Below are 108,179 nucleotides of genomic sequence, written 5' to 3'. Positions count from 1 at the left end.
GCTATATCCTTTATTTATAACATTTATCAGGACACACACGCAAGTAGATATGTATTTCGTTTGTATATGTGTATGTGTATTAGGAAGCTGCCAACGCGGCAAAATCCTGCGCATGTGTCACATTTTATCGCAAATTTCCACTGCGTGATGAATATTAAAAAAGAAGTTTCCATACCGAACCCAAAAGTGAAAAGCTTTCAAACGACAAGGAAAATATTCTGTATATGTATGGCACTGAACGCGACGGGGATTAAGGCAGGATGAAGTTTTTGTGCGCTAACACAAAGGATAATGAATGCCAGAAGAGGGGGCATCACGATAGAAAAGGGAAAAATGTAACTCTTTAACTTTAAGGGAAACTTGTTCTTTTGGTTTTTTGCTTGGTATTTTGCTATTTTATTTGCATCAGAACTGTCCCAACTCGTACGAAAAGACTCGACGAATGGCCTTATTCAGCAATTTGTATGGCTAATTGGAACAATCCTTGAACCATACATTACCACAGTTCGTTCAGCTCCATAAATTTCCCATATTTCCTACATTTATCCAGGGACCAAACAACCCGAACTCTTTTCGTGTAGCGTACAAGGTGGGGGGCGGGGGGACTGGTAAAATTCTAATAATTTTTGCGCACTCCAGGCACAAACCGAATCCATCATAAATCTCGGCCCGGCTCGATGACAATGCATCATCCGTGTGCAAACAGAAGGCTAAATCTCTTATAATATCCTTTATGTCCAGGATGCGCCATATGCGTGGATAGGCCAAGGCATACACACACACCCGTACATGAATTGTATGTGGAGGAGTGTGGGTTGGAACTTCCTGCTGTGTGTGGGTGTGTGTGTGCCCAGGACAGAGCCAACAAAGGTCCCCTTAAATTTTGAAATTAAATTCTGGCAAAAATCTGAAATGAAAAGTGCTTAAAGCGGAACAGAAATAGAAAATAAAAATGGCAAGCGGCTCGGTTCTTTTCTGTTTTGTTGGTCTGTTTTTAGCTCCATGTGTATCTACAAGATACAATAACTTGGGCCACTAGTGCCTCCTTGAAAAGTAGCCGAAAAGTACCGACAAAGTATCAGCAAACAAGAGGCCAAAGAGGAGAGCAGAGCGCATAAAACAAATGAAACTCTTGTAACAGAGGCAGCAGCAGCCGAGAAAAGCACAAGAAAATTTCAAGAAAAATATTAAGACAACAACACGAACAACAGCAACAACAGAGTGTGGCATGGGTGGGCACGAGGACTCGAGTGTCTGCTTAGAGATGGAAGCAAGAGATGGTGGGGCAGCAGATGGGGCAGGAGATGGAGCTGCCAGCCATTTGTAATAGTTGCCAGGCTGCTTCCTGTTTGGCAGCCCGGCATCCTGCCATCCTCTCATCTTCCTCCTACTGCTACTGTTCCAGCTCTGCCTCCGTGAGCACAGCAGACGGCAATAAAATGATATAAAAGTAAAAATCAAAAGTAAAACAAAGTGCAAAGGGGCGGAGAAAGAGACAGCTACAGCGAGCGAGTCAGAGTCAGAGAAAGAGAAAGAGACGGAGTTTTAGAGCTACAAAAAGGGAGCCAGTTCTTGATCTGGTTGCTGCTTCAACCGCTGCGGGCGATTCCACGTAGTCGAATCAATTCAAAACAACTGCGAATGCAATTTAATAAAATCCGTGCACGGGCGAATTTCTTTCCAAGGCAAAAGGCGGCCATGGGATGGGGTGGCGGTGTGCCCGTTGGGTGGTGGGTTGTACGCTTGGGTTGGCCTCAGCTCTGGTCTCGGGCTCTGGCTCTTACTCTGGTTCTCTGGTTCCGGCAAGGAGTAAGGCCAACCCAGCGCAAAACAATAAAGCGCGCTTGTGTACACAAGGGATATGCTCTCCTGTCTTTCAGAGAGCACACACACACACAACACACACGGACACACGTACACATGCTCAGAGGAAAGGAGAGTCCTGTGTTACAGTCGCCATATTGGCAGTCGCCGGTTGCTTTTTCTCTTGTTTGCCGAGCGTTGTTAATTTGGCAATACCCGCTTTCAATTATCTTATAAATATGAAAATGCAGCAGCAAACGCTCCAGGCCATTCGCAGCAAGAAAGAATCAAGAATCGTAATGAAAAACGTTTCATTTTTCATTAAGAATATACAAAAGGCAACTGTGCTGTGTGCCTTACAGATCAATCAAAAAATCATGACGTGACCCGGCATCAGCATCAGCATCAGCATCAGCTTCAGCTCCACCTTCGCATTCATCTCCATTTGGCAGTTTGCAGGACTCAATTGTAAGACGCATGAAAGTGGCAAAAGTCAAGGCATGGACAACAGAGACTCGCGTACGTGCCACTAGTCATTTCCACTGCATATATTTACATATGTACATACATATGTATGCAGTACGCCTCTGTGATGCAATTGTGGGCATTACCAGAGTACGATTCCCATTGGGAAATAACCGCACACGCACCTTCTTTCTAGCCCCGGACTAGGCGAGGTCGCCACTCCGTTGCGCATCTCTGGCAATGCGCAAATATTGTGTGTGCACATTCAACAGCTACGATCACCGATCCCCGTTCCCCGATCATCGATCTCCCCCGACTCTGAACACTAGTTCAATTAGCAACTGCATTGCACGCGCTAAAATATGCAAAGTGCCATTCACGTTCACGTCATGCCAGTACGAGTATGATCGATCCCCCGAAGCACACCTCTACGAGTGATCACAGCAACCAACAACCAACAAGCAGCAAGCAGCAACCAGCACCACTTGACCCCGCAGCCAGATGCGACTCCACTCGGCTTGAGGGCTGCCTCTGATGTTAATGGTGATGTAGTTGCTGGCTGGCACACTTTGCACCGCAGATTGCTTATTGGGCGTGTACCTCGACCGGGCTGTGTGTGGGCAAATATTTAACGCGAAATACCACAGCAAATGGCCAGAGTATAAGCATTGGCCAGTTGCTCCAGGCCAGTTCAGTTCCTCCAGTGGTAGAGTGCTAGCCAGTCTGAGGCCACGGCGCTCCTGCTAAAATTCTTTACCGTCTTTGGCGCAAGCGCAACTGGGATTGGGAATGTTTGCCTGTGGAATTAAGGGATCCAGCATTATGTCCATTGAGATATCAATATTGTTTATCCTAGTTTGAGAGATGAAAGCCCAATACCACCTTAAATATAACTACATTAAAAGTCAATTAAGAGCCATTCAATTGGTTTTAAAGCGTATTTATCTTTGCCAAAAAAATATAGCCATTTGCTTAACGAACAGCAACAACAAAAATATTCAAACAACAACCTGTCCTGTCGCAGAAATAATGAAAATACTCTATCCACCATTTAAAGTCAACCGAGCGCGGCTTTTTTTGAGGTACTCCTCTCAAACACTCATTATGGATCGAATATGTTGTTGCTGCTTGTTTGCGATGATAATGACGCTGGAGACCGAAGCCAGAGCTACAGCGACATAGCCATATCCATAGCCAGAGTCAATTCAACGTTAATCACGACTTTTACTTGTCTTTAATTTTTTTGGCAAATAGCAGAGCCCCGAAGAGAGAAGAAGAAACGAAATGAAACGAAACGAAACTCTGAAGCGTCTGAGAAATGGGCGCGGACGGATCCAGCACGGCGTCAGTGCAGGTTGAATCGAGTTAACATACACCAAAGATACAGATACAGACATAAAGGTAGATACTCGTCTGTACGTACTCGTATACCCGCACTCGGATGAGGCTAAGTATGGTCAAGTGGTATGTGTAAATTTTCACTGTCGCTTGGTTATTTTTTTGGTGTTGCTTCTTTTTTTGTTGTTGTGTTCGAATTCAATTTAAAATGCACGTAGTTATGTCTGTTGACTTAAGTTTTTGACGGATATTTTAACGATGTGAGCTCAACACAAATTCACTTTAAATGTTTTCGTGTGACGCGGGAGTAGCAGGCACATGAAGGTGCCTCAAATGGGTTGGTATGGGATGGGATGGGATGGGATGGTAGGGTAGAGTATGGTGTGGCATGGCATGGAATGGGGTAAGGCAACGTAACACACACCGACAAGCATTCGCGATGACGAACGACAACGACAAACATGTCGAGATATTCACGTCCGAGTGATAATGAGATGCGCGCCTTTTTCCCCCAGTTGCTTTCTCTCCATCTCTGTCTGTCTGTGTCTCTCCTCTCGTTCTGTTCATCATCTTCCTTTCCTTCTTACTCTCTCTCCCCCCTCCCTGTATTTTCGCTGATAAACAAGATGGAGTTACATTTTAAGGTTAATTATGTGCTAAAGTGTGGGACGGCATACGAGTAGGTAAAGCTGGGAGCAGTGGCTTGGGTGCGACTCCGCGTGTGAGGGCTCCTTGTGAAGAGAAAACGACAGAGATTTCGTTATATAAAGTCTTGATGTATGATATCATACACTTGATTTATACCAGCTATTGGATTGATGCATCAATGACTGGCTCTGGCTCGGACTCTGGCTGGGACTCTGACTTTTGTTTATTTGCATAGGTCGCAATGCGAAGTCCGTCCACTCAGCAACATCCAAAACGCTCGGTCACACACGTTTCTACTATTTCGACTATATCCTGTTTATTTATAAATGTGTGTACATATGTGCATGGATGGCCAAAATATGGAGGACCTGTGGTTGTTTTTGCCAGGTGTATCTGCTTTCAGATGACTCTGAATGTTGGCTCTGAACGGCAGATGGGAACTGTACATAAACCTTGAGGGAAAATCCTTCAAAGAGTGATTTCCCAAATGTTAAAGGAATAAACTCCTTCTTCACTGAAATATTCTGATTTTATCTTTAGTTTTAATTAGCTTTAAAACTCGCCTCCTTATTATAGGGTATCAAAACTTGCAATCCTTTTCAAAAGTGTAACTTTTAGGCCCTAAATTGGCTGCTCGAAAATTTGTGCTAATTTATCAAAAATGACCAAAAACCCAGACATCGTTCAGCAGGGCACAAGACGTTTGCTGATGCGGCAGGTTGTCCTGATAATGGCCCTCCCAGGAGCTGAACCAGTGCGAAAACCTGGACCATTACCGAACCAAGACCCAGTCCCAGGCAGAGCCTGCTAACAGCCTGCTGCTGATTCATTAAATCTGAGCTGGGAAAGTGCTTGTTGTTGCCTAGTTTATGGACATGGACGAGTCTTCAAAGCGTAGGCAAACCCACAGCAGTAGGAGCAGCAACAAAAGCAGCAGTAGGCAGCGTTGCACTAGCCGAAGGCTGTGCAAATATTTTATGCAAATGTCCGGGCCCCGTCATTGCATGGACCCGGCTATACGGCTATGCTTTGGCTCTGGTCAGAGCCTGCTACGGTTGGGGCCACTGAAACGAAATTAATTTGTGTTTATACATAATATGCCTGGGTCCGGGTGTGCTCTGTTTTCCGCTCTCTGCACACACTCGCACACATGGAGGCTGGTGGTGTAGTGTGGGTGTGGGTGTGGGTGTGTGGGGTTGCCGCAACGAAATTTCATTATGAATATGCCGGCCAGCATCATTATCCTGAGCGGCAAAACAACGCAGTGCAACGCACACAGCACGGGATATGCACAAACATACACACACACTCGGGACACACTCATGGCAGGATATGGGAACGGTTTTATATGAGCTGCAATAGCTCCTCCCTTGCTGCTGCTGCTGCTGCTGCTGCGGTGGCTTTGCCTCTGACTGTTTGTTGTTGGCTCTGTTGTTGCGGTTGGATAGAGAGCGTCCGCCAGATAGGCAACAATAATGCACATGTGTCTAAAATTGAGTTTAAATATACATACAAGCGAGGGTAATATCTGGAGTTCCTACACTACAGCTTAATGGGAATTTATAACTGGGTTTAGGTGTTTAAAAAGAAACATATTGTGGCATCCTAAAACTCTTTAGCCTGCCCTCGCCAGAGCTGTCTGTACGTACGAGTATATGCCGCCTGATGACCAAAATCTGAAGTTAAATATTTCGTGTTGCAGCGAGCTAAACTTTGTTGAAGTTGTGCGGGCTGACGGTGGCGCCACCACCACGCACAATGGACGTACTCCTGCAGCCAGCACACACACTATAATTTGTTGATTCTGCCACTTAAAGTCAGGAGCAAGGCAAGATTTCAGTTCCATTTAGAGAGCTCCCACTGCAAAAGACTCCCTGCAAGAGACCCATTTCGGCCTGCATGGCTGGAGTGTGTAAATTTTTTGGAAATTATGCCGGCGCAGCAGAAAATCGTTGATTCATACGGTTGACTCCGCTATGCAAACTTAACTGGCAGTAAATCGGGTAAACTGTTGATGCATGTGGCAGTCGCCGTTCTGCCACTCCGCCACAGGAACTGGCCAAGTCATCAGCCCTGGGCCGTATGCATATGCAGGCAACTGCGATATTGCTGCAGCAGTTCCAATTCGACTTCTGGCTACTGGCAAACGGACTGCGGCTGCAGTCAGCCCATGCCACTGGTGGTGCTGCTACTGCTACTGCGACTGCTACTGCTGCTGCTGCTGTTGCTTTTGAGCAATCAATCAGCGAGCAAAAGTCAAACATTGACTTACAATCCAATCCACGGATTTAAATTGACGTATTTACCTGCGCAACGACGGGGTCGGCCTGCCCGGAACGTAGACAATGGCGGCAGGTCCCCGTCCAACTGCAGTTCTCAGTCCGACTCCAGCTTCTGGCATACGACTTGGCCACCACTCACCATTCCCTCCCCAGGCACAGGCCCCTGTTCTGGCATTAAATTGGGCGATTCGCCAAATTATAGAGTTGTCGCCGGCAGAGTTGTCGAAACACTGGCCTGCAGCAGGAGCAGGCAGTGGGAGCAGCATCAGTCCGCCGTAGGAGGAGGAGCAGGTCCAGAACCGGGAGTATTCCTGGAAGGACTCCTCCATTAGGGGGTCATCGTGTGGCGGCACAAGTTTGAGGCTCGTGTGCGAGCACGCTGTTTGGCCATTAAAGCTTCATGTTTGTCTTTTGAATAATTCAAATTACTAATATTGATTCGGGCCACGAAAAAAAATGCAAACGCATTGTTGTTGTTGTTGTTGTTGTTGTTGCTGTTTCTGGTGCCGTTTCTGCCGCGATGTGAGCGACATTTCAGCATTTTTGGTATGCAACATGCCACAGCAACAAACAGCTAGAGGAGCAGCAGTAGGAACAGCTACAGCAACAATAAAACAGTCAACATGACAAACGTCGCGTCGCTGACGTTGACATTTGGTTGATTGGCGCCCCAGTCGTATACGTAATCAACGGAATGTTGACCACGTCCCGTCCCCAACATTCATACGCACACGCCCACACATACATACCAGTGCACAGCCCCATCTACATATAGCCCTAGCAATAGCTACAAACGATATACATATGCTTGATTGGATACGCGTGTATACGGAAAAACGACAGGCGGCAACAGCGGCGGCGGCGGAGTCGTCGGCCAACGGTCATTCAAATCGAAATGGAAATGGGAATGAGAATGGAAATGGAAATGGCTGCTTGTCATGCGAGTGTCAGCTCCACTGGGGACCGATTCGAGTTCAAGCCGGGGCCCAGGCACAGGCCCGGATACGGATTCGGTATGGATCCAACTGCTTATTTCCGTTTTATTGACAACAGCGGTGTGGCGGGGGTTGAGGGCTGGTGGAGTCGTAGCTTTTAACTAGTGTAAATAACGTCCTCATCAAATTGTCATAAGGACCCACCCATACATAGACACCACTCGCACATATAGACACGCACACACACACACACACACACACATGTGGAGACGGACACTACGGGCATAATATGCACATGCCCCCAGCAATGGCAGTCAGACACGCTAAGCAGGATCTGCTCAATAATGGAATACCCTTACGAATGGGTAGCAATAGCTATTGGATTTGATACAACAAAAGGGTACAAATATTGAATAGTTCCAATCTCTACCCATTGCATTGATTCTGTTTTAGATGCAGTACAAAACAATTTATCTAATTTGTAGGCATAGATAACAATTCATTAACAGTTCCATATTATGTTTAGAAATTCTCACAAATTTTTCAGATATTACTTAGGTAAAAGAGCATTAATTCCACGACCATATAAGAAGTACTAGCGTGTGCTTCCCATTAGGTAATCATTCCAGTTTTGGGCTGTCATTTTGGTTGCACACACCGTTGGTCGTTGTCCTGCGGGAAAGTGCCCGCCCGATTGATAGGGCGCGATAAGCAAGGCCAACTATTTTCATTGTCTGCCATGTTTGCCAACTTGTTCTTAATTAAGCCAGGTTGAAGGGGCCTCCGACTCCCCATTCCCCTCCACCAGCGCCCCCGACTTCGCTGGGTCAACAAGCTGTTCAAATTTCTACAGCCACCAGAAGCAGCAGCAGAAACCATTTTGTATTTCTTACCTTAATCAGCAGCTATACTTATAGTATGAGTATGGTGTATGGTATACGGTATACGAATGTATTTGCCATGCCGCACGGCCGATAAGCAAGAGCGTTGGAGCAGATTGACTCTGCCCTAGACGGAGAAGACGAAGAGCGCGACCGAGCGACCAAGCCTGAGCCAGAGCTCTATATATAGACGCAAACACACGCTCGACCTTTTTGCCAGCGTTATCTTCCGCCCAGCCAGAAGAAAGAATTTGCTCTGTTCTTGTGATTGTTTGCTCTGTGTGTCGTTGCTGTCGTCGTCGTTGTCTTCGTCGTCTCCGGATGCATTCTCCTTCGGGCTTATCGCTAGCCTCGACAACTGTCTTATTATACGGCCCAATGCCAGTACCAGTACCAGGCCCATGCCCATGCCCAGTCCTATAAGCAGAACCCGGGGATCGCCGCAGCGATCTCTCGTTATTTGCATTTATGCAGCGTCAGATTAGATAAGTCCAACGTCTCTTATATGCCAGATACCAGAGCGCTTTGTGCGTCTTCCTGTTCTCGGGTCTCAGGTCGTACCTGAGCAGAGTCAGATAATGAGGTGGATTCCTAACGGACCGCGTCTTTATCGTATTCCAGAGATAAACGACAGGGTCTTAGCGTTGATTCTCTGCGCTGTTTACAGAGTGCAATTTATAACTTTTCCGAGAACGTGTACAACAAAATGTGCCGCCACATACATATGTGAGTACGCGGTTTAATAATCGCCGTAAAACCCAACTCTCACACACCCTTCATCACTCGTTTCCAGGGATCGGAGAGAGGTATAGGGAGGGAGTCGAACTCCAAACAGCAAAGTGATTCTCATGGAGTTCTCGATCCAGTCAGTGGTTTGGGGCGTACCCCTTACACACACTCCTTACACCCTAATGCTTTTGCAAATAGTCAACAAATATCCGGTGTACGATTTTAGACACACTGAAAATCCCAGATATTAGCATCGAGCAAATAATAAGCTGAATTTTTAGTAAACCTGCTCTCCGTCTCGACTCAACGCACGTTTTTAGCGCAAAATTAAGATCACATTGATGTCCCAATGGGAACGGGCCTTACCTTCGACAACCACTCAAGTGGACAAACAAACCAGAGCCACGAAAAAAAGGCTTGACCAGAGGGGAACTCAGACACGAGAGTACTGTGAAAAGCAAAAGCTTAGCAGTTCCAAGAAATTCCTGAACATGGGATGGCCATTAAATGGGGAGTCTAGTGGGCAATGGACACTTAACCGGTAGGCTCTTGACCGGCATTCCCGAATAAGATGGAAGAAGCTGGTAATTCTAATGGATTTCGAATCTTATCTGCGACTGCTTATGATTTGCTGTATCCTATTTATCTTATCTTATCGGTTAGTTTCTACTTTTAAATGAAAAGTCTTCTGAAAATATTCACAGGACACATCGCAGGATATTCAAGTTATACCAATGAATATTCGAACGAAGAGTAATGGTATTATACAACTTGTTCCTGTCTTATTAGTGATCACCATAAATTCTTCTGTAGCAGGTGACTTCATCCCATTTTGTGCTTCCTTCTATTGCTATCTTATCTGTGAATGCTTGTGAATTTATACATATGCGGCTTATGCATCTCATAGTCTTGTACAGGTCCAACCAGGCAAATCATATTATATTCTATGAGCGAGATAATTGGCTCTATCAATTAAAGTAAACTTAATTCTGCACCATGTATGAATGCAGGTAAATATAAATATATCTTCTCTGTCACATACAAATCTAACTCACCGAATATTCTCATCTTTTATTGAATACAAATATTAATCTCTGCTCTCATCATCAAAGTCCAAAGAGCCATTTTCCGCCCAAGGAAAGTCTCCTCCCAATTCCCTAGTACCGCATATATCCCCAGCTAATTATAGTCCCCATATTTACATGCATTCACCTACACTCGAACAGGTCCCCACTCCACTCCACCTTTTCGCCCCACTCCAGAGACCCTTCGATTGGTAGTCGTAGGCGTCATGTTTCGATTGTTTATTATCATCACCTACAGGTGTCGCTCCATAAACATTTTCCGAACATGACGACAACCAATGCTCTCCAGATCCAAGCCGGGGAGCCTCGACCAAAGTCGGATACAGAGACGGAACCAGAGACGGTAGACGGACGGGTGCCACAGCTAGAGAGAGAGAGAGAGAAGTAGACGGAGCCCAGAGCGCCTCTGTATGAATTGAACAATTGCTGCGTTCGTTTGCACAAAGCAAATATTTTACAAATCAAGCGCTTTTCTGATTTTGTAAATGTGGGCTACCAATTTCCCTCAGCACACACGTAGTAGTAGTACGTACTCCCGCAGTGCTGCTCCCCCGTGTGTACACATAAATGAAAGCGCAAGTCATTGGCAATGTGGCATGGCCTCCTTCAGAGATCTACATACACACACACCCATCGATACACAAAATCATAAAAAAGGAGGCTCGTGCCACACAGTGTACACTGGTTCTGCAAGTCCGCAAGAGGCATTCTACTAACAATATTTAACTGAAAAATATTTATTATTTACCAATTTGTTTGCTCGACTAATAACAATAATCGTAGCAGCCAGAACCAGCGGACAGCCAGAGAAGTAGGAAAAGAAAAAGTCATTCATAGAGACAGAGGGAGAGAGGGGGCAGGGCATGTCCCCTCCTATGCACATAGCAGTGCCCCAGACCCAGACCCAGACCCGTTTCAAGCTCCATCTCTATCTGGCAGCCAAGGACACTGCATTGGTATGAAAATCGAATACGAAACAATCACAAATATTGGCAAGCAGCCACTGCAAGAGTGGAGCAGCCGTGGAGGAGCAGGTCGCCCCATTTCGCACTTGGCAGACATGCGCTAGACGGCGGCTTGTGTACACTCTGCCCGCCATTTGCCTGCGACTCGAACTGGGATTCCAATTGCTGCGGCCTGCCTTCTTGGTCCCGGCATTCACATCGACCTCCTTACGACCGTGGCAGCAGCAGCGGCAGCACCAGCAGGAGCATTGTTTTTGTTTGCCTTTTTGTACTTCTATTTACTCGCAAGTTTAGTTTGAGTTTAAATTTATTCCCACCTCCGCTTCCCTAAGCCACCATTCTACTACTGCACTGCAAAAAAAAACTGGATATTGATTTGATTTGTAACAAGGTTCAATTCGTAGCTCATGTTTTTACTGCTGATATTTTTTGGAAGGTCTGAAGTTGTTCAAATTAACCATCTATCAAACATTTGGGAGAGATTAAAGAGTATTCAGAGTATATCCAATAGAAATAGCTACTATTTTCTTTAAGTGTGGCATCCTGGCATGCGTGGGTGCTTTGGTGGTTCTGGCAACGTTTCGATTTCTTGTTGATTCCGCTTTCCAATTCGATTGGATGGCACCACGGCCTTGGCCCCCTGCACGCTGCTGTTGCCGCTGCCGCTGCCGCTGCTGCTGCCGTGCATTAGAGCCGAAGTTGTTAAGCAGCGCTAGATAAGTGCTCGAATAAACATAAATAATAAATGACATTTACTAAATAAAAATATTTGCGTTCGCATAATATTTGAGAAGTAAACTCAAACTCGACAGCTCCAGCCGGCTCTGGGCTCTTCTGGGTCTCCTGGCATGGCCCGGAATGGCCTGGCTCTTTGGTTTCTCTGTTAGTTGTGTGTTTGTCTCTCTCTGTGTGTGTGGGGATAGCCAACATGGCCGACACACACACATACATACCAAGTACCACTACTATAACAACTCACTGTCGTTTGGCTTTTGGTTGATTTCGGAAGCAATTTTGGCACCAAAGCGAACGTCGCGCTTTTCTCTTCATTTTGCTCTCTCTTCCACTCTCTCTCTGCTCGTTTTTCCACTCTCTGTCTTTCCCTCTTCATCCGTCTGGCCTGTCTATATGTATTATAAAAAGAATCCTAAAAAAAGCCATTGCAAAATTTGTGCTTTCACTTTCATTTGTTTGCTGTAATAACAAGCGCAAGGTAGCGAGCGCATTTGAAGAATGTATTGTAGTTGGGTACACAGAAGCGCGAAGAAAGAAAGAGAGAGAGGAAGAGGGTGGCGGAAGGTTCTGGTTGTGGCCAAGTTGGATGGGTGGCTCGCTTTTGTTTATTTTTGGATTTGACTGTGCATTTGCTAATGCAAATATACACAAAATTATTGCCGACAACATATCTGACTGAAGGCAGAGAGAGAATCCAAGAAGGAAGTGATTGACATTTACACTTTGATTGAGTAAAAATTTGTAAAGAGGCTTTCGAAAGTTTCTCGCTTAAGTTTCCGTTTGATTCAGCTTCGGTGTGCCTTTTAAGATTTATCCTTTTTGGTTCATGCACTGTAAGCTCTCTTTACTCGACCTCATTTTAATCACCTCAATATTGGCCTAAACAAACTCCGTTTAAGATTTCGATTTCAATTGAGCCTCAAGGACAATTACCTACGTTAATTATGCAAACTCAATTAAGAAATTTCTCAATTCGTTTCTCGCCTCACGGCCAACTCGAATCGGCAAGAGAAAAAATCTTTTGCTTGAAAATTCATGCGGTATTTGAGCGCTCAATTATAATTATTTCCAGCGATTTCCGTTTTCTTTACTCTTAGCCTGGCCAAGTCGGACCCATCCGGGCAATTAAGCGGAAGAGGAAGCGAACTGCCAGACAACTGCAATTTCCAGAGCCAATCAAGTGGAATTGGTAGGAGCCGCAGAGTGCGCTAATAGCCAAAGTTTTTATGCAAAAATGTCTACAATTAGCCTGAAGTGTTTGTAAGCCCTGTGAATGTGAATGTGAAGAGCAGAAATCCAAATTGGCTAATCCGCTGGCACACAAAACAAATGTCGTAATTCGAATGCGAAATAAAGAAGCAATCAACAACTGCAACAATTTCTGGCTAAGCCGCAACAACAAAACATTCACACAAACAGCACAAAAAAAAGGCTAAACGCAGTTTAATATTAGCCTGATGGCCTGCTCTCCGCTCCTTTTCTCTCCGACCGCCAACTATCAATTGTATTAACGCCGCAGTAATCAAATCAAGATCATCGGGCGGGTGTTTGACACCCCCCTGCTGGCTTTCCTTTCATTTCCAGCCACGGAAATCAAAGTTCAGCCGCCGTGGCAAACTATTAACTGCTAAAACGGCAATGTGCATGAGAGAGCCCTGAATACCGAACACAGTTGGATTAACATCGGATCGGGCCAGGGCACCACCCCTGCAATCAGTGCTCCGGCATCGCCACATCTACATCTACCCCGGCCCTGGAGCGACTCTGCCTTCGCCTCCGCCTCCGCATCCACCTCTCCACCTCCTCCAGCTGGGACGACCTGCTCACAAATTGTTCGCCCCTTGCAGTCACACAAATGAATAATGAAACGCTTATTGTCGCAATTATTTTATTGCCCTGATATCTGTAGCCTCAAAACATACACCAAAACCGACGAGACGATGCAGGACTGGGTAAGGGGACAGGCCATGACGATGATGACGAGAGCCCAAGCATCGACAGCTAAAACGTCCCGTACTGAGGGGTAGAGCAACGATGTTTGAAGGCATCTGTATACCCTTCAATTATGTTTGATGGAAGCATACTAGGAAAATCGAAAGCAAACTACGTTAAATTCTGTGAAAACATTCGCTAGAATATGTACATATGCACTAGTTTTAGGTCTTGGACGTAAACAATACTAAATAGGATTATTTCCATATAAAGATAAGATTGTTAAGTACTTTTGCTGGCTTTAGTGACCCATATTGGCTGAGTATACTAGATACACACACGATTGAACGTTCTAAGAGTCCAGAATTTATATTTATATTCCATATTTCCGTTCAAAAATCAACTTAGAAAGAGCATTCCCCCGTTCGACTTTCGTTTTTACCACTCTCATTGCTCTTGTTGTTCAATTCCACTAGGACAATGCCCTCTCTGTCTCCCTTCGTCGAGACGCAGACCTAGAGCCGAACCGAACCGAGAACAAACCCCAGGCCTGAGTCCTGCTGATGTATGGCATAATCCTTGCTATTATTCGGGGTTGATTGTTCGTGAATCGGGAGTGAGCGCTTTGTTGCTCTATAGTTTTAGGGGTTGTCCTGTCGTGGCAGTGCTGTTCTGTTCGATGATGTTCTATCCTGCCCAAAAACAACAACAGTGCATTAGCACTTTAATGCGGCTAGTGAGCATAAAATGTAGAAACAAATGCTCTCGCGCCCATTTCAATTAAATGCTACACGGAACAAGGGGGGAGCAGGACTTTCTACACCGAGAAGGAGACTGAGGACCGAGGATGAAGGACAGCATCAGAATCACCCACCCACTGCCACTTTCATGTCAAGGCAATTTATTTCGAGGGTGTTGATGGGCGGTTTGTTTTCATTGGATTTCTGTTGCTGTTTTTCTAATGCCCGACAGGAAGTGAGAGCAGGACTCTGAGCAGGAACTACCACGGGGCCAAAGTATTCCAATCAAAAGGCGAGAGTCACCACCATGCTGTGGCTGAAGCTGAGGCTGTAACTCTGACCTGACTGAGAAGCAAAGCCCGAACCTGCGTGTTAAATGCCAGCATATGTGAAAATAAGCTGTGACAAATGGCTTAATTTAGTCGTCAGTTCTGGGGGCCCGAGGGGCCGCGATTGCGGCGACATCGACAATTGTTTAACATGCTTTAAGCATGTAAAAATATTGGCACATTAGGCAAAAATAACAACAACAACCTGGCCTGTCGTGGCTTGGCGTGGGTGTCCCTCTAAAGGTTGAGATCTTGCTATTTGACCTGCTGTTAACATTTGGCACGGCTCCTGCCACGCACTCGCACTTGACTGGCGGGGCGGTTAGATCTGAGCATAAAGGTTGAGATCCTGGGGCCATGCACCTGCCTGCGTGAGGCCGGCCTGTCATTTGATTTGCATGTCAGTCAGGTTTAAAAGTCGAGCAAAAGGAAAAACTTTCGGGCCATAGAACATCTGCCAGCATTCGGCGGCGCTGGGGTTGCCTCTGAGGGCTGGCGTCGCTCTGTCGACGGGTTAGACATGATTGACAGTCGCCTTATGAATGGGCGCCCATTGTAAGGGCAGGTACTTAAGCGGAGCTAAACTGGCGACACTGCAGCATTGAGCAGTGCTGAGGGTACGGCTGCGGCGGGTATGGGATTTTTTATTAGGATTGCACCCGCGGCGACAGTCGGTAAGCTTCGCTCCATGCGGCGATCAATTACAGAGGATTTGCACCGACTTGACGTTTACATGTGTTGCGGTAAGCTTTGCAGCGGGGGTGCCACCATCACCATCACCATCAACCTCGTCTGTAGTACTTAGTTCTGTATATGGCATCGCTCTGTGCATTGTTGTATTACTCCTATCGCTGCTCAATTGGCCAGAAAAACTGTTTGAGCACACACTCGAGCAGATGACTAGAAAAGTGCATTTCCATTTGCCATTTGTGGAATATCGAACACCGAATGCTGAATGCCAAATGCCGATTGCTGCTCATTTGATGTGTTGTGGGGAATTCCGCCTGCTTAAATCTTCTTGACTTGCAATTCGGAAATGATGGCTTATCCTGTTTTCTTTATTGGTTAAAGATTCTACCTCCCTCTCTTCTTCTGTTTCTCTGCGGACGAATGGTTTTTGTTTTGATGGCTTAGCTGGCTAAACAATCGAAAGGATCCTCTGAATATTCTCATGCCAGTTAGGGTCTGTTGTCCTGTCTGTCTCTATTCATGAATGGATCAGTGGCATGGCTGAGCCTGGCGGGCAAAGGGATGCGATGCCAAATGCATTCACCTTTGAGCTGTCAATTTATAATTTCGAATCCAAATCTGAATCTCAGGGCAAACATTTGCAACAATCAAAATAAATTGAATAATTTTAAATCAGTGTAACACTAAACGAAGGTATTTGGAGTTCCCTTAAGTTAAGTTTACCAAATCGGATGCTTTTGAGAGTCAGAAATAAGGAAAAACCATGAAATTAGGGCAGTTGGTTTGTGTGTCAGCTCTGGCTTTGGTTGCGGACCCTGGGGCTGTTCCTCTACAGCACTTGAGCCACTTGAAGGACACACATGGACCCTACAATTCGAATGGGTCAGGACGGCAAAGATGCCTGCCACTGCCCCGTGCCACTGCCACTTTCAGTGCCTCTGCTACCCCTGCTGAGCTATGCAAATCTGAAAGCCCAACATATAGAGAGGAGGAGGGTGGGGTGTGGCGCCCACTTGACAAATACCATTTTCGAAATTGAAAGACAAACTTTTGAACAGTCGACGTCGTCTGCTGCTGCTGCTGCCGCTTCTGAAAATGGAAATGAGACACAATATGCACCAGCAGGAGCAGCAGCAGCAGCTGAAGCAGCGAAGGCATCATCCGCATCCTGCTGACGAATTTGCTGAGTGTGTTGATTTGTTGATTCGTTTCGCCTAATCGCACCATCACCACCACCATCCGAGCGAGAGTCAGTGCCTGGGCCTGGGCAGAACCGGAGAGCCATGCATGCCATGGCCAGAACCGGAGACGGAGCCGGAGACGAAGCATCCGGGCAGCAGACAAACTTGTCCAGTTTCGAGCATTGTCCCAACTTTCAAATGGTCCAGCGGACTGCTGCTGCTGCTCCTCATTCGTACGCAAATGTGTTTGTCCTCCACCAGGACATGTGAATGTGAGTGAGTGGGCATGAAAAGTTTGACTCTCCTCTGTGTGTGTGTGTGGAAATGTGTTGAAAATTTATTGACATTATTCAATTAATTATTGTGCAAATATTTTCGCACACAATCACAGATACACAGGCACACACACGCACGCAGACACACACACACAGTGATGCCGCAGAGTCTCGTAAGTGGCAGGGAATTTGTCATTAATTGTGAATTAGATTGCATGAAAATTGTTGCCTGTGCTCCAAATTTGTTTATCCTTGTTGTTCTCGGTGCTCGCATCCAATCACTCAATCACTCACTCGCCCATTCACTCATTCAGTCGTTGATGCAGTCAGCCGTTTTCCGCAAACAACGAACAGCAGGAAGGAGAATGGGAATGGGGATGCGCCATGACCATGTCCGCTTCCGCTATCCGCACCGGAAGCGCTTGCCAGCCATCACTGCTCCCGATATGGATCCTGCTCCTATGACTCGCCTATGCTGATGATTTCACATTAATTTCGCCTGCGTATGCAAATAGATTTCCAAATAAATGAAATTAATTTAATCCGATATTCTGATTTGATTTTTGCCAAATACCAAATAAATGTATGTACATACAAATGTATGTTAGATTTATCCTCGTATATTTTACTCCTCGTGCCAGTGTGCAACCCAACCGTAAATGCAACTGTTTGTGGAGGCTTGCATTAACTTAATTGCATTTAAATTGAAAATATTCTAGAGTGCATTTTGTGCGAGTTTTAATTAAAATAAAAATAAATAGTCAACAGAAAGATGGTTTGCATTTTACAGAGGGAACTCTTCAATCAATTGGCATTGATAAGAGCTCGCATGTGATATATTCTCCTGTTTTCTGTGATGCTTCTAGATATTCATAAAATATCTTTTATAGTCACTCTCTTGAGCATGTCTTTCTTCTTCCGTTGATGGTTCTTTAGCTGGCCAAGCACTCTCCCATTCATTCATCATTTTCTGGTCCTAATGAGTCACTCATGCCACTCTAAGGCCTCGTCTTTGTTGGCCTGTCAAAACACAATTTGATTATTAGGAGCGTTGGTGTTGTTGGGTTCGTCTGAAATTTCATCCAATCGAATGGGCTGCTGTTCCCCGATAAAGGTGTGTCGGGGCTGCCAATCGATAAGCCGCCGCCCCCTGCTCCGCCTGCACATCAGTCACTGTCACCCCACAACCAACCACAAATGGCTGCCCACCCACTATCCACTATCCACCATCCACCATCAACGCTCCCATTCCCACTCCATGCCCCCATCTACTGCCACATGCCGAAACGTGATTAATGCGTTGGCGTTGCAGCTAAGCTCGCTGTTGCCGGCCATCAACATCAAATACAGATACGAGCAAGAGTACTCGTACAGTCCAAGATATCGGCCAAAAACGTATGGCAGGATGTTCTCAGATAATGCCCTGCAAAATTTCGCACCCAACCCGAAGAGATTTGTAATGTTTTGATTGCCGGGAGAAAGCTGTGAGGGAGATGGGCGGCGCGTGCCGTGGTCCAGGTCTGACCAAGCAATCTTTACGGCGGGCACGTGCCCGCATTTTCGAGCGTAAGGTTTCGCGGATTAATTTCAATTTGCAGCAAGAAGAGCACAACGATGAGGAGGGTGGAGCTTTGCTGCTAATTATGTGTGGAATGTTTTAGATAAACACGAAGCACAATGCAGCAACAGTCAGCGGCACGTCGACGGCTGCATGGACAACCGGCAAAAAGGACAACCGGGCGAAAGGCGGCCACTTGTCAGCTCAACCCGCTGCTCTCCCAGATGCGACTCGGGCTATGTTCTCTTGCTCTTGCTGCTGCTCTTGCTGTTCCTGCTGCTGCCGGCCTAATCCGTAAGTGTCGTTCTCAAGCACGCAGCACCGGCAGGCGCTGATAGAGCACACACACACAGAAACCGGAGTGAATGCGAGAACACTGTGGAAAACAGGAAACCTAGTAGCAAGTTTCCAAAACTAGTTTCAAGAATTTTCCATGACTTAACATGACTTAACATAACAGTTTTATTAGCAAGGAAAAACAAAAAAAAACTCACAAATATTCAAAATAATATGAATAGTAGGAAAATTAGTTTTTCTTCTTTTTTTTTTTTCTTATTCCGAAAGTTAATTAATCTCCGATCCATATTTTATTTTCAGTGTAAGCGAACGACACCAAACGTAGGACAATGAGCGGTAAACGTGGACCCACTGCCGGCTGCCCTGCCCTCTCCACCGTACATAATGATGTGGCGCTGTCGACATCGACGTGTCATCGACAACCAGCAACGGTTTTGGGTGGGGTCGTATCTGGCTTTGGCTTTCGTTCGGGCCCGGCCCAGCCCTGTCCCCGTCTCCATGGCAGTTGCTGGCTCTACGACAGGCAGCCAGCCTGTTGGTCAGAGATAACAGCAATTTATTTTCAAGTCATCATTTTAATTATCCCGTTCGCAATGTTGGGAACAACCTTGCGACTGGGCGCGGTTCGCATTAAACGTGACAACAGCAACAGCAGCGAACAGAGGAGGAAGAACAACTGCGATGGCGCGTTGGTAGCCATTTTGCTCATTAAAATATAATATGTATTTTTTAATTTCAGAGAAATGTTTGCACAAAAATTTCCTCGAAACAAAGTTGAGCGCCATGCCGCTGTCGCTCCTCCCCCACTTTCCCACTTTCCCAGTTTCCCTTTGCTTTTCTCACTGTCTCTCTGTTCTGTGTCTCGTCTACCCCTGTCACTGGTACTCCTTTTTGGAGCACTCGCCTTTTACTCGTACATTTCCATCTCTTATTCTATGTCTGTCTCTGGCTGCAGCTCAACCGGAGACCGAAAATCCTTTTCTGTAGCTTTTTTTTCCCATTTTCCCAGCCGAGCCCCAGAACCCCTCCCAATCGGCAACCAGCAAACCACCTATCCTACCCCAAACACCGAACAACCCCTAGCGAACCCCCTTCATGCGTTTTTATAACCGGAAGCGTTCATGAGAAAGTTTCCGCTTTCATAACCGAATTTTAATTAACTTTCGAAAACCTAATTACAAAGTATTATTATAATGAAAAAGCAGTGCACAAAGCGAGTGGAGCTCCGAGAGAGGCGGGTCCATGGGGGTCGTCCAACCAGTCAGCCAACCGAGCGGATGCTGCCCCTGCAGCAACAGCCACGTTGCCACGTTGCCACGTTGCCACACTGCCTTCCTGCCTGCGCCATTGCTACGTGCTGCTGTCTTTGACTGCCTCCACGAGGAGAGAGGACAGAGGAGATGAGAGACAGAGGAAAATGCCAGATGGGGCTGGCAATGGAGGCTACCAAAGGCACTACTACTTCCTGTGTATCCATCCGGCATAAGCCGCTGCTGCTCCATGCTGTTCCTGCAGCAAAGGAAAAAAGGGTTGCCCAACAATTTTTCTACTTGGCAGCATCTCCCCTCCTGTCAGGCCCCATACCCCAAGCCCATACCCGGCTGTGTCTCGTTTTAAAATTAAATATTCCATTAGAAAATTACTACAAGATTGTGGTTCTTTATTAGCAGCAGAACAGCAGCCGTAAAACCCGAAGCCCCCGCCCGCCCGGGACTGGATTTACTCGCAACTTTCCTGCCACAATACGTACTGAACGGAAACCGAACTCAAATTCGGATGCATGAAATTTGCAACTAAAAATTCAATTTAAAACTTTTGTTTTTGACTAATTTCTATGTTGTGTAAATAATAAAGGACACATACATACATACATATATGCATATAACACACATAGGAAATAGGAAATGAAAAGGGAGAGTGCGCTGAGGTCATAGACATGCGATGATTATTCGCTTTTCAATGGAACTTTGGCCATCATCAATGTTTAATGACCAACAAAATGCCATGACAATTTTTACTCTCTGCCAATTTCCTAATGGTTTTGTTCTGGGAAGTTGTGAAAAGTTGAACCCGAACTTGTTGTTTGTGGAAAATGGAATTTTAAATCTGTCTTCGACGGAATAATTACATATTGATGGGGTCCCGTGCCTCACAAGCGACGGCTGCCGTGTGGGTGGCATTTATGAATAGATATGGGAGGACATGGCTGGTTCTGACTTGTCTGGAGAGCTCAACAAACTCGGAACACCACCATACAGCCCCTCCACCATGGAGCGTCTTCAGCGCGCATGTCTGGCATCAAGGCATCGATATATAAATTGTCGGCAAGTGGTAATGGGTGGTGGTTGGGTGGCGCGGTTGAGTGGGTGGCTTGGGTGGGTTGTCGGTTTAGCCGAACCAACCCCAAGACACAGATCTCGTAAGCCCCGCACACAGATGGGGTTGTTTGCGGGAGTAAAATGAAGAAACTCTAACAAAATGCTGACAGTCACAATGTCAAGGAAAAATCGAAATTGAAGCGACAACAAACCAAGCGCCATTTTGTTGTCGCTCCCAAAGCGAGACCCAGACCCAGACCGAGTCCCAAGTCCCAGTCCCAGGGACAGACAAACCTACTCTCCGACCACGTCCCCAGGTCCCCCTGACGAACAACAAAGCGCGCTCTTTATGGAACAGCGCTGTTCTACCCATGGTAGAGGCTATAAAAAATGTATTAAAGCAAGTTGCCCACAACTGTCCCTACTGGATAGAAATGGTGACCTTCCTGCTTAATTAAAAAAGACAACAGCTTGTTAAACATTCGCGGGGTCTGCAGCGACCAGATAAATGAACTGTTGGTGAAATTGTAATGCCTCTGGCACCCAGGCTGTCCGAGAATTCTGGAACCATAGATTCTTTTCAGTGAATCACACCGATGATAATCAACTGTGGATAGGTTGTAACTGTCGCCCCAACAGGGGGGAAATGCGACTGATCAGGCTGTGGTTGTCGGAAATTATAGAGATAAGGTCCACGATAGGGTATCGAATCCTCCTCTCTGTATATTACTAGAAAGCAAACAGAACAGAACCAAACAGAACTAAAGAACAGGGATAGGTGGTGACTGGAAATGGGACTGGAACCGGGGGTTGGGTTGGGTTGAGATGGGTTAGTCAGGTCCGGGATGTGACGGGACGGAGAGGTGCAGGGAGTTGGCTGTTTACCTTCTTGTTCCGTTGCAATTTATGAGTGCAGGGCGATAAGAGCGGGGTTTATCAACGGAAAACAGAAACAAACTGGGGAAAAACTGCACTCTGCATCTGAGAAGCGATAAGATAGGGATGGCACCTCTCGGAACCACTATCGGTCGTTCAATTTGCTGCATCGATACCCCACAGATAGGACCGGGAGACGGAGACCAGACCAGCCCAATCAATATAGAAATGATTGTTGGAGGTCAGTTGTTTAAGTCAACAAAGGTTGGAATTGCTTTGATTGCCTGGGAAATGAAAACTAATTTATAATTTTGTTTTTTTTTTTTTTTTCATGTATTTCAAACATTAAAATAGTCGGTTTTGTGGCTGTTGGTTTTTTTTTGTTTTGCATGATTTATAATAGTATTAATTTTAACTAGCTTTAGAGTTTGGATTTTAATTCTTGCATTGACATTTATTGAATTTCATATTGTGTTTATTTTACAATAAATTTCATTTGTTTCAGTGTTTGTTTTTTTCATATTTAAACTATTTGTTTTATCAAGTTTAATTAATTAGCTTAGCTCAATGTAAAAATGTGTTTTTTTTCATACTTTACGCACAATATAACTAATATTAAAAATTATTGAATAATAATTGCATTCTCATATTCTTTTTTCTTTTTTTATGCTTTTACCATTTTTTGTTTTCTGTGTGCTGCCTTCATTATTTATGCTAATTAAATGTTAAATGCTATACAATATTTATATATGTTTAATTTTATTTCATGTGTGTGTGTGTGAGGAGTGTGTGTGGCATAGTTTCATACAATTTGATTAATTCTCAAGTTAGTTTAAAATTGTTTTTGGGCTGACAGTTGGGTTCTTAGTGTGGTGGCGGGGAGGGGCGGGGTCTCTCTTAGGAATACGTACTATTTATAGATTATTTACAAAATGCCTAAGCCTAACGAATTCGTACAACAACAGAAGACACACAATGTAAATGAAGACTGATATATGTACATATCTGCACATGTCCGTGGATATATGTAGAATGTATGCATAAAAATGACAATTTTGTTGTATAAATTATATATGTAGTATAAGACGTGACGTTTCCTATGCATGGCCAGATTTCTTGTTGTATTTTGAAGATTCTTTAGGTGTTTTGCTGGACTGCTGAATATATGATGATAGGGCTTAGTTTTTTTGGTTTTTTGATCATTTGCGATTCGAATTCGATTGCCTTTGGATAAAGGTTTCTTTTAGTATTTGTATTTGTGCTGCTTTTTGGGACATTTTAGTTTCTGAAAGAACATTACACACGATCCCGCTAAGCTCTCTCTCACTCTCTCTCTACTATCCCTACCATCTCTCTCTCTCTCTCTCTTTCTGTGTTACATTTAAAATGTTTAAATTTGTAGTTTTAACCGCTTTGATTGTTATTGCTTGTTTCGACAACGAAAACAAATGGCACGGAATTATATTTTTGTCTTTAGCAAAAGAACATAAAATGTTAACAAAAGTTCTTAGAGCTCGGGGGGGCAGCCACATTGGATTGGTGCCCCCGATAGCTGCACTTACAACTACATCACTTTTTTCTTGTTTCTTGGATTCCCCAACAGAACGATACACCGGGTATTGGTAAGGAAAGGAAAAGAAAACATAAAGGCAAAGACTAAGACAGTGCTAGCAGTAGGGTTCGATGGGTCTATGTACAAGTGTGTGGTCCCGAACCTGATCTCGAGCCTAACCCTGGCTACTCACGTGCTCAAAGGATGCGCCCAGGTGCTAAAAGCCAGTGGAACTGCACTCGCTAATTGACAGGCCCATGCCCTTGGGTGCCACAAAGCCGCCGCTTGTCCGCGGCCAGGGCTACAGGAGGTTCTGCAGAGCGGCGGCTCCATTGAACGTTAGGCTGTGATTCCAGTTCCGGTAGCTGGCGGCCGCCGCGTACTGCTGATAGTTGTTGTACTGCTGCTGCGCCGCCTGGTGCTGCAGTTGCTCCTCGCTGAGGTCGCTGGTGATGTTCGAGGAGTCCTCCTGCAGCTCCGCCGAGAGCTGACTGTGCAACAGCTGTTGCTGCTGCTGTTGGTGCTGCTGCTGCTGTTGTTGGTGCTGCTGCTGTTGCTGCTGCAGCTTCTGGGAGTAATTGACCACCGATGCTGAGGCGGTGGCCAATGCCGATGCGGAGACTGATCCCGAGCCTGAGCCCGATCCGGAGCCTGAACCCGAACCCGACCCTGACTTGCTGCTGGCCTTGGGTGCTGTTGTTGGTGTGGTATTTGAAGCGGATGTCAGTTGCTGCGCCGCCTGCTGCTGCTGGTGGTGCTGCTGCAAGTGCTGCTGCTGCTGCGAGCGCAGCATCTGCTCCGCGCGCCCTTAAGCTAAGGGGTACTGGTGGTGTCACAAGCTCGTAGTGCCGGCGGGCGCATGGTAGCCGAGGCTCTGATAGTACGAGTCCTGGCCTAAGGCAGCGTGTGAGTTGGTCAGCGGGCTGAGGGCGTTGTAACCGGCGTACTGGCTCATGTCGTACATCTTGATGTCCGCCTTCGACTCTGTGGGCAGCAGGCGGTTGATGGAGAACGGGTGGCTGGAGGGAGTGTAGCCTGAGGGCTCCTGTTTCAGTGGATGCATCGAGGAGTGGTAGTCGCTGATCAGCGACGGGTGGCACCGATTGGCCATCATGGCCGACAGCTCCTCCTGCTGCAGCTGGTGGTGCTGGTGATGATGGTGCGTCGGCACGTGCTGTGGCTGCTGTCCCAGGCAGAGCTCCGCGTTGGCATGGAGCATGGCCAGGGCCTCCGCATCCTTGCTATGCGCCGCACTCAATACATTCACTCCGGCCAGGGAGCCTCCGCCCGCTTCCTTGTGGTGCTGGTGGTGCTCCAGTCGGCTGTGGTGATGGTGGTGCATGTGGTGCGAGTCCTCGTGGTCCTTCTTGCCCGGACTGGTCGCCTCCAGGCTGCTGTGCGACGGACTCTTGTGCAGCTGCCGAATGGCCTCCTTCTTCTCGTCCTTGAAACGCTTCTGCCGCCGCAAGTAGCATCCGTTCTCGAACATGTTCCCTGAGTCGGGATGCAGCGTCCAGAAGGATCCCTTGCCCGGCTTATCAGGCGTCCGCGGAATCTTCACGAAGCAATCGTTGAAGCTTAATGAGTGTCGGATGGAGTTCTGCCAGCGCTGCTGGTTCTGCCTGTAGAAGGGGAACAGGTCCATGATGAACTGGTAAATCTCCGACAGAGTGAGCATCCGCGTCGGATTATTCTGTATGGCCATGGTAATAAGGGAGATGTAGCTGTACGGCGGCTTGGCGTGCGTGTAGCTGCGTCTGTACGTCGTCGGCTTGTCCACGCGCGATCTGCCCAGGGAGTTGGGAGAGCCCGTCTCCATTTCGCGCGATCCCGGCGGCATGGGACCGTAGTTGCCGCTCAGACCCGCCGCCGACATGCTAGCTGCCGACATGGCCATGCAGCCGCCCATGTTGCCGAGTGGGGAGCCCATGCTCGCGTAGCTCATGGAGCTGGGGGTCATGCAGTTGCCGCCCATCGAGTTCATGGCCGCGGCTCCCATGCTGCCGGTCATGCTGGCCACCGCCGCCGAGTCCAAGACGCTGGAGCCGAAGGTGGCCGCCGCCTGGGGAGACACCGAGGACATGCCACCCACCGGGATGCCCATGCTGTTCATTGTGTAGGCGGATCTGGCCAGCGGGCTCATGCTGCCGCCGTTCGATGTGGGGTTCGGGTTGTTGTTGATGCTGGAGGGCGGAGGGCCACTCGGCGGCGGGCCGCCCCCAGAGGACATGCTCACCGGAGCGCCGCTGCTGGGCGGCGGCTCCGCGTAGAGCTTCTGCATGATGTCAATGGTGGTCTGGTGGGGGCTACCCTTCAGAAAGCTGTTCAATAGTTGCGCCGTTATGTTGCCGGCTTTCGGACGCACTGTCCCCAGGAGAAGCGAGGGAAAGTTCAACGCGTGCAAGGGACGCGCACAAAAAACGGAAAAATCAAAATAGTTCTATGGCTGTCGTTCCGAATGTTCCGGATAATCGATCTGCGATCAGGCTTTGTTGAATATTATTTTAGATGTATTATCTTTTGTTCAATGCACTATCACTGCATTAATTGATGTGATTATTATTTGTGGCATGTTTGATGGTGCACTGCACTTGACACTTGCGTCAAAGTTCTACTCTCTGTTGTCGGTTGACGGTTGTTTGTTGTTGGTTTTGGGTTTTAGCTTTTCTTTCTTTGTTTGTGCACTAAACACTTTGATTAATTTATTTGTGTGGCTCGCCTGATGCCTTAAGCAAATTTGGCAATAAAATAACGTGGCAAATATGGCTCTACTTTTTGTTATAATTCTCTTTTTGTCCGCTGCTCTGAGCCCTGCGCCGCGCCGCAACAAAAAACCGACGCACGAACGTGAATTGTTAGCTGGCTTTTGGCCACTGAAGCTGTGGATGAGGCTGAGAACTGCTGGTGGCTGGTGGCTGTAGCTGTATCTAGAGATGGAGCTGTAGCTGTAGCTGTAGCTCTAGCTGATGCTGAGGTTGAGTCTGCTGCTGCCGCTGCTGCTGGTCCGCTCGAGTGTCTCTTTGGCTTGAGCTCTTGAATGTGACTGTTTGCAGAGGGGAACGCTTGTCTACTATTTGGCTTGCGCTTGCTGCCAACAAATATTGTTCGAGCCGCGCTCAAGTGCCGATGCCGATGCCAGCGTCGACGTCGACAGCAGTGGCTGTGGCAGCAACAACTCTGACTCGTTCTCACACATGGCCCAGAGGCCAGCACACACACACAGAGACACCCCGATACAACTACAACTACAACCACCGTCGACTGCTGAGGTGAGGCCTTGCCAATGACAGGCTCTCGCTCTCTTACGCACACGCTGGGAGCGGCGCAAGCGCATTGGCCGGAACGCGACTCTTGGATCAACAGAGCAGCAGCGGACCGGACGCGGTTGCCACGACAACTGATACTAGTCGGACGGGGGCGTGGCCAAAGTAAGCAGCGAAAGAGCGAGCAACGCCCTCTCATGCGATATAGAGCAGCTGCATCGCACTCACACTCGCACTCACACACACACATATACATACACACACAGATAGCGCCTAATGCCAGGGCCTGAGCGACGCCATGTTACAGTTAACGATTTTCCCTAATGCGATCAATAATCGCTCGCTCCCGCTTCCACTCGCACGCTCGTCCGCAAAAACCAAGAAGAACTGAAAAAGTCTGCAACTACGGCTGGAACTCCGACTCCGACGGAGACGGGGGTCTGCTGCTCCGAGCGCAATTCCGTCTGGGGTTTGGTTGAGAGACTCGACTCTCCTACTACATCGACTGGGGACTGTGCCGCCTCTGAGAACTGCGAGACGGGGCATATGACGCTCTATGTTTTGCCAGAGAACAAAAAACAGAACGCCTTTTGCCTCCCAAAGAAGACATTAATAATATATATCTATATGTGTATGCGTGGTGTGTGTATGGTGTGGTGTGCCTAGTGTTGTTTTTTTGCTCATTCGTTCGTTTTTTAGACCCTCTGCACATTTGAGGTTAAGGTATGCCAATGTCACTCTCATTCATTCTCATTCACATTCGTGGCATGGCATTCGAGGCATCGCGAGCGGCACCAACAGCAGCAGAAGCATCAGCAGCAGAGCGCATCTTTCCTTTTTGGCAAGTCATTGCGAAAGTGACCCAGTTCTGGCCTCATTCCCAGACCCATCCTCCAGCGGATGTCTACTACCTGAAGATGGAAACTGGACTCTGGACCATTCATTGATGCAAATAAAGAGCGCGTGGATGTGAATGTGGATGTGGATGTGGAATACTTCCTGGTAGACAGGCTAGAGAGCTCTTCTGTTTTATGGCCGCGGATAAAACGCATTTTAATTTCGGTTATAAAGAAGATTCGGAACGGGTTCCGCACTACACCGTACACCGCTTGACGCCTTCCAATGTGCATTCCGCTCTTAACCCTTTCACTTAGCCAAAGGTGCCAGTGTCTGAACTTGTGTGTGTGTATCTGTGTGATGTGTGGGTGTGCGCGAGTGTTCATGTGTGTGTGCGAGGCTCATTATTGCAGCCATAAACGAATTGTTTGTTTCATTTCTCAATGAAACGCTGCACTCAATTGAGATCTACCTGAAGATACTGAAATTTGCGGAAATTCCTCATTTCGCTTTTTGTCACGAAGAATTTTCCATTCACTGTAGTTTTTCTAATAGCCTGAATTTAGGCGCTGTATTTGGATACCATTCCCCCTTTACGATACTCAATGAGGGACCCTTATGTTGGTGGTTCTCAAACCATGACATAGATAATGTGGAATTATTTGATATTTCTGCTCTTCGTTCTATTAATATTTTAATCAAATATTGACCAAGCAATCATATTTCCGGAAGTTCCAAAAACACCCTATTTTTGTGCCATTCCTTTGAGTCATAATCATTTTCAAAGAAATGTATTTTGTTTTTCCGTATTTCCGATCTTTGGAAAGGATCTCCATATACTCGTATGGATACATTGACATTAACAGGATGGTTAGTAATCATTAAAATATGGATACATATCTACAAATGTACATCTTTATCTATGTACATAAACATATGTACATATATGTAGATTAATGATGATCTCGTTAATATCAATATACAGCTGTGTAAATATGTATTTATAACTCGCCCTTAACCATATATAGCCTACTTTTTTCACTCACCGAAACATTCCTTAATGATTTCCATGAAAATATTGGCTTAAGATATATATACATATTTATGTATGTACATATGGAAGGTCATACATCTACATAATCGGTTCCAAATCTGTTTATATGCACAGGCAGCAGAGCAGTTCAACATCTATATCTCATCTTGACATTATCATTAAACATCAAACATCTTGGCATGGACTTTACTTACATACACATATGAATATCTTTATGTGCACTTCTAATCACCGTAATGCTTAAATGTTATATATTTTTATTGTATTTCACAGGCCATTCAAGTGGCTCTGGCTCATTAATGATTGCTTGTGTGCTTGTGTGTTATGTGTGCTATAGAGTGGCAGAAGCGCATCACGCTCTTATAATAATATATATCCGTAGAGTACACTTTTTTGGCGTAGACTCTTGGCAAATACTCGTAGTAATGGCAGCAGTCCAAAAATGTACATAAATGTGTACGTACGCGTATTTATTTACCTTTTAGTCATTTATCTATTTATTTATTTACTTTAAAAGCGCGCCACTGTTGGTTGTATGGGGGTTCCATTCAGTTTGGCTTCACTAGGGTTGGATTGGGTTTTGCAACGACACGATTTTATACAGTGGGGGTTCGGCTGCACTCGGATGGCAAATCGGGTCTAAGCCCTGCTCAAACTTTTTAATTAGTTTCAATTGTTGGGGCGCACACGTCCCCCAGCATCCCTTCAGTGCATACTTGTGGAAAATATTGACTTTACTACTTTTTTCCCAGCTATGTTTTGATTTTGTTGTTGATATTACTTTAAAATGCTGCGCTTTTTGTTTGTTTTAAGCATTTCTGTGACGCATGCGCCATGTGGCAATGACTCCACAGAGACCCATACATAAATATATTTATATCTACAAAAAGCATTTGACCAACATTTCTCAGATAGATGACGTCTGCTGTCTGACTGTCGCTTGGCATGTATCCGTATCTGTTTCGGTTTCTGTATCTGTATTTTTATTGTTATTATTTGTGATTGTTGATTTATTTGTTTGTTCAATATTTTCACACAAATTAAAATACTTTGCCCACTCGTTGCCCTGTCCGCATGTATGTTCGTACAAATCGGAATCAGCGGACAGTCGACAGCCGACAGCGGGCATCAATTTCGGTTAAACTGTTTTTCTTTCTGCTCATTTTTTTGGCTTAGCGCAATTATCGATGCTCATTAGTGATTATTTAATCATTTGCATCAACAACAGAAGATCGCAACATTCTAATATATCGTTTAAACAAATCACCACAGATCATGAACATTTCTCTGAAGTTTGCTTTCGGTGCTTTGCAAGTAAATCGAAGGCACGTGCTTTCATTTGGAGTCTGGTTCTCGTGTCTCTGGTGGGTCCTGTGAGCAACATATTCATACAATCCCAAAAAGTGAACTAGAAGAGAAATATTTGTATATAATTTCCCAAGTTCCAGTTGAGCAACACTCGCTCAGGTTTTTGGCTAAATTTTAAATCTTGTTTCGGCTCTTTTTAACAAATTAGTGATTAATTAATTGCAGAATTCTCTTGAAATCTTAATGGATCATTGCGGGAGAGATTCGTACGAGTATTCTCTTAAGTGAAGTTATCCAACCTATGGTAAAGATATTGTATATTTTAGCAGTTGTCTGAATGGTTGTGTATCTTCAGTGGGTAGCTGTTTTATGCGTCTCTGTGTTGCATGTGCCGTAATGAGCGTAACCATAAAAGCGTCTTTTGTTTTACGACCGCATTGCGCGCGTGTTTACCGTAGACAACAATACAGAACAACAATGCCAATTTTATGGCTGCCCCTGCCACGCAGACAATGCCCCGGCGAACCGCAGCCCAGCATCCGCAGATACGATGCTCGCCGCACAGATACAGATACGCACACACCCGGCCAAAAGGTGACACCGAAACTAGAGCAGTTTCCAAAGGGTAAAGGAGAGCGTACGGGATGCCGCGGTCTTGCATTAATTAGAGCGTGTTGGACAGAGGGCAGCGGCATGGACGGGTGGCGGCGGTGGCGGACAGGGATCCGATTACTTTCTTCGGAGCCATAAAACGGTGCTCTGGAATTCTGCCATGGGATGCTGGACTGGCGGCTCTTATCTAAATTAGGATGTAGCTTGTTTGCGCCTGTGTCTACTCATCGCCTGCATTATTTGCGTAGGTGTTTCATTTCCGTTTCACAATCTCTCCGCCGAATGCTTTGCCGGCGTACTCATCGTACCTTTGCCCCTGAACTCATCTCGACACCGAGAATTTCCTTTTTCTTACTTTCACATGTGATTTTCTTTGTTTTCTTATCAGTTTTGGCGCGTCAGCCGTCGCCGTCGCCGTCGCCATGATTCACATTTTCCCTTGCCGCCTCGTCTGTTTGCTTAAAAAACTGCACTTTTACAAGGGCCATGCCAAACCAAGCCAAGCCAAGCCAAGACTTTCGGTGCTGCAGCAGTGACGCCCTTGGGTCGCCTTCGATGCGGTTCCCTCCGGCGAAATTTGGCGCATTTCGGGGTGCGTGCCTTATCGGGGTCGGTTCCACGACATTAGATACCGCATAAATCACAGCCTAGTCGCGGTTTTTGCTTGATTATTGCCACTTTTTATCTATTTCGCTGCGGTTGGCTATAAAGTCTCTGCCTTTTATCTATGTGCAAACACGCGAAAGCAATGATATTAAGACACTGGCGACCTTATTTCCCCTGGCTCTGGCCCACAGGAAAACAACTAGTTTTATTAGTTTTAATTAAAAGCACTGTGAAGAAGCCATTTTGGTGAAACGTAACAATAGGGAAATCAAATATAATAGAATTGAATGAAATATAAATATTTACTAGAAAAATTCTTTCACATGAAAGTAACAGAAAAATGCAAAATTAGTTTGAAAAAAATGTGAATAAATAAATAAACAATAAATGGAAGTTTCATGCAATATGCGAAACAATTCTCTTCAGCATTTGGTTCTTAGTTTGTTTTCTCTTTAATTCATTATTCACATTTAGCAGATTGGGATGGTATTTTCCAGGCAATACATTTCGCTTAAATCAATTGAAATGGTTTACTTGATTAGGAGCCCAAAAGCCGGTTTTCTCCCACCAAACCAGTCCATGGAATGGATCTACTCGTACTACTGAGAGCCCCCTCCGCACAGAGGTTTGCCCAAATTGATCATGCGAAAGAATGTTTTCGAGCTGTGTTTCTGTGCTCTCCTCACAAAATGCTCGGACTCTTGGAAGTTAGCACATGGCTGCTAATTAAGTATTCGTTGCCTGAAAAATTAACTTTCCAGCTACGAGTATGTGAGCCTGTTGGCACTTTTGTTGTGGCAGCAGTATCTGGCGACAACGAGACTGCGGCAAGTTTTATACAAAAATACCCACCTCTTTTTTTATCTTTGTATCTATCTAACAATATGCCAGGGCTCAGGCCCCTGCTCGGGACCAGAAGCCAATGACGAGCCGTAGCGGCAGCCGAAAAGCTGTCAAATTGTCGAAAAAAAATTATTGTTATCGTGCTTCATGCTCATGTTATTGAGTGGCCAGCCATGTTCACACGGAGCGAAGTTCCACTTCCACATCCAGGTACCGATACACATACAGATACAGCCGCGGAGATACATTTGTATCTACACATGTTGAAACAAACAATTCAATTAATTGTTGTAGAGCGGAATATGTCACATTCGAGGATATGGATGGTTAAGTGCGGTGTTCGATGTAAGCTCAACTTTTCGGTAGTTTATTGATTTACAAGCTTTGCTGTGCTATCTCAGAAACATAGATGTATATTTACGAGTACTAGTATAAGGGGGGAGACCACTCGGTAGGTTTCGTATCAGATTGGGACTGGAACTGGTACGGGGAATGGAACTTATCGCAATGCGTTGTGATTTTTGGAGTGTCGAAACGCCAAAGCAAATATGATTGAAGTTTTATTTGCTCAGTCCGCCCGATTGGGTCTTAATTACTTCCGAAAACAATGACAACGATGATGACCGGTGGCGATACGAGCGGTGGAGCTAACTCCGAAGGCATTAATCAATTTACAACGAGATTTAGGCAATGGAATCGGTAAAATATAAAATAAATACAAATACAATTTGAATACCGGTTTCTTTTCTATCTGGTTTGCTGGCGTTTTCTGGCTATCATTCATAAACTTTTGCCGGGGCTGACATGAAAATTAGCTCTTCAGCCAAGGCAGACAGCGCCGAGATCGCTGCGAGACTGGAGCTGAGTATAAAGCGGAGAGGCTGATGCTGAAGAGCTGCAGACTTTGGAGACCTGAAGAGCACCAGCAACAGCACCAGCAACAGCAACAGTACCACCAGTCTCATAGCTGTTGATCATGGTGATGACTATGTAAAAAGCAAACTGGCACACAGCTTTAGATGCTTGAGATGTGTTGGCCGTTTGTGTTAATCCCATCAAGACCCAGCACATTATGAAGTAGCAACAACATGGCAGCATAGCAGAAACTGGAGCTGGAACATGTAGTTGGGAGTTGGAGTTGGAGTCAGAGTTTGGAGCTGCATGTGGTGAGTGCTCGAATGTGCTCCAATGGAGGCTCCATCTCTACATCAACGGCACAAGTGACATAAGTGGCGCTTACACGATGATGCGTGCGCATCCAACAAGCAGCCAGTCAACCAGTCAGGCCAGCCCCACACAAACGGCTCCAGCTCAGGCCTTAAAGATTGTCTTCATCATTTTGTAAGAGTCATCACCATCGTCTTTGTGAGGAGGATCATCTGTGGGTCAGAGCTCGGCTCAATTCGGGAGAGTCTGTCCCTCAGCTGATAAGAATGTGTGATGTGCCATGGAGTTGTTAAAAGCAGCACCGCATACAGCTGCTACGTGTGTGGTCCATCATCGATTTCGATTGATAACAGAATTTTGGATATCTCTGCTCTATGGGTCACACATCTGGTTGCGGTTCTGTGTCTCTGTGTCTGTGTCTGTCCCTGTCCTGTGTCTGTCTCTGGGTGAGTCTCCTCCTGGTTGGCCATACGCATGACGTGACGTGCCGCTGACGTGCCAAGTGCCATTGAAAATGGCAAGTCATTGGCATTTCAACTGGACATGCGGCACCCTTGTTAGCCCGAGTCTCTCCCTGACTCTCACTCTGACGCTGTCGCTGACTCTGACTCTGTGGCAGTGACTGTAACCATCGTAACATCCTTCGACGCATAACGGGCAGGACAGCAACACGAGTACAAGCTCCATCTCCAACTACAATTCCAATTCCGATTCCCTTCCTGGCCCTCAACGATGACGCAGCAAACAGGCAAAGCGTTAATTTAATAATGGCCAAAATATATGGAAGGCAGTCAGTTAACAATAATTTGGTGCAATATAAAATATGTGTTGTGCCTTTTTGACATGGCTCTAGAGGTGTGTTTGTTTACGTGGCTGCTGCCGATAATCGTTACACTTGGCTGCACCAAAGTCAGAGCTAGAAAGTCAATGACATCTAGAGCAAACAACCGAAAGTTGGATTCAATCAATAAAAAAGAGAGTGAAACCCAGAAGAGAGACGTTAGCAAAGGAGGCAGCTACGATATGTAAATGTTCAACTGATTGACTCGTCAGATTTATTCTGCATGTATCTACGCTAAAAAGTGGCATACAAATCAGTTATTTTACTGCACGTCACAATAATTTGCTAGACAAACAAAGATTCCCAGACTGTGTGGACCGCAACACTTCATAAATAGTTTGCATTTGCCAGCAGCTATTGCAGCATACCATACCACACCATACCACATACTCAATCCTCCGCCTCCTAATCGAACGACGGTGTGAAGTTCTTGTGATTCACTCGCCTTTGGTCGGTGCAAAATCAAAGAGAACTCCAGCCAAGCGTCGGGCAAAAGCATCATAAAAAGGTTGTATCTTGTAGATATGGCAGCCAGAAGAGTTCATTGATTTTCTGTGGGGCAACTCAATCAAAAAATAAAAAAATCAGAAAGACATAAAACAAAAACAAAACTAAAAACAGTGGAACTTGGGAAAACGCGCACGGCGGTGGCACTCTATTAGCACCTTTAAAGCACAATTTACAACAAACATTTACAACTGTCAATTGGCAACAAAGCAAGGGCCAATGGCCAGAAAAGAGCGGCTAAGACCTGGCCAAGAATTAAGGATACAGGTCACACAGCAGAGCTCACAAAGGCACCGCCAGTGCCCCGGGGGATGGATGGTGATGATTTTTAAGGAACTGGGACTGAAACTTCTCCCTGATGAGTGCTGACGAATCGCCGGCAATTTGTTTGCATTAACACACAAAAACCCTCATTGATGAGAACGTGTATCAAGAACATTTAATATATATGGATAATATGTGTCACATGCTTGTGTGTGTGTGTCTCCGTGATGCAGTTTAAAAACGAAATTAATAAAAATTTCACTTGAATTGACAAAGTGGCCGAACGCCGTGACGTTCAACTGACGACAAGTGCCACTTGACAAGCTGCCGAACTTGAAATATTTTTTCCACAATAAAGACTGGCATAATAATTCATTGTTATATAGAAGTCTGACTCTGAGTCTGTCTCGAACTCGGACTCGGACTCCTTCTCTGCTCTGGAGCTGGGGTATGGCTGGTAGGTAGCTGAGTTTACCTGTCCGCTAACCTCGTCGCACGGCCACAGCTGGCGATTAATCTTGACATTGGGACGATATACCGACAGCATGTACTATACGGACAATATATATATGCCATATTCTGGCATATATAAATGTTCCATTGTTGACAATAAATAATTTAGCCATACACACAATCGACGATGTCGTCGATGACGATGAAGAGTGTTTAGCCTATGAAAAGACGTTCTCACAGTTCGTTTGATGGCACTTGCATGTGAGATCATTATCAATGGCCAGGCTCACGTGCAGAGCACGCGGCCAGGACTGGCAAAGGGATGTACAAATAGATTCCCAGGCCAGTGCTTCGGTGCTTCACGACAAGTGCAGGTCAGCATAATCACCATCATCATCATCATCACTGACATCGCCATAATGAACCGCAACTACTTTAATTACACACTTAGCCTCGAGCGAAAGTACACTGGCCGTCACAGTATTTATCAAGTTATGGAATTATGGACTCAGAGCAAAGCGTTAAATATTAAAAGAGGATTTTAAACATTTTATTCCTTTATGAATTCAGCAATACACTTTTGCCACAAATCTTTTCACACATATAATTATTTTAGTATGGTAGTGGAATAGTTATGAAAAGAATAATTTCTTCTAAATATATTCCTAAAATTCAATCAAAACTACAATTTATTTCAGCACCATCTTCACATCCATTGAAGGAGTCTGTTCCCTTTCAACCCTCTAAATTTCTGTTATGCACTTGTCAAGCAATAATGAAAAACAAAAACCCTTCGGAGCAGTGTAAGTAGAGGTTAATAACTGTAGTTGGCCGTGGGCGTATGTCGTGGGGGTGTGGTGCCCGCTCGGCAATTGTAATGCAAAGCGCGCGCGCGTGTGTGTGTGTGTGTTCCTGTGTGTGGGTGCTTCCAGCCAGGATCCCCTCGGGCGTATTGCAAAATTCAGTTTCATTCGATGCCAAAGCTGAGCCGCATCTCGACGCTCAAGTGGCGGCCCGCCGGGCTATTGACAGAAATCAAAACCGGACCGGGTAAGGGTGGATGGAATGGAGCACAGCTCAGTGGGATCAGCCGGCAGTCGCCCAAATGGCAAACGCTTTTCGTACTTTGTTTTTTCTTCCGTTTGGGATGATGTTCATACATACATCGTCGACAGGCGGTTGCCGGTTGCCGACTTATCACGGCATCAAAACAAATTCGTTTGAAATTAATGCGGAGATTTGCTTTCATTAGTTGGCTGTAACTGTAACTGTGAGCAAACACAATGGGTGGAAAGGCAGGTCTAGGCTTTGGCATTGGAATAGGCGTATGAACAAACCACCAGCCAACATTCGCATCCACGACACGCTCTGAGCTGCGGCTAATCCCTAAGCAAAACTTTTGCTTGCTGGAAGTTCCCTGCCTCTTGCTGTGGGCCCAACTTTCAGTCCGGCCCGACACGTGGCCCTCAATTGTTACTCAGTCCTCCCCTGCCCAGCCCGATTGTATTTGGAATCGCTTTTTGGGCTGCGTCATCACTTTGCATTAAGGTGAGAATCCATGCCATGGGATGCGTGCCCGTTCCTGCCGCTCCTCCCGCGCCCTCCCGTTCCTAATGTGACAGTTTAATTGCAGGTGAGACACACTGGTCGCGTGGCCAGGGAAGCGTCGCTGATGCAATTAGACTGCCAACGACTTTCCCATTGTCCTGCGCTGACTTCTCAGCTGGTTGTGCGGGTGAGCACAAGTTTCTGTGCATCGTTGTCCTTGCCGGTTGCCCCCTGTTGTGCGGGTGCAGTGCGGCATGCCAGGCCTAAGCTCTTTTCAGCATACAATTGAAAAGTGATGACTTTGTAACAGCTTTTGTGTGTTGCCATGGAATTTTAAAGAGGAGATAGAGTTTTCTAATGATCTAAGTTTGGGAGAATGTTTAAGGTTTTTTGGAGGATTTCTCAGCGAAAAGCTATTCGGAAAAAGACAAAATTTTGATGCATTATTCGTAGAAGGTTAAGGCATGAGTCTTGATAGTTTTACTCCTAGATGTTGTCTGTAGAATATATTCTCTTTAACACTTTCTGATTTTATTTCAGTTCAGGGAACATTTAAATATCAGAAACCGCCTGGAAAATATCACTTTTTCAAGCTTTGATCCATAGATTTTCATGGACTCTCTCCGAAAAACTCGCTAGCTGCAAACTAGATCAAAGGCGTACCCGTTTCCCAGCCCCAGCTTACTATCCGCATCCGTAACCCCTCTCCACTCCACAGACCCTCCTCGACCACACACACTCCCACACCCACAGTCGAAAAAGTTTCTCACATTACATCACGGACCAGCGAGGACGACGACGACTAAAAACAACAGCAAGAACAAGGACGACGCTTGCGAGGAACTGGAGCAGAGCTCTAAATGGACAGCCAGCAACATCGTTTAATATTGATGGGCATTGTTTGAGCTCTTTATGATGGGAAAGTGAGGCCTCTGCCAGCGCTATTTTCCTCTCTTTTTTGCTTTTGCTTTTGCTGTTGCTGTAGTTGTTGTACTTCAAGTGAATATTTAATTAAATTGTTTTCTAATAACCACGCGCAACTTTGTTGTAGGGCTGTGCACGCGCCCGCAAGCGGCGAGCGGCGGCAGGACACGCGGCGGCAGTGGCTACCAGGTCGGGCAGCAGCACCAGTACCGGGACACACCTTGTTGTGCCAACAACATTAGCAAAGGCCGAAAAAAAGAAAAGAGAAAACAAAAAATGGGAGGGAAAACGGAGCAGAGCAGAGCAGAGCGGAGCCACCCCTTTGGCTGCGTATCCTGGCTGGCCTATCTGTCCTTTCCGGACGCTTCTAATTTTCCAAATTACGCACCATCAATCATCGCAAGTTGCGGCAGCAGCACCAGCCCTGACGAGCGCCTGTCGATGGTGCTGTCGATGAGGATGATGTTGATGATGACGTTAGAAACTATGCCACATCGGGCATGGGCACGGGCACTCCACTGCCACCCATCAGCCAATGGTGGCAATCCCATGGCGCAATCACTTGAAGCAAACGACGTTACGGCAGCCGCAAGAAAGAATTAAATTAAACTTCAAGTGTCCGCAATGTGGTGGTGAGAGCAGGTCCTTTTTCAAGCGGATGCAGCCTGGCGAGCCTGGGAATCTTCTGTTGCTGTTGTTCAGGCTGTTTTCCGTTGTAATTAACGCTAATTGCGTTTGGCCATAAGCCGGACTTTTTGACTTTTCCACGTGTTTTTCGGATTGTCCCAAGGATTTTCCCACCTAATCCCAAAGACCCGGCCCAAAGACTATTTTTGTTATGGCTTGACTTTGCGCAACCAAAATATTTGCATTGCATAAATAAGCAAGAGATAATGCTGATCGGAAGTGCCATAAGTCGCCAAAGAGTGTTCCCAGAAATGCTGCCAGTTTGCAGCCTGTCTCTGTGGGACTTTAAACTCTTGGTGGTTAGCCAACCAATGGAGGGTCCATGTGGTAATTGAGAATACACTCCATCTAATGAAAATGGTCATCACGATGGGAAGTGGCCAAAGGGATGGGATGGGATGGAGGGCTAGATGAATGGCTCAAGGATTAATATCGCAGTGCAATTAAGGGCTCAATCACAGTGACTTGACTCGGCCCTTGTTTGCCTCTCTCTGATTACATTTATGGAATTATTATTGATGTTTGGCAGTGACCACCACAGAGAGCAGAGTCCAAAACAATTCTACATCCCACACTCCACGGGCCAGGGATTCACTTGCTTAGCCCCCATCATCATCATCATCATCGGCCAGCCCACGCCCAAAGGCATTTCTAATTTCGTTGAGTAGCCCTGACTTCCTCTTCGCTTGGACATTGGACATGGGGCCCTGGCCATTTTGATTGAAATGCAGACACAAAATGCTGGCAGGCAGCCATTATATTTAAGCTGGCCCTGATCTATGCCATCGGTATGTGGAAACAGTGATTGGTCGATAGAGTGAACAATTAGTGCAGTTTAACATGGGAGAGAATACGAACAAATTGGAAGAATAATGGATAGTTATAGTTGCAGCAATTAGACTACAGCCCATCTAAATTTCAATCAAATTTGGTTATTTGATTTTTTTAATAATTGCCATGAATCAAGATATTCAAATAAATCTCTACAAATTGCAGTTTAACATTTCTACAGAATTTCAGAAGTATTTCCTTTTTCACTATTTATTTTGTAAGTCTCTCCAGCTTTCATATTACTGCACCGGAGAACTTTCGTTTTCCTTTGAGTATAGTCCAACGAATCATCACTGTATGTGATGTGCATCCCATATCCTCTCTCATACTAATCTGTATTATGTACACAGTTGATTTGCCCTCCCAATCACTCAAACCCCCACAGCATAACCCACACACACACTCGCGCATGTTTATGTATAAGTAACGGCACATACAATATGATTTCATTCATATGCAGGGGAACTATACTATGCTCCACTCCGCTCCTGCTCTGTTTTCTCTCTCACTCTTATCATTGATTTGCAATGCCTGAAAATGTTTCTGCCTGATGATGATGGGGTTCGGTTCTTTGGTTCTGTCCCCGTCTGCTGCTTTCCCTCGCTGATGTTGTGCTCTTCTGCTCTGCCTAACTGCCAAACATTTCCCAAATGTTCCCAAATTTGTGTCTGTGTGTGCTGGGTATCTGGGCTGGAGTGCGTGCGCTGGATATATGTATGCGTGAGTGTTTGCCATCGTTTTTGGAAATATTATATGCTCATACCTCCGTTTTCGAGTAAATTGTGTAAATATTTGCGTTCGTAAGTGGATTGGAGATGGATGAGTCTATCAACAGAGTCAGCCAGCGTCGGTGTCGGCTGCGCCGCTAGCATCGCCATCGCCATCATCATGTGCGTACCGTCATACCCTTAACACAGCTGCCTGATTACAACAGCCATCCTTCTTCTCCTCCAAATTCTTCTATAGATGAAGTCCAGGTCCCTTTGGTCCACCTTCAATCTATGGCCAATTGGCCAAGAGCCAACTTGGAGCTTGTTGCATTCGCCTGAGGCCACAAAAAGAACCAAGCTTGGCCCAAGACACATTGCCTGCACATTTTGGGCCAGGTGAAGCCTGTTGCCATGTCTGGGAGTACAGTCGGCATTGGGTTGATTTGACAACTGAATTTATTTCACAATTGCATTACAGGCCCAACAATTACACAGCCAACAAACTGATTCACAGACCATATGAAAGGGGTACAAGTGCAGATCAAAATATTTGTCTGTTTTACAGGTCTTATTTTGTGGTTTTCTTTTCGGCAGCATCTTTCTCCGCCTCGCTGGCGCTTGACTCCTCTTCATCTTCATCATCATCCTCATCATCGTCGTCATCATCGTAATCGTCATCAGATTCATCATCATCGTCGTCGCCGTAACCGCCACTGGCTCCGCCACCATAGTAACCAGCGCTGCCACTAGCGCCGCCATAGTAGCCGCCATAGCCCTCTTCATCATCATCACTACCTCCTTGTTGTTGGCGGCCAAACTTGTGCGATCGCGTCGACATGCTCAGATCCTTGGTGACGGACGTATCGTAATTGCACTTGGGACAGGGAATAGCCTTGTTCTTGTCGTACTTGAAGCCCTTGCGGCGCACATGATCCTCGCAGTAGCACGTCTTGCAGCGCAGGCACGAGTACTGACCCAAGCGATTACACGATTGGCACTTGTAGTTCTCCGACTCCAGCACCTGGCAGGGGAAAAAAGTTAGTAGGGAAATGGACTTATGGACTTGGACTAATGGACTAACCTGACAACTAGCTTGATGCTCGAACTGATCGTCCTCGCATAGGAAACCATCGCAGAAGGAACACTTGAAGATGCGCCCACCGTGCTCCCAAACGCCACGTTCACACTCTAGGCAGACGGCGTTCTGCAGTGGGCACGTGCAGGCATGGCTGGTCAGGCACTTGCGGCCGTGGCAGACCCAGGCCTCGCAAAAGTCGCAAATGGCACCCACCATGCCCATGCCGGTGGTGTACACGCCGGGATGCTTCACCACGCAGTCGCCCGTCTTCAGCATGCACTTGATCTTTCCACATTGGGCACAGATCGGCAGTCGCTGAATACTCTGGCAAAAGTAGCAGAACGCCCGAGACTTCTGCTTCTTCTCGCACTTGTCGCAGTCCATCGGCGCATTGCAGGGCACATCGGCCAGCGGAGTTTCGCGGGTGCGAATCTCTTTAAGGCGCAGCTTTTGCTTTTCAGCCTTTTTACGCTGCCCTGTCTTTTTTTTCGGCATTTTCAACAAATTAATTTAAATTAAGTTAACAAAAATGCCTAAAAACAAGTGTGACCCGCGGAATTAATTATCGATAAAAACACCGCCAGACCCTCGGAGATATACCGAAATATACCATTTCGTTTGCAAAATATACCGTAAACAAAGAGTCTCGATACCCTACAATTCTTGAATATACCTCAAAAATGGAATCTATTTGGCGGATGCAATTCATTAAACCTACTATTATATACCGATAAGCCGTTTATATACGTTGAACTACTATTCGTTGTTTACATAACCCGAAAGTTATATACCCTAAATGGTCACCCTGCTAAAGAACTCTAAGCTATTTCTACTGATCTGGCAGCACCAATTTTGACAAATAGCTGGCTGCTATGTCACTACTTAAGCGGATTGTTGTGAAATGTGAAACTAGATATTATCAAATTAGGACTAGCTACGGAATTTGCTTTTTGTCTCATTATCTGCTGTTCGCTTTCAACACAAGTGAGTATTTATAATACGCCAAATTGGTTCTTCAATCGGATTAAATTACTTTTTCAATGTTAAAAGTTTTTTCAAGATACTAATAACAAACAACATCAAAATCACAAAAAATGATTTGCATCGGTAAATTTTTCGGTATATTATGAGAATGAGTCGGTATATTTTGGTATATTTTTGAGGGTTTTGGGGTATATTTTATGGATAATTCCGCGAACGCACAGTTGGCCACACTTTTCCAATTTTTTCAACGACGCGAAGGCTGTGCCTGTGAATTTTTGTTCAAATAAATATAAAATTAAAGCATATTGAGCATTGAAAATAGTGAAATGGGCGGCCATAACGATAATCAGAACGGAAACTCCAACGGCCACGATGATGTAAGTAGATCTTTGTTGGAATTATGAATTTTCCAATGCGTGTCTCAGCGGACGCCATTTTGAAAATTACGCATGTGCCTCCAAGCGGAAGAGAGGTTATGTGTTGCTGTGGAAAAATCAATAATTTGCTTTTTTTCTTAGGATATCACCGAGCCGGAGCATATGCGTAAACTGTTCATTGGTGGTCTGGACTACCGCACCACCGATGATAACTTGAAGGCGCATTTTGAGAAATGGGGCCAAATTGTCGATGTGGTGGTCATGAAGGATCCACGTACCAAGCGCTCGCGTGGATTTGGCTTCATCACCTATTCTCACTCTTCCATGATTGACGAGGCCCAGAAGGCTCGTCCCCACAAGATTGATGGACGCGTTGTTGAGCCTAAGCGCGCCGTGCCACGCCAAGATATTGACTCGCCAAATGCTGGGGCCACTGTGAAAAAGCTGTTTGTCGGCGCCCTCAAGGACGACCATGATGAGCAGAGTCTGCGCGACTACTTCCAGCACTTTGGCAGCATTGTGGACATCAATATTGTCATGGACAAGGAGACTGGCAAGAAGCGTGGCTTTGCCTTCGTTGAATTCGATGACTACGATCCAGTGGACAAAGTTGTGTGTAAGTTAAAGACATCTTCATAGTGTGTACTCATGGGTCCGCAAGCCCGAACCATTTATAATGTACGGCTGTGTGATAACACAAAGCAACGTTTTATTAGCTTTCCACCCTGTATTGAGCTACGAGCTCAAGTTGGAACAATCCACCCTCTTCACTTTCAATGTAACACGTAGCCTCGTTACAACATCATTTTGTTTCATTTTCTTCACAGTCCCAGCTCCGCATAGCAATGTTCGATGTGTCTGTGCGGCGTTTCATGACTGTAAAATGAAATTCCAGCCCGTATTATATCATTGTTGCCGGTGCTTGCGTGCATCAGCGATGAAAGAGTATTTGGCACAGTCCCTACCTTATTATATCCATTTTTACTAGACTTAGAAATCGAGTACCATCCCGTTTTGGCTTACACAGTACTGACAAACCGTCTGGCTTGAAACCCTTTGCCTGAACCGTTTCATTTTAAACGCTGTGAGATGAATTATAGCGTCGGCTAAGCTATGTTATGCGAATGTAAATCAAATCTCTATTCAGTGTAACACGCAGCCTCGTTACACTCATAAATCCATCTCCATGTACTTGAAATCAACTTAATACACAGTCCCAGCTCCGCATAGCAATGTTTGATGTGTCTGTGCGGCGTTTCATGACTGTAAAATGAAATCCCAGCCAGTATTATATCATTGTTACTGGTGCTTGTGTGTATCAGCGATGAAAGAGTATTTGGCACACTCCCTTACGAATAAAATGTATGAATTACACCCTTTGAATCATCAGAACCCTTCAGGTACACAGTACTGACAAACTGTCTGGTTGGATCCCCTCGCCCGAGCAGTTTCTTTTTAAACGCTGTGAGACGAACGATAGCGTCGGCTAAGCTATGTTATGCGAATGTAAATCAAATCACTATTCAGTGTAACACGCAGCCTCGTTACACTCATATCAATCCATTTCCATGTACCTGAACTAAAATATTTACACAGTCCCAGCTCCGCATAGCAATGTTTGATGTGTCTGTGCGGCGTTTCATGACTCCGAAATCCCAGCCAATTATTTTGTTGCCGGTGCTGTCAGCGGCGTTTTGGCACAGTCCCTACCTTATTAATCCATTTTTAAACTTAGAAATCGAGCCATCCCGTTTTATATGACAAACCGTCTGGCTTGAAACCCTTTGCCTGAACCGTTTCATTTTAAACGCTGTGAGACGAATGATAGCGTCGGCTAAGCTATGTTATGCGAATGTAAATGAAATCACTATTCTGTGTAACACGCAGCCTCGTTACACTCATAAATCCATTCCCATGTACTTGAAATCAACTTAATACACAGTCCCAGCTCCGCATAGCAATGTTTGATGTGTCTGTGCGGCGTTTCATGACTGTAAAATGAAATCCCAGCCAGTATTATATCATTGTTACTGGTGCTTGTGTGTATCAGCGATGAAAGAGTATTTGGCACACTCCCTTACGAATAAAATGTATGAATTACACCCTTTGAATCATCAGAACCCTTCAGGTACACAGTACTGACAAACTGTCTGGTTTGATCCCCTCGCCCGAGCAGTTTCTTTTTAAACGCTGTGAGACGAACGATAGCGTCGGCTAAGCTATGTTATGCGAATGTAAATCAAATCACTATTCAGTGTAACACGCAGCCTCGTTACACTCATATCAATCCATTTCCATGTACCTGAACTAAAATATTTACACAGTCCCAGCTCCGCATAGCAATGTTTGATGTGTCTGTGCGGCGTTTCATGACTGTAAAATGAAATCCCAGCCAGTATTATATCATTGTTGCCGGTGCTTGCGTGCATCAGCGATGAAAGAGTATTTGGCACAGTCCCTTTAAATCCATTTTACTAGACTTAGAAATCGAGTACCATCCCGTTTTGGCTTACACAGTACTGACAAACCGTCTGGCTTGAAACCCTTTGCCTGAACCGTTTCATTTTAAACGCTGTGAGACGAATGATAGCGTCGGCTAAGCTATGTTATGCGAATGTAAATGAAATCACTATTCTGTGTAACACGCAGCCTCGTTACACTCATAAATCCATTCCCATGTACTTGAAATCAACTTAATACACAGTCCCAGCTCCGCATAGCAATGTTCGATGTGTCTGTGCGGCGTTTCATGACTGTAAAATGAAATCCCAGCCAGTATTATATCATGGTTGCCGGTGCTTGCGTGCATCAGCGATGAAAGAGTATTTGACACAGTCCCTACCTTATTATATCCATTTTTACTAGACTTAGAAATCGAGAACCATCCCGTTTTGGCTTACACAGTACTGACAAACCGTCTGGCTTGAAACCCTTTGCCTGAACCGTTTCTTTTTAAACGCTGTGAGATGAATTATAGCGTCGGCTAAGCTATGTTATGCGAATGTAAATCAAATCACTATTCAGTGTAACACGCAGCCTCGTTACACTCATAAATCCATCTCCATGTACTTGAAATCAACTTAATACACAGTCCCAGCTCCGCATAGCAATGTTTGATGTGTCTGTGCGGCGTTTCATGACTGTAAAATGAAATCCCAGCCAGTATTATATTATTGTTACTGTTGCTTTTGTGCATCAGCGATGAAAGAGTATTTGGCACACTCATTACCAGTTCTCGAGAGGGGAATCGATTGCCGAATCAATAGCTTATCAAATGTTAATTGGGGTTCACTTTTACTCGACTCTTTTCAGTGCAAAAGCAACATCAGCTGAATGGCAAAATGGTGGACGTGAAGAAGGCCTTGCCCAAGCAGAACGAAATGGGTGGAGGCGGCGGCGGTGGTGGTGGTCGCGGCCAGGGTGGTCGTGGCGGTGGAAACCGTGGATCCAACATGGGCGGCGGTGGCGGCAGCTATGGCAATCAGAATGGCGGCGGTAATTGGGTAAGTGTCTGGATGAAATCCACTTTCTAATTGAATTATAAATTGACTGACGTATGAATATTTTTGCAGAATGGCGGCGGTAATTGGGGAAATAACCGTGGAGGCAATGATAACTGGGGCGGAAACAACAACTTCGGTGGCGGCTACGGCGGTGGTGGCGGCAACAATGGCTGGGGCAACAACATGGGTCCCTGGGATAATGGCAATGGCGGCAGCAACTTTGGTGGAGGTTCCAATTGGGGCAACGGTGGGGGCAATGATTTCGGCGGGTACCAACAGAGCTACAGCGGCGGTCCCCAGCGCGGCGGCAACTTCAACAACAACCGCATGCAGCCCTACCAAGGAGGCAACTTTGGCAACAAAGCAGGTGAGAAAAATCGTACCGAATGCATCATCTTACAATGAATAGACGCACTTGAGAGATTAGCACACAGTACCCTGACACCTTACTGTTAGAACATCGATAGAGTTTGGCAGTTAGCTTTAAGAATAACAAAATGCTGTGAGATAAACGGACGATGGCTTTCGCTATGTTCGCTACAGATTTAGTTGTATTTTTGCAGTCCGCCTGGCGGACTTATTGAGAGATTATCAGTAAAGTAATTAGTGAAGAATGCTTACGTGATCTTATGTGATCTGGGTTTTCTTTTAGGCGGTGGCAACCAAGGCAACTATGGCGGCAACAATCAGGGCTTCAATAGCGGTGGCGGCAACAGCCGCAGATATTGAGGGAGAATACCAGACGAGGTGAGACACCATTATCTGTTTAATTAGTTATGGTTTACGAAAGTAAAGTAAAGTGAAGTCGGTCCATTAACAACAACAACTAATCCTATCCATGGCCAATCAAACCATTAACCTTTCGTTTGGTTCTACAAGCGTATATCTGTTCTTTTGTTTTTATCTTTATCAACATAGCGAGTAGGCCTTAAATTATCGCCATTTCTTTGGTAGTGTTTGTAAAAGCATTTAGGACTGAAAACGTAAACTTGAAAACATTTTGTGTTAAAACCAAGCAAGAAAACCAACCAACCAATTTACATATGCAATGAACATTAATTAAGACTACATACAAATATGCTATTTATTTTATTTTTGTAAACGTATTTAGAAAACAACCAAAACCAATACCAATACCAAATCAGCAATTAAGAATTCTCTTCGTATGCAACCTGTTTTAAATAACGTTTCTCATTTATCGACATTTTATAGGTGATAAATTAGAAGTCGCTCAGTATAAACCCAAAAGTCACAGTCAAGTAAACGATACGCAATTCAATGAGTATGAAGAAGTATGAAGAAGTTTTCCGAGCACCACAAACCATACCAAAACATGACAGAGAAGAGAAGAGAGTAATCAGGATCAGTGCAGAGCAGAGAAGTGCAGAGGAAAGGAAAGGAGTGGAAAGGAGAGCAGAAGAAGAGAAGTGCAGACAGACAGAGAAAAGAATAAGATGAGAATGAGAGATCAGTGCAGCAGTGCAGCAGTACAAGTACAGAGCAGAGCAGCCGTGTGTGTGCATCGATCAGAGGGCACAGATTGAATATCAGACAAAGCTTTATTCATAGAGAGTCGAGTCGAGTCGCACACACACAGCATGCACACACACAACAAGCAGAAGTACACGTACACAGCAGCTGGCCAGGATTCGATTCAATTCGATTCACTAATGCTTATTGCACTTGATGATTGATTACCCCTTCTGTGAGACGCATCAAAAACAATCCAATACCCATAGAAATATATACTTAAAATTCAAACTATTTGTAGAAACAACAACAAAAACAACAACCAGTATAAGTAACATTGTAAATTAGAGCAAACGCGCGCCTTACGAGCGAACATTTGTATATCCAATCCACACAATTTTTACCATCTTTTTACCACCATCTTTTACCTTGTTACCGACCCTATAAATGCAATCAGCCATGTAAAACTTCAAGGCGGCAGCCGAGAGGCCACACTTTATTTGTACATTTTAGAGTATGTAGCAAGCGCGGCCCCCATGCAGCAATTGGGCTGTGGGCGTGGGCGTGGGCTGCCGCCAACAATTTCTGATAATCAGTGCGCAGAAACACACAAACTTATGAAAATATGTATTACATTTTACGACTTTCACTAGGCTTAAGTTGTCATAATCTTAAAAGAGTAGAGTGTGCGGTGCGGCGGTAATGGCAATGGCAATCCATCCTTCAGCTGCCTGCCTGCCAGCCGCATGCTGCCTTAGCGTTAATTTACGTGTACGATTACGAGTACCAAACATTCAAGTTCTATGCGAACTGCTGCTGAGCTCTGAACCGAACCGAACCCAACCCTAATCGTGTGGAGGAATCTTAGCTTTCTTGTACGTACAATTATAAGTGACGACATGGAACTAACTTATCTCCAATGTTTAGTTTTAATCAAGCAACAATTAAATGTAATCTACCTTTTAGCAATCAGTCTGTATGCAGTTGTCGTCTGAGGTCAGCGCAATTATTATTAACGAAATTTTACACATTAATGTAGCGAAATACAAGATTCGAAAATACATAAGATATATACAGCAAATGAATGATGTAAATTCGACAAAAACAAATTCCAAAAAAAAGAAAAACTTTAAACAAAATAAGAAATCTGTTTAGCTAAAGATTTTGTAGTTTTTGTGTATATTTGAAATATTGTAGCAGAGCAGCAGCGCATCAGCAGAGCGAAGAGAGATCTATCTGAGCAGAAGTGTAAGTTGGAGAGTTGGAATGAAGGAGAGATTCGAGTCGAGGAAGGAGGAAGACAGAAGGCAAGCAGCCAGCAAATTGTTATTGTAGCGTTTGTTGTCGGGCGGGCCATTTAACCACCTCATTTAAGCGACTCTTCTTGTTGTTCATCACTCTATCTGGTTTCAATCTTTCGTTCGTTTATCACAATTTCACTCTCTCTCTCTTCCCCTGTAACATCCATGACATTTACAACTATGTATTATTGTAATTTTTGTTGCAAGTTGGCTGAAAAGTAATGCGAAGCGCTGAAAATGAAAAGACGGCCGTCGCGCTACTAAGCAGCCACGGACCCGGACCATCCACATTTTGCTTGCAATTCGATGGGGGATCCGGCCCATGGGGTAAGGGTAAGTCTCCTCCTGCCAAAACAGCACAAAAAGTTGTAATTTTCAGATGGGCTTCTGGGAATGTTCACCGCGCCACCCCAAGCAGCGGATGACGCTGTGCGAGTTCCCCTCGGGAGAGGCTGAAGAAAATACTCATTTTGTACGTATTTCAATATTATTTTAAGCTATATTATTTGACCTTCTTCAATAAAGAAATATTATCAAAACCAACTTGTGTTAAATAATATATTTGAGTTTAGTTTTATAATGTTAATAGTGTGTACACACTTAATGATTTGTTGCGTGTTTACAGTGTTCGTACTGACAGTTCTCTATGTTGCGTTTAACAGCACGTCGTCTGAGCAAATCAACAGCTGTTAGCTGCAGTATATTTTCATATTATAGTATCTGTAAACAAAAATGTTGTATATTGTAATGTTTGCTGTTTTCCAACATGGTCACAGAAAAGGGCAAAATGTACTACCCTTGGGAAGAAGGATATCCTCGAGTTGAGGAAATGTTGGAAATCTCAGGCTCCAATCAATGCAAAAAAAAATCAGTGTTGGTTAAATATCTCATACATGAACATGAAGATATTATTAATATTTAAGAACAAAATAGGGTATAAAACCTTCTTATAACATAACACCTTACTACCGGCTGACAAGCAACATGTTGTCATCCCCACTCTAGTTACGTTTTTGCTATTTTTTTTGGTTGACCTTTTTAGTTTTAAACTTAATTTGTAAACAATCCAACAAAAAGAAGTCATGAAAACAAGCCAATCTTTTGGAAAATTGATTGATAAATCGGATAAAAATATAGTTTTATCGCTGAGAATACTAAATAGCAGGTTATATTAAATAGAACATCAAAATCGATGAAAGCGATTTAAGATATTGAAAAGGTAAGTAATATTCCGGTGTAGTTTTCATGGTCGTGCGGTATATTTTAACGATAAATCCGCGGTCACACTGTTTTTTGTCTAAACTTAATTGTATCAACAAGCCAATAAAAATGTTAATAATAGTCTTTAAAATATGATGGTTTCGTAAAGAATTGATTTATCTATCCGATATAGTTATATGTGCAGTGGTAATACTCTTTGCCAGTAACATTAAACCTATCAAAGTCGAGGAATATAATTCCGATGAAGAAAAAATAACAAAAGAATCTCACCAAGAAAACCGGCATAAACCGCGAGACCATAACAAAGTCAGGGTACAAATTTGGATTTTACCACAAGCAGGAATCCAACAATCTCACAGGGCTACGGCATGTTCTAGTCCATCAAATGGTTCGTGAACACTCCCTACGATCCGAGTGAGGTCTTCCTCGATACGCCCTCCATTACCGGAAAACGCCAACGAGATTGAACGCCTTCATCATCATAGCTGCAACTCAAAAGCATTCCGACATGGACTCTACTGCCACACGTACTGTTACCTTTGTGTACAACTACAAGGACCATGAAAACAAAGACTGCGTAGCCCAGCTGGACATCAAACTCCCATTCGACCAGGAGAACCTGGAGGAGTGTCTTACGCAGCTCCTCAACCAAATGGATCCCATGATGCGATATCTCGACGAGAACATCAGTAGGTATTCCACGAAAAGCAGGCACAATTCGGTATACCTGAGGTTTGATTTATGTTGCAGATTTGGAGAGCAAGCTGCAGGACTTTGTGGACACTGAGCACCAAAAGTTCCTGGACGACTACGCCGAGAAGTTGATCACCCAAGCGGCCAACGAAGAAATCGACGTGGAGGCCATTGTGCGGAATACAGAGCGGCTGTATAAGGACGAGCTGCTGCAGTTTGCAGATCGTGTGGGCCCCAGGGACGAGGATATATTTGCGCAGAGTTTCCATCGCCTCGTGCACTCCTCGTCGCTCGAAGAGATTCTTAAACGAGAACGAGCCTATGCCAAGGTAATAGCCGGCATGACGGAGCACATGGACAGTGAGGTGGAGACTCTCAATACGAGCCAGCAGCAGGAGATGGACAGCCAAATCAATCAGCTGGATATAACCACCACCTCCGAGGACATAAACAATCTGCTGGCCCAGCAGTACACCACCCAGAACTTTGTCCGCAAGCGCTACGAGTCAGAGCTGGAGGCCAAGATGGGTCACCAGAAGAACGAGTACCGCGACTGGATCACGAGTCAAGTGAGCCAAATGTTTCAGGTCTCGCCGGTGGCCACGCCGCTGGGCAATCGCTCCTCCATGTTCGTTTCGCAACAGCCATCGATGGAGGAGAGCTTCACCATACATCTGGGCTCCCAGCTGAAGCATATGCACAACATTCGCATTCTCAGTGCCAACGTGACGGAGCTCTGCAGTCCCCTGCATGCCGAGGAGAGCTTAAATGGCCTGAACATGGCCCTGGGCCTCTACTCCAGCTCACTGTGTGGTGTCGTGGTGTTGACGCCGTCCATTCAGGCGGAGGCCAACAAGAATATCATCAAAAATGCCAACAGATCGACAGAGTTCCACTTTGATCAGATCGATGTTCAGCTGGAGAAGATCGAGAAGCAGATCCGCAGCCTCAGCACCACCGATTCGACCAGCACTCCGAGCACTGCCAGCAGCAACAGCAGTGCCGAGGGCAGCGTCACGCCCTCGCCCACCAAGAAGCATGTGCCCCGACTGAAAACAGGAGATTTCTTCATTACCAAACACTCCAATTTGTCTCAATCTCATGTCATATTCCATCTGATCTCGGACGAACCGATTAACAGTCCAAGTGAGATCAACTCACGTCACCCGGTGATTTTGGGCCTGAGGAACATCCTGAAGACAGCCAGCAGACACGACATCACCACGCTGACGATTCCGGCTCTGTTGCGCCACGAGATGAGTGAAGACATGACCGTACAGTGGTGCATCAGGCGTGCGGAGCTGGTCTTCAAGTGCGCCAAAGGATTCATGATTGAGTCAGCCTCCTGGGGCGGGGCAGAGTTAAGGTTTGTGCTTTGTGTTTATGGATTGGCAGAGATAGACACTCATTAATTGGTTATATTTTTCGCAGCACTTTGCAATTGTTACTGCCGGATGATATATCGGAGAGCCTGTTCACCACGCTGGCGGGCATGGTGCCCAGCGTTTTTCACGTGGCCAATCCGAAGATACTGGTGGACACCAGCAAGTAGTAGACATTCCTCAAATAACACTTGAACTTACATATATAAAAGACTACTCTAATGTATTTGTATGAATATACAGTTTATTCAGATTCAGAGTTATATATATAGATATATATATGTATGTATGTATACGTATATATGCTTCGGTATTCGTCGCCATGCTCAAAAAGTTGTTTACTCGTAAATTTAACACACACTCAGAATTTTTGTGTAAATGTTCCTGTATCAATTTTTGTCAATAATTTATCGCAACCTTTTGTTTACCAACTACAACACTACTACTCGTACAATGTATGTATGCATATACTATTTATGTAGTTATATGTTAGGTATGTGTATGTAGGTATCATGTGTATATTACTTCCAAATGTAAATGGGTTATCTTTGGTTTTTTAGACCCCTCCTCTCTCTCTCTCTGTCTTGCATTTGCTGCCAAGGTGTGTTGTATGTGGTTGTGTTCTGTTCGGTTATCTTTAGTGAATATTATAATATATGGGGGGTGTTTGCATTGAATAACTCTGTTCTTTAACTTGTAAATATGCATTTTGAAATATATATATAGTATGTATTTAAATCTAAACAACTTTGTTCTGCGGTATATTTTATAGTTTATTTTAAGTTTCTTCGTTAACAATTAATTAGGTTTCCATCCATCATGTTCTCTGTGTGTTTCGCTGTTTAACTTTTGCTTATTATGTTTATTTGGTGTTTAGCCAATTACGTTGTCTGCTGTGTGTGTGTGTCGTATCGCTGCTTTGCAGTAATGGGAGTAGAGGCTCAGAAAATAGTATTCAATCAGTGTATATTTCGATAAAGTGTATTTCGTTTGTTCAACCGGCTTAATGGGGTAGGGGAGGTTGGTTTACATAAAATTAGTGACGAGTGTTTTAGGTACAGGAACGGACCGCATTGAGTGTTTTTCTTTTTGCGAGCGAATATAATGCACATCGTTTTACATCTTATTTGTTCGCTTAGGGCGTGGGCTTTAAGGAATTGACATAACCAGCATAAATCATCAGTGTTAAAATGGTACGTATAAATAAATTACATTGCTATAGCCGTTTGCCTTTTTGCCAATAAGTGCGCATTGGAGTAGTATGGCTCACAGAGCCCCACCATCTTGGCCAGCTCTGATCGATCCAGCGTAAATTATATTAAAGTTGAATTATAACTTATTGCTTCTGTTTGTTAATGTTAAAAATACATCCTGGGAACAGTGCTGTGTGTGCCCCAGTATACACATTCGCGTCGTGTTGTGTCTGTCGTCTCTATTTAAATTTCGTTAGATTTCTTGCCTACATTGAAGAACAAAGTCTACTACAAGTTGCATGCCAAAATGGGGGTTATGATGAAATATCGTATCTCTATATATGGATCTTTAGCTTAATACTCGGCTCATGCCTTAGACTACGTTGGTGTGGATAGTAAATGTAAATGCCTACATATATTTTAGTTAAATCAAAAGAATACATATTAAAAGTGTACTAATATTGAAACTATCACAAAAAAACCAAATACTTTATCAAAAGTACGATAAAAATGAAATAAATTATTATGCTTTGAAGATTGAGTATGCACGTGTGGTAAGGGAATTCCTTATCCCTTTACATTTGACTCTCTTTGCGCCACTGGAAGGTGCCCGATTTGACGCCAATGCTGGAGGAGCCTTGATTGCTGCTGGAGGACAGTATGTTGTTCGTGCGTCGAATTAGCTGGGAAGCGGCATCGAAGCGGCTGCGTATAAGCCGCATTGCCGGATTACTGGATACACCACTGCGCTTGCTCTTGCTGTTTTCGGATAGAAGAAAAGATGTTAGTTTGTGTGGCAGTAGATTCCCTTTTTAATCCCTTGACTCACCCAGAGGAACTGGGCTGATTTTCCTTGAGATTTCCCAGTATGATGCGCATGTGCGTGTCTCGCGCAAAATGATTATCCGGCAGGGAGGCCTTGGCACCGCCACTGCTCGTGCCGGCTCTGTCATCATCCACAAATGCATTCAGTCCTGGCAGCTGGCCCGGTGAGCTCAGTTCGCTGCTGGGCGAATGCGGTGGCGTGGCATACAACGGCGACATGCACTCCATATCATACATGTCCGCCTCATTGGTCATGTTGGAAGCTGTTCGTGTTCGTTTAAAGAATGTAATTAGTTTGGCTCTGGCTTGAGGATTGATTTGCTTACCAAGCTGATGCTCGCTGAGATCGGGCAGCATCTGCGAATGCCGCTGGCCACCACCGCCTCCGCCTCCACTGGACTTGTGTCCCGAGCCAGAGGCATGCTTTGAATTGACCATCAGATTGTTTCGCGAGCTGAGTTTGCTTTGTCGCTGCAGTTGCTGTGTGAAGGTAAGCGGCGCTTGCTGCAACGTAAAAAGAAACTCATGAGATTCGAACCCCAATTGGATTTCCATCAAGTGGTTTATACTCACATCATTGCTGCTGCCCGTGGATTGACTAGAGATGACGCTCTTGCGCTTGTGCAAACTGCTCGTATCCGATTGCATGGTGTTCTGGTAGAAGTTGTTCGAGCTGTGCGTGGAACTGGAGGCATTGAGGACGTGCAGCTGACTGCCATTGTGCACCGTGGCCGTGGTGGCGGCCGAACAGACCGAGGAGGCGGAGGCATGGGCCGGATAGGGGGCCAGGTTCTGGTGCAGGGGCAGTGCCGGCGGCTGGTCCGGGGAGCGCAGCATACTGGCGTGAGCATGGAACTTGGGTTCGTTGGGATTATTAGCATCATCTAGGGAGCAGGGTGGGGAGAGTACGGCAAAGGGGAAAGCATTAGTAACAGAGCACAAGGATGCTCCTGCGTTTGGTCTTACTTTTGGTGTAGCTCTCGAAGATCTTCAGGATGCTGGTGCGACTCGATTTGGCAGCCAGCTTGATTGGTGTGCGTCCGCAGTGGTCCGACTTGTATGGATTGGCGCCGAACTGCAGCAGAGCGATCACGCACTTCTCGTGTCCCTCCTGGGCAGAGATCCCCAGTGCTGTGGCGCCCTGCTTGCAGGCGTGGTCCGCCTGTGCGCCGTAGTAGAGGAGAATGCTCATCACATCGTGGTTGCCCTGCCAGGCACACGAGTGCAGCGGAGAGCGCGCCTCCAGATCCATCGAGTTGACATCAGCACCGGCCTCGATCAGGGACTTGACCATGTCCGCGTGTCCCTGCCAGGAGGCCACATGGAGTGCCGTGCGCCCCTCGCTGTCCGGAATGTTCACATCCACATTGGTCATGTCCAGCAGGTACTTGACAATCTCCAGCTTATTCTCCAGGGCCAGAATGTACAGCGTGGTGCGCGAGTCCGCATCCTTCGAGTTGACGTCGCAGCAGAACTTGAGCAGAAACTCCACCGTCTCCATGTGTCCCTCGAGGCAGGCCAGCCTGAAGGCGGTCTTCCCATCGTGCGCCTTCTGGTCCACAAAGCTGGAGTGAATGTCCAGCAGGGCCTGCACACAATTCAAGCGTCCCTCCTGGGCAGCCAGATGCAGGGCCGTCTTGCCCTCATTGTCGCACTCATCGATCTTTGCGCCCGACTCGAGCAGCTGCATGCACACCTCATGGAAGCCCTCGAAGGCGGCATAGTGGAGGGGCGTCCAGCCCGCATTGTCGCGATGTGTCTCGTCGAGGCCGCGATCGAGCAACTGCCGCACTGTCTCCACATTGCCTTGGGCGGCGCCAATGCTCAGCACTGTGCGGCCCTCAGAGTCCATGCAGTCGATGCCGCATCCCCAGAACAGCAGCAGCTTCACCACCGTGGCATGCCCCGCCGTGCAGGCGGCCCACAGTGGCGTGCGTCCCATGAAGTCCGCCAGATCCGGATCAGCGGCATTCTCCAGCAGCAGTTCGCACACCTCAGCGTTGCCCTCGAAGGAGCTGACCAGCAGCGGGGACATGCCATCGTTGTCCAGCTGATCTGTGTTCGCGCCATGATCCAGCAGCGTGGAAATCACTTTGCTGTAGCCAGAGGAGCCGCACAAGGCAGCCACGCACAGGGCACTACGTCCATCCAGATCCAAGTGGTTGACATTCGCTCCGTTCTCGAGGAGGATCTCCACGATGTCATAGTGGCCCATGTAGGAGGCGGCAATCAGCGAAGTGCGACCCTGTCGATCCACTGAGTTGACATCCGCACCCGACTCGATCAGCAGCTTGAGGATGTCCTCGTGTCCGCTCCAGGCAGCGGCCCGCAGAGCAGTGCGTCCCTCCTTGTCCGCGAGATCTATTTTGCAGGCTGGCTGGGATATTAGAAGACGCACCACATCGCTGTGTCCGCCCCAGGAGGCGGATCTCAAGGGGGTCCAACCATCCCTGTCCGCATGATTAACGTCCACGCGCTTCATCCTGCCAGTGCCATCGTTGCAGGGCTGGGAGAAGCTGAGAAGGAGCTTCACCACCTCCAGGTGTCCATTCCTGGCCGCAATATTGAGTGCCGTCTGGCCATTGTAGTCCTCAATCTCCAGATCTATCGGACTCTTGCACGCATTGAGGGCTCGCTCCAGCAGCTGATGGTTGCCATCGTTGGCCAAGATATGGATCAGGGCCTTGCCCTTGTGCAGCTCGATGTGATGCGAATCGGACAGCTGGTGCAACGTGCTGGAAGCGTTATCGTCCTGGCTCTCGTGCGGCGGCTCGCTGTGCTCCGAGGGGCTGCCCGCTCGCTGTGTCTCCAGCAGGCAGCTCTTCTCGCTGGAGAGCAGCAGGTCGGCCAGCTCAAAGTCAATGTTCTGCGATTTCTCCGATAGCTCGGGCGACATCAGCGAGGACTCGCAGGAGTTCTGCGATTCGGCATTATTGATGCCCGTCTCGATGAGCAGCTTCAGCATCTTGGCATCCGTGGGAAGACTGGGCTTGAAGAAATCGCACAGGAACTGGGCAAAGGGCTCGCTCAGGTCGTTCGCGAGGAATCGCTCCAGCATGGAGCGGGTCTTGGGCAGAAAGTTGCCGTCGTACTTGAAGTCATGCTCGCACTGGGCGCAGCAGTTCATCTGATTCGTGTAGAAGCAGTCGCTCAGGTTGAGGCGCGACTCCAGCAGCATCAGGATGAGATCCATGTCCACGTGGCGGCTGGTCAGGTACTCGCCCGACTTGATCAGATGGTAGGCGAAACGGCGGACCGTATTGGCGCACAGGGTGTCCGCCACCAGCAGATAGTACATGGAAATCATCACATGGCCCTCGTTGACATCGCAGATGAACTTCTTGGTGGCAAACTTCACGTCCACGAGCCAATCGGCGAATGAGTTGTGGAAGATCTTGAGGCGCTGCGCATTCGCATCGTAGGCGAGGATGTTGCGCATCAGCTGGAGGCGCTTCTCGAACTCCTGGCAGTCGATGGTGTAGTTGTGGGTGCGCAGGCAGTTGAACAGAAACAACTTGTCCACGTAGCCCGAGGAGGCCAGCAGAACGTTGAGCAGCGGCCGAATCTTCATGTACTGCTTCTTGTTGAAGGACTTCTGGCAGATGTACAAGTACAGGCCGTTGAGGGTGCATGGAATCAGCTTGATCTCCCGGAAGCTAAAGAAGTTATCCTTGATGCCATGGAGCACCTTCTCCAGGTAGAGGATGCAGCCGTTCGACTTGATGTAGAGCTGATGCAGCGACTCAATGATCTCCTTAGTCAGCATGATGCTGTCCTTGAAGTCCGAGTTCAATCGATTGATGATGTACTCCTGCACATCCTTGACCACATGCGACTTGCGCAGATCGTCCAGCGTGATCTTCTTGAAGCCCGTGAACATCCTGGTGATCTGCTTCGTTTGCTTCTTGGTGGTGCACACGAGGAACAGCCACTTGGGGAACAAATGGATGTGGTTCGACAGCAGCTCCGCCACATTGCGGCTCTTGTGGATGGCCGCATTGCAGCGTCCACCCTTCAGCGTGGATATGAGATTGCCCTCGTTGATGTAGTTCTCATCGATTGAGTCGATCAACAGCAGAAGCGCCGTCTTTGGTGGCGTCAACTCGAGCAGCGGAAAGAGCAGAGCCTTCTTGAAGCACTCATCGGGATTCGTCTCGATGTTGTCCACACTGAGGCACTCGAGTATCTCCGGATTGGAGAGCAACAGCTCGTAGTAGCCATCCGCAATGATGGTGCGACAGCTCTTGGTCTTTGGCAGCGGCGGTGGCAGTGTGTTTGTGTGCTTCCTGGGCTTCTCGGCGAGCGCTGGCGGTGCCTGACGCTCCTCCTGTTCCCGTTCCCGGTACTCCTGCTTGCCATTCACTTTGCCATTCTCTGTGAAATCTATGAGAGGTTCTGCGGCATCAGCCTCTGCTTGGGGCTCCGTTTCCAGCTCATTGCTGGGTGTCAAATCCTTGTCTGCCTCGGGCTTGTCCTCCTCTTCGTTGTTCTCCTTCTCTAACGTCTTGTCATCCTCCTTGATGGCCGCCTCGATTTCGCTCTTTTCTTGTTCTGTGCCCAGATCGGCTATGTCCTCGCCGCCACCCTGCTGGATCGCTTGGCCGCCACTGGCACTGCCGCTGCCATTGCTGATGGTCGCCAGTTTCGAGGGGGAAAGCACACCGCTGCCCGATCTGCCACGTTTGATGGGGATCTTGGACTTGGTTTTGCTGGGACTGGGACTGGATTTGGCAGGCAACTCCTTCAGCTCCTTTTCGCTGCCCAAGTCCTTGTCCTGCTCTCCTCGCTCCTTGCCGCGCTTGGGTGGATGCGTGCCATAGCTGTTTGCGCCCAGCTTCTCGTCCTGCTGATCCTCCGGCTGATCTGGCAGTGGAGCCGGCTCCGATTGCTGGCGCGTCAAACAGGTCTTGGCCGCCTTGTTGATGGTGGAAGTGCGCTGCGATTGGAAGCCAGCGTCCAGTGCCTGCGAGTCGCATTCGCTTGCCCCACGCTTCAGCTCCTCGATGAGCAGCTCCTCGGCATTCTCGCTGAGGCTGATGTTGTTCATGGCCTCGTCCAGCTTGAACTCCTGCTGCTGGGCCTCCTCGCGCAGAAAGGAGAAGCCCTCGTCGATGATCCGCTGGCTGTCGTCGCGGCTGATCAGCGAGGCATGGCTGAGCAGCTGCAGGACGATCTTGCGCATGAACAGCGAGAGGCTGTGGCACTCCGGGTTCTGGGACTCGATCAGGTAGCAGGCCAGCAGCTTCCTGTTGAGGATGCCCTTGGTGCCGGAGTTGCCCTTCATGATGGCCTGGCAGATGGATGTCTTGCCGGAGCCATTCGAACCGAGCACCAGGCAGCCATTGTAGCTGGAACTGGAGATGGCCGCCGCCTTGGCCCGTGCCGAAACATAGCTGGAGGAGGCCGCTGCCCCGCCCAATGCTCCTCCCACTGGCACGGGCTTCTTGCCCGCCGTTCGCTGCTCCAGGCACAGGGCAATCTTCTTCAGCACCCATTCCCGATGGATGTAGACGGTGCTCACGATGCGATTGTTCGACTCCAGGCCGCCGCTGTGCACCAATCCATTGACCTCCTTGTCCGGCGATATTTTGCGCTGCATCAACGCTTCCAGATTGCCATCGGTGTCCTCTTTGGCGCCGCCTGCCGCCTCCTGGCCATCCTCCTCTGGCGCCGATCCGCCGCCGTTTGTGTCGCCATTCGAGTGCTGGGCCATCTCCTGGGGGAAGTTCTGCTGCACCAAATTGGCAAAGTGTTCCTCTCGTGCGAGGTTCGAGAAGCTGGCATTGGGACAGTCGCGTCCGCTTATCTCCAGCTTCTTCTGCAGCTGCGTGGTGTCCTTCAGGAAGTTGAGTATTCGTCGATCCTCCAGCTGCTGGTTGGCTGTGCCTGTGCCGCTGCCCAACGGCTGATTGCTGTACTTGGAGCCACCCACCAGGGCACTGGTCGAGGCACAGATATCCACGCCATCGACCTCGGCATCATCCTCGTCGGCATCTAGATCTGTCACCTGTAGAGGATTCCCATTGCGGGCACTGGCCAAACGATTCGAGTCGCGATAGTTGGAGAGTTTCGCCTCTGAGTTCCCTGCAGCAGCAGCAGCGGCAGCACCCGTGTGGCGACTTCGTTCGCCGCTCTTGTAGCGATCCGACTTTCGTAGTGGTGTGGCATACAGCATCTCCTTGCCACCACCGGAGGAGGCTTTGTTCGCCGGCGCGGAATTGCAGTTGCCTATGGAGTTGGCATTGGGATTGACGATGTTGGAGGACTGCGTGGATTTTTGCTGCTGCTGCTGCTGATGGATTTTCCGCACAGACTCGTTGTACATCGCCTGACAGGGCAGATTTTCATAGATGTCATTGCGCAGATTATCGTTATCCGTGTGCTTAGACATTGCTGCTGTTGGTGCTGTTGCTGGAGCGCTGATTGGAGCTGGAGCTGTATCTGGAGGATGTCTGTAATCCGTTTGCTGTCTGCGTTTGCAGCTGTGCGGGTTCGTTCCCCTTTTTGGCTGTTGTCTGACTTTCCTGCCTTTCACTTAAGCTCCACAAATGACTGCAAATAAAGAGAGGGAGGAGGTTAGTAATCTGTTTGTTCATGATTTAAATGCTATGAAAATGCAGTTAAATCGAATGAAAGTCAAATTAAATTTGATACTGCCACTAAGGGTAGAGTTTTCTCCCAAAACGTTATCTATCTAAAAGTTAATTTCAAAACAAATCCAACAAACGAACTTCAATATGTGTAAACTTTCCAAATCAAGCGCCCATGCCCAGCTTTTAATCGCCTTTAGGATATTACACAGCAAAACCTAAGGACACCTTAACGATCTAGATCCTTAAACTCTCTTTACGATAATCATCAGCCCATTTAGTTCTATAATGCCCTTAAGATAACACAAATTACCTTTAGCGTTGGCGTCTATACGGGCTTTTAGTGGGCAATTTGCTAGAACTTAAATAGCACTTTCATTTTGCCATTTTTCGCCAGTGGCTTCACTTTTCGTTTTATGTTTTTCTATTTTTTAGCATCCTGCTAAACAATTGACCTGATTTCTGTACATTTTTAACCCTTTGGTAGCTACCAGGCATAGCCGTGGCTCCTTCTCCCAGCCATTCACCCCATCAACACATGCACACACGCACACACACATAGATACACCCATGCATTCGACTTGTCATCATTTTTTCCTGCGCTTGTGTTTACGCGCAGTATCTTTTGTTCTCGGGTTTTACCATACACACGAATATATATCTCTAAGCTTACGAATGTGCGAGTAGAAGAGCGAGAGAGAAGAGAGTATATTTATGTGCGTCGTGAAGGAAGAAGACTAGGGTGCTAAAGATGGATGGGGTACGGCTGCACGGTGGATGCACCAAGAGAACAGTCTCTTAATTGAAGAATTTCTGAGTACTGTCCCTTGCAGTTCGGTTTAAGCAAGAAACAGCTGACAGCTTTTAGAGTAATAATTCCAATCTAAACTCAACCCAAAACTCAAATTACTTAAGGATAAGACTGTTCCATCATTTCCCTCAGTGTAAGTAACTTGCCTCTGTGTAAATAATGTCTTTCATGCCACAAAGTTTTTATTTTAAACTTCAATTTAGTCGTTGAGTCTCTGTGGAAGCAATGGTTGGGTGGTGGGTCCAAGGGATGTGATGTAATGGTACTTTTGTAGGTGGCAACGACCAACGACCGACCAACTACCAACGGCAATGTAACTAATGATACATACATCCACCCCTTCCTTCCCATGCCTTCCTGCAAGGCACGGCACGGCACTGCACAGCACAGCACTCTCTGGTTGTCCAACTTTCACATAGAAATGGAGCAAATTCAGCACGTTCTGTGCGCTCCGACGAGACGGGGACACAAAAAAAGAACTCGGTGGCCATAAAAAATCGTAGCAAGTGAAATGAATGATTTACGTCTGCAACCTGACGACGGACCGGATCCGACCGCAGCGAAAGGGTGATGTGACGTAAATGGGGGAACCATTTGCAGAGCTTCGCGCTCCACACACAAAGACCCGGGGGACAGAGGTGGGACAGGACTGGGTGGCGGCAGATTACCATAATGTTGGCAAGTCAGCTGTAAAATCCATTGATTGAGCGTGTGACAGCATCCCGGACGGGCATCCTCCATCAGAAGAAAGTCAAATGGAACGTCGCATTGAGCATCCCAGCCTGATCTGGGTGCGACACATCAACATCCTGACCCGCGCCACGTTGTGGCACACGTGTTGTGTGCGCTGCTGCCTCTTCCATTTCCTTCGCTGTGGCCGCTTAAACGTAATTATTGGATGGATATGGGATGCACTCCAGTTTGCCCGACGTCACCGTCAACGTCACCGTCGACGTTTTGCGGTGGGTCCAACAGCTCCCACAACAATAGAGCACGTACACAGGGTTTTGGTTTGCATTGTGGCTGGTCGGCCACACATTCAAGTATCCTGCAATTTGCACGTTTCTCTCTCAATTTCTCTCTTTTATGGAGCCAAATTGATTTGCGATTGTAATTGAAATGGGAATGGTACACTGCATGGCTCTGATTCTCACTCTTTGGGTAGCTTTTAAAGATTTCTTGAGTGGATGAATAGCACAGCAAATACGCTTGCTAATTATGCAAGTTTGAATGGTTTTAATTTCTGGCAGAAGTGCGTGTCTCAAACTGCAATGCTAATTGCCATTTCCACAGCACAGCTCTTCCTCCTCAGCCCCTCCTCAAAGTCTCAAAACTATTGCAAGAAAACTTGACAAACTGGCAGACCGTGTAGCTCGCTCCTCAATGAATTTTTCATGGCTCAGCCGATTTTCTTGTAGTTTTGTAAAGTTTAATTGGATCCCCCAACTCCGAAGCCGAAACTCTCTCCCTGCAGCAATTATGCTAATTAAATACGTACAGCTAATCACGCATTGTAATTGGCCAGGGAATTGGCAATATTTGCATACGATTCAGGCTTGAGGCATTGAATGGGCATTTGAACAAATTGCATGCAAAGATTTAATTAATTAAGGAATCCGATTCACACAACAAGTATCCATAATATTTATAGGAAAATTGCATTAAAAAACAGACAGCAATCCACATGGGGGCCACACACACACACACAGCCATCTGTGGCTGCGAAAAGTATCTCAGTATCTCTGTGTGTATCGGTTTCTGGTTCTGTCTGCTACTGGCAGCTGCATGGACTTGGAATATATGCGGCGTGGGAATATTTTGCCAAATGCAAGGCCCCCGACAGTAAAAGAAAACATGCAAATTTTTCGGCAGGAGAAAGAGAGAGGGAGCTGAAGCTGTGATTTTTGTGCTGTGCAGGAAAGACCAGACCAGAGTGGCCGGAGAGCCAGAGAGCGAGCTGCCCCTGACAGAAACCACACCACAAGTAAAAGGATGTTAGTGGTCCTCGGAAAAGGCATGGGGCGGATAGGATGTAATTGAAATGTTGCACCCACAGACAGGGCGTTTACAACTACCATTTTGGAGTGCCTCTTTTCATTTTCGGTTTTCTTTTAAGTATGCACATATGTATGTATGTATGTATATACCCTGTACTCGAGCAGTGCAGGAAATAACAGTTTCCGACTGTAATGTAGCCTTGGTCTTGTTTTTGTGTATCCTGCATCAATGAGAGTACTTTTAAGAGCTACGCAGGAACTTGGTAAATATGCTGTAGCAGTTCTTAGTCCTCAATAGTTCCTCGTACATTTTGCAGATCATTTACGATGTCAGAACCACAATTTTCCACGGCACCTTCTCTTCGAATATCTCTACTCTGCAGCATTATTTTTTATTGCCAAAAGGATGGCAGACAGGAAGTACTCCATTAATGTGTATTTACATACATATTTTGGTTTCGTTTTTATTTTAAGTTCGCTTGCGCTGTTGATTATGATGGTCTCCATGGGCGTCGCATGGGCGGGCAATGGCTCATGTTTAAGTAATAAGTTTTCCGACTTGTTGACTCGTTCAATTATTCACGCCATAACTTTTCGTAAACAAAATATATTCCATGCATTACAAATAGTGCGCAGACACGGATAAATATATGCATATTGAGATAGGGTTCTGTTCCGCAGTCGCACTTTCCTACCATCAACAGACACTGCACATGGCTTTGTGTAGGATTCATCAGGGGGCGACAATTGAGAGAGTAAATAACAAATCAAATATTGCAGCAAATTGTTTGCCATGGGGCAACACACCAGTAAAGGCAAAGCCAAGGTAAAAATCCAGCGAAATTCGCTGTACGTGCAGAAACATGGGAAAAAACAGGAGCCAAAATCAGCTTAGGGGCGACACCCGTGTAAAAAGGCACCCGAACGAACACTAAGGAACGCTGCCGTATCGATTTTAAGCGCTCCTGCTCCTCACTCCCTCAGCTGCAGGCAATGACAAACGAGTGTAAAAAAGGAGAAAAAATACGAAAAACCCAGGTAACGATGTGAAAATACCCTCGAGAACATTTCAACAGATAGAAGCTACAAGTACAAGTACAAGAAGTACAAGATTTCATTCCTTGAGAGGGATACCTAAAGCACTTAATTTTAAAACGAGTCCCAGACTCCATGTTACCCCCATGCATCAAAGGGTATTGCTACATTCAATGGAGAAATCAAAGTAAATGCTCAGTGAGTTCGCCTTTCAGATGCGCTTAATTCTGTAATACAATACCGCTGGAGGTTGGCAGGCAGCCTCTCCCAAAGGACCCGCGCTAAGGACTCCTCCCCGTTGGTGGCTGTTCGGTCTGGAACCTGCCCAAAACCTGGCATTGTGTTTAGCGCTGCTGTGAATGCTCCTGCGGCAACAGGGCCGGGCACCGGATGCGGATTCAATGCGGGCATCCAAAAGGACAATGCCGTATGCACAGTACCGATGTAGCAGAAATGGGAACAGGATGTGAGGCTGTTGGCAGGATGTGATGGCCGTTGCACCATCGTTGTTGGGTGGCCCCAGGGTGAACGCTTAATTAAACTTACATTTTTCATGGCTACATAAATGCATTTCCCGCACATGAAAATATGAAAATTCTACCAGAGGACGAGCCAGAGCAGGCAAAGGATCACGTATATAAATGCTAAGATTAATCCTGACACCGCCATCATCATCATCATCACTCTTGGCAAGGATTTTCGTATAATATTGCATGACTGCCGGCATGACGGCATGCCGACATTGTATCCTTGCCCTCCTTTGCTTGCTTTGGCATGCTTCCCTCAAAACTTCCCGCTTCCTGCTGCACTTTCCATGCATTTTTCAGCACTCAACAGAGAAAAGAGAACGGCACACAATTTTGGGGGCAAAATAACAGCAGAAGTGCCTTAGTGCCGAAAGAGCCTTCTGCACATGTCATGGGCATGCCAGGCATTCCCTTTCTTATATCCTGCAATTTCGTGCAGTTTCCCAAATTATGATACATTTATTAACTGCAGACAGGGGCTCAGCTGAGCACTCAATGAACAAATGGAAAACATTGCTTTTACTTTGGATAAAGCTCTGGAAATATACTAAAGAAAAGTAAGCTATATTGAGGAATCAGCATGGACTCGTAGTGTTCCAGAGAGCTATAACAAAATGTGCGCTTATATTTATAGAATCTAAAAGTAATCTCAAAAGGTCGCGCGTCATGCGCCTGTCCGTTGTGGTGCATTTCTGCCTGAAAGCTTGGGCTTGCTGCAGTGTTTATTTCCCTTCTGACCATCTATCATTATATTTATCACTCCACGAAAGTCAATATTTATCTTCAGCTTCAGCAGTTACAGTACAAGTACTCTTATATTATTCATTTGAAAACCTTATTTTTTCCCGTGAGTCGTTTCGCAAATTGAAATCTCACAAACGCAATTCAATAAACATGCAAATTGAATATTTGATACGGAATTGGATTATTCCATATTCTCTCTGTTTATTGAATTGCGTTGCTGATATTCCAATTTATGAAAAGAGTGAGCCGAGGGAACCACTTCCACTGCGTTCTCTTGGCTTATTTTTTATCATCCAGCTGCATTGTATCTCGAAAATAAAGCACTGCCAGCGGCACCGCACATCGAGAGACGACTCCCTTCGGCCGTCTAACTATGTCAACTGCCATGTTGCCCCCTTGTACTCTCTTGTCTTTGGTGTTGTTTCGTGCGTACGAGCACATATTGACATCGTTTTTTTTTTTGACAAACACTACAATGACCCCGATATCACCTTTACATCTGCCCTACACACACACACACAAACTTGTCACTTGTCTTCCTGCCCACTACTCAACCCGCTTTATGGCTCGTATGCCTCCTCCTCGTGTGGCATGGCATATGCAGGCACACGCACTTGCCTTTTGGCATTGCCGTTTCCTTCTCGACTGTCATCCTAGGGCTGCCTTCCACTTTAAGCTCTGGCTCTCTCTGTCTCTTCATGTTCCTCTGCGTCTCCATTTCCCTCTGTTTCTTGGTCTCTCTCTTCATGCTTCTCTCTGTGTTTGTCTTTCAATAACTGCGTGTTTGGCCTCCTTGTTTGGGGAAATGTCAACCGAAGGATGGGAGAACCCCACAACAGAAGCGACCGAAAACACGGAGCAGATGCAGGGAGAATCGTTGTTATATATTTGGGTTATGTTCCATGTTCCCTGTGTTTGTTGAGTAACATTTAATCAAATTAATACACACACACAACATTCACAGCGGGGGTATCGTCTGTCCTGACAGCTGTCTGACATTTTACAACCTTGTCCTTTCATTCGTTTATTGATGAATGAGTGGAAGTGGGAGTGCGAGTGGGCGTGGACATGGGATAAGTGGAAAACGATGGGGCTGACGTTGTCCCTTCCGATGGAAGCATGAATATCAAATGGAATTTATGGCCTCGTTTTCGTTTTGAAGCTTTAATCCATCTCTAATTCTCCGACTATGGAAAAGTGTTTGTGTTCCTTTTGACATTTGCTCTCTGAGAAGTGGATATTTTGGCATTCTGTTTCTGCGAATTAGTTCCTTTGGCATTCTGTTTCTGCAAGGTCAATCCCTTTTACATTCTGTCTCCGAACGGCCAATCCCTTGTCATTTATTCTCGGAATACAGACGAATCCTTTAGCATTCCGTCTCCAAGCAGACGAATCTTTTAAAATTCTTTTTCCAAACAGGCGATTCTTGTTGGCATTCATGTTCAGACCAAACATTCGATTCCTTTTGCCTTTCATTACATTTTCCCGGCAATCTACTTAATTGAACTGAAAACTGTCCAGAAGTCTCTGTTTGTCAGTCTGTCTCGATGGATAGTTGGATGAAAGGGCATTTCCGAGTAGCTTTTTCGAATGGAATTAATTTTTCCGAGAGACACAAAAGCCAAGGGTCAGGTCTATGTCCTTCAGGTCAATTACGAGTAAATGCAGGAGCACGTTGCCGTTCTCGCTGTCTGGAGTCCTAAGCTCCAGGTTTAATTAATGTTCGTAGTGATTACACACACACATAAGCTGAGAGAGGGGATGACTGACTCCATTCTGTCGGAGACGCCACCAAAGTATGCAGTTACAAATGGCTCCCGTTTTGGCATTGATTTAGCCCTGCTGACGACACGTGCCTCTGCCACATACATGGTACATACATACACAGCAAGGTAAATGAGGAAAAGCGCAAAAGAAAAGTGGGCGTGGCTGTGGCTTGTGCGTGCACTTTGGGTCAGCTTATTGCCGCTTAATTGCTGCATTTCCGCTGCCACTCGACGGGGAAATGGACTTCGGACAACGGGGCACGGTCAAGTGCACGACCCAACCGACTGGCACATCAGCGGAATTCAAGTTGACATTAAGTGTGCTGCCACGTGGATTGTTGGATTAAGTTTAAGTTAAGTAACCGGCAACCAAGCACAAAGGCAGAGTGACAGCAAAATGGCCAACAGGGACAGGATTCCAAACGAATTACACTGGGCGAAAATAATGGTGTAATACGAGCACCAAAAATGGGAGTAATTCAAATCTCTGTGGGATTGAATTATGAATGGAATATGTTTAAATAAAGCCGCATTTAAATCGCCTTTCCCGATCCATATCGGTCTGCTTTTACTGCTCTTGGAACTTCAAATGGAATGTTTTTCAGCAGATAAGCAATTTATTTCCATTTAAAAATGTAGTTACCGACTCAAAGCTTTTCTATCTCCTCTGTATAATGGTTTTTTTCCGCAGCTTAAACTGCAGTTTAAATTGCCTGTCACTTGCATTTGTTGGCAAAGAAAACACAAAAGTTTAAAGGAAAATACACACTCGTGCAAATAGAAAATCAAACCAAAAACTATTCCAGTCGTGTACGATAGAAAGAGAGAGAGTAGAATTTAATATTAAATATTTGTATTATTCTGTGTGTTTGATGTGTAATTAGGCAAATAGAAATTAGGTTAATAAATTCAGAAATTCAGTTGGTCAATTAAGCAATTTAGTCACATGCTGAATGAAGCAAACAATTGCCTCCACTATGGAAATAATCGAATGATTTTTCGGCAGTTAATTAAATTTGGTAATATTATGTGTGTCATTGCATAATGGCAGGACTCGTGTGTACAATTTACCACAGCTTAAAGTAGGGCTAAAAATCAATATTTGTGGACCCAATTTCGAGGCCCCAACGAAGCATGTAATCATGTGATGGAAATTGGGATGGGCAACCAATTTGTGGCAACGATGTGTTAACCAGCGTCAAGCAGCAGATGCCATCGAAAGTTATGGGCTAAGTGAACTGTCGTGATGGATGGATGCTAATTCCAGTAGCAGCAGCAGCAGGTGTACATACTTACATACATATTTACATACATACTGGTACAATATGAAGATGCTAATCAAATTTGACGAGCAACACACTCAAATGAGCAACACATGCCACAAGCTGAGGATACCACATGCTCCACATTGCACTTGGCAAACCATTCTGTTGAAGTTTCCAATCTACGAGGAAAGTTTCGTAGAACATGAGGAGGAAAGGTCTCTCAGATTACACTGGAAAGCTATCTCTAGTCGATTAGTTGAAAGGAAATGAAAATCAATTAAATGTAAAGACAGAGCCAATCATTTTAATTAACTATTAATTATGAATGGTCTGAATAATGGAGTGCATGATAAGAGAGGGATTTCAGACGCCAGAGCCATCTTCACAGCTGTCGGATGGCATTGCAAATCAGTCGCAAAGCAGCTGCCACCATAAAGTGTCTCCTTGTGCTGCACTTGCTCTAAGCAGCCTTGTCAGGCATGGACTTTTTTTACCCCTTTCGAGAGGAAGGGCCTGTAAGCTTTCTCCTCGTATAGGACCAGTCATAGGAACTGTGGAAGCTCTTTGTTTGATACCTCAAATTCAAAAACAAAATTTTTGCAATTTATTTTGCATTCTCACTCAGAAAATCCATAAAATTGTTACTCATGACTTGTGTTACTTTACGGGTATTCAACTCTTCCGGAAGTTGGCGCACAGTTTGACCTTGAGAAACACTGTGTGGCACTGCGATAAGAATAACAATAACAACAAAAAAAACGGGCATAAATTACAGACAACGTTCGTCCATTAGCATGCAAATGCAGCGAGCGGGCCAGAGCCAGAGGAAGCCGCCACAGCCGGAGACCGAGCCACGCCCAAAAACCGCTCAACCCCAGAGCCAGCTGCGGCGGTGCCACAACAGATGATGGCATATGATGTCAGCGATGCCCCACGCACAGCAGTAACAACAAAATGACAGAGAGAAACGAAGGTGGCAGTGGAATGGTGTGGCACAACACTCTGACAACACTCACATTTATCTCTCTCTGCATATTGCATATTTTACTTTATTTATTGTTGCATACATTTAATTTAATGGCAAATTTATAAGGGAACCCAGGGCACGTGTTGCATTTGCATTGGATGCCAGCAAGAACGTTTTCCGCGCGCGCTCAAAGCTTAGATGGTTGCAAATTGAAATTGTGTCAGTGGTGTGGCAGGGCAGGGCAGGGCAGTTGAATGATAGTTGGTGGGCATGACCGGGGCAAGTGGTTGGCTGTGTTGTTCTTGATATACATTTCAAACACGAGGCAGAAAGAGCAACCACAAGCGGTCATGGCACAGTGGTACAACAGTGTACGAACAGAGACTATGTTTTGTGGGTGGAGCTGCTCTTTAAATATTACAAAATAAATCATTTAAAATTGTATAAAATTTCATGCATTTTTCCCCTGCACTTTTTAGTAGTTTCTTTCATTTTTATAACAATATTCAACCACTGTTTGGCCTTAGAGTTGTGTGTTATTTTTGTAGGGTTTCCTTTTCCTTATAGTACATCCCATATATTTAAAAGAAATGACAGCCGCGGGAGCCATGGAAATGCCTTCATGCCCCCCACCGCCACAGGGCCCACAAATTGGTCACTTGATACACATTCAAGCAACGGCCGTTCGGCTTTCCAGCTGCAGTTTCTTCCTGGATCTGTTCCGCGTTTCACATGGCTTTGGCTATGGCTTTGGCTTTGGCTCGGACTTTGGCTTATTAATGCGAGTGTGCGGCATGGCAGGCAAATTAAAATGCTGCTTAACCAGCGACACTTGCAGCTGTCTCTTTGGCCGTCATCGTCATCCTATCTTCCACACACGCGACATGTGCCGGTTGGCCGGTTCGTAAGCCTACACTCCCCATCTTGGCCCCAAACTAAAGTCAAAGACGGGCGACGGAGACAGCGACAGTTGGCGGCTTGGCTTAAACAACTTACGGGTAAAACTTGTGCTGGCCAGAGCACTTTGCATAATGCAAAAGCGAGGTCTGCACTGTGGTGGCTCTCTCTCGGTCTCTGTCTCTGTCTCTACCCAAAGCCAAATGTGGGTTAAATGCTTTTTGCGGCTTGTGACCGCAGCAGCAGCAGCAGCAGTAGCAGAGCGCCAGGAAGTCGGCTGCCAAACGCACCGCCAGGTCGACTCGAGTGGAGTCCATGGTTGGATTTTTATCCTTTTAGCCGCTTGTGTATGTCACAAGCAAATTCCCAATTTGCCGCAAAAGTTTTTCATTTCATTCAATTGAAACACTCAACAAATTGCGAATGCAAAACATCCCTCCTCCATGCCGTTCGTTTTTCGAATGAAAAACTATAATAAATTAAAAATAAAGTTAATTAAAAGACAATTAAGAGCAGTTGACTCTTTGGCGGAGGAGGAGTGCACTTTGTGGGTGTTTAATGAATGTGGAAAGCTGTGTGCAGTGGGGCATCAGTCTATGGATGATTGCAACGTCAACAGCCAACGAACTGAACGGCTGCCATTGCAACTGCTGGACCTTATCTTTATGTCCTGATATCAGTGCAAACAAAGGAAGTACATGGCACATTACGCATACGCCTCCCTCCCATTGCTGCGTCATATATTCGTATTGGGAATCAATGCCCCCCAGCAATCATCAGACGGCTTTAAATCTGTTTTTTGCCTCTCCAGTGGGGGCCAGTGGGCGATAGCCTGCCGCCGCTGTTGGCTGCAATCAAAATGTTGGTTAAACGAGAAACAAGTTTATTGGCCGCTCGATGGATAATGAAATACACCCCATGCCAGCGGGTCGCATGCCACATAGAAGCCAATGGCAACTTGTTTAGTGCTAAAAATTGTTAGTAATTACAACCGAATATCCGCCTACCGCTACGCCGCCTCCGGGTTACTGTCTGGCGGCCAGTCGTTGACTTAACTATGTCAATTCGATAAGATTTCCCATTTCCACTTCCATTCGCAATTGCAGTTTCATTTCCATCACAAAGCAATATACTCGTGCTCGCTTCACTGGACTGACGTTCGTCTCTCTCTCTCGTCTGTGGACCCGGCACTTTGGCCACTCAATTATTTATGCCGTCACTTTGTTGCCACTCGGTCGCCAGGGGGACAGCAGGCAGAGAACAGGCTGCTGGTCGACTGACTAGATCCTAATTGGCAGCATGCATACTACAATACCAAAAACTTGACAATAGTTCTATATGCGAATATGGTTTATACCCTTGCAGAACGATTGGTCAATTGTGTACAAAGCGAATGACTTTGCTGCGCTTTGTCAGATATTAATATATAGTCTAACTGCGATCATAGTAGATTTCATCAGATTTTTTGTGCACTTGAAACCCAGAATAGAAAGGAAAAGATCAAATATGCCAACGATCTTCCTCTCAGCATTCTGAACATAATAATACCTCTCTAAATGAGGGTATCCGCACACGCACAGCAAACAGTTAGGTGGACACGCGGCGGCGTATGCGTAATGTGACGGCTGCGCCGTGTGCCTTGGGTGCATGTTAATGCGTTGGCAAACAACATTAACGCTGGGCCCCGCTTCTCGACATGACCATAGACACCACCACAGAGAGCTCCACAACCACCACCACCACTGGCACTCGCCTCACCGCCTTCGAACCTCTCTGTCAAATTTAATGGCTTCGATGATGGGCGCACTGCAGCAATTTGCCAATTTGCGGTACGTTGCATTTAATTCTGTTGCAGTCAAGGAGGGGCGCGCGAGGGGCATGGGCTGCGTGGGTGCTGCAGCTCCTAAATATTGTGCTAATATTGTCGATAATATAATTGAAATTCCACTTAGATGCATGTACATGACGAACTCTTGAGGAAATATCAACATCAGGGTTGAGAGATAAGGAGTTCTGATTATGAACAAGTGCAAATAGATGGCGGATTAATCAGCAAATAAATAAAAGTAAATAAAATAATGAATCAACAAGTGGCACACATACGATAATAAGATTATTCGAGTCATAAAATCTTGTTCCCAACTTCCGGATTGGCCCTCAACTTTTCTCCCATTGTTCTGTTAAACTTCTTCAACGATCAAACTAAGCCAATTGTCTGGTCTGGTCTGGTCGGGCTGTGTGTTGCCGCAAGCAATTAGCCAAAAGTGTTGGCGTCAAGCGACAACATTGTTCCATCCCGTCATTCCGTCCCGTAGCTGTCTTTGGGGTTACATATGGGCAAAGCCCCCCATAAAGTCCCCTTCCGAGAACAAAACAAACAATCGACTGGCGCCGTTGGGTTACGTTGTGGGCGTGGCATGCTACTTTTGGCTAGATTGCTGTCACGCTTCATTTGGCTATTACTTTTTGTTCGTAACCATGCCTCATTTGTCGGGCTTGTTCATGCCTCATTTTGGGGTGAAGTAGGACCTTGTGCCGCTGCTAATTAACAGTTGGTCGCAAATCGAAGAGATCTCATAAATTAAAGCGGTATTTTTATGGCCATAATGGCACTCCATGAGGCATGGGTTATATATAGATTATAGGCCTTGTGCCTCCTCATATAAAAAGCAAATAGAAAAGAGAGGCAGCCGGCAGACAGGCGGACATGCCAGCCCCATAAAGTAATGTTTAAACAATTTGAGTTCTGTTTATTGAAGAATTAGCAGAGTGCGCGAAATGTGCGCGTTTCGTATTTTTTCGATTTTTGTTTAAACAAAAAGTGGAATACCATGTCGAGAGCAGAGCCAGCAAAGCGAATCGAAGTACTCTATAAAAGTCCTTCCCATTGCCTTTGTTTCGGGGATTAATTTCAAATTTTAATAGGAAAGAAGTCTGGCTCCAGTTCAGCTTGTAAAATTAACAATAAAAAAATGTACAAAATGTTGGACAACTTAATTTAGCGAACAGAAAACAGCAAAGCAAAGCAATTACCAAATGGCAGACATATTTGGGTCAGGCTGCCACAGCTCATGTTGCCACTAGCCAACAGGAAGAGGCAACATTACAATTGTTTGGGAAAACCCAAAGTGGCAGGCCAATGGAGGAGGCCCGCGGAGTGACCGGAAGGAAATGTTGCAACACTCGAAACTTTCCACACACAAACACACTGACTGCAAAATGTGGCAAAATGTGTGGGGAAGACCCACATTCATTCTGTCATTCTGCCCTTTTTAAATGCAATAAAGAGTTGATTTTGCTCGTAACACCATGAGTCAGCGACAGGGTTTACATAAGGACTTCACTTTGCTTCTTTTCTACTTTCTCTGCAAAAGTTATGTCGAAGACTCAACGAAGCCGTAAATTAAAGAGCATTTTCTGTCACTTGACATCGCCATTCGTTCATTCATTCATTCATTCATTAATCAGGGATCCGGGGCCACGCCCAGCAGACAGCAAACAGAAATTGAGAGCAGCAACAGCATAAAATAAAAGCTAAATGAAAATCCAAGAGATAGCGAGCGTTGGACATAAAGAGATTGCAACCATCTCCCCTCCCAGCTGGGGGACAACTTAGATAAATGGTTTAATGGGTGGCCAGGCGTTTCGCCCCCTCTGCCTGCGCCACTGTGTGGCACCCACACATGGTGGCACTTTCCATTGCGTAAACTGTCTGTGGATGCGATGCCCATTGGGGCATGGCATGCCATTCGAGGGCTCTGGCATCGATGATAAATGTGCGCTGCACGCGTTGCACAAGAGATTATTGCATTGGGAAATCTATCGTACAATGGGGTGATGGAAACGGAGCAACGACAACGTGCCACAGAAGAGACACGCTTAGAGTAGCAGCAGGTGACGTTTAAGTGGTTATCATCAACTGGTTAGAAATGGTCACAAGATCCTTAGAGATAGGGGGGAAAATTGAATAGAATCTGCAGTATTCTTGAAGGAATAAATCATAGATGAGGGTGAGCCTTTGGTCTTGTTATCTTAAGAGATTTACGGTTTATTCTTGATTTTTAAATGACTCTTTCTAGATATAGCCCACAGATGTACTCTTCTACTATTCGTAGGAATGACTAAGTCTGTATTTATTTATTTACATTTAAACGCTAAGATTTTACTCTTGACTAAAGATTGTTTCGTTCTTTCAATTTCTAGACCACATTTTCTTATCTTTAAATTCCAGTATTTGCCTCCCTTGAATGAATCACATCAATTTCCAAGGCAGCTCCATTGCTATTTCTAGGACCAAGTGGCATGCCACACTGGCCACGACCGCAAAACAAATTAAGCTAATTGCGTAATTTATGAATCTTTAGCAAGAGCTTAACAGCAACCTGCTTTCCTCTGTTCCTCCCTACCCCAGGCATGGCATTGGGAAAGGCATTACAAACAAATTCGCTTTCACCTCACGCCTTTTCCGTCAGACACCAAATCCCTGACCTTTGCGGCTGCCTCCTCCCTCCTACTGAGTTAATTACAACACATGATCGCGCCCCAACCCACCCACTGTTCAGCCTCCTCTTTCATGGCATTCGCTTCGTTTGTGTAGAGAGGAAGCCCCCATGGCGACTGTCAAATTTGGGTCATCCACTAAGTGCAAGTGCGAGTGTTATGCAAATTATGGTGGGGGATACTGATGCTGCCTTAGAAAGGACCTGCTACAAGGTCTCCTGCTCCTGCTTCCTCTCAATGTATAGTAGCTGCTGCTGCTGCTGTTGTTTGCATTCATCTTCGCCCAAATGAAAAACTAACTGAAGAACCAACTAAAAAACGTGAAAAACTAACACCGCACCCATTTGACAGATAGACAGACAGGCCGTTAGTTAAACTGAACGGCACTTGCCGGCGGCAGCAACACTACACTTTCCTTCGCTTACAGTTTTCAGTGCAATTGGAGAGGGTATTATGATTTCATGGAGAAGTTTGGAATTTCTAAGTCATTCGCAACAGAACAATTTTGATCTTAATCGAAATTCTTACATTACTTTGTGAGAAAAACAATTGAATTTTGTATATTTTATTATAGATTGTGCACTTCGAAAGTGTATTCAAAATTTCGACCCAAAAGAAAGCATTTAGCTCTCTATTCTTATGAGTGTTTTTCTCTCTCTAGTTTTTAATTTAGACGCTAGAGCACTGCTGTTGGCAGCTGACAAAGGCTACACTGAAGACTACACTTTAAGAGAGAAAAGTAAGAGCGACAAACGGAGTTGGGGCTTAGAGGAGATACACAGAGAGAAAGAGAGAGAGAGCGAAATTGAGAGAGTGAGTGTGGGGAAAGTAAATGAAGAGATGAAGCAGCAGAAGAAGCAGCAAACCTGATGAAATGCTCACATGGAAAGCCTCTGAAGAAATATAATTCTTATGTTGTTTTGGGGTGCAACCGCAGATTATATCATAACATGGAGCACCAGCACCATCACCGGCAACAGAGCTCTCGTCATCGTCCAACCGTAGTCGCTGTGGCTGCCTGCTCTCGCATGCCTCATGCCCCACCGGCCATTGACCATGACGGCAGAACGGAGAACAGAGAAGAGCATAGCAGCGCCAAAGCGGAATGTAAATAAAGTACAATAGAAAGAGGAGCTGCGTAAAAGTGTGCTTATATTCGTAAGTACATATTTATGTATGCATGTGTGTGTGCGCCTATACATATGTGTAGCACTGGCATAAAACACTTTCCCCCTCGTGTGCCCCCTTTGAGTAACATGCGTTCCCATGCTACCCCAACCCACCGCCAATGACAGCTCCGTGAAGAGACCAGGAGGAGAAGGCGCGATGTGCACACCACAAGTCAACAATCTCATAATCATTTAAATTACAGACAGCAAGCACGCTAACATGGATGTTACGAACATAATATACCCATTACTTTAATGAACAGACGGACATGTTAAGCACATGCCTAGAACTGGTGAATTCTTTACTAATACTATTTTCCTAATAAGTCTGAGGCGGATTTAAGAAAATCCGACTTTTTTTGGCCTTTAAATATCATAAAAACATGACAATTTAGTCTGACCTTAAGACTAAACATCATGAAAACCATACGAGTAAGAATTGTAAATCAGTTGTCCCTGTGTTTATCACAAAAATTCGCAAATCTTTGTTTACGAGGAATTCATATGAAATGATCGAGTTGTGTCTTCGTTTTAAGAATTATTACTTGGACACAAGCATTCTTTTACCAATGAAATATATGTACACATTTTCTCCTCTGTTTCACTTCTTATAGAAGCAAAAATCTATCAAATGAAAATAGGTAAGGGAGCCTTAAAGACAAGGCCTCGTTTCGCAATCGTTTTTCCTTAATTAACTTCGGCTGCGTGACTTCATTGAGGCCTAAAAGGCCCCACAAGAATCGATAAAATCCGATTGGATGGATGATTGCAAGTTGCAACAATTTACACGCCACCAAAACGCAATAATCAAATTTATCTTGATTCTAGAGCAGAGGCCAAAAGGGCAAATTGAGTGAGTTTATGGGTGTGTGGTGGCATTCGAGGGGTGTGTCGCATGTGAGGGCTTCGTCGTCATAATCATGATTATCATGATCGTCCAAAAGACAAAAGACAGGAAACTGCCGGCCGGTTTCCAATTGCTGGTTGACCCATTTCCAGGTCGGAAAGTGAACGGAGGAGATCTAACCAAAAACAAACTCTTTTTGGCCATTGCAATGAATTCATTATTTCCACTGACATGTGGTAGGGCTCGGGCTCGCTCTCTCTCTGCCTCTCATTCCCCCGGGGTGCGTCCAGCCGTTCTGCTAAAAATAACAAAAACAACGAACACACTTGACGGCTGCTGGTGCTGCCCCACCAAAAAGAAATCTCTCTCCCTCTCTCCATCTTTCTATTTCTCTGCGAACAGCAGGGCCTTTGAACTATTTGTCATGGAGGTTTTTTTTCTACACTTTTTTTGTTTTTGTCGCTGGTTGCAGTGGCCACAAAAATAGCCAGCGCCGCACACACACACAAATCTCATTTTGGGGAGTTGCCCCGCACGCCGAGTGCTCCATTTGCCGCATAGAAAAAAGCAACGTTAAAGGAGAGGCACCACCAATTAGTGAGAGTCGTATTACAGATACCCTAGAAATGCAACACATACTTATTGCAACCATGGGGAATACTTTTTTGTTGGTTACAGAAATCGTAGAAAGATAGACAGGCATCAGAAAAAGATTTGAAAAACTTAAACATATTTAATCGTAAATTATTTTTTGAATTTATCGAGACGAATGTTCCTGAATATTTCCTTGCTGGACAGGAACTCCATCCAAGCGATACTTTTTGTGAATTTTTCTTGGTTTATTTGTCGCTGGTTGCAATGGCCACAGAAATAGCCAGCGCACAAATATATTTTGTGGAAAGTAAAATAACGGTAAAGCAGAGCCCGAACAATGCCGAGAGTCGTGCCACAGATACTCTATCTACACCTATACAACGCTAAAGGAGAGGCATTGGAATTTCTAATTCTTTAATGTCCCTTTCTTAAAAATTTATCATCGGTAAAAAGAAAACATTGCAAATTGTTCGCTCAATAACAGATATAAAAGAACGAAAACTAAAATATAGGTATTCTTAGGAGTCCCTGGGTTCCCAGGGGCACCAGTCCCCGGACTGCGATCAAACGATTGCCTGGAAACGTTCCAAAAAAACGTTTTGTGTCGTAAAGGAGGGAAATATTTAATGCGGTCACTGGCTTTTTTACATGCCGAAAACTATTTTCAAATATGTCTTTACCATTTCGTTGCATATTCGTTTCCCATATTCATTACGCTTTTGGTCAGCATTCATTTCGAATGTTTTTTTCTCTTTTTTGTTTGTTATTTTTATCGCCGTCTAGAGTGGAGTGTGCCCAGGTCTCTCATTGTGGAGCATCCTTCAGCAGCGTTTCTTATGTAAATTTTCTGTCGATTTTGGCTCTGTGTTTGTCATGGAGATGATGATGATGCTGATGACGATGATGATTATGTTGTTGGCTTTGGAGTACTCACTCCTCGACGGGACTGCCTGGGGCTCCGCTGGAAACTAATAAAACGTCAAAGCAATTTTGACAACATGCAACTTGAAGATCTGTAAAAAAAAATGTACCATCTTGAGCTGTAGAGCCTGCTTGCTCTGTCGGTTCGTCCCTCGTCCTCTAACGCAAAAGTTTGTCTGCAAGTTTTTTCCATCCTCTCAACTATTTTCTTTGGCTTTCATTTTGGCCAGGCCATATTTCTTTGCATTGGGAAAGAGGAAAGAAAGAGATGTAAAAGGGAGGTCTGATGGTAGGGGGCGGCAACCGGCAATGTCTGGTCAGAGTTTAAGCCTGGCTTAAACCTATCTAACTGGCATATCAGCCATAAAACTAGACATTAAAACCGTGTGAAAATTGCCAACTCAAGTGTTAAGCTGCGAGAAAGAAAGATGGAAAATCAGACAGAGAAAGAGGAGCTACAAAGTGGAGAGTAAGCGGGCAGAACTACAGATGTTTATACGAGTCATTTCATGAATTCCTGCTTATGTACATATTAAAAAGACAAGACAATTTCTGTAGAAAGTTTAGTTCTTGGCTCTTCATGAGTTTGTGAATTGTGACATGTATTTATTTACCAAACTTCATATCATGATTGATGTGCATGATATGATTTTGCAGAAATTTCCTCGCATAAACAGAAAAATAGGAGTAGAGTGAGAGAGCAGTGTGGGAGCGAGTGACACTGCGACTGAGTAGGTGTTTTGGGTGATAAGCAGCGCCTCTGTGTTTATAGAGTTGTCAAGTGCTCATAAAATATGTTGTCTACCTGTTTAGGCTGCGTTCCGACACGCCCATTTCTGTCAAACATGGGTTAAGTGCGGTGTCATTAAAAGACCCAGACTCGTGCACCCACACTCCGGGACACACTCGAAACTCAAGTGAAGTTGGAATCAACTCCGAGAGTGGTACATACCGCTACAATCCGTTTCAAGGTTGTGCCACAGACGACAATCGTTTTATGGCCTGCCCTAAGCGCCATTTCAGCACTTCTCACTGCCCTCATCATTCCATTCCTTCACAATTTCCCATAATTCCTGGATGACGCAGCCTTGCAGCCATGTGTCCCTGGCTCTGGGCTTGTTTGCGTGTATCTGGCACATTAAATGGCTGCTGGCCCTGCTGCTGTTAATAAAATTATGAAATGTATTTGATGTGACACCCACACCCCACACAAAATGTATTCCCAAAATATTATCTTTTTCCCTTATTTTTTTCTGCGGCCACTTGCAAATTTGTGTCTCAATTCAATTATTTTTGGGGTTCCGTTGGAAGGTTGTGTGTTCGGTAAGTGCCTCGCCCCAAAGTGGCAGCGCCGGTAGGCATTTTTGGCCGCAGGACCAGGACGCAGAACCTGCTGTGTTGTTAAATTTTAATACTGCGGTTTATGTGCGATATCTTGGGGGGCTGGGTTGGGTAAATGAAATTTTAATTGCCATGCGGTTCACTTAAATTGCCAGTGAGTGAGTATGCCTTTTACTCTGTTGTAAATTCTGGAAAGTACAACACGAAAATTCAACCGAAAACTTGTGCCAAATGCTTGACAAAAGTGCAACGAACCGTGACTGAAGTCAGGCACAGAAAAAAATGTGCTGGAAAAATCGCAGCAACCGCGCAACAAATTATGAAAAATACCCGTACACTTCGCGTACCATCGTGTGGCAAACAGAGAAGTAATATGCGCCTCGGTCTGCACCGCAAATGCAAATTTATGAAAAGACCAAAGCAGCGAGAATTAGGAACAGGGGCCAACATCAGCTGTCGGCAGTGCTCTTGAGCTTGAAAAAAAAATGGGAAGGCAGACACAGAGGGAGTGGAGGAAACCCTGAATGGAAACGGAGCTGTTGCTGTATCTGTATCTGGAGCTGGGAGTCAGAGTCAAGGTGGGTACTGCAGCGTCAGACAGTCAGACGGTAGCGGAGGGGGGGCACTGGAAACCGGCTGATGGACAGACAGACACAAACGGTTGAGTAGAGCCCCCGGTTGAGTACGAGTAGTAGTGTGTCTGGCTCTGGCTCTGGGTATAACAATTACGTGAATAGCGCAAAATGTCGAAAAATGTAACAAGCGAACCCGTTAAAACACACACAGAATGCCATCACAATTTATGGCAGAAGAGAGTCATCATCAGAATCTTTGTCATAACATTGGAGATACACTCCAGCAGTTGCAGGGTTATATTCTGCACTCATTGTGTTGGATTTTAATGAAAGTATCTACAAAGTGAGATGCTCAGAAATGCCAATGGGATGGGCTAAGTAGTTTTCTTTGAGGCAAATATTCTTTGCAAGTGATAAAAGTTCACAGAAACTTTTTTCTTTTTAAACTGGAAAGTTACGAAGAAATAGCTTTTATTCTTCAAAATCATTTTATAAACAACAAGCACTATTCCATATATACTTTATCGTCTTACCATCTTCATCGTCTTGGCTTACCGCATGACGAAAGGGTAGACATTTATCCTTTTGTTTTATTTTTCTACATGGACCTCGAATTTATGCAAATATGCAAGTATTTCGTATCTTTTATCCTCCCATCTAAACGAGTGCCTCCTCTTGGGTTGGAAAAAGGGTATAAAGTCTTCATCAAAGACTGCTGCTCTTGCTATATTTTCTCTTTTGGTTTTTCCCATCTGATTCATTGCGAATTCTAGTGAAACTTTAGTGGGGATTGTTTTCGCTGTTTGTTGTTGTTGATAGCAACCAGAATTGTGGCAGACGATGCGTCTCGTCTGCCGACTGTTGCCTTTTGGCGCTTGCCACTGCCACAGCTATTCCTCTCTCCCTTCCCCCCTCTCTTTCTCTCTGATTAACTCATTCATACATTCAGGCTTTTCCTGAAAAAAATAGAGTGTGGGTACCGTTGGGGCATTGTTGAAGGGTCCTGCTGCTTCTACTCTTGCTCTCCTCAGCAGCCCTTTATTATGATTATTTTTCATTTCAAAAGTTGGCGGCGCAGAAAAAACGTCCGCAATCCAGAGGAGAACTTTGTTTGTAGTTGGCTGAAAATATTTAAAGTGCGGCCAACTCACACATCCACCCACATGCTTATGCACATACGCTCATACATATTCATGAATTGCCTCTGCAATTGGTGCGTAGTATCCTGTACTATGTACATGGGGGGTAGTATGAGTTTCAGAAAATGTTAGACAACGCAAGGAAAGGAGTCAGGCACTGAGACGATAGACGACAAAAAAACAAATTTAGAATTTAGTCACAATTTTCAGAATAAATCTCAGACTTAATTCATCAGCATTTATGGTTCATAAAATGGGAGAGAAAGCGTTGTCTGATCACCAGGGTATCTCTACATTCGAGTCCCAAAGAGAGACGTGGTTCCCTTTTTATGCCGTTTGTTGTTGCTTGTTCTTTAGCTCGTTTAACTTTTGAGCAGCGGCCGCAGCAGCAGCAGATGCGGAGGCAGCAGCCGGCATGCCGGTTTTTCTTTCAGCTGCAACTTTAATTGGAGATCGCCGAATGCAGCCGCCGCTGCCACTGGCTGGCGTTGGCAAACGTGTTTATACATTTTATTTTTGGCAAATTTGGCATTCGTTTCCTACACGACTTTTTAGCGAGGGAGGTCAAACCGTCGTTTTGTTAGGTGTCGTACTAACTGTTTTCACTTACCTCTTTGTGGCAATCAGTTCATGGCGACAGCGAAGGCGACCTCGGTTATCAGTGGGCAGATAAGGAGCGGGTGGTAGCTGCTGCTCCTGTTCTTTTCGTTGTTGTGGCTGCCACCGCTTAAGAGGACATCCCCCTTGTGGCAGAGTTGCACAAAAGTCACCCGCTTCTGGCAAAAGCGAAAGAAATTAAACGATAATTTGTTGTAAGGGGCGCCCTCACACACACGCGCACACAAAGACAAAACACTCTCGCACACCACACCGCGACAGGCGAGCGAGCGAGCGAGGAAGCACAGCACACACTCCCTCTCTTTCTCTCGTTTTGTTTGTTCTGCTTTTGCTTTGCTTTTACTCTGCGTTGCACTCGCCGCAACGTTGCAACATCATCCACATATTACACTTGTGATGTTGCTGTTGGATTTCTTATATCGAATGCACTTTCGCTGCTGTTTTTGTTGTTGTTGTAATCCTCTTGCAGCAGTTGCGGCTTGGCTTCCCCTCCCACCAACGACTCTTATTATTCTCCTTTTTCAGCTGCTACCACTGCTTTGACGACTTCTTTTTTCATTTGCTTCACACAGCCATCCTGCGTGGGCAAAGGATATTTTTCTTTCTTTGCTTTGCCTCGGCGTGGCTTGGCGTCGCGCTGTCGCCGCCTGGTTTGTGTTTCACGTTTCAAATCGCGCACATTTAATTACAGACTCGACAATGGCACTCGGAGCACGACCACGACATTTGGAAGCACAATTGTTTCGACAATTTTGCTACATTTTTAATTTAAAATTTTTGCGAGACGCGACCCGTTCATTTCGATTTTTTTTTTGTTTTGGTATTTAATCGCTACAGCCAATTGGGGATGGTCGCACGACGATAAGTCTGCATTGGCGTGGTACTCAGTGATGTCAAATTAGCTCTTTTTCAACTAGGTCTAGATCATATGTATAGATCAAATTCTGTAACAACCATTTTTATTGGGTTATTTAACTTATTCTTTGCAAAAAAATGTCCAGAAATTACAACTTTGCAGAAATTAGAATCACCCCAGGAACAAAGTGGAACGTTTCAATACTTAAGCGTTATTTTAGATTCCATCAAAAGTGTCTGGCTATTTCTATCTTTTTTTAAAGGCTAGGTTACTTTTGAGAGATGAGAGCAATAACGAGTATCGATAAAGTATACCGGCTGAGACTCAAAAACATACCAAAATATACATTTTAATAAAAATATACTATATTCTATATTCCTCGATTTTTATGTTCTATTTTATATAACTAGCTTGCAAAGACCTTGAACACTAAAACAATAATTTAATACGATTACAGAATCAATTTGGCTTATTATAAATACTCTTTTTAGTTGGATTGTAAGCTTTATAACCTTATATTTTACTAATTTGTATTTGAAGCTAGAGATTTTTTCTTCAGTATGTAAATGTGTGTAAATTTTTAAAAGAGACACATGTATGTATGTAATTGATTGCACTGTATATTATTTAAAAATAGTGGCCGCAACAAAAGAGGAAAAGAAATCCTATTGTTTTCCTGAAAGGGAAAAGGAATATACATAAGTACATATTACGATAGGCTCGGAGTGGGTTTGGGGGGCAGTTCTCCTATATTTACAACATAATTTGGGCTAGACTCCGGCTTATACATTGTAATTACTCCTTTCTTTCATCATATCATCACTATGTTATATTTTATTATATATTGGTTGTTCATATTCATTTGAAATTGTGTATATTAGCGAACTTTTAAACACCCTTCAAAAAGCAAGGAAGCTTTCATGCTGCGAAATTTGTATCAAAAAGTAAGGTGTCGACAACAGGTGAATACGTCACAAAAATTCCAGGTCAGCATGGTTTTTTACACCGGCGATTTTAATCCTCCTGTGCCTAAACGGTCAGGGAAGTTCTCTCCTGTGTCTAACTGGTCAGGGAAATTATCTGTCCTTGTTTACAAATATTTGAGTAATTATTTTAATGTAAAACATTAATATTACCTGTATCAACGTCAAATCTGTACGTACAAATCGAAATTGGATAATCGTTTCGAATATGGCGGGTAATATCTTTCTAGCCGAGACTGCAACCGATTAAAAAGTTACGAAATCTCCCATCTCAAAGTATGTAAGGCGAGTGTGACCATTTATAGCATGTACGAAATACTGAAAAATACCAACGCAGTTCACGAAAGTGGGCGCGAACGGTTTGAATTTGTGTAAACATGTGAAACCAATGATCCTTAACAAATTTAAATTCTTCCCAAAACACGCAACAGTTAATACAAAATAAAGAAATCACACTAAAGAGTCATACCTGGACGAGTCGATGACCCGAATTTCCGGAACTTTTACATAACAAAAGCAAAGTTGACTTTGATACTCTTCAACAGCTGGCCATACGTCATTCACAAGTCGTGTTATCTATCTGAAACTTTTCATGTTAAATGCAGCTACACATCCGTAGGTCTAGCTCGGAGTTTTCTAATAAAATAAGGTCTCCACAATGTACTAGCTGTAAGTAAATTCAATACTCAAATAGCCTTCGCATTGGTATAACAAAGGGCATCGTACGAGTAAGATATGATTATTTTATTTAATCAAGCAGCTAATCAATCAATCATTGTCGGTTTGCAGTGGGTGCGACAAGTTCTTTAGCAATAACAGTGCAAGGTTTATGAATAAGATGCTCTTCTGCAGAAAGGCCACCAGGCAGCAAGCAGCGGGCAGCAGGCAGCGGGCAGCGGGCTCGGCTCTGATTGATAGCTTTTACCCATCGCGATATCAATAATGACGCGTGGGCGGGGTATGGGTTGATAAGACCACTGATAAGTATGTAATTTCGTGTGTTAATTGCTAATATGTACTCAATTAAGTTGTGAGTTGAGAGATGCAAGAAATCGGGAGCCCCAAGATATCAACCAGGTGGAGAAGCGTCTAAGAGTCAAAGGTATGGGCATGGGTTGCCAACAGAGATACATAAATATGAATGTACATAGTACACACTCGAGAGTACACGACTCGCACGCTTCGTCTATCAGTAAATGTGTTAAAGTTGAAAGTTTTAGCATGGCAGGGGTGTGGAATATTTAGTAGGCAATCGGGCTTCTTGCTCTGCACAACATGGGCCCTCCTGCCCTCCGTCCAATACACAAATGGATCGTATTCTGCTGTCTGTTTGTGATTTGTGTTGTGTTTTTGCCACAACAGCGTACCAACGATGCTCCATCACCGAAATTTAAAGCACTCCTCCCGGTGACAACGATCCCGGATGACTCCGAAGATCCAAATGATTCGTTTCCGTATTCCAGTATTCCAGTGCAGGACGCGACTGCGTTGCCCTTGTACTTTGTGGAGAGTTCCCAGTGCAAGATACCCTATGTGGATCCCTTTGGGGCAGACACAATGGCCGTGTACAAGCGAATGGTGTACGAGCCGTGCTCCAACGACACCGCCCTCGTCACACCCCTCTACGATGTGGGCAGGCAGCGCTATGTGCTGCACATCAATGAGACTTTGGCCACCCGTCTGCTACAATCGAGTGAGATTGAGTACAATTGCTACTACCAGGAGATAAAACGCAGTCCGTCCGATGGCTACGACAGGTACAGCAAGTGAATGGAGGTTTATTTTTGCCTTGAGTCATCTATTTCTTGTCTTTAGCGTGGATCGCAAGTACTTCTCCCAGGACTATGTGGTGCCACTGCATGTTGAGGCGCTGATATTGGGCTGCCATCGAATAGACAACACGTCGCACATCCTCCAGAGCGATGCCTACACGCTCGTCCAGTTCAGAGCCCCGCAGCCAGGACTCTCGTTGGAGCCATCGAAGCGAAAGCCGTCTGTGCTCATGTTCGGCATTGACAGTCTCTCGAGAATCAATCTGAGGCGCACCATGCCCAAAGTCTACAAATTTCTCACTGGCAGCGGCTGGTACGAGCTTCAGGGATACAACAAGGTGAGTGATTGATGATCAAAGCAGCCAAAACATTAACTAATTGTCCCTTCCCTTGCCCAGATTGGCGACAATACGTTTCCCAATTTGATGGCCATTCTGGCCGGCTACAGTCCGGAGTCTGCCAAGGCGCAAGTCTGCGATTGGGCGACCCATGGCTGCCTGGATGAGACTCCCTTTATCTGGAAGTATTTCAAGAACGCCAGCTACCTGACGGCATATGCCGAGGACGAGTCTGGCATAAACACCTTTAACTACGTAAAGCCTGGCTTCAACGAGCAGCCGACGGACTACTACCTCAGGCCTCTGCAGAAGGCAGCCGAGTCGGATCTGGACACCTGGAAATGTGCCGATTGCTCGATGAGATATTGCATTGGTCGGCGGGAGACGAGCAGCTATGCCTACGATCTGTGCAAGGAGTTTGCCAGGCGGTATGTGGACGAGCGACCCATTTGGGGGCTGTTCTGGTCGAACAGCTTCAGCCATGACGACTACCGAATGCCATCGAAGATGGAGGACTACGTCCTGCAGTATATGCTGGACCTTAAAGCAGACGGCGTGTTCGAGCAGAGCATTGTGATATTTCTCTCCGATCACGGTTCGCGCTACGGGGAGATAATGTACTTTGAGAGCGGCTTCCTGGAGTCGCGTCTGCCCTCGATGTTCATCTACCTGCCGCCCTGGTTCCGTGCCCAATATCCCGAGTATGCACGTGCCCTGGAACTGAATCAGCATCGGCTGACCTCCAACTATGATCTGCACAACACTCTGAAGCACATCATCGAGCTGGGCAGCCCCGATGGCCACCCGCTGCCCAAGTCCTACGACTGCCCCAAGTGCCACTCGGTGTTCTATGCGATGGACGAGCAGCGGACATGCGAAGATGCTGGCATCCCTGAGCACTATTGCACCTGTGTGCCCTACAAGCGACTCTCCGGCGACTGGCCACGTCGCATCGCCCCTCGGGTCATTGAACGCATCAACGAATACCTGAGCGGCAGGAATCTCAGCGCCATTTGTGCCAATTTATCACTTTCCTATGTACACGAAACGGAAATTAGGGTCGCACTCGATCAGAACTTCCACGACTTTCAGTCTACATCCGACACTGCCGTATATCGCACAATGTTCAAGGTGAAACAAAACAGTGCCGACTTCCGAGCCACAGTTGTCTTTAACAACATTACAGAAGCTGTGGAGGTCAATGTGACATCTATAAGTCGTCTCGATTCCTATGAAAACGATGCCACTTGCATTGCCGACAAAACTGACAAATTGTACTGCATTTGTCTGAGCAATCTCAAAGAGTAGCCCAAAGTTCCATAATTACAGTGCCCGTGGTTGTCTGCCGGGCGCTAAGAATTGGTTCAATTAACTAATTGAAATTTGTATTTTATCTCAAACTATTATGAATGGAACAACCGGAACCGATGTACACACAGACATGAATACATATTTGTGTTCCTGATTCTGATGAAAAGTCTCGACGAACTATGGACTTTCTTGACAAAACAAACTGAAACACGATTGATATGGAGTTATCATTAAATAATGGAAAAACATTTATTAGAGCTTAACAAATTCCCATCAAACGTGGCAGATTAGTGCTGATAAAATGATACGGATCGCAGCAGAATGTGTAACCATGTTCCCCCGTCACATCCAGATGTAAATCGGTTGGGCATCGGACAACTTGGCAGACAGGAAGTGGCGTCGGTCGTACGTTGGCCCATCCGTTGTTGTAGGTGAGGAAAACAAAGTGTGCGCCAGATGAGTGGCTCACAATTTTGTACATCCATTTGGTTATTGATCGAGGCGAACTGGGCCACCACATTGATATACTTGCTGGTCAATCGTATGTCTTTTTCAAAAACAAAGTCACCAACCGGCGCCAAATGGCCGCGCGCAAAGATCAACTCATTTTGTGGCATGTACGTTTGCTGGGTGCCAAAGATATCCACGAACCTCTGATTGATAATTCTGTTCTGAAAGCTGACTGCATCTGCGGCGGGGAATATGCGGTCAGAGGTAAAACCTTGTTCCGGACGAGGTACGACTAGATGGGAAGAGCAGAGTTGCACACGAGAGTAAATTATTTACAGATAACACTGCTCGAGACGATCCTTGGTTCCTTGAGGAGAAAGAAGTTCGATCTTGTCGAGTGGTGCAATTAACTTACCAAGTCTTTTGTTGTGGACCAAATGAATGGAAAAATGCGCCGTCATAGTATCTACGTCGTAACAGCTTCTGTAGACCTCAAAGAAAACCGGCGGATGCTGGGGACTGTAGCCTACACGGTACATTTTGTGGGGACAACTGGGATCGGGGATCTCTTCCACAACTGCTTTCAGTGGATTGGGGCATAGGGTGGTGGGTAGAACTGGCCGAAAGTTTCCGTTTGGCTGGCAAATGGAAACTTTGTTCATTTTGCCATTGCTGAGCCAATACACAGAATAAGAGAATAAGGAGAGACAGACACCGTTGTCGGTTCATCTTTGCAGTTTGAGCACCGAAATGAAACTAATAATCGCTCGAGAAATAAGCTTTGTGTTATCAGCGAATCTTATAGATGCCATATAATGATGCACAAATTACATACCCTATTCAAGTAAGGGTATAATTCTATAAGTCTACGAATAGAACGCTTTATTTTGCCACCAAATACTTTCGCAGCTTTTTAGCCATGTTCCAAACTTGGTTTACAAACCAGACTTCAAAGCTTTCACAGGCTCAGCAAACTCCCGTTAAATGTGGTAGGTTTCTAGCAATAAAATCGTAAGGGTCGCAGCAGAAGGTGTATCCTGCCGTGCCCTCGTTCCGTACACTTAGACCCAAGTTTTGGCACGGAACTTCTCGGCAAACGCTGGACACGACTTGCCCCATCGGCCGTGTGGTTGCGTGTGCGTTGTTGTAGGTGAGGAATACAAAGTGTGCGCCCGATATGTGGCTTACAATTTTGTATATCCATTTGGGAACGGGATTCCTGTTTGGGTTGTCCAACAGAAACATTTCAACGTTTCCCGCGGACAGTTCGAGCACTCCAAAGACACCAGTGCATACTTTTAGGACATCGAAGTGTCCTTCAGACAGCTGTCGTCGCACCCAGTTCTCGATGGTTTTCCAGTTGCCGCGATTGATTGTACTGAACTGTGGTATCAAGTTGATGTATTTGTTTGTCTGTCCTCTGCTCTCCTTGAAGGCAAAGTCAAGCGATGGTGTGAGATGGCCACGATCGTACATATTCGCGCCTTTTGTAAAATAAGTCTGGGCGGAGGTCAAGAGTCGATTGTATCTTTCATATATCTTGGGATTCAGAAACGAGCTGGCAGCTGCTCCAGAGATGATGCGGTCAGTTGTGAAATGTATCTGACGATCCACGTCTAAATAGAGAAGTAGATTAGTTTGTATTATTTGTTGACTGGAATAAAACAAACTTACCCGAGGTGCTTGTGTGGGCCATGTAAATCGTAAAAAGCGCTTTCACATTCGCCCGATCGTAGCAACTTCTATAGATCTCTAGAAACGCTACATTTTCGACATTATAGCCCACACGATACATGGTGTAGGAGCAACTAGAATCAGCGATTGCCTCCACGACTGGGCTTACAGATTGGCTGCAACCAGCTGTGGCCAGTGGTGGGTTGAAGCTGTTTGCAGTGCAGGTGGAGAGTATTATGTCAGCTGCATGGCAAATCGAATATACTCTAGCATTGTTGGGAACCAAGCCCTTGCGTAGCAGTTGATAGCTCGAACCATCGTGTGTGGCGAAAACCCGACTCGTCTGTGTTAATTCATTTGCATTTAGCGCGCAATCAGCCTGAGCGTTTCCGAGTACTACAAAAATAATCACCCTTAAACAACAAATATAAATTCCACTATAACTTACAAAAAAGCAAACTGAGACTTAGACAGAGACACCGCACATTGTTCATCTTCACAGCTTGAGCTTAGAGCTACAACTGATGATCGTTTGGGAGACTGTTAGGACTGTAGACTCTGCTTGGGGATTTCCTTATCGCTGTCTTGAAGCGGTCTCTCTTTTATGATTATTTGTTTGTTTGATTGCAAGAATGGAACTGCTGATAACCCTCGTTTCGCGGAAAGCCACAAATGAGTAATTTCATTGCCATTTAAGTGGGAAATTCTGTAGGCACTTGGCATCATTATCGCTTGAGAGATGATGTGGTAGGTTTATGGGCAGCCTTCTCCCTATTAAATCTTGTATTCTATTGCGTTAACCTTTTGGTTTCGAGAATCCAACAGATGACAACGTGCGTGTTGCGGCAGCTCAGCAACTTGCAACTTTCAACGCTCGCTCCGCACCATTTCTCAGGTCATCGCTGATAGCAGTGCACATGCGGTTCAAGACAGTCCTTGCCCCGGGCCGAGTGGCAGTGGGCTGGGCTCTTCCTACACTCTTTTATCTACGGTTATTATAGGACATCGCCAAGTGGTTTTGCGGCTGTGGTGTTTACTTTGCCGGGGCACGTATAATAACAAAGGGCTTGTCTTTTCATTCTTTTCAAGCTGCATCGCATCCAATGAACTTTATGTGGCTTGCATTTTGTCATCAGCACTCATAAAAACCTATCTAAAATTAAATCTAAGGTGCAGCAGCAGAAATCAAATAAAAAGTCGCACTTGAAACCACTCGTCTACTCGTCCAAACATTCATTAGTAGTGGCACCGGGACGGATTGCAGCAGACGGGCTGCAGTCAGTTGGGGGTGAAATCTGTGGTAGTCCTGTTGGTATTTCTAAGCTGTGGTCGCATGTGAGACAGACATACTACAGGACATCATTGACGGCAACGCCAGCCATCTTGTATATTTGCGGCTCCAGGAACACCTTTACCACACTTTTGGTTGCTTTAATGGAATATATTTTATTTGGGATAGTTAAGAGTAACCAAAGTTACTGCTTGCATTCAAAATAGGTTGAATGTTCCTATCAGAGATTGAAAATGGTGGCATTGCAGCAGTAGGTGAAGCCAGCGACTGCGGTGTTCACCAGCGCCATGGGGCAGGGCACGCTGGTGCAGAATTGTGGGGCAGTGGGACGGCGTGGGACGTAGATGTTGTTGTACGTAAGGAAGACGGCCAGCGGCTGATTGGTTGAAGTTCGCACCGTCTTGAACATCCACTCGGGCACGGGGTTCTTGGTGCCAGTTCCCAAGATTACGCGATGAGGAACGGGTGGGCTTTGACGAGTCGGCAGGATGACATTGCCAACAGCACCCGTCTTGATCCTCAGCGAGCCACCTCGTCGGATGCGATTGCGCACCCAGCGCTCGATTGTCTCCCAGTTGCGGTCGTTGATGCTCTTGAACTGCGGCACAACATTCACGTACTTGAAGGTGGCGCACATCTGGTCGCCGAAGAGGAAGTCCGCCGAGGGAGTCAGGTGTCCGCGATTGATGACCACATCCCGATTGTTGGGAATGTATCTCTGGGTGTTGCCGAAGATTCGCCTGAAGGCATCGTAGATGCTGCGAACGGTGAAGGTCCTTGCATCCGCCTCACTCAGAGCGCCATCTCGACTGAAATCCGCACAAGGACGCGTTGGGTCTGTTGGATGAACAGAGAAAATCTTGTTAAGTCATGGAAGCCAGGAAAGGACACGGAGCACTCACAGAAGCTTTTGCCGTACACCGTGTGTGTCGTGAAGATGGCCTTTACATTGGTCCGATCGTAGCAGGCGCGATACAGTTCCAGTCGTCGGTTGTTGATCGTGTAGCCAATGGAGTACATCGTAGCCGGACAGGATGTATCGGTGACGATTGTCGCAGTGGCGGCCATCGGGTTATTGCAGCGCATCGGCAGTGGTCGGGTGAAGTTGGTGTTCCGCTGGCAGGTGGTCTGGACGATGTCGTTCGGCTGGCAGATCATGTGGAGCACCTCGCCAGTTTGCACTCTCTGGACCCGCTTCAGGGCGTAGTTTCCGCGACGATCGCGATTGGCAAATATGCGATTGGTGCCCTCAATCATGGCCCGCGTCAGTGGACAGTCGGCCTTCGCATGAAGGACTGCCATAATAAGGAAATAATTTAGGAAATGAAGAAATTCCTTCCATTTTTCCACTCACCCAATCCCAGTCCGATGGCGATGCACAGCAGCAGATATCGTAACACCTGTTGCGCTTCCATGGTGATTATGGATCAGCAGGCTTTGCCGCTGTCATTTATACGACTCTCAGTGCCATCGGGCGTTTTCCCACTCCATTGTTAGCGGGCCACGCGCGTTGGCACGTGCCTGCATTCAGGCCCAGAAGCCGAAACAACAGACTATTTTTGGCAACACATTCTGACCACTTGCATGGGGGGAGGTGGGCCTAGAGTGCTGAAGCCGCGTTTTATTATTATTTTTCATTGTGCTCCGCACTTGATGTGAGGCTAGCCAGGCTGGCCCTAAAAATATTTCACACTCGGATATGCACAGTAATTTGTACTTCCCTTTTCCGGCACTGACATTGGCAACATTGCCCTGCCTTCTCTTTCTGGGTCAACATGAAAGTGTGTGCACCTCCTTTAAGGCTTTGCTTTCCCTTTCTTACAGCCCCCTGATGGCGCAGCCAAATGAAATTTTATTTTTCCGAATATTTAGCCAAAATTTCGGATGTATTTCGCTGCATTCTGTGCTCTCACATGCATATGCACATTGGAAAGCATATTTTGTGTGGCACAGTTGAATGCGTTGCAGGCTCTAGTCCAAGTGGAATTCAGCATTCAGTTGTAGACAAAATAAAAGGTTATTTCTAAACTGATCCTAATATTACATTGGGTAACATGCAACCAAATAAATATGCCTTCTCTGTCGTATTAGTCCCAGAGCTGGAATTACTTTCCTGCATTTGAAGTGCAATGTACAGTGCAAAAGATTTCCCATATGTATCCCAAGTTTTGGGACATATTCACTCGATGCATTACTGCACTTAATGGCCATGTAAATTCTCAAAGCACTCCTAGACACCTAGAACTTACCCAAATTCACTCCGATGTACCTGTTCTAGTTCACATAATGACACATTAATGCCAAAATCAGAATCACAATAAGAGCCAGTGACAGAGCCAGACAGTGGCTGAATGATTTGCCTTCTAATGTTGGCCATTGTCATTGTCTGGCCATTGTGCGAGTATTTGTCGTTGGATCTAAGTGGCCATGTATTTTAATGTGCATTTTGCGAAATGTTTAATGCGCGGCAAAGTATTCTAGGCTTTTGTCTGCCATCCGCTGGTAAGCGGGTCCTGAACGGGCCTGCATGGAGGCGTAACGCAATTTCCGCAACTTACGAGCAATTTGGCGCTATTTGGGCACTTTTAATGTATGCTCACAGAAGCGAACCAAATTATGCCATATAAAATTTGCGACTCGAATTGTATGGTGTGGTGTGGTGTGGTGTGGCGTGGTGTGTGGCAAGCTTCTATGTAGGGATTGTAATGGTCAATAAAAATAAAAGGGGCAAAGCGGCGAAATCAACAAGCCGACCACAAACCGAAACATAAATTAAATTGTGCCGCACTGCAGACGGGTGATGGGATAGACTCATAGATAGGGACTTGTGAAGGGTAATGGGATGGGAGAGATGGGTGGCAAGTTCCGGGGAAGCATTTGCAATGCCATTGAGTTGCGTGTTTACAGCACAATTACAACTGTTAGATTTTATGAGAGCCCAGCTCATGGTCCGGGCTGCTAAATTTATTCTGCACTTTTATGAGCTCCCAGTGGCCTCCAGACTCCCAACCCCTTTGCCCTTTGGCATCGACTTCCTTGGGTATTCCATCAGGTCCACACGCACAAAACAATTTCGCAGGCGTGTGTATTTAAAAGCAGCGGAGCCGCTGTCCAGCTGAATAATTTATTTAATGTCTACTTTTAGGCGCAGGCCACAACACGGGCAAAAGCAAAACTGCCATGGACTCGGGGCTTTATTGCACTCGCACGCATTGAAAAGTGCCACACCCCCCCCAGCTCTCACCACCCCCACAATCGCAGCTTGAATTTAAATGGCCCACAAGCGGGAGACGGCGCGGCGGCTGGATTCGGCTGTGGGTGAGTTGTCGGCAATGGAATTTATGAGAACCCACCGAATGACCATTAAAACTGGCAGCAAGAGTCAATTTTGAATGAGGCATGCATCCAAAGCGTTTAGTTGCTTTTTAAATTGCCATGCGAAATTTTACGATTTATGAAAATTGATTTTCGGCAGTCAGGCATAAAAATGTATTTATTTAATTGGAATTAAATGTTCTTAATTGTCGCAATGCAATGGCCAAGCGCAAAAACAAGTGAAATGTGCTGGAAGTGATAGAAATAAGTCCGAAAAATAAGGCATATCAATCAGAAATAAATTTGTATCTCTGAATTAGATTTTAGGCAGATGAATTTCAGATAGATTTTATAAATATTCGATTTCAGTGATTATTTTGAGCTTTCCATCAATTGGGCGGATTAAAGGTGGCGGGGTTGCAACAAAAGGTGAAGCCATCAGCGGCCGCGCCTGCCAGTTGTAGGGGACAATTGACGGCCTGACAGAAGGCTGGCGCTGCGGGACGCTGGCGGGCAAAGATGTTGTTGAGGGTGAGGAATGCCACTAGGGGACGATTGTTTGAGTCGCGAACAATCTTGTACATCCAGAGGGGCACCGGATTGCGATTGCCGCTCAGGAAGACCTGCCTCTGCCCGTTGGCAGCGGGCAGCGAGAGGATACCGCTGCCACCTGTGCGCACATTAACGAATCGATTGCCTCGCACTGAGTTACGCACCCAACGCTCGATGGCCTCCCAGTTGCGATCGTTGATGCTCTTGAATTGCGGCACAACATTCACGTACTTGAAGGTGGCGCACATCTGATCACCGAAGAGGAAGTCGGCCGAGGCGGCTAGGTGGCCACGATTGATGATCACATCCCGATTGTTGGGCACATAGTTCTGATTGTTGCCGAACAGGCGCCGGAAGGTGGCATGAATGTTGCGCGTCGTGTAACTGGCCTCGTCCGCCCCCGAGATGACACCGTCGGAGGTGAATCGCACACATGGGCGTGTGGCATCTGCAGAAATAGTTTAGAGCAACGTTCATACAGGCTCTGGCTAATTATTTGAATACTCACAGAAAGGCTTGGCATAAACCTGATGCTCGATCCAATGAGCTCGCACGGCTCGCCTGTCGAAGCAGCCACGATAGAGCTCCAGGAACTGTCCCCTGCCAATGTTGTAGCCGACGCGGAACATGGTGGCCGTGCAGCGTCGATCTGTCACTGGTAATGTGACTGCCACAGGCGGAGTCTGGCATGTCATCGGGAATGGGGGCACAAATGATGGCCTCTGGCCGCGCTGGCAGGTGACCGGGCGAACGTCCCGAGGGTTGCACCACAGCTGGAGCGACTCTCCCACAGCGGAGCTGGCCGTCCGCTTCAGCATCATCTGCCGATTGCGAAGACGCACCATGACAATTCGAGTCGTTCCCTCGACCATGGGCCTCGTAAAGGGACACTGACTCTGTGCTGTGTGTGTGTGTGTCAGAAACCCTATCAATGTTGCCCTCATCTTGGTTTGTAAATATTTGAGAACTTACCCAAGGCACAGAGTGCCAGTAATGGTAGCAGTCGTCTCAGCATGCTCAAAAACTCTCAGCGTGACTGCAATCCCTACGGTTTGGGGCTGGGGTTTATTTATAGGAATATCGGGTCTAGGCTGTATCGATACTCAGCTGCACTACAATTTGCACAGCTGTTTCCCCCACTAAACGCAGCTCTTTTGTTGTTTTGTTGCCACTTTTCAATGGTTTGCCGTATAAAGCTTTACTTGTTGGCACGTGCGACCCACAAGCCTTTAAAGACTGCAGGCTGAAATAAAGATTACACAGAAAATGGACTCTAATGAACTTTCATTCAATGTTCTGGCTGAATGCAGCTTGCTAAACAACTCAATTTTGGTTTAATTACATTCAGTTGCAGGGCATGAAAATCCGCCCCACAAAACATACTGCAGCTCCTCCTGTGGGATAATGTCAACTTTTGTGCATCTGTTGCCGTGTATCCGCATTTGCAGAGCAAATGAAATTAGTTATTGGCCCGATGCCACAGACCGACCCAGTGGAATCACTTTCCATTTGCCATTTGCCATTTGCCGTTTGCCATTTACCCTGTGCCCCATGATTTCATTATCATTGTTTGCTCCTCAAATAACATTAGTTCGGGCTTCGGTTTGGTTTTAGCATTGATTTTGGTCATGTTGCGGCTTCTGTTGGTTGTGTGTGCTGCCTGCCCCGAGTCGATTACAGGCGTGTGAGGTGAGTTTTTGGCAGGGGAAAGGTGCAACGAAAAGTGTGCCATAGATCCTTACGATATTCCAGTGTGCTCCATTGTGCTGTCGTCGAATATTTCATAAATTTATATTTGCCTGCTAAATCCCTTAACGACTGTAAGCGTTTTCCCGATTGTGTGGCATACAAAATGGCGGCACAACTAATACATGCGCATATATAACACCGACTTAGGGCTCAAGGCTCAAGGCTGAAGGCGAAACGTGCAAACTTTGCATGTGAGTGAGTCCCGACCCAAACTCCGGTATCCTGTTCTCAATATCGGAATCTGTGTGTGTGTGCGAGTGCGGTGGACGGTGAAAGTAAAGGCAGAGACGTTTGACTTTTACGCGCAATTGAGCTTGAGAACTCGGTATCCGGAATAGTTGCGGCAGCTGGAAAAGCTGGAGTAGCTCTTAGCTGCAGACCTAGGACGGCCATATACGGCCCACTCAAGCAGCCACTGCCGCAGCCACTGCCATTGCTGTTGCTTATAAATATTTATAACAGCCCACTCGACACTCACTAAATTATTAAGTTAATGTGTCGCGCTATTCAAAAAAGGTACGAGCACCCCTTGGCTTGGGGAGCAATAAAATTGCCATGGTGGAACGAGGATGAAATGTGGCCAACACTTTGACAATTTCACGCGGCTTAGACAGCGGCCAGGGCCATTAGGAACATGAGACGTGTTCAGCCGTGGTTGATGTGTCTCTTTCCGTCTGTCTCTGGATTTGTTGCAACTATTAATAAGCATGTTAATGTTGCGCGAAATGATCAGCGAAATGGGAAAAGTTGTACATGCCCCGGAACTTGGACCAGGGGCCTAGGACTTATAAATGGTTGCCCGTTCCCAGCAGCAATTATAAGAAGACCAGCGGGGGGCGACATATGAGCGATGGAAAGTTAAGCAACTTTGAGACCATAAATCAGAGATGGGTCTTAAGTGGGCAACTGAAATATGGCTGACAATCTCGGTGGGGACTTATGAAGTTTCAGATATCAGGGGATCATAGATGTCTGCTTGCGGTGGCAAGCAACATGCTCTCCATGCCTTGCTTTTATGTCCCGAAAGTGTCACTGCTCGTATACGTTATATTGCATATTTTCAGCATTTGTTTGGCCATTGTTTGGCTCTTCGGCTGCTTGACTGCTCGGCTTCTCGGCTCTTTGGCTTTTTTGCTCCTTATGGGGACGATATGAGCAAGCATTTCGGACCCCAATTGCGGTCAACGGCAGGTGCAATGCTGCAAGCCACTCCAGTCCATGCCACGCCACTCCGTTCAAAACTCTACCCGCTCTTCCGCAGCTTGACGTTTATTAAATTTTTCCACAACCACGGAGAGGACGAGGTCGAGCAGGAAACGGAAACTGACGGGGTGGAAGTGGGTAGGTAGTGCACTTTATGCTCCACTGCGTGGCAGCTTAAACTCCTATACGGTGAGAGTCTTTAAGGAAAGCCTCTCCTACCTCTTCTATTGACTCTGGTCGCTTGAGTAAACATTTTCCATGTATTTTACTTCATTTTACTGTTTTCCACTCTGCTCGCTTTGCGCTCTCACACTCCATCTCCATCCTCCATCTACTTCTCGCTGTCTTTATTTGATTCACTTCTTTTACATTTTGGAAGGGGAATATCATCATTAGGACTACACATGCGACGACGTTCAAAGGGAAACGGCTCCATTACATTACAGTTTGCATGGCCCCAATTTTTGGGGCAATTATTTGCTTTGTAGCCTGCCAAAAAGGCTGCCACCAGCAGTCGGGACAGACACGGCTGCTGTTCTGGCACGCTTCTTCACAGCAGCAGCTCATCCGCCAGTCGCTGCCTGCACCCGCACGCCGCCTATCGCCATAGCTTGCCGCTTTTACACAATTTCCTTCCGCTTTGCTTTCTCTGTGAAAGTATTACGATGATTTGCATAATTTTAGCGCACCTACAGCAGCCGCAAAATGAGGCCTAAACCACGAGGGGGCCTCGAAGGAGTGAGGATGAAGGAAGGATCCTTGCCACTTGCCAAGTGAATCCTCCAGCGCATCCTTGTGAGCCCTCTCGCTGGTTCCTTTTTTTTTCTTGCAGGGTTTTTCGGCTCTTCTTTATCTGCTTTGCCTTTACGGGCCTTTGTTGAGGTGTGGGTCGATGGGCTGAGAAGGTGGCTTTCGGGTAGTTCTAGGGGCTTCCGAGGGGGAGGAGGTGCTGGTACTGGTGGTGGTGTAGCCTACATTTTTGTAACTGATGTGCTGCGTTGGCTCTCTGCTTTGAATCCGCTTCTTATCTTTGTGCCTGATCGAAATTGCTTTTGTGTGGTTGCTGGTTGCCCTTACTGGATGTCTTCCCCCCTCAGCCCCTGTTGCTGTATCTGTTCTTGCTGTTGCTTTTGCTGCTATTTTAATTTCAGTCATGTGTGCAGGCAGTCGCCTTTGCCGTGCCACATGCCCCCCGCCTGACCCACGAAAATTCTTTCTAGGCACTTTTGCAATTTTCTGCCTGTTTTGGGTTAGATATTCCTATCAGCCCTATACATATTATGGCCATTTTCCGCTATAACTGTTACTGATTGCCGCTTTGTGGCATGCCACAGCCACAGCCGCAACGTTTTTATCATCCTCCACTTACCCCACCTCGCCCCTCGATTTTTGAGCACCAATTGAGATGCAAATTGGTTTTTGCCTAGAATGATTTGAAAATAATTCAGTTGGTTGGCATTTTTGCTTTCACATTTTTTCCTGGGTAGCACTTTGAGCATATCAACTAATCTGATTTACCAGCGATAATATCTGGCTTTAAATTTATACATTTTCATATTAAAATGAGATTTTGAGGTCAATCAATACTGAGAGGCGTCTTCGATGCTTGAAAATTGAAATCCACAAAAAATAGAAAAACAAAAACCAGAGGAAGAGGAAGCGGCAGCGAATTTGTTGCAAAGGAATTTCGGGCTCATGGCCAAGTGGAAATTGTTGCCACATTTATTATCGTTTCGGACATATACACTACACCACATACAAATATCTGTATATAAAGTGTTTTAGCGCTTGTCGCTGCCACATGGCGTTTCCATTTCCTTGTTCATTTTCATTTGCAAATATTTATTTGTACATTTCCTCTTTGCACTATTTACCCACTTCCGCTGCACACACAAAAAACACAGATACAGATACACAGAGTAGACGGGGACTAGCGGGGTGAGCCGGTAAAAGGGCTTTCGTTTTCACTTTCCACAAAACTTTCAGTTGCAACCAACCAACACACACTCACGAATGGCTGACCCAGACTCGAATGCAGCTCCAGATGTGAGTGCAAATGCGACGTTTTAGTTTTCATTTCGGTTTCGGTCTCGCTTCTGGTTGCTGCAATTTGCTAAAAACCAAGCCCTGCCCTCAGGCAATATAAAGAAAGCCAAACCCCAAATCCCAAACGAGCCAAACCCCTTCCCCAGCAAGCCGCCACCATAAGAGAGTCAAGTGGAGCTCTCCTCTCCACGTGACTTCTGGGGATGCATCCGGCTTTTCCTCTAGAAATAATCAGTGGCAATGATTGGCGGGAAAATATATAAAATTGAAAATGGTTTGGGGATTGAGGTCTCCGCATCCATGGGAACTCATTGATCGATCCGCTTCCCGAGGGCCAATTGGATGCGTCTCAACTGCCAATTGATTAATTGTCTTAAAAGTCTTGAGCCCGGCATCTGTCGAATTAAAGCGCCGGAGCCGGGACGGGCACAGATTTCCTGTTTCAAAAAGGTTGCGGAGCCAGTGATTGCCCCATGTCCGTGCCACGGCTCACGTGGGAAATCAGTGCCACGGTCTGTCCTGTGCCTGCCTGGGGCTCTGGCCTCGGCCCCGGACCCAGCTCTGACTTAACCTGGCTCGGGATACCATTGCCGCTGCTGACATGCACATCATAAATTCTTAATGGCCACACACGCATCCTTGGATGGCATTCGGTTGCAAGTGCAACGGCAGCTGCAGCTGCAGCCGCAGAGGCTGCAGTCCAATACGAAAATTTCGAATTGCTTGCAATCACAGCGGATGTCAGGAATCACATCGAGACAACTCCATGTGCATTGCGTGTCTGTTAAATTAATAAATAATTGTACGTTCAATCTCCATCGGCCTGTATTTATACCCGGTACTCGAAGAGTAAGTAGGGTATATTGTATTTGTGCACAAAGTGGATGTACATATGTAACGCACAGAAGGAAACGTTTCCGATCCCATAAAGTATATACACATATACTTGATCAGCATCAATAGCCGAGTTGATTGAGCCATGTCTGTCTGTCCGTCTGTCCGTTCGTCCCTCCGTTTTGTTGAGCCGTTTTTGAAGGGCCTCTGCCTCTGCCGTGACTCTGCTGTGTGCGGCTCTAGGGAAGGGGGGCAAGCTAAAGGAGCGTGTTGGCGTAAAATTTGACAAAAACATCTTCTTCATCCCAAAAATCCAATTGCCTTTCCTATTCACTCATAAAAGAATAGAATAACGAGAGAGAAGAGACCAGTCTTGTGTTGTTTTTACAGTTACTTTGCTCTCTCACTCTCAAACGAAAGCTAGATAGAAAGATAGAACAAAAAAAAGCAACGGCGTATTATGATGGTTTCTGGATAATAAATATTAAATTTATTTTCCTTTACAATTTCCGAACTTTTCTAAGCATTTTCCGATCGAGATCAAGTGAAGGAAGACGATTTATTTCATTTTGATTCAAGCCAGCACTCCAGCAGCGCATCGTATTCTTCTCTCCCCTCTTTACTGACAATTACACAGTCAAATGGAAGGAGAGTTCCAAAAATGTGAAATCCCCCCTACACTAATTTAGTCGGCTAGCATCGAATTCCACGGATAGTCAAAGTGCTCGAGATAATAAATGTGCATTCGACTTGCAAGTAGGAGAGCGAGTCATAAGCCACCAACACCAAGAATCCAATTGTCTTTCCTATTCACTCATACAAGGCAAAAAGATCGACAGAGCTCAGTCTCGCATTGTTTCGCCGTTACTTGGCTCTCTCGCTCTCACAAGAAACAAGAGAGAACCATAAAGAAAAATAAAAAATCAAAGAAACGGCGCATATTGATAGTTTATTTAAAATAAATCATAATTTTAACTCCCTTTATATTTTGCAATCGATTTACTTATTAATTTGATTTGTATTCATGCCAGAACTCCAGCAGCTCAATATTTTCTTATTCTTTCTACTCTTCACTTCCTCATTAGCTAAATGTAAAGAGAGCGCAAATCCCATTTAAATTGCTCCAAAAACGTACATAGATTCACCCTACACTGATCAGGTCTAGTCGGTTAGCACAAAATCCCAGAGAGCAGTATGCCCAAGTGCACGTCACAATATATGTGCATATGTGATTTAAGAGTAGGGGAGCGCGGCCTAAGCCACCAACACCGACGCAGTTTACTTCTTTTGCAGCTTCCTCATCCCCACTCAGTAGTTAAAAATTTGTCAGCGCGTTCGGTCCGGTACGGATTCGGTCCGCGAAAAATCGAAAAAATCGGGTTAAATCGGGAAAATACGGGAAAATTCGGGAAACTAAACGGGAAAAAGTATCGTGAAGTATGTGCAGTGTACAACAACAAGTGTGTGTTAGTGAAGTGCAGTGAAATCAATAAAAAATCAAGATCATTTGCGGAGGAGCACAGCGAGGCTAGAAGCAGATCGTCGTTGGAAATATGCGGCAATATGTGAAAGTGAAGTGTGTGTTAATAAAGTGAAATAAAATGTGGTGCAATGGTTGAACATTTAGTGGACAAAAAATGCGAGATCATTTGCGAAATATGCGACAATATATGAAAGTGAAGTGTGTGTTAGTGAAGTGCAGTGAAATATGGTGAAATGGTTGAGCATTTAATGGGCAAAAAATGCGAGATCAAATGCGGAGGAGCACAACGCGGCTAAAAGCAGATCGGCGTTGGAAATGTGCGGCAATATGTGAAAGTGAAGTGTTAAAAGTGTATTATTTTGCGTACAAATGTATGTACAAATGTACATACGTACATAGAGCAAAATTGTTCTAAATTTGCACCAAGGGCTTGCAATGTGTGTGTGTGTGTAAATGTGCCAAAAAAAGGCGCGAAGTTGTCCCCTCCCTTTACCGTGCCATCATAAAAGAATCATATAAAAGCGCAAGAAAAAAGAAGAGGCGCAAAAAGCAAAGAGAAGAGCGAGTGTCAGCGCTCTCATTTCAAGTGTCTCCTAATAGGGTGAGGCAACCCAATTCGAGCTGGTCTGACTCTCTCTCGTTGAGTGTGTGCGTACGAACTTCCGTCCCAATGCCTCACCCTAAATTAATGTGCCCAAAATCTGTGTTCTTATTAGAATCTCTCGCTCGATCCCGTTATATTTATTTCGTTTCGTCGTATCGTCGCGCGGGTCGTAACCCGTAAATGCCTGTGTGTGAAGGGGACAATAAGTGCTTCACGACACATGCGAAAAGAAGAAGCGCAATGAGGAAAAGAAGAATGTAAAAGGCAAGTGAAAATTGATTATTTATGTTTGCTTTACTGTTTATACTTTTTTTTCTCAGTGACGATCATTTTTTTCCTTTAGTTATTTTGTTTTTGTTTATTACCGTACCCTATGGCTTCACACTCTCGAAATTAACCAAAAACAATTCTCCTTACACTTGCACCTCTCGATAAGTGAGTGTGGGTACGCGCAAAGGCAGTTTTAAATTATTAGGGTACATATGTATATTGTATTTGTGTATATCGTTTTCGTTTTATATCCATTTTCGCTGGAAACAATATCGTCATCCCATTCGTTGGCTGGTTTCCTATGCAGGATTTACGTGCACACCTGTCCGCAGTTGATCCAGATTAATTGCCTATTTGGACGTTATCCTACCCCGCTCCGGTGGCTACTTGCCCGATGCTTTCTTTTGTTTAATGATAAGCATTGGGCGCAAATCCCTGACACTGACAAGCTAATTAATAAATTATTTTGCAAACAAATTAATTAGATTTTGGTCGGTGGCGAAAAGGCAAGTGAATGGTCATGCTGTGGCCAGTAAATGTCTGTGGAAATGTTTATTCAATTTGCCAGCAACTCGTTGGCTTTCAGGCTGAAATTCCGAAGACACTGATTGATGTGCGGCATTTTGGTGGAATTTTACAATCTACTAGGTTCTCTGCTCTATCTGCTCTTTCCATATGTCTTTTCAAGACATAGGGTTCCACTCTCCGCTGAGGTTTCACGAGTCTGCCTATGACCCAGCCTTGGCCCGGCTTTTCTTGTCTTTTGTACAGACACGCGCCTGCCTCGTCTGTCATCATTAAAATAATTTATCATCTCTGGATCTAATGTGTGTTGGCTTGGCTCTTCATTGTTCTTTTTCCATGCAAAAATATTTTAATTAAAAGGAAAGTAATTATTGGCCAATGCTTTTCTTGCATGCTCCAAAAAGCTAAAGCTTTTCTGTTAATTAAAATAGTTTTTTATTTTTATAGTTATTATTGGGTGAATTCTAGGTGTAGTTGTAGTTTTACGACAGTCGCGTAAAATATGAATTCCGTCTGGTTTCAATTGCAAAAGCAGAACAAAAGGGAAAACAAAGCAATTTCTGTTTAAATATCGTTTATTACTTTGCGCTCAACCATTAATTAAGGACAAATGCTGGGGCGATTATTGCGTGTTGTGCCGCACCCGTGACCTCCTCTGACCTCCTCTGTCGCGCCCCTACTTGTGGCATCTTGGCGAGAGGGAGACGGGCCTGAAGAATGCGGAGACAATTAATTGTTGCGCTGTGTATTCAGTATTCAGTTTGCGCTTTCAACATTTCATCTGCAGTTGTCAGTTACTTTTGTCGTAAGCCGCACTCAGACCCTCACCTCATGCCGCTGCCACTGCCCCTGCCACTGCCCAGCCCCTGCCACTGCAGCACGCTTATGATAAATGAGTTGTTTTTATAATGCGGTGGCAACCTGCCCTGCCGCCTTTGTGTGTGCACAGAGAGCATTTAATCCTTTGGGCTTCCAGGCATTTCAAGCGGCCCATTCATTTAGTTTCCATTTCCCCCGAATGCATGGCCACTTGGCGAGCATTGGGGCCATAATGAGCACCCGCACACGGCACAGCCATCCAGACTCTGGCAGAGTCCGATGCTGACCCATCCTTCCATCCATCCAGCCAGTAGGAAAAAGTTCTCTTGGACAAGTTCGCGGTGCTGCAGAAAGTTGCAACGTGCATGTGAGAAGAGAAAAGTTTACCACTTCGGCTTCTGCCAGTATGGGAGCACACCTGCTCCCCAGCCTCTTCTCCATACCCCATAGAAATTATATTTATAATACTGAGAATTCTGCGAGGTGAGTGCTGGGGAATTCAGGTTGTTATAAAGCGCTTCAACACTGCCGTATTCTTGGCCAATTAATGTGTCAAGGGCCCCGAACCAGAGTGCGATGATGGGTGCGGTCCGTTGGCTGATTGGTAAGGTCAGGGCTGGGCTGAGCTTATTTATAGTCGGAGCTGTGTGCATATTCGATTAAGCAAATCCCAGCAGAGCAGAGAAGCGTGCCGTAACTTTTGCAATTTATTATTTTGCTTATTTTGTCAACAGAACTTAACGGAATGCCGGAATCCCCAGCGGAACCGACAGATCCCTGACAAGCCGCCGCAATGCGACCAAATCACATATAAATTATTGCTTCAAATTGATGCTTCGGGCTTCGGCCGGGCCAAAAGCCGATTTAAAACTTGACATAATCGGGCACATATACGAGTGTATACATGTGTATTTATCACACGCGGCCAACAGCGAATAACAATACGGGCAGCACATAAGCTGACAGCATTAAATATTTTATTTTTAAGTCATTGCCTGAACCCACTCGCAGCTAGATTCTGGTTGAGAGCATCGGCAGCCTTCCACATATTTTTTAAACAATGTGGCACAACTACGAGGGGTAATCCGAATCAAGGACCTTTTGGCTTTCCACCCACGCTGATTCTGAAATAGACTTTACCTTCTTCAAATCAGATGAATAGCTGTGACGCTTTTAAATTTGTTGAGGCTTTGCTTATAGACTGGCTGCAAGAGTCTGCTGCAGGAGGAATTGTTTTAAATTTACTTTATTTATTTGAATGTTTAGAATTGAGTTGAGAATGTTTATTAAATGATTTCCTCCTTATGTGGTGTACTTTCTACCACGGCGGCTCCAACTTGATGGATGGAAATTTGTGACGTTCAGCGCGAGTCCAATGCACCACCACAGCATGCTCAGAGGAAGGGTCAACAGGTGGCTCCGGTGTCTTCAATCCATTGAGTTGAAATTTGCTCTGGTCAGTTGGGTGGGTGGTGACAGCTCTTAGGCATTTTCCAAGGCCCAACCTCTTTGCATTTTGTCGCTTGGCGTTCTTCGATGCGTGAAGTTTCATTATGTTAAACCGAAAATCAAGAATAGTATTGAGCTAATGTGTGTGTCTGACTGACATTTAATTCTTAACAAATCGTGTGTGTGTGTATTTCGAATGAAACAAACAAGCGGATAATCCCTCGATTGTTGTCTGGGATTAGTGCTGGGTGAAGTGCGAGAGGTGGAATGAGTGCAGACACATTCCCGTTCAGAGCGTTGTCATCGTCAGCGTTTCGCTGATAAATCTAAAGAGATTTGTTGCGCATCCATCAAAGTGAGCATTCTTATTATTCAAAGTACTCACATTGGTGCTCGAATCCGCCGGCCAAGTGCGTGTCCTGCTGCTGTTTTCTGTTTGCTGGAGCAACAGTGGCAAGCAAAGCAAAGATAAAAAGTAAGCGCCACAAATAGCGCACTCACACATACAAAATCCATTAACTAAAGTGTCAATTTAGTGACAGAGATAAAATGTCACACGCACAAACCCACACAAACACACACATCAGCCACCGATACAACACACAGATACACAGATACTCGACTCATACACGAGTTTGCCACTGCTCCCAGCTCTCTTTTCTGTTTTCCGCTTTCCGTTTTCCGTTTTCCGTCTGCCATCTTGCTATGTGTTAAAGAAAGAAATAACGGAGGGAAATCGGGGAGAAAAACGATACGAAACTGGAGAGCTGTGGGTGGGTAGGGGAGGGAAATAGCTGAGCACAATGAATGACAGCACTTTGTGTGTTTTCCACGTTTTTTCCTCGCTTTTCCTTGCTGCGTGCTTTCTTTATTTGTTTGCTCATGTCAAAAGATCTCGAGATAAAGTTATCCTTATCGGTTCTGTGGCTTATTGTTGGCTTTTGTGGGTGTCTGTGCCTATGCCTGAGCCCGCCTCTATCTTTTGGGGTCAAATCACCTGTTACATGTCACATTTGGTTGTCTCGCTGTAACAGTCTGTATTTGCAATGCCCCGCCACATGGGGCACACATATTTTTTAATAACTGCAGGGTGCCCTTTTATGCCACGAATCAGTCAAAGACGGACCACGCCTGTGCCTGACACAGGAGAGACAGGAGAAAAAAATCGCAGAACCTGACGAACCACAAGTGAAAATTGTTTCTTGGGGCAAAAGTTTCGTTCCCTTTTCTCTTTGGCGGTTAGATGGCTTTGCCATATTGTCTTGCAGGCATTTCGTATGCGCCATGGCCGCCCGCAAAGCGCCACAAAGTGGCAGTCGGTATGGAGGGGGCAGGAGCAGGAGCACATGCGGATTCAGATGTTGCCATTCCAATAGCATCTCCTCTCAATGCATTGGCTGGCAATCGGGGATGCGGTGAATGCGTGCCCATGCTGGGGCCCGTTCCCCTCACGCTGGTGAGAATTTTCTACGACTAAGCAAACATTTGCTGCTGCTGCACACATAAGTACGCTTTGCGAAAGTTGCGAAGATGGTGTGAGTACAGCGCATACATACGTAAAGAGTGCCAGGCATTTGCTTTTATGCAAAGTGCACCAAATTGCATAAACTGCATTGAAATTCAAGAGCTGAGGCCACTGATAAATGACAAGCTCGGGCAAAAGCATGTTTCACCAGAGCCACCAGAGGCAGGCAGCAGCAACAAAGGCAGGAAGTCACATAACGATTGAAGCTTTAATGGCACAAAAATGGCACAAAAGGTGCCTGCAAGCCGAGAGCAATTGTTCGACGAGTTTTAATTACTACACCATACATCCATCGAAGGATACTTGTCGTATATCCTGTCATTCGCCCGAGCTGAACACTTCATTAGGCCTCTGACTCGGATGGCCTAACGCGTATCTCCTTCATAAGACACGCATATTTTTCATACTTTACACAATCCACAAGCAGAGCGTAGCTCAATTATTCAAAACGGAAAGCATCGGGCAGATAACTGGGAGATGAGATGTGTGTGGGGTGCCCTAGGTGGCGGGGTGGGGGTTTGGCCAAGACACGGGTACTCCGTTACACGACATTGACTAATGTTGATATGTCGACGTTTTTTGTTGCCGCTCCTCTGTTCTCCCCCATCGTTTTTTCTCTCTCTTTCTGATGGTTTATTTTTGATGTGTGTGCAGTTGAGCTTTGGCGACGTGCGTCTCCAGCGTTGAAGGATGCTCGGATGCTGGGACACACAGTGGTCCGATGCTACTCG

General features: G+C 45.7%; 10 protein-coding genes across 13 annotated transcripts; 3 read left to right on the top strand and 7 right to left on the bottom strand.

The window, feature by feature from the left end:
- Window positions 1–23,115: 23,115 nt before the first annotated feature.
- Window positions 23,116–26,693, bottom strand: LOC117898803 (protein fork head). The gene is given in 1 exon segment (XM_034808447.1): window positions 23,116–26,693. A coding segment is annotated over 1 exon segment (1,980 nt). The 5' UTR covers window positions 25,896–26,693; the 3' UTR covers window positions 23,116–23,915.
- Window positions 26,694–40,506: 13,813 nt separating this feature from the next.
- On the bottom strand, window positions 40,507–41,683 carry LOC117897451 (zinc finger protein 330 homolog). The gene is made up of 2 exons (XM_034806296.1): window positions 41,151–41,683; window positions 40,507–41,090 (listed from the first exon to the last, which is right to left on the bottom strand). The coding sequence occupies exons 1-2, from the start codon at window positions 41,640–41,642 to the stop codon at window positions 40,638–40,640; spliced, it is 945 nt and encodes a 314-aa protein (XP_034662187.1). The 5' UTR covers window positions 41,643–41,683; the 3' UTR covers window positions 40,507–40,637.
- A 668-nt stretch (window positions 41,684–42,351) lies between these two features.
- On the top strand, window positions 42,352–49,325 carry LOC117896796 (heterogeneous nuclear ribonucleoprotein A1). Of its 3 annotated transcripts, none has more exons than XM_034805294.1 (6): window positions 42,352–42,508; window positions 42,650–43,124; window positions 45,821–46,011; window positions 46,081–46,378; window positions 46,664–46,758; window positions 48,990–49,325. In XM_034805294.1, the coding sequence occupies exons 1-5, from the start codon at window positions 42,458–42,460 to the stop codon at window positions 46,738–46,740; spliced, it is 1,092 nt and encodes a 363-aa protein (XP_034661185.1). In that variant the 5' UTR covers window positions 42,352–42,457; the 3' UTR covers window positions 46,741–46,758; window positions 48,990–49,325. The 3 variants fall into 3 exon arrangements, with proteins under 3 accessions (XP_034661185.1, XP_034661184.1, XP_034661183.1); XM_034805293.1 differs by lacking the exon at window positions 48,990–49,325 and adding an exon at window positions 47,224–48,608; XM_034805292.1 differs by lacking the exons at window positions 46,664–46,758; window positions 48,990–49,325 and adding an exon at window positions 47,224–48,608.
- A 761-nt stretch (window positions 49,326–50,086) lies between these two features.
- LOC117899635 (protein C12orf4 homolog) lies at window positions 50,087–52,337 on the top strand. Its single transcript, XM_034809794.1, has 3 exons — window positions 50,087–50,692; window positions 50,754–52,062; window positions 52,128–52,337. The coding sequence occupies exons 1-3, from the start codon at window positions 50,512–50,514 to the stop codon at window positions 52,246–52,248; spliced, it is 1,611 nt and encodes a 536-aa protein (XP_034665685.1). The 5' UTR covers window positions 50,087–50,511; the 3' UTR covers window positions 52,249–52,337.
- A 690-nt stretch (window positions 52,338–53,027) lies between these two features.
- On the bottom strand, window positions 53,028–83,206 carry LOC117899634 (ankyrin repeat domain-containing protein 50). 2 transcript variants are annotated; one of them, XM_034809792.1, is made up of 6 exons: window positions 82,392–83,206; window positions 55,063–60,648; window positions 54,670–54,980; window positions 54,423–54,600; window positions 54,101–54,359; window positions 53,028–54,030 (listed from the first exon to the last, which is right to left on the bottom strand). In XM_034809792.1, the coding sequence occupies exons 2-6, from the start codon at window positions 60,485–60,487 to the stop codon at window positions 53,847–53,849; spliced, it is 6,357 nt and encodes a 2,118-aa protein (XP_034665683.1). In that variant the 5' UTR covers window positions 60,488–60,648; window positions 82,392–83,206; the 3' UTR covers window positions 53,028–53,846. The 2 variants fall into 2 exon arrangements, with proteins under 2 accessions (XP_034665683.1, XP_034665684.1); XM_034809793.1 differs by lacking the exon at window positions 82,392–83,206 and adding an exon at window positions 75,411–75,421 and having other exon boundaries at window positions 55,063–58,426.
- A 2,294-nt stretch (window positions 83,207–85,500) lies between these two features.
- On the top strand, window positions 85,501–87,792 carry LOC117897833. Its single transcript, XM_034806896.1, has 3 exons — window positions 85,501–85,995; window positions 86,054–86,348; window positions 86,409–87,792. The coding sequence occupies exons 1-3, from the start codon at window positions 85,514–85,516 to the stop codon at window positions 87,654–87,656; spliced, it is 2,025 nt and encodes a 674-aa protein (XP_034662787.1). The 5' UTR covers window positions 85,501–85,513; the 3' UTR covers window positions 87,657–87,792.
- Window positions 87,672–88,935, bottom strand: LOC117899297. Its single transcript, XM_034809214.1, has 3 exons — window positions 88,525–88,935; window positions 88,129–88,401; window positions 87,672–87,700 (listed from the first exon to the last, which is right to left on the bottom strand). The coding sequence occupies exons 1-3, from the start codon at window positions 88,769–88,771 to the stop codon at window positions 87,672–87,674; spliced, it is 549 nt and encodes a 182-aa protein (XP_034665105.1). The 5' UTR covers window positions 88,772–88,935.
- A 31-nt stretch (window positions 88,936–88,966) lies between these two features.
- On the bottom strand, window positions 88,967–90,308 carry LOC117897834. The gene is made up of 3 exons (XM_034806897.1): window positions 90,232–90,308; window positions 89,784–90,179; window positions 88,967–89,725 (listed from the first exon to the last, which is right to left on the bottom strand). Exons 1-3 carry the CDS (start codon window positions 90,275–90,277, stop codon window positions 89,076–89,078), a joined length of 1,092 nt encoding a protein of 363 aa, XP_034662788.1. The 5' UTR covers window positions 90,278–90,308; the 3' UTR covers window positions 88,967–89,075.
- Window positions 90,309–91,231: 923 nt separating this feature from the next.
- On the bottom strand, window positions 91,232–92,489 carry LOC117899296. The gene is made up of 3 exons (XM_034809213.1): window positions 92,429–92,489; window positions 91,977–92,369; window positions 91,232–91,911 (listed from the first exon to the last, which is right to left on the bottom strand). Exons 1-3 carry the CDS (start codon window positions 92,487–92,489, stop codon window positions 91,295–91,297), a joined length of 1,071 nt encoding a protein of 356 aa, XP_034665104.1. The 3' UTR covers window positions 91,232–91,294.
- Window positions 92,490–94,778: 2,289 nt separating this feature from the next.
- On the bottom strand, window positions 94,779–95,885 carry LOC117899295. Its single transcript, XM_034809212.1, has 2 exons — window positions 95,450–95,885; window positions 94,779–95,389 (listed from the first exon to the last, which is right to left on the bottom strand). The coding sequence occupies exons 1-2, from the start codon at window positions 95,883–95,885 to the stop codon at window positions 94,779–94,781; spliced, it is 1,047 nt and encodes a 348-aa protein (XP_034665103.1).
- Window positions 95,886–108,179: the final 12,294 nt, after the last annotated feature.

The sequence above is a fragment of the Drosophila subobscura genome, chromosome O (genome assembly GCF_008121235.1).
Source record: "Drosophila subobscura isolate 14011-0131.10 chromosome O, UCBerk_Dsub_1.0, whole genome shotgun sequence".
Taxonomy (NCBI): Eukaryota; Metazoa; Arthropoda; class Insecta; order Diptera; family Drosophilidae; genus Drosophila; species Drosophila subobscura.
This window is presented reverse-complemented; position numbering and strand designations above follow the sequence as displayed.

Coding starts and splice junctions, on each gene's coding strand:
- LOC117899296 (XM_034809213.1), bottom strand. CDS start 92,489: ATGGAAGCGCAACAGGTGTTACGATATCTGCTGCTGTGCATCGCCATC. Junction 92,370..92,428: donor CGCCATCGGACTGGGATTGG/GTGAGTGGAAAA, acceptor TTATTATGGCAG/TCCTTCATGCGAAGGCCGAC. Junction 91,912..91,976: donor GGTGTACGGCAAAAGCTTCT/GTGAGTGCTCCG, acceptor TTCATCCAACAG/ACCCAACGCGTCCTTGTGCG.
- LOC117897833 (XM_034806896.1), top strand. CDS start 85,514: ATGGGCCCTCCTGCCCTCCGTCCAATACACAAATGGATCGTATTCTGC. Junction 85,996..86,053: donor CCGTCCGATGGCTACGACAG/GTACAGCAAGTG, acceptor TCTTGTCTTTAG/CGTGGATCGCAAGTACTTCT. Junction 86,349..86,408: donor AGCTTCAGGGATACAACAAG/GTGAGTGATTGA, acceptor TCCCTTGCCCAG/ATTGGCGACAATACGTTTCC.
- LOC117899297 (XM_034809214.1), bottom strand. CDS start 88,771: ATGAACAAAGTTTCCATTTGCCAGCCAAACGGAAACTTTCGGCCAGTT. Junction 88,402..88,524: donor GGTCCACAACAAAAGACTTG/GTAAGTTAATTG, acceptor CTTCCCATCTAG/TCGTACCTCGTCCGGAACAA. Junction 87,701..88,128: donor CCAAATGGATGTACAAAATT/GTGAGCCACTCA, acceptor ACCAATTCTTAG/CGCCCGGCAGACAACCACGG.
- LOC117897834 (XM_034806897.1), bottom strand. CDS start 90,277: ATGAACAATGTGCGGTGTCTCTGTCTAAGTCTCAGTTTGCTTTTTT. Junction 90,180..90,231: donor AAGTCTCAGTTTGCTTTTTT/GTAAGTTATAGT, acceptor TTATTTTTGTAG/TACTCGGAAACGCTCAGGCT. Junction 89,726..89,783: donor GGCCCACACAAGCACCTCGG/GTAAGTTTGTTT, acceptor TTCTCTATTTAG/ACGTGGATCGTCAGATACAT.
- LOC117899295 (XM_034809212.1), bottom strand. CDS start 95,885: ATGAGGGCAACATTGATAGGGTTTCTGACACACACACACACAGCACAG. Junction 95,390..95,449: donor GGTTTATGCCAAGCCTTTCT/GTGAGTATTCAA, acceptor CTATTTCTGCAG/ATGCCACACGCCCATGTGTG.
- LOC117899635 (XM_034809794.1), top strand. CDS start 50,512: ATGGACTCTACTGCCACACGTACTGTTACCTTTGTGTACAACTACAAG. Junction 50,693..50,753: donor ATATCTCGACGAGAACATCA/GTAGGTATTCCA, acceptor TTTATGTTGCAG/ATTTGGAGAGCAAGCTGCAG. Junction 52,063..52,127: donor TGGGGCGGGGCAGAGTTAAG/GTTTGTGCTTTG, acceptor TATTTTTCGCAG/CACTTTGCAATTGTTACTGC.
- LOC117896796 (XM_034805292.1), top strand. CDS start 42,458: ATGGGCGGCCATAACGATAATCAGAACGGAAACTCCAACGGCCACGAT. Junction 42,509..42,649: donor ACTCCAACGGCCACGATGAT/GTAAGTAGATCT, acceptor TTTTTTTCTTAG/GATATCACCGAGCCGGAGCA. Junction 43,125..45,820: donor TCCAGTGGACAAAGTTGTGT/GTAAGTTAAAGA, acceptor GACTCTTTTCAG/TGCAAAAGCAACATCAGCTG.
- LOC117897451 (XM_034806296.1), bottom strand. CDS start 41,642: ATGCCGAAAAAAAAGACAGGGCAGCGTAAAAAGGCTGAAAAGCAAAAG. Junction 41,091..41,150: donor AGCATCAAGCTAGTTGTCAG/GTTAGTCCATTA, acceptor TTCCCCTGCCAG/GTGCTGGAGTCGGAGAACTA.
- LOC117899634 (XM_034809792.1), bottom strand. CDS start 60,487: ATGTCTAAGCACACGGATAACGATAATCTGCGCAATGACATCTATGAA. Junction 54,601..54,669: donor CCACGGGCAGCAGCAATGAT/GTGAGTATAAAC, acceptor TTTACGTTGCAG/CAAGCGCCGCTTACCTTCAC. Junction 54,031..54,100: donor AATCAGCCCAGTTCCTCTGG/GTGAGTCAAGGG, acceptor ATCCGAAAACAG/CAAGAGCAAGCGCAGTGGTG.